Source organism: Chrysemys picta, chromosome 2 (assembly GCF_011386835.1).
Source record: "Chrysemys picta bellii isolate R12L10 chromosome 2, ASM1138683v2, whole genome shotgun sequence".
In the NCBI taxonomy this organism is placed as follows: domain Eukaryota; kingdom Metazoa; phylum Chordata; order Testudines; family Emydidae; genus Chrysemys; species Chrysemys picta.
This window is the reverse complement of record NC_088792.1, coordinates 270,937,510-271,054,124: the sequence shown is the minus strand read 5'-3', so window position 1 is coordinate 271,054,124 and position 116,615 is coordinate 270,937,510. Positions and strand designations below refer to the sequence as shown.

The 116,615-nt window shown below is 44.9% G+C and overlaps 2 protein-coding genes and 2 long non-coding RNA genes across 12 annotated transcripts; 3 read left to right on the top strand and 1 right to left on the bottom strand.

Annotated features, from left to right (window-relative positions):
- The first annotated feature begins 8,885 nt into the window (after positions 1-8,885).
- LOC135981820 (uncharacterized) lies at positions 8,886-11,489 on the top strand. The gene is made up of 2 exons (XM_065586127.1): positions 8,886-9,886; positions 10,881-11,489. Exons 1-2 carry the CDS (start codon positions 9,310-9,312, stop codon positions 11,354-11,356), a joined length of 1,053 nt encoding a protein of 350 aa, XP_065442199.1. The 5' UTR covers positions 8,886-9,309; the 3' UTR covers positions 11,357-11,489.
- A 13,150-nt stretch (positions 11,490-24,639) lies between these two features.
- Positions 24,640-55,440, bottom strand: LOC122174753 (uncharacterized). 2 transcript variants are annotated; one of them, XR_010599006.1, is made up of 3 exons: positions 53,974-55,440; positions 27,148-27,254; positions 24,640-24,835 (listed from the first exon to the last, which is right to left on the bottom strand). It is a non-coding gene; the product is annotated as an uncharacterized LOC122174753 (long non-coding RNA). The 2 variants fall into 2 exon arrangements; XR_006177016.2 differs by lacking the exon at positions 53,974-55,440 and having other exon boundaries at positions 27,148-29,557.
- LOC112059103 (uncharacterized) lies at positions 31,494-83,880 on the top strand. 5 transcript variants are annotated; one of them, XR_006177020.2, is made up of 4 exons: positions 31,494-31,674; positions 39,955-40,105; positions 76,698-76,747; positions 76,847-83,880. It is a non-coding gene; the product is annotated as an uncharacterized LOC112059103 (long non-coding RNA). The 5 variants fall into 5 exon arrangements; XR_006177019.2 differs by lacking the exons at positions 76,698-76,747; positions 76,847-83,880 and adding exons at positions 57,797-58,001; positions 64,339-73,076; XR_006177018.2 differs by having other exon boundaries at positions 76,698-83,880.
- Positions 83,881-84,550: 670 nt separating this feature from the next.
- Positions 84,551-92,954, top strand: LRATD2 (LRAT domain containing 2). Of its 4 annotated transcripts, none has more exons than XM_042860994.2 (2): positions 84,551-84,689; positions 86,299-92,954. In XM_042860994.2, exon 2 carries the CDS (start codon positions 86,304-86,306, stop codon positions 87,192-87,194), a length of 891 nt encoding a protein of 296 aa, XP_042716928.1. In that variant the 5' UTR covers positions 84,551-84,689; positions 86,299-86,303; the 3' UTR covers positions 87,195-92,954. The 4 variants fall into 4 exon arrangements, with proteins under 4 accessions (XP_042716928.1, XP_042716930.1, XP_005288865.1 ...); XM_042860996.2 differs by lacking the exon at positions 84,551-84,689 and adding an exon at positions 84,993-85,299; XM_005288808.5 differs by lacking the exon at positions 84,551-84,689 and adding an exon at positions 84,995-85,434.
- Positions 92,955-116,615: the final 23,661 nt, after the last annotated feature.

Here is a 116,615-nt window from a genome sequence, read left to right as displayed (position 1 = left end):
ATCCCCTGAGTCAGATATCTGCATAATAGGCTACCAAACAGTGGCATGTGAGGCCTCTGCCAAGAGCCAGTAGCCTACTGGTCATCATAATCATTGCAAAATGTATGTATGCCTAATATTTAAGAAGTGATGTACCTTTACTAAAAATTATGTTTTTAAGGTATTGGAGTTAAGGAAGATCAGCAGGAGGTGACATACCTCAGGGATGTTCCTTTCAGGCAGGAGTAGTTGACCCCTAGCTCCCTGTCTGGCCATGTGTGTATTGTATACCTGTAGGCCTATTGGTATACTAAGCCAGGGGCAAATTGAGAGACTGCGAAATCTACAGCAGCAGAAATCTATAGGAAGAAACAAACAGCAGGAGATGTCCCGTTTATGAATAAGAACAAAAGAGTTGTTCTAGTTTATCTTGGAGTGCAAAAAGGCACACTGAATTGGTCCCCTGCATGACTAACTGAAAGAAGGGTCACCACCAGTCTGGCTGTAAAGTGCTGTAGGGATTTGGGGTGAGAAACACTTTATTAGACATATGAGTATCTTGTTGATTAAGTCTAAGTTCTAGAATGTGTGTTACGACTTTATTTTATACGTAACCAGTTGTTTCCAGTACTTCTACTAGCTACTATTTGAATCTCTTTGTTAAATAAATGTATATGTGATTTCACTATAAACATATTGAAGTGCTGTGAGTTAAGTGGGAGTGCTTGTGTAACCCACACATCTCCTGGGTGTGGTGTGTTCTGTCAGAGAGAGAGCGAGAGAGAGAGAGATGGACGAGTCTGCTCTACAGCCTTAGCGGTAGAGGCTCATGCACTAAGCTCCCAAGGCCCAGGTTCAATCCTGCCCGGTGACTACTGGGGTCTGTTGGCATTACACTTGCGTTGCCTATCATCTCACTTAAACTTCATACAACCATCAGCTCTGTGAACATCATTAGTGCTTATGCATCAACACTCAAATCTCAACACTCAAAGCCCTGAGGAGAAGGATACATTTTATGACTCTTTGCATCAAGTTGTCAAAAGAATACCATCAACCGAGCAACTTTTCCTCCTTGGTGACTTTAATGCAAGAGTTGGTGCAGACAACAACTCATGGCCAGATTGCATAGGACATTTTGGCATTGGCAAAATGAATGAGAATGGCCAACAACTTCTTGAATTCTGTGCCCAAAACCAACTGTGCATTACCAATTCATATTTTACAGGAAAAGATCGACACAAAGTGTCGTAGTGACATCCACGATCAGGCCACTGGTACCATTAAATCTTGTTATCGTCAGGAGGAAAGACCAACCCTTAGTGCAGAATGCTCGCACGTTCCATAGGGCTAATTGTGACACTGACTGCTCCTTGATTATTAGCAAAGTGAAGATTACAGCCAAGAAACTATATAGAGCAAAACCTAGGAGCAAGCCCAAAATCAATGCTATTAACACCAGAAACCAAAGGAAATGGCAGGAGTTTGTGAAGGCTTTTGAACTTAGCATGCATGGGAAGCCATTACCAGAGAAGGGAGAGGAATTTTGGGAAGATTTAAGAAAAACAATCCATGAAACAGCTTTAGCTACATTTTGGGAAAGAGACCATCAAAAAAGGACTGGTTTGAAGAAAATGAAGCTGAACTATTAACACTGCCTATCTGGAACACAACAACAAGCCAACAGAGAGCAACAAAGTGAGACTTCGACATGCAAAAACTGAGGCACAGCAAGGAAGCAAGCACTGTGCAAATCATTACTGGATCAAGCTCTGTGAAGAGGTACAGATAGCATCAGATACAGAAGCTCAAGGTCCCACCGTCAACAAGGTTGCCCCTCTCAAATGGCACAGCGGTGAAATCATTACAGATAAAAGCAAGCAGTTGTTTCATTGGGTTGAACACTGTTTAGAGCTATACGCACAAGAAAGAAACATCACCAGTGAATCACTGGACCAAATACCAACTCTACGGGTCATGCCAGAACTAGATGTGAAGCCCACTGTTGAAGAACTAAGCAAGGCCATTGATTTTCTATCAAGTGGCAAGGCTTCTGGAAAAGACAGCATCCCAGAGGAAATCCTCAAGTGCAGGAAAGACAGCCTATTACCATATCTTCATCAGCTGCTACTTAAATGCTGGAAAGAGGGTAAGATACCACAAGAGATGCAAAAATCATAATTTTGTATAAAAATAAAGGCAAAAAGGGTAACTGCAACAACTACAGGGGTATCTCGCTTCTAAGTGTAGCAGGAAAAGCTTTCGCAAAAGTCATCTTAGTGCACCTACAACAGCTGGTGAATTGTGTTTACCCTGAATCACAGTGCGGATTCAGAGCTGGAAGATCAACTATAGACATGATATTTTCTCTGCGACAACGCCAAGAAAAGTGCAGAGAGCAAAACCGACCATTGTACATCGCCTTTGTGGACCTAACCAAAGCATTTGACACAGTCAACAGAGCAGGTCTATTTGCAGTATTAGAAAAAATAGAATGCCCACCAACCCTGTTAAGTCTTATACATTCATTCCACAACAACATGAGAAAATCTGTCCAGTTTGACGGGTCCACTTCGGACAGCTTTGAGATGAAAAGAGGAGTGAAGAACTCTTTGGAATCTTCTTCTCAGCACTCTTAAAATGTGCATTTAAGGACATGAAACATGGTGTGTATCTCCACACAAGATCAGATGGGAAACTCTTCAACCTGTCCCAACTTAAGTCAAAGACCAAAGTCAAAAAGGTGCTAATCAGGGAACTTCTGTTCACTGATGATGCTGCCCCTATAGTGCACAAAAAAAGATCTACTACAAGAACTCATGGACCACCTTTCAAGTGCCTGTCAGGCATTTGCTCTCACCATCAGCATCAAGAAAACAGTTGTATTAATACAAGAGGTTCCACAAGATCCTTCAATTACCTTCAATGCATACCAGCTAGAAATAGTCCAAAAGTTCAGCTAATTAGATTCTGAAGTGACCACCAACCTCTCTCTGGATGAAGAACTAAATGTTCACATTGGAAAGGCTGCCACCATCTTTAGCAGACTAACTAAAAGAGCATGGAACAACTCAAAGCTGACCATCAAGTCCAAAATGCTAGTGTACCAAGCTTGCATCCTCAGCACTCTCATGTATGGTGCGGAAACATGGACAACTTATGCTCATCAGGAGAAAAGGTTAAACAGTTTCCACCTACACTGTTTACTCCACATACTCAACACCAAATGGCAAGATAAAGTCACCAATGCAGAGGTTCTTAAAAGGGCAAATTTACCAAGTGTGATACCCCTGCTCAAGCAAAGACGACTGCGTTGATTGGGCCATCTGAGTTGGAAGATGGACGCATATCCAAGGACATGCTATACGGGGAGCTATCAGAGGGAACAAGAACAACAGGACGTTCCAAGCTTCGCTATGAAGACACATGCAAGCGAAATATGAAGGAATTTGGAATTGATCCTGACCAACGGGAAGTCTTGGCAAGTGATCGTAACAAGTGGCGCCATCATCTCCATCAGGGTATCAAAGTCCATGATAGAAGCTTGAAGAGAAAAGAGCCCATAGGAAGCAAGCAGCTCCCAAGCAAGATACATACATTTGCAATAACTGCCAAAGATCATGCAAATCTCGGATTGGCCTATTCGGTCACATGAGACATTGCAAACCATCTACATCATAGGCTGCAATTCCCACCATCTCTTGCAGATGAAAGGATGCCAACAATGGCTGGTGGAGTTGGGGAGCTGACCCATGGGAGGCACAGACAAGGCTCCTCACGCTAAGGGCAGATGGTAGCAAGGTGCCTCACAACCCTGGTACCCCCAGGAAGTGTCACAACAGGCAAATACAAAAGCTGTTCAAGGCATGAGTATGAATAGTCCACCCTGGTGCAGTTAGGGAATGCTTTCACAACCCACTGATACCTGGAATGTGGTATCCAAAACAAAGCTAAGGAAGGGACAGGATGATACAGAAAAAAAAGCTGATTGGTGAGTTGAATTTTGGATGAAGTAAAGAGTGGTCTCTAACTTGTAAACAGGTGTGCTATAAATATAGCTAGTCTTAGGTGCATATTTTCAAAGCAGACTTATTATCTAGGGTGAAATCTGAGAGACCGATCACTTCCCAAGAAGGGTGGTATGTATGACTCCGTATTGTACTGTTTCGTCTCTGACTAAGCTTAGGCTATCTGGTCTCCTGAATATTTTTAATATTGAACCTTGAGTATTGTGAAGCAATTGGCTATACGCTTAATCAAAAAAAAAAAATGGACTCTGGCCAACCAAGGATTCTGTAGGAATGTGCTGTAGTGTGCACTCTGCTGCTCCTTTCATGCCTCCTGGCTAGGGCTTCTGCTGCCTTTACCATCCATGCCACGCAATTTTGTGTGTATGTGTGCTTATGTTTATGTGTAGGGGCTGGGGCTAGGTGCACAGACCACCCCCTCAAAAGGATATGGGTCCTGATTCTGATCTCACCCTAGTTTTACTGATATCACGAACTCCACCATCATCAGTGGAGTCACTCCTAATTTACACTAGTGCAAGATAAAAATCAGGCCCTTGTTCTATGACCTGTTACATTAGCCGGTTCTTAGAACTATCCCAAGTACTATGGATAGATGGAATGTCCTAGAGGGCAGGCTTCTGGTCAAGATAATTAGGTGAGTAAATATTTCTAAAGGCATCAATCCGGAGAGAGGGAGCCAGGAGAGGAAAAATAAACTATAAAACTTTTAGCAATAGCTTTATACACAAGAACATTAGAATGGCCATACTGCATCAGACCAATGGTTCATCTAGCCCAGTATCCTGTCTTCTGACTGTGGCCACTGTGAGATTCTTCAGAGGGAATGAACAGAACAGGGCAATTATGAGTGATCCATCCCCTGTTGTCCAGTCCCAGCTTCTGGCCGTTGGATGTTTAGGGACACCCAGGTTGCAGCCCTGACCATATTGGCTAATAATTGTTAGATCCATTCTCCCTGAACTTATTTAATTACTTTTTGAACCCAGTTATACTTTAACCTTTGCAACATCCCCATGGCAATGAGTTCTACAGTTTGACTGCATTGTGTGAAGAAGTACTTCCTTTCATTTGTTTTAAACCTGCTGCCTATTAATTTCATCGGGTGACCCGTAGTTCTTGTGTTATGTGAAGAGGTAAATAACACTTCCTTATTCACTTTCTCCACACCAGTCATGATTGTATAGCCTTCTATCATATCCCCCCCTTAGTCATCTCGTTTCTGAGCAGAACAGTCTCAGTCTTATCTCTCCCTTTCTTAATGGTTCCTAACATTCTATTCACTTTTTTGCCTGCTGCTGCATACTGAGCAGATGTTTTCAGAGAAATAGCCACAATGACTCCAAGATCCCTTTCTTGACAGGTAACAGCTAATTTAGACCCCATCATTTTGTATGTATAGCTGGGATTATATTTTGCCATATGCATTACTTTGCACTTATCAACCTTGAATTTCGGCTGCCATGTTGTCACCCAGTTTTGTGAAATCCCTTTGCAAGCCTTTGCTGTTAGCTTTGGACTTAACTGTCTTGAGTAATTTTGTATCTTCTGCAAATTTTGCCTCTTCACTGTTCACCCCATTTTCCAGATCATTTATGAATATGTTGAACGGCTCTGGCCCCCAGTACAGACCCCTGGGGGGACCCCACCTTCCCATAAACAATGGCTCAGCATCACATCCTTGAAGATAGCATAAGTGAAGCACCATCCTGTAACATTTAACAAAAAAATTATATCCCTGCTATAGAATTGTGTGGGGTGACTCAAAAATCCTGTAAAAGGGATAACGTTCTCCATTTACTGCTGTAGGTTTTCTGAGTAATTTCAACAGAACTCTATTAAATTTCTATATCATTGCCAAGGTGCATTTCTTAGGAATTGAGGCATTTATTTTTAAACTGGTAGAAGTACAATCCTCCGTAGTATAAGTGGCATAAAGTACTGCAGAGGGCTGAAGAGAGAAATATTGCAGCTCTTTTTTGGTCTCTTGAAAGAAAAGTTTTCCCTGTCTGTAAGAATGATTTTATAGTTTTGCTGGTGTATAAATGTAAAACAAAGCAACAACGAAACCTTACCTTTGCCTAGAGATGCAGAGCCAAATTCTGCTTTACACAACTGGCATCCTTGCAACAAAATAAACAGCAGAGCTCCCCACAGCTATATAGCTGATGTCTTTTCCCAGAACATCCTTCTGTTTCTATTTCTTCTCCTTCCCTTCCTATAACATCTAAAGGATGGCTGTGCTCTCTGAACCCACTGAAAAGTGAGGAATGTTGCAAGGGTTCACTTTGCAGGCATCCCACTGTCATGAATATGGATTGCAAGGTAGCTCCAGCTGGTGCACAGACCTCCCCCCGGCAGCCCATGTGTATCCCTGTCGTGTTCACAGGCCTAGTGAGAAGAGGACCCTGGCGGGGTGCTTTGGATCTGTAAACAGACTGCGTCTTTAACCCCTTCTTGCAAAGAACATACTGAGGCTCCCTTGCCTTTTCCTCAAAAGTTAGACGCTTCCTAGTGTTTCCCTCAAGGACTTCTCTGTTCCCAACCCTAGTTCTCTCTCCCATAGACCCGCTCCCACTCCCTGGGGTGAAGTTAACACACTACAGGTCCACTGTGAGACAGCAGGACTAGGACAGCATTTCCAGGCAGGGCTCCAACATTTGAGTACAGGGTGGATTAAGAGACTAACTCAACACCTTGTTGCATGGCTCAAGAGGGCTTTACACTCATGAGGAACTGAACACCTTGTCACAAGCAGTATCAGGAATATGTTATGAAGCCAGCATAAAGGGACAGCTCCTGATAGGAACCATTGTCTATACATTGTCTATAAGCCAGAGGTTCTAAAATTGACGGGTGGGCCCCTCAGTGGGGGGCATGGAATTAATCGTGTGTGTGTGTGTGTGTGTGTGTATGTGTGCGTGTGGGTGGGTGTGAAAAGCTTTAGGGGGAAAAAAGCTTCCTGCACACGTTTTACCCACAGCAATGAGTAACTAGCAAAGCGGATTCCTCCCGACATATAAGGTCTTCAGATGGTGCTGTGCATATTGATGGATTTCTGTTAAGCTTGCATAGCCTTATACAAAGTCGTTGCCATCTGTACATTAATCCGTTTGCTATGACGCGGTGTGCACATTTAATTATAAGCATCGACCACAATCACAGTTTTGCTTTTGCTCTTAATACAATGGCTCGTTGGCTCATTCATGCAATTCGTGGAATTTCTCGGCTTCAAAAAAAAAATAAGAAGATGCGCCCCCATCGCACTAGTACCAACAGTGTGATGGCAGTAAGTAGTATCTCACTTAATATTAACATTACTGTACTTAAATGGCTCTGTTTGAATCAATGCCTTACTGTTCTGCATATTTAGTGAGAGTTGCATATTGATTTGTTTTTATCGGCGTATGTACTTATGTGGTGGGAGGGGGGCCTAAACTGCTACAGACACAAGGAAGAGGGGCGCAATCAAATAAGTGTGAGAACCACGGCTCCAAGCCGTAGTCATATTTGTTACAAAGAACGAGGAGCATCTTGAGAAGCTACATGGCAATAAAACACAAGGACCGGATCGTCTGTTCACCTGAGAGTTGTGAAAGAACTAAGGCTTGACTTATCTGAGCTTTCACACTCCATTAACAGCACCTGCTACATCTGAGGACTGGCGAGTGCTCAATGCCAGGCTGAACTCATCTTTTCAGTTGTTTCGGTACAAGCCACTAACACCTTTATAGGCAGAACCGGAAAGCGTGGAGATGAGTTTGATGGGATAGGGACAACGCAGCATAGCTTCGATAAGGTTGAATCAGGCTTCTCTCCTGTTAGAAGGTTTTGTAAGGGCTAACAAAAGAGTGGATAAAGGAGAAGGGATGGATATAATTTGTTGAGGGGCAGATTGCAACAGGCCCTTATGTGGGTACACCTGTGGGGAGAGGGCACAAGGAACTCATGAGGACAAAATGACTGCTCACTGCTAGCACTCCCTAAGCTATCTCCATGACAACTTCCCCTTGCCACTGACCCTGCAAAGGGCTCTGTGGACTGAAGGGTACTGGGCACGCTCAGGAGGAGTCACGGGTCATGGTCAGATGTACATTGGTGCCTTATCAGCCCAGTGGAGTTTACCAGGAAGAGATAACACAACCTGAGGCTGTATCATTTTTAACATGGAGCTCCCTTCATGACTGGGTTCCCCCTTCCAGAGGCACTGTGGCTAGAGGAATGTGCTGGCAGCATGTCTTCAACAAAACTGCCCTGCAAGGGACTGGGGCCAGAGCTGGTGGGGCCCAGAGTTACAGCAGAGGCACATGGACTTTGTACACATCATCCTGGCCTCCTACTATTCCCTCTGGGATCTGTGTAGCTCCTAAGAGATCCGTGGGGTTTGGTGGTGGGCCCAGTGGCTCACTGTGAGTTTTTCTGCAGAAGGATGATCCAGCCCGATTCATGTGGGATGGCTTTGCAGAGGCCTGATCGCAACAACAAAACTAACATACCTCACCCCACAGGTACAAGTCTTTATCTGCCCTTCCTAGTTGGAGCAGTGGCATCAGAATACCTTAGTTTAAACCAAAAATGTACAAACTCATTGCCAATGCTGATTTACCAACCTCTACTTTAGATACAGTCTTTACTTCGTAATAGCTAATCTCATTATTGCTCTTTCACTTCTGTGAGCAGAGTTGCACAGTTGACATATCACCAACCCCAGGCCAAAGCATAAGCTGTAGTAATGCTATTAGGCCAGCATGTCTTAGAGTTTTTCCTCACTAACTCATGCCTGACCTTTAACCGATGAACTGAGAAGTGGATCTGATTGTGGGACTGCAGAAAGGCCTTACGTCTCTCTACATCAATTGGTCACCCCTAAACTTGGGCTAATGTGATGTGAAGCTGCTGTATCTAAGGCCTGGTCTACACTAGGCGTTTATGTCGAAGTTAGCGCCGTTAAATCGAATTAACCCTGCACCCGTCCACACTGCGATGCTATTTAGTTCGACATAGAGGTCTCTTTAATTCGACTTCTGTACTCCTCCCCGACGAGGGGAGTAGCGCTAAATTCGACATGGCCATGTCGAATTAGGCTAGGTGTGGATGGAAATCGACGCTAATAGCTCCGGGAGCTATCCCACAGTGCACCACTCTGTTGACGCTCTGGACAGCAGTGCGAGCTCGGATGCTCTGACCAGCCACACAGGAAAAGCCCCGGGAAAATTTGAATTTGAATTCCTTTTCCTGTCTGGCCAGTTTGAATCTCATTTCCTGTCTGGACATCGTGGCGAGCACAGCAGCACTGGCAACGATGCAGAGCTCTCCAGCAGTGATGGCCATGCAGTCTGTGAATAGAAAGAGAGCCCCAGCATGGACTGATCGTGAAGTCTTGGATCTCATCGCTGTGTGGGGCGATGAGTCCGTGCTTTCCGAGCTGCGATCCAAAAGAAGGAATGCAAAGATCTACGAGAAGATCTCTAAAGACATGGCAGAGAGAGGATACAGCCGGGATGCAACGCAGTGCCGCGTGAAAATCAAGGAGCTGAGACAAGGCTACCAGAAGACCAAAGAGGCAAACGGACGCTCCGGATCCCATCCCCAGACATCCCGTTTCTACGAGGCACTGCATTCCATCCTCGGTGCTGCCGCCACCACTACCCCACCAGTGACCGTGGACTCTGAGGATGGGATACTGTCCACGGCCGGTTCCTCAGACATGTTAGGGGACGGGGAAGATGAGGAAGGAGATGAGGAGGGCGAGGCAGTTGGCAGCTCTCACAACGCTGATTTCCCCGACAGCCAGGATCTCTTCATCACCCTTACAGAGATCCCCTACGAAGCGTCCCCAGCCATTACCCCGGACACAGAATCTGGTGAAGGATCAGCCAGTAAGTGTTGTAAACATCTAAACATTTATTTTTAACAAAACAGGAATATTAACAATTAAAAGAATGGGTTGTTCATGATTAGTGTGCCCTAGGCGCTTAACGGTTTAGTAAGGGGCAGTGGAAGTTTTGAAAAGAAATCTAGCAATGTCCGGTTTTCAGTGATTGTCCTGCACAAGCCGCTCTACTGTGTATTCCCTGCTACTGCAGCTACAGTAAAATGCGGTCTATATGTGCGGGGATAGAGCAGTAATCCTCCTGGGACATCTCGATGAAGCTCTCCTGGAGGTAACTTGAAAGCCGTTGCATGAGGTTCTTGGGGAGAGCGGCCTTATTGGGTCCTCCGAAGTACGACACGTTGCCGCGCCACGAGATTATCAGGTACTCGGGGATCATTGCTCTGCACAGCAGGGCGGCATACGGCCCTGGTCTTTGGAGGCTTTCCCGGAGCATTCTCTCTTTGTCGCTCTCGGAGATCCTCATCAGGGTGATGTCGGCCATGGTGACCTGCTTTTAATTAGGTAGGGGAATGTTAGTGTTGGGACTGCTTTCCCGTTCCTTTACAGAACTGTCACCGCTGGTTTGCAGCCACGCGGTGGAGGCGGGAGAGGGGCAGCCGAAAGGGATCATTCCCGGGGACAGCCGCGAGGGGGTGGGACAGGGGCAGAGTTCCCGCTTGCCGGATTGCTGGCAGCAGGGACTGACATTGATTTAAATGTGAAATGAGGCCAGTGGTAATATAAAAGTTTTAAACTGCCACAAGTGTACGGCTTACCATGTCTGCCTGCAACAGAAATTCCGTTGTGCTGCCTCGCTTCTCAAATGTGCTGTTCAAGACCCCAGGCACAGAATGCGAAGGCCGAGAATTCGACCTTGTGCTGAGTGCGCATGTGAAAGGTGCTGTGCATGGTCTTGTTCACAGAGAAAGACTATGTTCTTTGTTCACAACTACATTTATCTTTCAGAGGAATTCACTCCCTTTTTCCCATTTCCATAGCCCCGTCTGCGACTGTCTCACAACCTAGCCTGGAATCACACTCCCAGAGGCTAGCGCGGATTAGGCGTAGGAAGAAGAGGACACGGGAGGACATGTTCTCTGAGCTTATGGCCTCTTCCCAAGCCCAGGCAGCACAGCAGACCCAGTGGCGGGAGAACTTGACCCGAATGCACCAAGCCAACATGGATCGGGAGGAGAGGTGGCGGCAGGAAGACCAGCAGGCGACTCTAACGCTGCTTGGACTACTGAGGGAGCAAACGGACACGCTCCGGCGCCTTGTGGATGTTCTGCAGGAACGGAGGCAGGAGGACAGAGCCCCGCTGCAGTCCATCTCTAACCGCCCTCCCCCGCCACCAAGTCCCATACCCACCTCACCCAAAGTGCAAAGAAGGAGAGGCGGCAGAGTCCCTGCTAACTCTCACTCCACCCCTGCAGAGAGCTCTAGTAGCAGAAGGCTCTCATTTCCCAAAATTTGAAAAGTTCTTTCCTTCCCGCCTGACACAAGCCCACGTCCAAGTTTCACCTCCCAATGCCATGTGTAGTTGATAATAAAAAATTCGTTTCTGTTAACTACTGTTTCAATCATGTTCTTTTGGAGGAGGAGGGGAAAGGGGGTTGGAAATTGGACAGGACAGTCTCCTTTGGCAGGGTACATAGTCGGGGGCAGGCACAGCAGCAGGGCACATACACAGTGCAGTGATGCAGTGACTAGTTGCCCCGGTTAGTCTGGGAGGTTGTTTTGATGTAATGTTGGGGGGGGTGGGTTGCTCTGTGACTTTGTGGCGGGGGAGGGCAGTTACAGATCTTAAGCGCCGGTCCTTAGACAGGATCACAGAGCCACACAGCATGGGATCTGTAACCGTCCTCCCCCTGCCACAAAGTCAAATAGACCTCCCATACACACAGTCCCGATCAGGAGGGGTGACAGGCTCCGTTGAAACAAGCATCCCACCGCAGCGGAGCCTGTCAATCCTTGAGTTTAGAAGCTGCATTCGCATCACAACACTAGACCCGCCCCGCACCACAGTCTGCGTCCCAGTTTTAAAAAATTCCCGCTAAAACAGTATTAAAGAAAACGGTGTGCTTTAACAAAGTAGAACTATTTTTATTTCGACACGTGTGTTGGAGGGGGGGTGAAGGGGGTATGTAACTGGATAGGATAGTCAACATTACCTGGGTAAAGAAACGGGGGCAGGTTTAGCTTCTCAGTACACAAACTATAAAATCACAGGTTACCCTGCTCACTCAGGAACTTTGCTTTCAAAGCCTCCCGGATGCACAGCGCTTCCCGCTGGTCTCTTCTAATCGCCCGGCTGTCTGGCTGTGAGTAATCACCAGCCAGGCTATTTTCCTCAACCTCCCACCCCGCCATAAAGGTCTCCCCCTTGCTCTCACAGAGATTGTGGAGCACACAGCAAGCTGCTATAACAATGGGGATATTGGTTTCGCTGAGATCACAGCGAGTCAGTAAGCTTCTCCATCTCCCCTTGAGACGGCCAAAAGCACACTCCACCACCATTCTGCACTTGCTCAGCCGGTAGTTGAAGAGTTCTTTTTCAGTGTCCAGGGCGCCAGTATAGGGCTTCATGAGCCAGGGCATTAGCGGGTAGGCTGGGTCCCCGAGGATGACTATAGGCATCTCCACATCCCCAACAGTTATTTTGTGGTCCGGGAAGTAAATACCTTGTTGCAGCCGTCTAAACAGACCAGAGTTCCTGAAAACACGAGCGTCATGAACCTTGCCCGGCCATCCCACGTAGATGTTGGTAAAACGTCCCCTGTGATCCACCAGTGCTTGCAGCACCATGGAAAAGTATCCCTTTCGGTTAATGTACTGGGTGGCCTGGTGGTCCGGTGCCAGGATAGGGATGTGAGTTCCATCTATGGCCCCACCGCAGTTTGGGAATCCCATCGCTGCGAAGCCATCTATGATCGCCTCCACGTTTCCCAGGGTCACTACCTTTGGCAGCAGTACATCAACGATTGCCTTCGCTACTTGCATCACAACAACCCCCACGGTAGATTTGCCCACCCCAAACTGGTTCGCGACTGACCGGTAGCTGTCTGGCGTTGCAAGCTTCCACAGGGCTATGGCCACTCGCTTCTGTACACTCAGTGCAGCTCGCAACCGGGTGTCACTGCGCTTCAGGGCAGGGGACAGCAACTCACAAAGTTCCAGGAAAGTTCCCTTCCGCATGCGAAAGTTTCGCAGCCACTGGGATTCATCCCAGACCTGCAGCACTATGCGGTCCCACCACTCAGTGCTTGTTTCCCGTGCCCAGAATCGCCGTTCCACGGCATCAACATGACCCATTGCCACTGTGATGTCCTCGGCGCTGGGTCGCCTGCTTTCTGACAGGTCTGTGCTACTCTCAGACTTCAGGACATCACCGCGGTGCCGTAGCCTCCTTGCCTGACTTTTCTGCATCTGCCTCAGGGAAACCTTTATGATAAGCTGCGAGACGTTGAGAGCGGCCACAACTGCAGCGATGGTCGCAGCGGGCTCCATGCTCGGAGTACAGTGGCGTCCGCGCTGTCAATGACTGGAAAAGCGCGCGAACTGTTTTCCCGCCGGCGCTTTCAGGGAGGGAGGGCGGGAGTGATGGACGGATGACGACAGTTTCCCAAAAGCACCCTCGACTCATTTTGTTACCCAGAAGGCATTGCCGGCTACACCCAGAATTCCAATGGGCAGAGGGGACTGCGGGAACTGTGGGATAGCTGACCACAGTGCACCGCTTCGAATGTCGACGCTATCACCGTTAGTGTGGACGCACAAAGTCGAATTACTGTCCTTAGTGTGGACACACACGTTCGACTTTGCAATATCGATTACAAAAATTCGATGCAAGTAAAATCGAACTACTCTCGTAGTGTAGACAAGGCCTAAGAAAACGCATCACTTGGCACATCAAGGGAATGCCAAGAGGGACCACGAAGGGGGAGAAACAGAAGAGAACGTCGAATGAAAATTCCCTGGATAAGACTCTCAGCAGGGCTATCGGAAATATTCATGCAATTTTATAGAGATTAAAAACAGTTAGGGTGATTATTTTAAAAGCGGACGAGGGGATTTAGACACACAGTTCTGATTCATTTCAAAGGGAGTTATTAGTGACTAAATCCCCTTGTTGACTTTGAAAGTCTCCAATTTTTGAATTTATTTTTCCTTTATATGGACTTTCTATTGAATAAGAACAAAAAAACATGGTGCTACAGAGACACAGATATAGACTATGTCAGGGACTGGATTGTGATAAGGCTTTTCTATCTCCACTTGGTTGATTAGTAAGAAAACTGTTTCAGGGATATTTTTATAAATAAAGGGCCACATTCAAGTTCACTGGGGTTTGTGAGTATTATTATTCACAAGTAGTCTCAGGGCCACACAGGTATTTGTGAAAATGTTCACAAATGCGCACATTTTCATTAATTTTAACATTAATGGTTGTTTTATACTGACAGTTCTGTTGTTTTGTTTTTCTCCTGCTTACAAAATTTGTCATCCAATTAGGGAGGAGAAGCAATATTACATGACTTAGGTGATCAGTCTCATAACACAACTAGTGAACAATGAACAGTGTATGCAAAACAGCTGACAAATCCCCAAATGCTAAGAATTCTTCATGTCAACTATTTGGCCGGCACTTGGGAATCACAAATCGTTTCCCAGAAATCACAATCAGTTTGTGATCTGCTTGCTAACCAGAAAAGAGCCACATTTGTAACAAATGTTATTTGAAATAAGTAGCTCAATTAGCTCTACAGATTACCGGGATCTAAGGCCTGGTCCACACTAACTCCCCACTTCGGACTAAGGTACGCAAATTCAGCTACGTTAATAACGTAGCTGAATTCGAAGTACCTTAGTCCGAACTTACCGCGGGTCCAGATGCGGCAGGCAGGCTCCCCCGTCGATGCTGCGTACTCCTCTCGCCGAGCCAGAGTACCGGCGTCGACGGCGAGCACTTCCGGGATTGATCCGGGATCCATTTATCGCGTCTAGACAAGACGCGATAAATCGATCCCAGAACATCGATCGCTTACATCCGGACCAGGAAGTAAGTATAGACGTACCCTAAGAGTGGTGGTGGTTTGTTCATGTGGCCATGTTGCTTGTTTGTTTTCATTTGAAGACAGAGCAGAACAGAGCACCAAAAAATAAGTAAGGACTAGACAGTGACTTAAGGAGCAACCTTGAGGAAAGGGTGGTGAGTAAATTGCACTAACACAGGAAGCACTGTGCCTCAGAACCACATCTCTGCATCACCATGCCTCTTCTGCTTCCTCGTTGCTTCTGGGATGGGTGGTTGGTAACTTGCTGCTGGCCTATACCATTAGCAAGTTACCACATCCTGTGTGCCAGAGCAAGGATAGGGGGAGGTGAGTCAGAACGCCACCCATTTTCCTGCCTACTCGCCCAGGAAGGAAAGTCAGCAATCTCACACTATGGGCATACTCCTCCCTGCTTAGTCCCAGGCTCCAAGTACTTCATGCAGGGATGTAAGGGGAATTTTCAATCCCTTGAGCAGTTGTATGGGCCAACTCGCAATCTAGCCAGACATAAAATGCTCAGTAGGATCCTCTTGCAAAGGCTTCTCACCTGTGTCTCATTGTTCCCTAAGACAATTAATATCTGAGACATAGGATTAGATTTTCATTGGTAAATGTTCGTCAACGTCAATTGCACCGTTCACATACAAACCAATGAAAAAAATGTCCATTGATAATAATAGAAATTTACAGCTAGGTAAAATAAGAAAAATGCTGCTTGAGAGCTTATGAGAATTTGAGTTAAGGATATTTACTTTGCATGTTTTGACATATGATGTTGATGATTTGTGTTTTAACTGTTATAAAATGTTCACTTTTTTGGTCTATTAAATAATTACTGTATCACTCCCCCATAATTTCCAGCAACTGTGAACATTTAAATAGATAAACATTTTAAAAATGCTTAAAAATAAACGTATTTTCCATCAAAATTATAAAACAATAAAAATCAAATTCTGCTAAGCCTACTGATATAGTTTAATGCATTAATCTGGACTCTGACATCACCTCCTCCCAGTCCAAAATTCGCCCCCCACTGGATACAATATATCACCATCTCAACTCCACTCCGTTCATTATCTTCCACAGGCACAATCCACCTCTGTCTTGCTTGTTATCTCCTTTTATACAGTCCCTCAGCTAGGTAAAAGCCAGGGTACATACCCAGCTGTACAATCTAGCTGGGCTTCATCTCAGATGTACGGCTATTACTAAAATAGTAATAAAGTGGTAAAAATCCAAAGTGTGTGAAAGCACAGTGAAGTTGTATTACTTGACATTAATTCTCGCTCCACTCTCATATAAAGTTGCCCAGGGCTGCAATATACAATTAAAAGTAAAGGTATTAACAGAATGAATTTGGAACTGAAGTTTCCTCTAAGATCATTCATCAGCTTGGTAATGGAAATGCAATACTCTAAAAGGTTCGGAAGGTTGGGTTTAATAAGATAACTTGTAACAGCCTTGTCTGGATTCTTTTTTTATTCAGTATAATCCACTTTGCAACACACAGTGACACCTAAGGCTTGCTCTCTTTGTTGCTCAGCTGACCAATTAATTGGAGGTTATATATTTGGAGGTTATATATTTATTAATTGGAGGTTACTTGGCCAATTTGTCCCCTCCTACAGGAAATGATAGAGAGGACTTTGAAGAGGAAATAGAAGTTGGATTTTCCTGAAGCATACTGCTGTGGAGTTGCTTCAATGGGATAAATGACATGGGCCCAACCCCAAGCTTGGTGGTTCCCAAGGAGATCTGTGGGAGGCTATGACCATCCATGCTAAGACCATGTAGCTTACAGAAGCTCCAGTGGTCCTCTTGTTCCATGATGCCAGAGACCCTCCCTTACTGCAGCTGTCCCCTGTAGGGATGGAATTTCCACCCTGGAGTTTTGTTAACATCTCCATGTAAGTTCTCTGGGGCTTCAGGTGGAGGAAAGATGTGTAACTCACACACCTTTGACCTGCACCCTCCTTCCCCAGCTCCATTTCTTTGATCTTGTAGACCCCAGACCATGCAAAGAGAACTCAGCCGGGTTCTGGGACAGGCCCACAGAGGCATCAGAACCCTCCTTCCATACAGAGGAGGGGAGCTCTGTGCATGGAGTACCCCTCACTGAATAGATCTCTGGAAATACAATCTGGCCCTATCATAAGGACTAGGGTTAATAATGATCAACCATCATTAAGATTGTTGCCTGACTTCACACACTACTTACTTCATGCCTAGAACCAAAACATTGAATCACAGAATCATAGAATATTAGGGTTGGAAGAGACCTCAGGAGGTCATCTAGTCCAACCCCCTGCTCAAAGCAGGACCAACATCAACTAAATCATCCCAGCCAAGGCTTTGTCAAGCCGGACCTTAAAAACCTCTAAAGATGGAGATTCCACCACCTCCCTAGGTAACCCATTCCAGTGCTTCACCACCCTCCTAGTGAAATAGTGTTTCCTAATATCCAACTTAGACCTCCCCCAGTGCAACTTGAGTCCATTGCTTCTTGTTCTGTCATTTGCCACCATTGAGAACAGCCTAGATCCATCCTCTCTGGAACCTCCATTTGAAGGCTGCTATCAAATCCCCCCTCACGCTTCTCTTCTGCACACTAAATAACCCCAGTTCCCTCAGCCTATCCTCGTAAGTCATGTGCCGCAGCCCCCTAATCATTTTCGTTGCCCTCTGCTGGACTCTCTCCAATTTGTCCACATCCCTTCTGTAGTGGGGGGACCAAAACTGGACGCAATACTCCAGGTGTGGCCTCACCAGTGTCTAATAGAGGGAAATAATCACTTCCCTCGATCTGCTGGCAATGCTCCTACTAATACAGCCCATTATGCCATTGGCCTTCTTGGCAATGAGGACACTCTGCTGACTCATATTCAGCTTCTCATCCATTGTAATCCCCGGGTCCTTTTCTGCAGAACTGCTGCTTAGCCAGTCGGTCTCCAGCCTGTAGCGGTGCATGGGATTCTTTCTTCCTAAGTGCAGGACTCTGAACTTGTCCTTGTTGAACCTCATCAGATTTCTTTTGGCCCAATCCTCCAATTTGTCTAGGTCACTCTGGACCCTATCCCTACCCTCCAGCGTATCTACCTCTCCCCCCCAGCTTAGTGTCATCTGCGAACTTGCTGAGGGTGCAATTAAACCCATCATCCAGATCATTAATAAAGATGTTGAACAAAACCGGCCCCAGGACCGACCCCTGGGGCACTTCGTTTGATACCGGCTGCCAACTAGACATCGAGCCGTTGATCATTACCTGTTGAGCCCGACATGATGGAGACATGAAGATAAATGTTATGGTTTTGGAGCCAGCAGAGAAAGAGATAGACAGACAGACACAAAGGGAGCTATTGGACACACTGCTGTTTTCTGTGCTTGCTTTATTGTTCTAGCTGCAAAACTGAAACTAACATGAAAGGAAGGCTTTGCACTGGGAAAGGTGTTGTGCTCAAACCCTTAAAGGGACAGGACATCACATTCCTCCACCCTACTATAAAAAATCTTTTCAAACATATAAACGTTATTGTTTACAATAAACATATAACCTAACTAAGCGCTGTGGGTGGACAAGCGATTATTCTTCCCTGGAATAGCAACTCACTAACTAAACAATTTATAAATTCAGGCACACAACTGGTTTTCACACTCTCTTGGGAAAACATGGTGATGGTGGTGCAGCACTGTCCTGAACAACAGGAATAGTCAGTGGTAAGGAATCAACTGGATCTTATACCAAAGTTTCTTCCACCAGGTTGTTAAAAATTAGGAGTTTTAATTAAAGAAGATTTGATTGGAGGACCAGAAAGACCTACTGGAACATCGCTGCACTCCAATACTAGTCAAGGCTGCAACTGGTCCATATGTTGTTTACATAAAATACTGTTGGATAGTTTTACTACAAACTAAACGGGTCTCATGCATTTTACAAGTTCTCTAGGTACCCATTTCATTCCATAACCATAGTTGTGAATCCCCAATAAGTCTCTGACTTGATAAGAATTATTACGAGTCTCATGTCGTCGATCAATTTGCATAGCCTGGGATTTAGCTACATGTGAGGCAACATCAGGATGTAGCAGGTCCCAACAAGTACACAAAGATCACTTCAAAAAAAGAGTTCAAAGATCCAAGGTAGTAGCACGTGGCGTGTTCCTGTAAACAAGCAAGAAATTACCCAACTACTGCTAATTTAGAATAGACTTGTTAGCTTTTAAGGCATGCGTAAGTGCTTGTACAAAGAATTCTGCTCATCCATTTGTAGCAAGATGGTAAGGAGCTGAATCTCTGTGCTGCATTCCATTTGAAGCTAGGAACCTCTGAAATTCTTCAGAACAGAATTGAGGTCCATTGTCACTCTACCATTGTAATGGTAAACCAAACTGGCTAACTTTTCTCCGGTATAAGTCTTCAAAACCATGGAGGTTTTTTCAAGGGGAACTTGTGACAAAGTCTGGTAATAGGTAGATGAAGAAATTTGTGAAACAGCAGCTTCGGTATCAAGCTCCATTCTTGTATGAACTCCTTGGATCAAGGGTATAACCCAGATGCCATCTCTGACTCCAGCTTCTGATAACACATGTAATGCTAAGTCGTGGTCAGTGTCACTAGAGATCTTGTCTTCTTCCACATTATGAATTCCCAACATCGATCCTTTCTCAGGTTCAGTCATCATAGGTGTCTTCTTGGATGTATGGTTATTCTATTTTGCTGATTTTAAACTGTGCGACAGGTCACAGCAATGTGTCCTTCTGTAGTGGGGCGGTTACCCCGCTCCGGCCCTGAAGGGGTTAAAACAGCCCTGGGAAAGGGCTGCTCCGGGGAGCCAATAGGGTAGGCTAATTGGGGAAGCAGCCACATCTGGGGCTATGCCCCAATCAGGCCACAGCTGGCCCTATAAAAGGCTGTGAGCCAGAGGCTGAGTCAGAGTCTCTCTCTCGCTGGAGAGAGAAGGACTGAGCTGCCTGGGAGCTGAGGAGGGTACCTGGAGTGGAGCAGGGCTGGGGGAAGGCCAGAGGAGCTGGGGAGCTCCAGCCTGGGAAACAGGTACTGCCCAGGGTTAGGAAAGATGGCAAGTCCAAACCCTCCTTGCCAGTGATGAGTGGATTGGACTGCAGTCTGCCCCAGTGAGCGGGGGCTAGATGATGGCTGGCAGTAGCCACTGAGGCAAGGTGGGATAGAGGGTTGGGGGTTCCCCTGGGTGGGGAGACCCAGAGAGTGGGGGTACTGCCAGGGGGCAGCACCCAAGGTAAAGGGGCACCGGGGTCTGGGAGAGACATGGGAGGCCAGCGGCAAGCAGGACATTGGCCAGCAGAGGGCGCTCCGGAGCTGGAGAGCTAATTTCCAGGGTGACCAGCAGGAGGCACCGTGGCGGTGAGTCCTCGCATTGCTACACCTTCCTTCTGGCACTTTCTGCAAATAACTTGAGGTACCCAGTAATTCTTCTCAGCATGTGTAGTTTGCGCATAATGGCCACAGAGGCATTCTTTAAATTCCCATGGTCGTCTGTCTTTCCAATGCATGAGGTGAAGTTCTCGGTTCACACTAAATTCCAGAGAATCTTTCTTTGCCATCTCTATTGCACCTGCTACTTCAACAGCTTTCTTGAATGTAAGCACTGGATTGTCAATAACTTCTTCTGGACCTGGTCATTACGTAATCCAGAGACAAACTGGCTATGCAGGACATCATTTAATGTTTGTCCAAACTGGCAATGCTCTCCCAATTTCTTTAAAGCAGCAACAAACTGTGCTACTGACTTTCCACTTCCCTGATGTCACTGATGAAACCGATATCAATCTGCTATCATCAATGGGGTAGGAAAAAATGTTCCCACATTGCTGCAGTAATTGTGGCCTACGTTGCAATTGCAGGCAGGAGGCAATAGATCACACAGAAGTCCATATTCCTTCGTACCTATCCCTGTCAGCAAGGTTGATACTTGTCCATCTGGAAAAGTGTTGCAGGTTACAAATTGCTCAAAACGTTCAAGGTGCACCACCAGTGATTCAAGGTTTTTGTCACACTCACTACCATTGCCCACAAAAGGTGCCATTTTTCTATTCTCCTTTTAGACTGCAAACATACTGGACACCTTTTCCACGGGGAATTTTTTTTCTGCTGTGCATTATCTGTGGTCCATTGCTCTCCGCTGGCTGTATATTTACACACTTCTTTGGCTGTACTTGGGCTCCCTCTGCTAGCAATAGATCCCTAACTGCAGACTAAGGGCATGTCTGCACTACAAAATTAGGTCAAATTTATTTAAGTCGACATGGCAGAGCGCTGGGTAGCAGATTTCGGTTTGCAGGCAGGCATGGTAAGTACACAAGAAAGGGTAGGCGGTGTGAGGGCACACCCGGGGACATTTTTTAGTGGAGAAACTCTTGGCACATTAACAGGCTTTTCCGGGGAGTACCCTTTGCGTGGCTGCACTGGCCACCACTGTATCCCAATTGTTTACCTCAAATTAAACATTAACCACAATTGCATTTAACCCCTGTAGTGTGATTACAAGTGTGCACTCACTAGAGGTGCCTTCCCCGCCATCACAGTCCTGCAGCAATAGGTTCTGGGAGGGGATTGGTTCCAGAGTTAGAAAAGGTCCTGGCTGTCGGGGAGAATGGATTCTCCGCTTGTCTGCTGCTCATTCTCCTCCTCTTCCTCATCAATAATGTCCTCCTTGTTGTTGCCCATGGCCACCTGGGGCCCCTGGGAGGTATCCACGGAGAGTGTTGGGGTACTGGTGGGGTCCCCACCTAGAATCGCATGCAGCTGTTCATAGAAGCAGCATGTCTGTGGCTCAGAACCAGAGCAACTATTCACCTCCCTTGTCTTCTGGTAGGCTTGCCTGAGCGCCTTTATTTTCACACAGCCTTTGTCCCCCATGCCCTGTGCGATTTTGGCATAGATGTCAGCATTTTTTCTGCTGGTTCGGAGCTCTGCTTGCACAGACTCTTCTCCCCACACAGAAATCAGACCCAGTGTCTCCTGTATGCTCCACGCTGGAGCGTGTTTGCGGCCCTGGGCAGGCATGGTCAGCTGCGGTGGTGAGCTCTCCACCCTGATCGAACAGGAAATGAAATTCAAAAGTTCCCGGGGCTTTTCCTGTGTACCTGGCTGAAGTGCCGTGGAGTTGAAAGTGCTGTCCAGAGCGATCACATTGGAGCACTGTGGGACACCTCCCGAAGGCCAAACCCATCGAATTACACAGCGTTGTGTCTACACTACCCCTAATTCGACCTGGGAAAGTCGACTCTAATGCTAATCCTCTTGCCAAGGTGGCATACAGGCATCAATTTGACAAGCCCGTTAGGTCGGCGGAAAGGGCTTGGTAGTGTAACACGGCAAATATCGATCTAACGCCGTTGTGTAGACCAGGCCTAAGGCTGTTTCTCTGCCTGCCTTGCTTGCATGAGGTTAGTCAAGATGGCTGCTTGCTTCCACTTCATTCCTTCTTGGTTTGCACACGCTCCAGGCAGCAGCCTATTCCTTTGTGCTATTTTTATTCGCCTACTTATTCCCTCTCTAGCTGGCTGGTTTCACACTATCTCAGGAGCCAAAACAGCAGTCTGTCACCCTGTGCCTCCAGATGAGCTTCTGTCCCCTTTTTTATGGTATTATTTGCTTACTTTTTCTTCTTCTTGTTCAGGCAGTGTGAGCACTGGACACTCGTTGGATATAAATTCCTTTTCATCAAATGTTATATTTCTGGAGCCAGCTGTGAAGGAGATAGACAGACACAGAGGGAGCTGATAGACACACAGCTGTTTGCTGTGCTTACTTCATTGTTCTGGCTGCAACAAAAGTGAGGCTTTGCACCAGGAAGGAGTTTCCACTCAAACATTTAAAGGGACAGGACATCACAGTAAATATGATGAAATGTCTTTGTTCAGGTGTTTGAATCTGGTTCGCCTATGGCTGCTAGGGTTGCCAACTTTCTAATTACACAAAACCAAACACCCCTGCCCCACCCCCTGCCCTGCCCCTTCAACAAGGCCCTGCTCCTGCCCTGCCCCTTCTCGCTCCATCCCCCCTCCCTCTGTCTCTCGCTCTCCTCCACCCTCACTCACTTTCACCAGGCTGGAGCAGGGAGTTGGTATGCGGGGGGAGCAGGGGGTGAGGGCTCCGGCTGGGAGTATGGGCTCTGGGGTGGGGTCAGGGATGAAGGTTTTGGGTGCAGGAGGGGGCTCAGGGCTAGGGCAGCGGGTTGGGGTTGGGGTGTGGGAGGGGGATGAGAGCTCCGGCTGGGAGTGTGGGCTCTGGGATGGGGCTGGGGATGAGGGGTTAGGGTGCAGGACAGGGCTCCAGGCTTGGGAAGTGGGGTTGGGTGCAGGGGGTTGAGGGGTCTGGCTAGGGGTGCAGGCTCCGGGGTGGGGCCAAGGATGAGGGGTTTGGGGTACAGGAGCGGGCTCAGGGCTGAGGCAGGGTGTTGGGGTGCGAGAGCGGGTGAGGGGTCTGGCTGGGGTTGCAGGCTCTGGGGTGGGGCCGGGGATGAGGGGTTTGGGGTGAGGGAGGTGACACCGAGCTGGGGCAGGGTGTTGGGGTGTTGGAGGGGTGTGGGGCCCCAGCAGTGCTTACCACATCTCCCAGGAAGAGGCCGTCAGCTCCCTGTGGCCCTTCAGGGCATGGGCAGCCAGTGATGCTCAGCACGCTGCCCTCGCACCTGCAGGCGCCGCCCCCGCAGCTCCCATGGGTTGCGGTTCCCAGCCAATCGGAGCTGCAGAGCTGGCACTCAGGCGGGGGCAGCGCGCGGAGCCTCCTTGGTTGCCCACGCGCCTAGGGTGGCCGCTTCTAGGAACCAGGTGGAACCAAGGCAGGCAGGGAGCTTGCCTTAGTGCTGGGCCCCTGCTACGCCGCTGACCTGACTTTTAATGGCTCGGTCGGCAGTGCCAACCGGAACCACCAGGTTCCCTTTTCGACCGGGCATTCTGGTCGAAAACCAGATGCCTGGCAACCCTAATGGCTGCTTATGTGACTATGGTTGATAAGGGTATCTTCCCTCAACCTGTCATCCATGTCCAGATTGGGCTTGATTCTGAGCTCTTCTACTTCACTGGTTTACACCAGTGTGAGATCAAACCACAGTAGGAGTGCGGGCAATCCTGCTTCTGCCCCTGATAAATACTGTACAATGAGTCGTGAGCTCCAGAGATATTAGCAAGGTCTCTACAAAGAGTCATTGTTCTTTAGCCAGCACAGAGATGCAGCACTTCTCTCTTTATAGGGCGAGGTAATGAGGAAGCAAACATTTTCTGTTTAAAACACCCGTCAGGCGCATGCCAGCATGTGGTGTGTAATAGTCCAGTGTTTATATAAACCTCAGGTGCAGAAATATCAGTAGGACCATCTGACCCTTTAGTGCTGTTGTACATTTTCCTCTCGTGTCTCTGTGCACAAGCTCTGGAATCTGTGTCATCACAGAGAGAATCTGTTTATCTTGGCGAGACTGTTGCCAAAAAGGTCAAGTGCTAAGGAGCACTGTTAAAAAAGTTACACACGGGCCTGTGTGCCGCTTTGTGTCTCTTCATTTGAGCAAAACAGCCAACCTGGCAACTGTAATTCATTCCTCTGCCTCTTTGAAATTTACAAAATTGTGCAGTGTGGCCACACAGGGCTAAATTCTGCTCTCAGGAACACTGGTGAAAACCTGCAATATCTCCATTAAAGTCAATAGTTACTCTGGATTTGACCCACAGTGATTTTGTAATGTGGAAGGATTTTTTTTTTTTTTTTAATTCGAGGCATTTTGAATCTTCCCCTCCGCTTTCATCAGAACAATTTAGGCAATCCAAATCAATCTGCAAATTGCTACAGGTTGTTGCTTATGAATTATCCCAAAGCCTTTGTGCCAGCATATTGATTGCTCTATAGTCAAGAGAAAATAGATGCAGAGCCTAGAAGAACCATAAAAAAAAAAAGAAAAGAAAACCCTTCAGTATAGCATAGAGGTTATTTATCCACACAGTTTAAATATCTACCTTATAGGTACATGGCTGTGATTAGTGAGTAAAAACAGATGCATCATCTACCATTACAAAACTATGTCACATGCAAGAAAACCAAACCCCTCAGATAAACTGATTGTTAAAAACAGAAGCATTTTGGAGACTTAATGAAAGCACATTCAGGGAAGGAAATGTATTTTCGGGGAATGTATAGGGAGTTGAGTTGTACTGACACCTTACAACACAAATATAATCAAGGCATTGTTTCAGATATTTTTTAGAATTGTTACTGCGCCTGTATCCACATTCTCCAGTGAGCTGTTTTATCATTCATTATAATTGCATATAGTCTCAATGTGCTGTAACTAGACTTTGTTCCTTTCCCTTCCAGTCGACTCAGTTGGTTGTTGTCTCTGCTATGCTAGATTAATGTTTATTAGTTCTGATAGATGTTACCCTATCAAGTTATTGCTAGTTTGATGCTGGATTTGAGATAGACCAAAAAATGTCTATTTATACTAGAGCTGCAAGAAAGCGTTTCACTGGAGATTTTTTACTGCTGGTGCCCAGGCAACTGGTAGCAAGCCAGCATGGAAAATGTGGTTTTTTGCTTTGCTCCTTTTTGACGAGATTATCTGAGTGTTCCAGCTGTGATACTGCTGACACCATCACTGAGCAAAACCGAGTTTGGTTTCGCTCTGAAGCTGTCATTTCAAATTGGCCCCTGCAATCCCACCCAGGATGGTAGTGGACTAAATATGGTTAACATCTGACAGCTGTTCAGTGGCCCTTATGAAATAAGGCCAGTTCCTAGTAAGCAAGGCCACAGTTTTGTGCACACGGCGCAAAAACTATCATCTCAGTTCACATTGGCTAAGCGATTCAGAAAGAGATCCAGGACTGAATGCAGAAGGAGACTACCCTCTCATTACTGAAAATGCTCACACCAGATCAGGGTTATGGAATAGTGGTGGGGAAAGCTGATACATAGGAACTGACATACTGGATCAGACTACGGGTCCAGCTTGTCCAGTATCTTATCACTGACTGGCCAGTTTCAGAGGAAGTTGCAAGAACCCTTGTGATAGGCAGTTATGGGCTAACATGCCCTCACAGAAAATGTCCTCCTAACCGCCATTAGTTAGAAGCTGACAAACCCTCAACCAGGGGCATTTATAGCCATTCCAGAACTCTTTAAAAGTATTTACTAATATAACTGAATAGTCTTGTCATCCATATACATGTCAAATCCCTTTTTGAATCCTGCTGTGCTCTAGAACTCAGGGATATCTTGTGGCCAGGAGTCCCCTCTGGCTAACTGTGCATTGTGGGGAAAAATATTTTCTTGTATCACGGTCATCACTCCCTGTGCTGTATATATTCCGTGGGTAAATACAGGACGTCACGCTCCACGGCTGTCAATATGAGAGGAAGGGCACTATGCTTGGGGATGCAATGGAGGAGACTGAATTTTGTAGAGAGGGTTATGGTCTGAGGACAGGACTGAGAATCAGAAATTTCTGAGTCCATAAGAACCCCTCCAATGCATGCTCCCCATGAGACCTTCTTTATTAGCATCTCTTCTGGCTGCCTTGTCTAGTTCACTCTCTGGGAAGACCCTTCCCATTTTTGTGTCTGTGCTAGCCAGCTCCAGGCCCACTGATGAAATGGCAGAAGCAGGCAATTTATGCCAATGTGTCCCCACAGTCCACTGCTGGGTGCCTACAACCTAGGATGAGAATCGAGCCCATCAGTACTTACCTATCCCACTGGGTTATCGTAAGGTCTAATCAGCTAACATCTCTAAAGTGCTTTGAGAATCTCAGAGGAAAGGCCCTGCATGAGTACCAGAGATTGTTATTAGAACCAGTTTAGTTGGCAGCTACGATGGATTAAACAAAGAGAGACTGGAGTTTTTTCCCCCCCCTTCACATGAATATGCTTATTGGGGCTCAAAATGGGAGTCAGGAAAGAGGTGCTCGGAGCTCAACAATAGAGATTTTTGCACGCTGTATGCTATTTTTAAAAAACTCTTCGTGTTTTGAAACATGGTTGCTTCTGCTCCATAGCTGCCCGTGAGCAGGAATCTGTCAGAACAACACAGAAGTTGGGCTGGGAATATTTTTTAAAGTAAAAGACAGTAAGTAATGAGACTCCAGCCAGTAGGAGCAGATGCAGCCAAAGCATGTTGACACTCAGTGAACTTTTTACAATTTTGGCTGGACAGTCTCTGCCCTGTGCTGATTAGCTCCAACCCTCACCTTCCTTCACAGTCTCTTCACATCAGCTTCTTTCCACACCTGTCCCTCTTTCCCTCGTCTCCCCAGCCCTGTCCTCTTCATCCCCCTTTCCCTCCAGAAAATAGGATCTGGAAAGGAAGGGATTCTGGTTAGCTAATAATTAATAAACATTGATAAACAAACCAACCTCCCACTTCTTAACCCTCACAATGCCTCCAAAGCCCAGCTCTCCCGCTGACACATTCCTACGGCACGTCCCTAGGCGGATGGTACCCTGAGGTTTCATGTCCTGAGATGAACTGCTGCAGTGCTGTGGCATTGTTCGGTTTGAACAAAAGGTCTTCGCCCCTGGGTGGGGCAGGGTCCTCTCTGAACTCCTCCTGGATTGACAGGTCTGAAAGTCTGTGCAGGTCTGAGCTGTCGCTCAGTAGCTGGTGCTGGGTTGGCGCTCACTCTCTCCTTGGATGCTGGTCATGGCAGTGCTGAACGGCCTGGTCCATGCAGCTTGGTCTCACAGCAGTGCAAGAATTCCCCTTGGGGGAAGTGAGAGTTTAGCCGGCACTCTCTCAGCTGAGCTGTTTCTCTCCCAGCTTCCAAACAGAAACTAACCCTGTCTGAGCAGCTCTGGATTGTCACCGGTCCAATGGCCAGCTTGTGCAGATCTCCTCATGCAGAAGCCTCCCTACTGGCCCAAACAGAGGTTTCTAGTTCTTTCTGCCTCCCACCCTGGCTCCAGGCATGCTGGGAATGAAGTCAGAGGGCTCAGGTAGTCATCTTAGTTGCAGTCCTTTGGATAGGGCCCACCAGAGTCTCACTGCTCCAAGAGTCAGGGTTATTCTCCTAACTAACCCTCCCTTGCTCCAAGAGTTGGGGTTATTCTCCTAACTAACCCCCCCTGCAAAAACGTGGCACTAAAGTTATGTTTCCTGCCATCACATTGTTCACCCTGCTTGTGTGTGATACCCCTTCCCTCCCCCTATGTCAGTCTCATCTATTTAGGTTGTAAGCTCACTAGGCAGGGACTGTTCTGCGTTTGTACAGCGCCTAGCATAATGGGGCCCTGCTCTTGTTTGGCCCTTAGGCACTGCTGTAATAAACATGACTAGATAATACTAATGAAGCCTATTAAGGTTGCAAGTTAAGAAACTGTGACACAGATACCTTTCCTAAGAAGAGTTTACTGGGGAGGTTTTCCAGCTCTCTCAGCTCCAGTTTATGCTTCTCAGGACAATTACATGCCCATGGCTGGATGACCTTTCTGTGCAGAACCACTTCTTCACAGATACAGCGACTCTTTGATAGATTATTGTAAATCTAGAAAGGGCCTGTTGTTAACCAAATGATACAGCATTGTGTGCTCGCTTCAGTTTCTTCTGGCACCTGCTGATAATGGGCTGTAATTAATGTTCTCTGAGTCTCCGATGTCTTTTGCAATATTTAACATTTGGATAGATGATAGCTGGGACATAGCTCTGTGCCTGGATTTGTCAGAGGCATTTCTCCCAAGCCAGGCCAGGGTAGAAGTTTGTCCAGTGGAACAAAAGAGTGACAGAGGAACATCAAAAACTCACAATCAACATTTGAGTTAGAGAAGCACCTCAAAGTCTCAGGGTATGTCAACACTACAAACCTAAATCAACCTATATTAGGTCAACTTACAGCCACGGCAGCAGTTACTGTGTTGGTGCATGTCTACACTACCCTTCTGGGGTCGGTGGGGCACGTCCTCACCAGGAGAACTTCCACAACGTAAGAGGAGGCAGAGGAGAGCCCGATCTCAGCTCTGCTGGCAGCTCCCTGTCAGTACCCTGGCTGCCCCACAGGCTCCCGGGGTCCCAGTGGGCTGCCCCCCCTTGCCTCCCTGTTCCCTGCCGAGAGTCAGGGGAAGCCACCTGGGGCTTCTTGCCCCTCTGCTCCCCAAGGGGTGTGGGAAGGTAGCTGCCAGGAGCTTCTTGGCCCCCCTGCCCACTCCCCACAGGGAGCCGGGCAGCCTTGTCAATTTCACTGCTTCCCAGCTGGGATCAGGGTAGAAGCCACTCTGGCTTCTTTCCCCAGCTCCCAGCTGGGATCAGGGTCCAGCTGTCCAGCTCTCCAGGGAAGTGGGGGCTTTCTTGTCAATTTCCTGGCTCCTGCTGTGAAATTGACAAGACAGCCGATTTAGGGGATGCAGTATCTACACAGACACTGCGTCGCCCTAACTACACCAACATAAGCCTTACGCCTCCGGCGAGGTGGAGTTATTAGGTTGGTGTAGCAGGGCCCTTACATCCATGGGAGGAAGGCTGTAGTGTGTACACTGACATAATTAGGTTGACATAAGCTGTTTTACGTAGCCCTAACTATGTAGTGTAGACAGCCCTAAGAGTGAGGTTGTATGCGGTGCCCCCAGGAGATGTGACACACACAGGTTCAGTCCATTAGATGGTTTTAAATTTCCTTGTGCCCTTAGAAATCTGTGCCAGTTGAGGGTCGAAATGCCCCCCCCCCCACGTCCCCACCCCGCCGTGTCTTAAGCAGCCCAGGAATTGGCTCTAAGTCACAGCAGCCCTATTTGGACTGACTGTGGGGCAGCTGCACAATCTGGATCTGCACAGAGAGGCTGTAGTGGCATGTGCTGCAGCCTGCTACAGTCATGCCTTTGACATGTCACCTACTCTTGTCCTAGCCCCCATGGATCCCTGCACTGGCACTTGCGAGGACACCAGTGGCTGTGCTACACCGTGCCTGCGCCAGGGGAATTATCCCTCAGCTGGCTGGGGAAACATAGCAGATGTCCAGAATCCTGCTCCAGCAGAGGCTGCTCAAGACAATCTGCCACCTAAAACTTCAGTGTGGTCCTCAACAGAGGTCCTCAACCAGGGTGCGCACTGGACTTTCTGGGGAGGCTCAGCGAGCCTTCTGATGGTTCAGTTGTTACGGCAGAAGTGTGTGTGTAGGGGGGGAGAGGGCTAAGTGCCAGGTGACAGCACCACTCCCTCAGGTTTGACCTGGCCACCCTTCTGTCATGACCTAGGGAGGGGGTATGGGGGGTGGCCACCCACATCCAAGTAAATGGCATTGCATCCTGGTGCATGGGGTCCGAGCGCCACTCAGGTTTGGCCGGGCTGGCGCTGTCAACCTAGGCAGAATCTACCACTCTAGGCAGCTGCTTAGTACCCGCTCTCTGGATCTGAAGATTATCATGACAGCTACCCAGTCTGTTAAAGAAGGTTCTCTCACTTCCATACTTCCTTGTTCTGGTTAGGCCATAAATCCCAAAACAGCCTTTCTTGTGGTGTTCTGGGCAGCCATTCCAGTTCTGGTCCTTGCTGAATCCTGGCAATGCACAATAATATTAATTATATGTCACACTTATATATACCACTTCCCATTTGAGGATCTCAAAGCACTTTCATAATCTTAATTAATTAAGCTGTGCAACTCTCCTGTGAGGTGGGGACATATTTCCCCATGATACAGATATGGAAACTGAGGAACAGAGATCAAAGGATTTCCCCAACGTCACACAAGAAACTTATGGCAGAGATGCGTCCTGTTCCAGGACCCCAGTCCCACTCCTGTGTCTTAACCACAAGACTAGAGTTGGGCCAAAGGTTCAGCCGTTTACAGATGAAATCAAGGGATGAGTTTCTAATCTGGATGTGGATCCAAACTTCCCCCAAAGTTCAGGGCTGCTTGGATCAAGAAGTGTAGATTCAGATCCAGCTCTCCACAAAGCCATCCTTCCTACCACCTGAAAAATATTGAGCAGAAAGGAGTTAGATGAGCATTTCAGAACCTCCAAGTGAGTTTAGCTCACACTTGATTCCAAAAAGGAGCAAAGGATAGAATGAGGAGTTCTTATTGTTTAACAAGCGGTTTTTCTCATCACTAGTAGTGAATCCAGGGTCTAGGAAGCTGTATTTCCACAGGTGGAAGAAAGAGAGAGAGAGAGGATGAGCTGCATTTTGTCTTCCTTATTGATCCCTTGTTACAGAAATTCAGTATGCTACCAATGGAGACACAAGAGTTGTCAGCACTGCATCAGGCAATCCCACAACCAAAAATTATGCAAAACAGCTTTACAAATCCGATTGTTCACACAGCACGCAAGGTCCAGCTGTACCTGTCCAGTGTACAGGGAGATGTCAGCAAACCAGTAAAGTGCCTGAACCCACCTTTGCTTATTGCTAAAAGCAGCCAAGTCAGCAGGCTTAGCTTAACCAAGGAAGGAGGGGGTTTTGGGTGCCACAGAAAGGGCAGCTTGACCCCGTATCCTTCCTGATAAGAATTGTGTTGAAGTTGCTGATACATGCATCTTAGAAGAGCAGGATGTGCCTTCAGGAATGTGTCTAACAGGGTCTCAAGGCTGCAATCTCTGGGAAAAACCCACACCAGGTTAATCAATAATCAGAAGAAAACCTCTTGCTTGACTAATGTATAAAATAAAGGGGAAAAGTTTGAGGTAGTGGGACTCTTCAGGACTGGACTCTCCCTCTGGATGCATCTTGTGTTCACCATCGGCAGATGGACTGCTGCTGTGCCACTCGAGAGCCATACTCAGCTTCGGTAATTATCGAGGGTTGGGGGTGTTTTACTAACCTGTTGCGGACGTGCGTAAGTGCTTGAGACTAAGTAAAGTTTAGCTTTAAGCGAAAGCACTCTTGTGTTGTCCTGTTTGTGCCAGCCATCTATTGGTTGGACGGACGTGATTTATTTCCTGACACCACCTCGCACAGAATAAAAGTTACCAAGTGCTTTGGGTTGAAAGAACCCCGGGTAACACCAGGAGATCCTACTGGAGTATTCGGACCAGCTTTCCTATGAAATCACTGGGCTCTGCTAGAAACCTTGATGTGGGAATGATCTCAGTACAAGTTCTGGACTCAGTTATACATGTGCAACCTCATTAAAATGACATGAATATAAATGAAAGCACAGGTTGGACAGTACTGCAATCTGGATGACAAAACACCACTAACCTCATTGGCACCATCCTTGTATCTTGTACAAATCTTTCTGTAGTGCTATTGCAGTACCACCCTTTGTATATTGTCTGAACCTTGAAGCAATTTGTGATAGGCAAATTTCATAAGCCTTCAGAAGTTTGGACACTGTGCTTTTAAGGGTTTACAAATTGTTAGAAATCTCATGAGAAGACCTCCCATATTTCTTGATTTCATCTATCAGGAGAATAGCTTCAGGTATCAAACACAAACAAGCTTTTTAATCCCAGTTGCTGAATACTGTGCAGAGATCCTAATGGAGGAAGTATAGAGACATCAGAGCAGGTTCAGACCCCAGTTGCACCAGGAGAAATCCAGAGTAACTCATCTGAAGCCCATAGAGTGAATGGGATCACAATCTGGCCTACTGTCTGGATGTATTGTTCATTCAGAAATGTACATGAAGATAGATATGGATTGCAGACAATATACATAACGTTTGCCTTTAAAACAAAATCCCCTTAACACATGAACAGAGTTTTTGGACAATTTGATCTGGAATGTTTGGAATCCCTTTAAATAAACATCTAACTTATAATGAGTTTATCTGTTAAAAGAACACATGTGGACATTAGGACTTGAGTTATTTGCAGCGTTTCCAGGTGATAACTGTGGATGATAATCCAGTTGCAGAATAGTTTCTATTGTTTCCAGTGAAACTGTTTTCATAAAATAGCATGAATTTGCATTAGCATTGCCTACAATGATATATGGTGAAACCATTAAACAAATAAATCAACAAAACCTAGACAAACTGTGAAGGATTAAACCTAATCCACATTAAATCTGTATGTTAAAAGGTCTTTGCAGTGTACACCATTTGAGTCAGCGTTGAATATGTGCAAATATATGCAGTTGAAACACACTGGATTTTCATTTCAGAACAGCTACTTTTTACACACACACACACATATAAATTAATTAATGCCCTTGTGGTGCAATAGCCAGGAACTCTATTAGCGAGCATGAATATGAATCATTCAGTTTTACTTTAACAGGGTTGGCTTTCAGTGCACAGTATCTGTATTATTAGTGACTCTCTGTGGAATTCATCCTTACCCTGGCTCAGCTACGTATCATTGAGATTGTTTGGGGGTTTTAGAACAATAATGAATGCCACATAAGGGGGGAAAAAAGCAATAATAGAAAACTGGCAAATGCCATTGACTGTTTTAGGGGATAAAGAGCTTGCCAAATTTGCATCGCTTGTGAGTCTAACTTCCTGATCGTCAGAAAAGATCCTTTTCAGTTGGAATGTCCTTTGGGACATATTAAGAAAGGAGATTTTGTAAACCAAAATCAGTAGTTTGGTAAAATTGTGACTTATTTTTTAGAACATCACTTATCCATTACTGGTTAAATGGAACAAACTATCTGAGACACATGGATTAGGGATCAGAGATGGAAATCTAGAGGCCAGATCTCAATTACGCCAGCATACATCCATTGGAGTTACTCAGCTTTACCAATGAATCAATGTACCTGGAGACTGAGATTGAGATTTTTAAGGTGGTCTAGGGGATTAGATACTCTGTGCCCACTGACTGTCAATGGAAACTGGATGCCTTAAAATCGTCCAATGCATTGTGATTACATCTGGGCAGACATTTTTTGGTGAAAACTGTACCTTTGGTGATACTGAAACGTTTTGTGAATTTGGCTTGGTTTTACCAAATTGCTTTTCTGAAAATAAATAACTAAATAAAGAAGTCCAAAAAAGTCTAAATATTTCATGTCGGCATTTTTAAATGAAATGTTTCAATTTTTCAAGTTGAAATTACGTTTTGTTTTGAAATTCCTTCAATTTAATTTTTAAAAAATGCTAAATCTTTTTTTTAAATCAACAGTCAATGTCAAAATGAAACATTTCGTTTGACCCCAAATTAAATATTTTTCAACTTTTCAATTTGCCAGAAGTTCTGAAGAATTTTGTTTTCAGATCAACCACATACAATTTTCCCCCCAGTTTTTCAGAACTGCCAGAGAACAACATTTTCCATTATTCCCCCATCTCTAGCCATGATGGCAAATGCTGAGGGACCATACATTCCATTCTAAAGGTTACTTATTCAGCCACACGGGGGGTATGTCTACACTACGGGATTAATCCGAATTTACAGAATTCGATTTTTGGCAACCGATTGTATAAAGTCGAGTGTATGCGGCCACACTAAGCACATTAATTCGGCGGTGCTAAATTCGCTGCTAAATTTGAATTATACTCATAGTGTAGACTAAGCCTGGGTCAAATCCTGAGTTCTTAATCTAGTACAACTCTTAGTGAAGTCAACAGGACTTCTGACTGAGTGACAAGTGAGTAAGGAATTCAGGATTTGCCTCACTGCTCAAAGAGTTTGTCCTACATTTCGGTCAGAAGTTTGGAACAAAGTTGGTGCAAATTGGTGTAGCTCCATGGAAGTGAATGGGGCTGTACCAGTTTACACCAGCAAAGAATTTAACCCCAAATCATCAAGCTTAGATATAAAAGCAAACCCCTGAATAAAGAATATTTCCTGAACATGATACATTCCACCTCTATTTCAATAGCATTTCTGGATCTCGAGTATTTTGAAGGCTATAAAAATTGTGTTGCTATAAAGAAGGAAGAAATATGAGATTTAACACAATAGGGCTTAATATCCCTAAAGCCCAGATATAGTAACCTCACATCCAAAAGAACTGTACAAAACAATTCTGCATTATATTAGCTACTGTTCCATCCAGAATGATGATTATGTTGCTACTGGGAAATCTTTTCATTTGGATTTCTGTGACAGGTTGCTTGCTAACCTCTAGTAGTTAGAATTGTGAGTAGGTGGAAGCCAATTTGACTTGGCTGAGTGGGAAAACTTTTCCTGTTTGTGTGTGTGTGTGTGTGTGTGTTTTGCCTATTGGCTAAAAAACCTTCTCTGATTTTCTTTTGGGCTGCTTTTATGTCTCTTCCACCCTTTAAGATCACTTTTCCAAAAGAATAGGTGCTCAATTTTGGAGCTAATTAGTGTGGTGGAGTAGAGTAATTACAGTAGAGAGAGAAAGCTTGTGCTCAGATACTGAGGTGATGAGGCCATATAGGCAGGCAGAATATTTTCGACCGGTAAAATTGCGGTTTGTTACATCAGCTTCAGGACACACTGCTTCCTAAGTGATCTATCTATGGCACTTATATGGCCCTCATCATCACAGTCTCTGAACACCTCAGAATCTTTAATGTATTGAGTCTCACAATACCCTTGTGAGGAAAAGAAGTACCGGCATCCCCATTTTACAGAGCAGGCAAAGAGACAGAGAGAGACAAGGTGATGCCCAAGGTCACAGAGAACATATCTACACAGTAAGCAGCAGCCCACAGCAGAAATCTCAGGGCCCGGGTCGACAGACTCAGGCTTTCAGAGCTCATGCTACAGCGCTAAAAATTGCTGAGTAGATTCAGGCTCTGAAGCCTCTGGACGGGGTGGGCTTCAAAGTCCAAGCCGAAAAGCTATTTTTAGCACTTTAGTGCGAGCCCCACGAGCCCAAGTCTGTTGACCTGGGCTCTGAGCCATGTTGCTGTGGGCTGCCACTGGCTGTGTAGATGTACCCACAGGAAGTCTATGGCAGGGCAGAGAATTGAAGGCAGGTTTCCTGAGTCATAGATGAATGGTCAAACAACTAGACCATCCTTCTTGTCCCCTAGTGCTTGACCTCCCCTGAGTCTAGACTTCAAATGCTAACTATAGCAGTTTAATAACTCATATAATCAGGTAGGGCCAAATTGTGCCTGGCTCTGACATGGATACACAATGTGTGAGGGAGCAAGGGAGTGCTAGGCACCTTCTTTTCCGTTAGGGACAGGTAGCAGGGCAGTCCCTGTGCTACAAAGAGAGTCAAAAAGGACAAAAGAGGCAGGGCATAGCGTAGTCTTTTCATTCCCTACAACAGCTTGCAGAGCACGAGTGGAGAATGCTGCCCAGAGTGGGATGTCGCGGCAAGGCTGCAATCCTGATGGGATAGTACAACGGAGCTGCAGTGTGGGACAGAATTTTCCCCAAATGTACAGATCATTCACTACTTTCCTTTCAAATGAATGAATCTAAACATCTACCAGGTCTGAAGCCTGGTCCAATTGAAGATCTACCATTTTATTTTGCTGGCACGTTTCTTTGGATGCTAAATGCTGGCTCATCGCTACTTCAAGCAGAAAGATCACAGGTGACATTTCAAAGACAAGGTAACTGGGAAAACCTGGCTTATATCACAAAAAGCATCTCATATCAGGCTTGACCCTACACAGTGCAGGGAAGGAGTATTGCGCATAGCAGGGTAAGATAAAACGTCTCTATCACCCCCCGCTTCGCCATAGGGCACAAGAGCATCACCTTCATTAAACCTGGGTGCCACCACCCCCATGTTACTCCAGGTAGTGGGTTGCTTCTCTGCTGCCTTTTGCAATAACATCGAAAGCACGGCTTCTTTTTCAGTTCTAAAAATCCTCTTCGGTAACTTTCTGATACTGATATAAAATGCTTCGTGCACACATGCATTTGGCAGGTATTTATTCTCCTATCAGTTACTGAAGATGGATGGAGAAGCAAAAGCAAAACAATCACAGTTGATGGTGATAATGATGATATGGTGGAAATAATGAACCAGGTGGGTAACACACACTACATTCATAAGGAATCCAAGCTGCTTCTCACTAAGACATATACAGGTGTGTAGCCATGACATCTCATACAGAGCCTGACATCCTCTTGTGGCATAACTAAACCAGTGACCTGTGCAACCCCTTCCAATTACTGCTAGAAGGCACTGTTGATAAAGAAAATGGACTAGAAGTGCATCGTAAATTATTGATATCACTTATTGTATGTGAACTTTTGACATGACTATTTCCCTGCAGTCATTAACCACATGCCACATTCCTTCCTTTTCCATCCAGATTTCAATCAATCTGTTCCACACAACCTGACTGTTATCCTAGCAACAAGTGAATTCAATAGCACAGTAGATTTTGAGCAACAATTGCATGTTAGATATCACTTCCACATTTAGCCTTCTGGGCGAGCATTCATTGACCACATTTCTGCCATTCGCGTTTCCGTTCTGATGTGTTTGGAGGTTTGATCTTTAAAATGACATGATCCTGACTTTTCACAAAGAATATCTGGTGGGTTAAAGAGGTGGGAGCCAGATTTTCAAGCACCCTTAGTACGTGACAGATCCTTAAAAGAGTGAAGCTCTTGTTTAGGCACCTAAATAGGGCCTAGATTTTCAAACATGCTCAACATCCAACAGCTCCCACGGTGATACTTATAGCTAGATTTTCCATTCAGCGCCCTTGTGAACATCTGGCCCCAGTGGTGGGAACTGAGTCCTTCTGAAAATTCCAGCTGTATAACATCACTGAAGAGGACTCAAGAGGAAATCCTGAAGCCTGAAAATGAAATTTAGAAAATAGGGGCACAGGGCTGCAACCTCCACTCATGAGTCATCCTTCTTTATGCCACTAGTGTCACTGAAGTCAAAGACTAGTAATTACATGGACCGAGAACTTTCTGTCAATGTTTTTTGGAAACATGCAGTTTCCATAAAATCAAAATTTTCTGTTTTTTTTTCCCTCCAAAATGTCTTCCGTTTTCCGTGGGGGAAATTGAAACAAAATCCTTTGTTCCATGTTGGCTCAACCTGAATCAGAACATTTTGGTTTGTCAAACTGAATCAAAACATTTGGTTTTAGGTCCAGTCATCTTTAATCTGTGTCTGCCTGAGTTACCCTGGTGCCTCATGGGAGTTATAGTTTTGGTGCTTCAAGCCCCCCTCCTCCTCATGAACTGGGCTCCCTAATTGGACTACATCTCTCATGGTGGAACTCTGTCTCCCCTTTGGGTGCACTAACATGGTGCATCATGGGGGTTGTGTGACCAATGTGCATTATGGGAGATCTAGTCCAGCTAGGGACCCAGCCCGTAGCAGACAATGAGGGCATGAGGCACTCCAGTTACAACAGTTCAGGGGAACACAGATTAATGTTGAATCAAGCAGAAATGAAATGTTTCAATTCAGTTCAGCAAACTGAAAAGAGACAGTTTGATTTGGGAATGTTGAAATGTTTAATTTTGATCGGAAATATTGAAGCAAAATATTTGGAATCAAAATATTTTGGACTATTCTGCTCATTTTACAAAACAAATTCAATATTTCAACTTTTCATCCTGAATAAATTTCAGAATATTAAAATTTTCTGCTGGACAGAATTTTGACTAGCTGTGCTAGTATTGGTTATTGGACAGGGTGTCTATGCTTTGAAGATTTAAGCATGCACACGTGCTACGTTAATTACTTTTGGAGCTCAATTTATGTGCCCGTTTACAGTACTTTGATTTTATAGCACTATATACAGGGCCCTACCAAATTCACAGTCCCTTTTGGTCAATTTCACTGTCATAGGATTTAAAAAATTATAAATTTCATGATTTCAGCTATTTAAATCTGAAATTTCATGGTGGTGTAATTGTTGGGGTCCTGACCCCAAAAGGAGTCATGGAGGGGTCGCAAGGTTATTGTGGGGGGGTTGCGGTATTGCTACCATTACTTCTTCAATGCTGCTGATGGCAGCATTGCCTTCCGAGCCGGGGAGCTGGAGAGTGGCGGCTGCTGGCCAGGAGCCCAGCTCTGAAGGCAGAATTGCCACCAGCAGCAGCGCAGAAGGAAGGATGGAATGGGATGGTATTGCCCCCCTTACTTCTGCACTGCTGCTGGCGGGGCGCTGCCTTCAGAGCTGGGCACCTGGCCAATAGCCACTGCTCTCCAGCCATCCAACTCTGAAGGTAGTGCAGAAGTAAGGGTGGCAATACCATGACCCCCCCTAAAATAATCTTGTGATCCCCCTGCAACTCCCTTTTGGGTCAGGACCCCTAATTTGAGAAACACTGGTCTCCCGGTGAAATCTGTATAGTGTAGGGTAAAAGCACACAAGAGACCAGATTTCACGATTCATGACATGTTTTTCATGGCTGTGAATTTGGTAGGGCTCTAATGATCTTACTTTGAAAGGTATTGTGATGCACTCTGGGATGAAACATGGCAATGGCTTACCAGGGCACACCACCATCACTTAAAGGTTTAGGAAAGGAAATGGAAAATACTGTATGTAATTGAAACTTCTGGGGGGATTTAAATAGGCAAGATGTTGGGGCATCTTGTGGCGCTTACAAGTATTGATTAGAAGTAGGCTAGAAAGAGCGAAGGAGATAGAGTTTTGGGGTGCTCTGAGACATACTCTGAATCTGGTTTAATCCTTTATGTTCCTGATGTAACTGCATTTCACTGACATCTGAGACTCCCTGCTTCCTTGAGAGAACTCCAGTGAGAATCCAAGTTAGAATGTAGTCAGGCCACCAGGACTAACACCTCTACTCTTAGAAAAACTGCCATGGAATGTCTAATGAGCATGAGCGGGGAGGACTTTGATTTGACTTCCTATTATTATAGGGGGTCAGCTCCTTGTGGCAGGGATTGTCTTTATTTTTGTGCATTATAGAGCAGCAAGCAAATAATAAATATTACTCATTATTATGTTCTAAAAGAAGGCATCTCCAGAAGCAAAATGTCCTCTAAAACCAGGCTGGAGCACTAATTCTGTGTTGACTCAAAGTCAAGCAGAACTCTTGCTGAATCACAAACAGCACTTCCTGTATCCCCTGGATTTCCCAGTAGGACTTTCTGTTCAGCTACTGCTCCAGACTTGCCCCTGCTTTGCTTTATGAGAAGTGATCACAGCCCAAAGTGTATGAATGTCCCTTTTTTAAAATCAGCTGATAAACGGTCGAGTACTAATTCTTGTATTGTTCTTTATTCTCTATAGGTGTAAACTTCAGGTGTGAAGAACCCAAGACTGGAGACACAGGTCCAAAGAATCAGATGGGAAAGTTTACTGCCGCAAGGGCTGTTATGCCCAGATGGTCATTAATCCCATGTGGCAAGGTCATTCTTACTACACTTTAGGTGCGGAAAAGGTAATGTTCATAGTTGTGATGAACTTATTTAGGTGTGATGGAGTTTCATTTGGTATTGAATATTACTCAGTCAGATTGCATGAACAACTACTCAGCATTAATCTGTCTTAAAATCAGAGGCCGCACTTCAGCCCTGGTATCGGGTAGGGCAGCTCTCAAGTCAAAGGAGTTGTACCTGCTCATATCCAGGGATGAATTTGATCCATTGTGGCTAGTGCCCCCCTAAACAAGGAAATGTTCCAGATAAAGCAATGGGAACCAACTGCTGTGCAATACTGAGGTCCTGGTGGAGATGCCTCTGAAATAAACCTGTCATGAAGACTGAGAGGCCAAGCTCCATCAGGGGACTGAAGGGAAAGAATTCTCTAGCAATAGCCAGTCAGAGTGAAAATGTTTGGGGGAGAAAAATCAGTTGCTGTAAATAGTGAAAGCGTATAGAACCCAGATTAAATGTGCTTTTGTGCCTAATGCATCAGAGAAATTACTCAAAAAGAACTCAGCTGTGAAAATATGGCCCTTGCATTCCTGCCAAACTGAGTGAGTCCTATTATGATCTGCTGGGTAAATGCTAGCTGTACAACCTAAACCTGCTTGGGTGAATCTTTAATGCACATACATTTCCCCACCGCCCCTCAAGATTTAAATAAGGGGAAAGAATTCAGGATATGAACAGGAATTTGCTTTATGGATTATCCAATTCTTTTTATTCCTTTCTTTGTAATAGCTGAGAGGCAGGACAAGCACTCAATCCCTCTTCCCCCTCCCAATCCGAACTGTTCTCCCAAGATGTGCAGCAGATAATAGGAAGCAGAATGCATATTTTTGTGCACGGTCACTTTTTCATTCAAACTACCTTTAAACTCACCAAGATTCACGGTGTAAACGGAGGCAGGATACAGCCTGAAGAGTTGTAATAAAAAATACCTAATGGGCTTCTGTGGTATGTGAATTAATCTGTTTCATGAGAGGAAAGATGTTGGATAACTCAGTGAATATTCTAGCAGGGATTCATTTCCCACCTACAGGAATTTACTATTCTGCATACTGCATTCGGTAGAAATACTCCATTGGATTTTACCCTCTAATGTCTATATAATAAAGGTAATATATATTCTTAGCACATAAGCAATAAATAGGAAACATTCAAAAAGACTATCTTCCGGAGGAAATTCTTGATCTTATGGGATACACATTAGTTCCTACAATAAAAGAACACAAATCAAAACCAGCCACTCAACAGTGGATGAGTGAATGATTATCCTGGGCTTCTAATGAAACCATACTATGAAAGGCATTAGAAAGATTGATTAGAGTTTAGTTAGCTGACACCACTGCCCGCTGTGTCCATTGTTGTAATGAATCTACCCAGAAATATATCTTTGAGCGTGTGTGTGGGTTTTGCTGTAAGTTATGCATTGCAGGCTCTCTTATAGTAAACAAACCCGATTTGTAGCTCTTCACACTTTCCATGCCACTGTGAACAGACTTCCAAAGTGTGGCTCCCAAAATGACTCATTTTCCGAAAGTCTGACAGTCATTTCAATTAACACATTTACCAAAGTATTTACAACAGGCACGCCTGTTTAGAAGAAAGCAAGATGAATCAAGCCTATCACCTAGGTTTTTTTAAAAAGCAATGCTAAATTAAATAATTGTCACAAGTTACCATTGAGGCTAAGAGCACAATAGGATTAAAAATAAGGACTGGCTGATTGCATGGATAATGAGAGCACTCAGAGTTACAGTAGCAAGGATTTGAAAATAAAACCAAGGGCCAGATCCTCAGATGGTGCAAATCAGGCTAGTTCCATTGACTTTGGTAGAGCCAGGCTGATTTATACCAGCTGAGGACCTGGCCCCAAGAGTTTTGGAAGGAACATAAACCCTCATGCTTCAAGGCATAAGACCATCTCTAATTATTGGGGGCTAGGAGGGGGAGGTTATCGTATAACTGCCCACTGCAAGGGTTCTTGCACCTTCTCTTGTATACTGGCCACTGTCAGAGACAGGACATTGGGTTGACTGGATCCCTTGTCCAATCCAGTTTGGCAATTCCTATGTCCCTTATCTCACAGTGTGCATATCTGTAATAAAGCTGGTGATATTACACACATCATTATGAGTGCCGTTAAAGGACACTATTATCTGAAGCATTTTTAGATGGTGTTAAATGTTATGTATTTTCTAGCTTTGCGAATACATCTCACAATAAACCCATCCTAGGATCTGCTTCTGATCCCATTGCAGTCAATGGCAAAACTCTTATTGACTTCCATTCATGCCGGTTCCAGCTGGTTGAGGCAAAACATGTGTCTTGAAATAAACAATACAGTACAGTGTAAATGAAGATGAAGGTCATTGTTGTTTGTCTCTGTTTCTTGTGTGTTACAAGCAGCCCAATGCTCCCTGAACTATTTACTCAGATGATGTTGAGCTGTGTTGTAACTGAAGGGCAGGTTCTATGGGCTTGGCTAGGTCTCTGTCTTAATTTCCCCTTATATAGAAATGGGGATAATACTTGCCTACCTCATGCCCTTGTGCAAATCAGTTAGTTAATGTATGTTGGAGCACTTCAGCAACAGAAGTGCTACCAGTATTATTAGCTCTACGGGTGTGCTTATGCCATGAGCGAGAGGAAGAATGGCTTTGTTGAACGATGCAGGAGGATAAATTAGCTGTTTAGCGCCGCTGGTTCTTCAAACCCTGGCCTTTTGAGCAAAGACACTTCGGTTCTGAGGTCATTAGGGGCCTATGAGTACCCAGATAGAGGGATAGAAAGTACTTCAGGGAGCTTTGGTGAGACAGGCTTTTCAATCTATTTTTCACAGGACTTGCGGGATGCCATCTCGAGATATGCAAAGTGATGATAAATATCATGCAAAGGAAGCTAATCTGAACTGAGAAGGCTTGACTGGATAAAAGTATGCACAAAATCCTAGTGCAGTGCCGGCCAGTATACGTTCGTTTGAGCCGTGGCGCTGCCTCCCTTTTCGCTCATGGAGAAGCATTTCTGTTTAAATAGGAAACAAAGTGACTAGGTGCCCCAGTTCTTCTACCGCACCTGGAATCCCAGAACTCTGATTCTCCTTTTACTTACACCACATTCACACAGATGACACTCCACTTTCTTCAGTAGAGCTACTCCTGATTTACACCAGTGTGAGTGAGAGGAGAATTAGACCCAGAGCTTACCACAGGCTGAAGAAAGAAATGGCTGTGAGAGCTTGTTCAAATTCTGCCAGGATATCAGGGATTCAGGGATTCTTTCCAGCTCTTATTTCCTCCCTGGGTGAGAGCGCTGCGTGTGGGTCTCACCTGCCCCATCCTCTCAGCAGCTCCAAAGAACAGTTCCAGCTCTCACGGACTCACTTTTTGGGCTGCTTTTCCTCGTCAGGGGAGCAGCTGCCTGAGGGGAACTATCACCCAGCTGTGTGCAGCAGCACAGCTGCAGCGAGCGAACAGGCGGGAACCTCTCTTGGACTGTCAAAGCGACAACGACAGGAGTACGTTTAACACAGATAGACTTCTCCTGTGTGCTGCCAGGCAAGATGTCCCTGGCATGTTGCCTTGAGTAGTCCCTGTATTTGAAATTCATGCTCAGGCAAGTGTTCAGCCAAATCCTCTCTGAGGGTCTGGATTCCTTGTTTAATTATGAAATTTCTCAATGGCAAATCAAGCCACTCTTCTGGACCCAGAGGCTTAAAAATAAAGTTATGCCAGCAGAAGGAACATCCTGAGGGAAAGGGGCCTATACTCTTCTTGTTACTGGAGATTTCTGTATTCCACATTGCCATCAAAATGCAGGCTTACCTTTCCAACCAGCCCGTAGAAATGTGTCGACACTGCTGGCATATCCTTCTGCACCGCTAGATGCTGAGAGCTGTGCACACAAATACGTTCTGTTCTGTTCTTATACCATGTATCTGAGCACCTACGTCTACCTGATCTGTATCGGACAGTTACCAGCTTTCACGGCACATGAAAATATACCAGTTTTTTTCATAAATTCATAGATTTCAAGGCCAGAAGGAACCATTATGATCACCTAGTCTGGCCTCCTGTACAACAAAGGCCGGAGAACTTCCCCAAAATAATTCCTAGAGCAGATCTTTTAGAAAAACATCCAATCTTGATTTAAAAATTGTCAGTGATGGCAAATCCCCACAACCCTTGGTAAATTGTTCCAATGATTAATTACTCTCCCCGTTAAAAATGTATGCCTTATTTTCAGTCTGAATTTGTCTAGCTTCAGATTCCAACTTTTGAGCATACAACCCAATGGGCACATAGTTTTAGCTAAATTATGTCTTCCCCACAAGCCCCGTGTAAGAGGCAGCATTAAGGGGAGCCACTCTTAGGAGCAGCACAGGGGAGAGGAAGTATGGGTCAGTGGTTAGAGATTAGCCTAGGACTTAGACGACCCCGTTTCAACACCTTGCTCCATCACAGATTTCCTTTATGACCTTGGGCAAATCTTAGCTTCTCTGTGCCTTGGTTCCCCATATGTAGACTGGGGATAACAGTATGCCCCACCTCACAGTGGTGTTGTGAGGATAAATCCATTAAAGATACTATGGTGGCAGGGATAAGTATCTTAGACAGAGGCACAGTTCCCTCTTTGCTCTGGGGTGCCATAAGTAATTTTCAGGAGGTTTATACCTGTTTCCTGGTGTGGGGGAAGCAGAGTCAAGGCTCCCACTATTCTTAGTGGTTGTCATCTTCGCCCAACAGAGGAGTCAATGCAGCTGTGCCCAGAACTAGAGGTACCTAATGATTCAGCAGGAAAGGTTAAACACCTGTGTAGCGGGGTGGACACCCGCTCCTGCCCTAAGGGGTTGGAAAAGCCCTGTAGAGAGCTTGGGCTGGGCAAGGTAAAACCCTGGCTGATTGGGGGAAGTGGCTGCAGCTGGGCCACACCCTAATCAGGCTTCAGCTGGCCTATATAAGAGGCTGGGAGCCAGGAGCTCAGTAGAGTCTCCCTCTGCCTTCAGAGAGAGAAGGGCCTGGCTGCAGGGGGCTAGACACAGGGTACCTGTAGTGGAGCAGGGCTGGGGAGCCCCAGGCTGCAGCCTAGGAGAAGGCTAAAGGGTACTGGGGGTTGCAGAGGGCAGCCCAGGACTAGGCCAAGGCAGCAGGTCCAAACCCAACCTTGCCGATGATGAGTGGCCTATACTGCAGTCTGCCCCAGAAAGTGGGGGCTAGTTGGTGACTGGCAGTGGCCTTATCCTGAGGTGGGGTGGGGGTTCCCCAGGAGGAGAGACCCAGTGTGTGTGGGTATTTCCAGGGGGCAGCACCCAGGGCAAGGGGCACTGGGGTCTTGGGAGGGACACGGGGGCCAGTGCAGAGGACAAGGTGGATCACCAGCCTGCAGAGGGTGCTCCAGAGGCTGGTGAGCTAATTCCCTGGATGACTAGCCGGGGGCGCCGCAGGGGTGAGTCCGGACCCTCTACAGCCTGTTTCTCTGCTTAAAGTTAATTGAGGGCTGGAGAAAATCAGAAACAAACTATTTTGAATATGATATTTTTTCCCCTGTGGCTTTACTCCCTCTCTCAGTGGCCGTACGTGGAGAGCTATACAGAGTCTGCAGGCCAGAAGGATGAACCCATGGTTAAACCCCGTATTCAATTCCTGGTTCTGCCACAGGCATCCTTAGATAAAGCATTTAATCTCTCTGTGCCTGAGTTCCTCATCTGTAAATTGGGCATAATAATAATATTTTACAGTGCCTACCAGAATGGGGCCCCAATTCTACCTGGCTATAAATAAATAATAGAGAGATTGTCAGGAGAGCTGTCAGTCATAAGACTGACTGCCCTTTCTACCACCCAGACTGGTGGACATTTTTTTTTTGAAAGAAATTATGTATTTCAACATTTATTTAAAAAAATACAACAGAAATTTAGCCCTTCTTCTTTCCAGAGTACGAGGGGTACACTGGCTAATGGGGAAAAATCTCTGACTGCTAGCAAGAAGAATTATATTTCACGGTTGTGACACCTTCTGTGATCTTTGTCATCAAATAATGTTAATCCAGCAGGACTGCAGCATGCAAATGAACTCAAGTTAAATATGGGGTCCTACAGCGCAAACATCCTCTTCCCAGCAGGCACTGATTGGGACTCTCAGCACGGAGGCCAAGGAGTGCATGGGCCATGGAGATTGAACACCTCTCTGCCCATTAGAGCTGGTCCCTCTAGCACAGGGTTAAGGCACTTAGTGGGAAAATGGGGACACTTGTGATGCTTCTTCCGTTGCTATACCAGTTTGGAGAGGATTTCATCCCGAGGCCTGTCAAGCCAATACTTCCCACCAGCACTAGAATTCCTTCTAGCAGAGTTTTAAATCACTAAAGGCACAGAGAAATTGTGTGCTGATATGTCACCCTACTGCCAGCCAACAGTTCCAGTAGATGACAGGAGCATGTATATGGTGCACAGTGAAACGGGAAGGCGGAAAGCACCCACCGGCAAAAACAAAAATCAGAGCCTGTGGTCCAGGACTGCCTTGCAGTCAAAGCATAAGCCAGACCTTTGATTCTGTTAGGGCACCTTTATGTTGCCACACTGACATGAGCTGCCTGCATAGCTGCTTCAGCCCCTCCTTGTAGCTGGTGTGGAAGCATAGCCAGGAAAAAGGGGGAAGTGTGGGTGTGGTGTCCCTGTGCTCTGGTAGGTACTGGGATAGGCCATTGGCTATTTGTGTAAATTAGCATCAGTGGACTGAACCAGAAAAGAGAAAAACGCAGCATTGATAGGGAGGATGCAAAGATGCTTCAATGCCTCCTTGCCCCTCTTTTCAGATGCACTAGGCACCCTCCACAACTGAGGATTATGGGGTCCTTCTGGTGTAAACAAAATTTGAATCCATTATTGTTTTTATTATTTACTTCTGTCTGTCAAAGTTACTTATATGGTCCCCATCAATACAGTATCTGAACACATGCTTTAATGTAAGTATCCTCACAACACCCCTCATGAGGTAGATTAAGTGCAATTATCCCCATTGTACAGATGGGCAACTGAGGCACAGAAAGGCTAAGTGACTTGCTCAAGGTCACACAGGACGTCTGTGGCAGAGCAGGAAATTTGCCCTTCATCTCCCAAGACTCAGGCTAGCACTCTAACCACTGAACATACTTCCTTTCTTATCCTTCCCTTAATATTTGTATTGTGGTGGTATCCCAAAGACCCAATCAGGATCTGTATCACATTCTTCTAGGAGTCATATAAACACAGTCCCTGCTCCAAAGAGCTTACAGTCACATGCTCCAATCTTGCAAAGACTTACAGATGTGCTCAGCTTTATGGGAAAATTCCATTTGCTTCATGCTTCCCTTATAGTGCAGGGGGACATGAAATAAATATTCCCCCAGTCCCCTCCTGATTCCTTTTAACCCTTGAGGATTTGATGCTTCCAAAAAGTCTGAAACCTGTTGTCTTATTGTTTATTGTTTCCTTATTGCTTTCAGGGTTGGGAACATAAGGCCCAATACACCTCAGCTCTGCACCTTGGGGAGTTTTTCAGCCCAGTGCAAAGGAAATGCAAAAAGATACCACTTCTTGACCCTTTTGCATGGGTGTCACTTATGACAAGATGGTGAATCTCGTCTCAAATGCTCAACTATTTTTAACCAAATTTAAAATTGCAGCTACCGACAAATGGATTTTCTCCAGTTTAGATAAACAAAAAATTATGTGATAAAATTGTAGTAAAATAACCCCAACCCTGAGTCTCTGATTCAGATTATGAATAGACTAAATAAAAATAATTTTGCTAACAAGTGATTATGCAATATTAAAACACCATTATCACATTTATATGTTTACCAGCTGGAGTTCTAATTGAAATTTGTTCAGAACTCATAATAGCATTAGGTCATGTTATGCTTACAGCATTAAGCAACAATTACATCTGTGGCTTTTGTTTTTAATTAGCTTTTTTCAGTTATCTGGAAGAGATAGACCTTACAAGATCATAATTCACTTTTGTTTACAATGGAAAGAGAACAACCAAAGCATTGCTCAGAAAGTGTGCGTGCATATCATTTACACAACTGACTCTGGGGTTATTAGATCTGACTGTATTTTGATTCTTGTGACTTATCAGTTATGTTAATTGCTTTTTGATGGAAATGAGGTGTTGGCATTTGTACATTCAGGGATCTAAAATCTTTTTTTAAAAATAAAGAGACATGCCTGTATTATGTCTGTCTTTTCCTTTGGCAAGATAGGAGCATTGGCTTCAGGTTATTCAGCACTATGAATTCCAAAACAGGCAGCTTCAGATCAGCCTCCGGGAAGAGTTTAGCCAAAGATGAATTTGAATGAGGATTTGCACTATGAGGTTAGGGATTTCAAAGCCAGGGCCCTGATTCTGCAAGGTACTTAAGCATGTGCCTAACTTTGAACACATGAATTGCCCCACGGGGCTTCTCACCTGCTTCAAGGTAGGTATCTTGCTGAATCTAGGTCTATATAGGGGAACAGTACAAGTCTTAACAAGCAATGTGCAGTTAACATAGGATTCTGTTATAGACCCCTCCCACCTCAGTGAGTGCTTGTGGGTAGTCAAATGGCTGCAGGATAATTTATACATGCTGCTGCTCCTGGTGCTGTGATTCACAAGGCTAGTAAAACAGCCCCTGCTGTTCACTCTGCACCCTGTCTTGGACTCTGTTGTTAATTCCCATACTTGAGAAAATGGACAGAGACAAACCGTGGATCTCCACCTGCCAAGATGGGGGATAATTGTCTTTAATCCTCCAAAATAGATCTACCATTAGGAAAGAACAATCAGCCCAGCTAGTTGTTTTGTGGCACTGGACTCCTGAAGGAGACTCCTCTGAACAAAGCGCACACACAGGAGTGTGGATCGTGATCCTGCACGGCATCGCTGCTCTGAAACGATGAGAATGGGAGGAAGAAGAATTTGCACATGACCAGCCAGGGGAGAGTCCTGGCATCATCCACCATCAAAAGGTGCATGAAGATAAATTGGATGGATTCAGGAGATTTACATACCTGCAGATAGGAATAAATGACCTTGTTCTTTCCCTCTAACACTCCAATAAAAGTGTGACATACGGTGGTGCTAGGGGAGGTATGTCTATGTAAGCAGGCTCTGAATGAGCTCTCCCCTGACAGCTAGTTGGGGAAGGGAAAGGCTTCAGGACCAGACTGTATTTACATGAACACACCCACTCTGCCTAGGTATCCAGCAGACAGAGCTGTGTTTCCACAGTGAACATCTTTGGCTGGTGTTGGGTTACAAATCACTCCACCATCCCTGGAACCGACAACCAACTGAGACCGGACATCATCATCACCAACAAGGACCGGAAGAAGATCATCATGGTGGATGACAGTGTCCTTCGAGAACAGGACCTCTGGCCAGCACTTTGAGAGCTAGGGGTTACCAGGTTCAGACTCAAGCGCTGATCGTCGGAGCCCTGGGTGCAGTAACGAGTGAGTGTTGAGAGAATACAGAATCGGTCAATGCTATGCTTGACTGATGTGGCAACTCATGGTGTCGGACGCCATCAGGTGGTCAAGGGACATCTGGATAGAACACATCCCCGGACATCGACAATACCAGGAGGGATGAGCTGGAGTGCCGATGAGAAGTGCAGTAAGGAAAGTAACTGAAATACTTCCCTGATAGATTTATTTTCTAAATGGACAAGCTACCCTAATTCTCAATTACTGAGGGACAATCTCCACTCATTGATATATTTTGCTTTCCACAACCAACTCCCTGTACTGCTCTTCATGAGTGATGTACCCGAGTATTCGGATTCTAATATCTAAACTGTATTGTTAAATCTATTCACCTAAATTTGGGTTATTGCTGCTTATATACTCTATGTATCATATGACTTTTAAAAACAAACTCTATATTTGTGGATAATCTAAGTACTGTACCCAGATGTACAAACATTCTTTTCTCAACCTATGTATTACATAATTTTTTTAACATTAGCTTTAATAAAAATTTTTAAATAAATCCTTATTGTATGAGTAAAGGACAGCGGAACTGTGCTTAGCCTGTCCTGACTGACGGGGTCACCCTCAACTGGATTGAACTCGCTAAGCAGGGGGCTCGGATGCCAGACCCCTATGAAAGAGAGGGGGTGGGGGCAGGTGTTCTTGCCAGCTGTGTGCTCTGCCCAAGAGTCCTAGGCATAGTTTAGCCTGCCCCTCCCCACTGTTCAAGGATAGAGCTAATTAAGGCTCCATTCACAGCCTTTTGTTTTGTTAAGTGATCACTAGAGCTGAATTCACCTGTTGGGGGACAGTGTTTCTGCCCAGCCTGTTTCAGCACTGAAGTTTCCCCACTAAGAACTGAATCAGCGAGAACTGACAATCACTAAGAGCAGGGTGGACCCTCAGGAGACCAACCTGCAGAGGCCACACTAGAGAAGCAGGTGGCCAGTGGAGCGGTGATGCCCAGAGCAAGTGCTCAGATGGTGGAGTGAGCAAGATGCCTTTGTTCTCTCCCCTCCCAGGGGTGGGAGGTGAACTCATACAGATGCACCTCTGAACTCCAGGTCTTCACTGACCAAGGACAACCACTTTGAGTGAGGTGTGGTGAGGGAGCAGAGAGGGGCATGTTAAAGGAAATTTTGATTGTTGAGCTCAAGAACCTGAGCCAAAAGATGCTGTCCAACATACTCTGGTGTAGGTGTTTTGCTCACGGTTGAATCCTGCTGGTGGTGTTTTCCCAAATTAATACCGGGTGACTTCCCTCCTTTCATTAAAAGTTTCTTTTCTACACTAAGACTCTGTGCTTGTGAGAGGGGAAGTATTGCCTCTTAGAGTCACCCAGGAGTGGTGTCTCCACCCAGTAACCTGGGAAAAATATACTCAAGCCGGTTCAGTGTTGTATTGTTGAAAAGGAACCCTAGATATTGAACCCGGCCCTGGTCTTTGCTGACTCCACCTGGAAGAAGGGTTACATCTACACTGCAAAATAACTGTGCTGTTAACTTGAGTTAGCTAACCTGCAGTAAGCTAACTTGGGTCAAAATAACAGTGAAGACAGCAACTCGGCTTTTAACTCGGGTTAGCAGCTGTTTTTGTATTTACAGTGCAAGTCTCTTCTCCAAGCTGTAGCTGCACACTCTGTAACTCTCCCAACCTCCTCAACTCCTCCCCACTGCTTCCTGTTTCCTGTCCTTTCAGACTCCCAACAGCCAGTGCTGTCAGTTCTAATAATTACAAGCAGCATCTGAACACCACCTTCCCTCCTCTCTTAAACTTTCCAACTTAAAATAAACATTGTTGTTCTAACCCCAGGAACAAATATGAAACAAGACCCTATACTGTTGGCAGGAATATTACACTGAAAACACTGTAGATACTACATAACCTAGTCTTTAGTCCAGGCAGGTGTTTGTCTGAGTCTGACAGGCCGTCTCTCAAGCCCTGGTTCCACTGCAATGTCTTGTTGTGTTGGTTCTACAGTGAAGTCATCCAATGCAGACTGGGTATTGGCATAATCTCCTCTTGGTGCATAGGCAGGTGCAAGATAAGAAGCATTCCATACCCGCCCATCAGAAAGTCGATAGGTGTAAGGTCCCTTCTTCTCTATGATTTTAAGAGGAGCTGTGAATTTATGGTCCCCTTTGCGTAAGATTCCAGGTTTTCATATTTTAACAAAGCAACCACACTCCAACTTTGGTTCCTTAGCACCCCGCCGTTTGTCTGTGAAAGCCTTAGACTTTGCTTGGTTCTGTTCAACTGTCTTTCTCACATCATCCTTGTTTGGGGCATCAAGTCGTGCCTTTAACAATCCAGCAATGTTCAGTTTAGTATTCATCTGTTTCCCATGAAGTAACTCTGCGCGTGATCTTTGCGTTGTGGCATGTCGTGTAGCCCGGTATGCTTGCAAGAAATCAGTAGTGAAGGGTATCCACAATCGCCCTTCCAGTTTAGCTGTTTGCAAACTCTCTTTCAAACTTCTGTTAAACCGTTTGATTTCTCCACTGGCTTGAGGGTAATATAGGAATGACCTCCTGTGTAAAATGTTCCTCTCTGCTAGAAAAGTTTCAAACTCCAGAGAAGTAAATTGACTACCATTATCTGAAACCAGTTCTTTGGGGTTACCTTCCCAGCTAAAAACTGAAGAGAGAAACTTAATTACTGTAGCAAAAGAAATTTACGATGTAAATGCTACCTCAGGCCATTTGCTGAAATAGTCTATTAAAGTGATGACGTAACGACAGTCAATTGGAGCAGTATCAAAGGGTCCTACAATGTCAATCGCCACTTTTTCCCCATGCAGATTCAGGAAGAGGAACAGGCTGTAATGGAGGGATACATGTCACTCCTGTTTTATCATGCATTTGGCAAGTGACACAGGATTTTATGAGTGCTTCAGTTTGAGAGTCCATCCCTGGCCACCAATACAGATCCCGTAGTCGTTGTTTGCTTCTGACAATTCCTTGATGAGTATTGTGTGCCAGGTGTATGAGTTTTGACTGTAATTCGTCTGGCACAAGTAGCCGGTGTGTACCTCCGTAGCACACAGCCATCGAGCAAAGAAAGTTCATCCCGAACTCTAAAATAAGGCAGCAAAACTGGGTCAAGGTTTTTAGGGTTACTGGGCCATCTCTTTGTCAGAAATTCCCGTAGTTTTTGCTGAATTGGACACGCTGAACAAGCAGATTGAAATTGTTCTCTTGTAACTGCAGTAAGAGTGCTTGTAATAAGCGCAACTACTACATCCTCATCCTCTGGTGGACCATCTGCTGAAGGCAAAGGCAGGTGAGAAAGGCAATCAGCTACCACATTTTCATTTCCAGGCTTATATTCCAGTTCATAATTGAAAGAGAGTAGTCTTGCAGACCATCTAGCAATACGATATCCTGCTCTGAAATATGGTTTTTCAAATAGCATACCAAGTGAAGTTTGGGTTCAGTACGAGGCACATCTTTAAAGTAATGCAAATAGATGGAATCCAGTAGTATAGATACTGCTGAGCCAGTGTCCAACATTAGCTGAATAGAGTGTGATTTGCCTGAGGGTATGGCAGAAAGATTTACAGTGCACTTTATCTGTTCTGGAATATGTGCAGTAGTGATTTTGTCTACACTCAGCACGGTAACATCTGGTATTGTAACTGCATGCACCTGTTGATTGAACTGGCTACTGCGACATACTTTAGAAAAATGCCCAATCTTTTTGCAACGATTGCACTGAGTTACTTTTGCTGGACATCCTGTGTAGCTTGCAAGATGTTGTGGGGATCCACAGCGAAAGCATGCTTTTACTATATTTTGCATTTGCTGATTCAGTGGCTTTTCGTTAGTTTTCCTTTTGCAATTGTTTGTCTGCAGTGATAGTGAACTTTTCTGCAAAGGAGTCACACCCTGGACTGGGCCTCCTGTACCCTGGCTCATTATTTTGGCTTCAGCTGTAGCTGACTCAATCTGAGTAGCAATGGTTATTGCTTTTTCTAGTGTAAGTTGTGGCTCTAGAAGTAAGCGTTCTCTTACATGAAGCATTGTTGTTTTCTCAATGAGCTGGTCTCTAATCATCTCATCTGCCATATTCCCAAAGTCACAAGTTACAATCAGGTTCCTCAGGGAAGCAATATACTGCATTATAGTCTTTCCTCATGCTGGCGAAATCTGTAGCGATTAGCTACTACATTCACTTTTGGCACAAAAAAGTTCTTTAATGCAGTGAGTGCAGTCTCATATTTATCATCTGCAAGGGGAAAAGTGTAAAATATACACTGCCCTTCTGCTCCAAGGCAGTGGATTAGCAGAGCACGCTTTCTTACGTCAGAAATCTCTGTAGCACTGATTGCAAGCAGATTAGTCTCAAACATACGGATCCAGGCAGTAAAAGCAATTGGAGGCTCACCTGGGCTTTGCAGAAAGGGTGCAGGTGGGTTCAGAGGCAGAAGATCCATCCTCGTCGCCAAAATGTTGTATCCACCAGGCAAAGTATTAACAACTTCAACAGAACTTTATTTACAGTGCAAGTCTCTTCTCCAAGCTGTAGCTGCACACTCTGTAACTCTCCCAGCCTCCTCAACTCCTCCTCCTTCCTTCCTGTTTCCTGTCCTTTCAGACTCCCAACAGCCAGTGCTCCCAGTTCTAATAATTACAAGCAGCATCACACCACAACAATTCAAGATCAACCCCAGATTTTCCCGATAGGCTGTAATTCGAGCTGCTCACCAGAGTGAAAAGTCGAGTTGCAGTGTCTTCACTGCTATTTTAACCTGATTTAGCGTAACATGAGTTAGCTAAGAACAGAGGTAAGAACACACCTTTTTTCCCCCCCCGCAGCGTAGACATACTTTGAGCCCAAGACAGCCACACGATCTGAATCCACTTTCCTAAAAGTCATATTTGTATCACAGACAGGGGTCAGTATTCTCACTGTCTCCACAGGCTATTGTTTTACCTCCTGCCTCCTCTGTTTCTTTAAATCAAATGCACATAAAACTTAATATCAACCCGACCCAATGACAAATTGACACAGCCAATTAATAACCTCTACAAACGGACATCTAGGTGGAGGTCAAAACGCATGGCCTAAGCCCTGGACATATGAGAAAATTACCCTGCCTCTGATTGACATACATCATTAACTACTACTCCCGAATCTCAAGGGCTTTCCGATCATATGCCCACCTCTTGTTCTTAAAACAGGTCCTTCTGCAACGGCCTGTTCAGCTGCTATAATGGCTCTGCCCCCTAGGCCTATGTTTGCTGCTCCAGGTGTTTTTTGTCTGTGAGCAGGGGGGTATGTGCTACTCCTATCAGAGCATGAATGCTGGCATTGACATTCCGAATGTCCTCAAAAACCAGAACCAGTGTTTCGCCTTAGTTTTGTCTAAATGTCTTCTGTTCCTCCTGTAGGTCTGGCCCTCCAGGGGGGATTATAATGTATGACGTTCAGACAGATGTTCCAGCAGTTTCCTCAGCAGGTTGCCAGTTTGGGACCTAACACTCTCTCCCAACTGCAGTGGGCATAGCTTTCTTGGAGTATTTCTTTTGTTCTAACTTCCTGCCGCATAGATCTTCTGTAACCCTTTTCAGGTTAATGGTCTTCCATTGACATTGGCACCTGGCTTGTCACCTTTGTGCCCACGAGTCTCTGAACTGGTGACTCTAGTAGAGCAATGTGAGGTGCATTCCAGCAATACTCAATGCGGATCTCTTGAATCTGCTAGCCCCTTTTTTAAAAAAAAGTTCTTTATGGACTTTTTTGCAGCATCTTTAGTAAAATAACAGTTCTTATATCAGAGCTGAACAGATGTTTTCATTGATGCATCAAGCAGAATGGAATCCAGCACGTTTGTGTTAGGAAAGCCAGCTTGGACTGACTGAAGCCATGCAAGGGAGTAAACACATGGTAAGACTAGACACTTAAAGCCTGCATTGAGGCTCACTGAGGGCGCTGGGAAGAATCTTGTTGAGTTCATTGGATTTTGGATCAGGCCTGTTGTTACACTGGTGAAATCTAGGGTAACTAGAGAGCAGAAAGGTTAAGATTTCTCCTTTGCGTAGTTCCACTGAGGACAGTAGAGCTACCTCAAGGATAAAGGTGGCTGGGAGGAGGTGCAGTTCCTGTCCTCATTCGCATCTGTGAAAGTTTCACTGAAGCCGACGGTGTACGTGTATTGGAGGGCCTCTGAGCCCTCTCAGAGACATCAGAGCAGTGGGAGTGCAGTGGTGTCACTAAAAGAAGAATCTGGCCCAAAGAATCGGAGACACAAGGGCTTTAATTATTTCCATTTTTACCCCTCAGCAGCCTCATTAGGACTAAAATAATTGCATCCCTTCCCTTTTTACTCTGCCATTGGAGCAGAAAACGACATGCACGACGAGGATTTGGGGGCTCTCTCGCTGTTGTTCCTTCGTAGGTACAACAACTACATTCAGTGGCTTTCTTTCCCACACGCAGCAGGCACTGGATATGCCTCATTCATATGAATGCCGAAACCAGAAGCACATGGGTGGGTTCCTTTTTTGTCTCAGCTCTGTCCTTAAAAAAAAAAAAATCAGCTAAATTGCAGATGGCACAGTGGCTGCCTTTCTGTGTATGTGTGTCTAGACAGAAAAATTCCCCACAGCTTGTGCAATTTTCTTAGCTGCCTATAGCTCACCTCCACCTCCTCATTTTCCTCTCTATATGATTCTGTATTCTCCATGCTGCTACCGGTCCTGTGGAAATGAACACATCAAAGCCATAAGTATTCATTCTTTCACTGCTCCTATGTCCTCTCCCCCCTCCCTTTCTGCCTATAACATTAATATTAATAGCTCCTGTACCTTTCTTAGCAGTTGCTTTATTCTTGATCCTCAAGGGAGTAAAGTCTTTTCTTGGACTTTCTGATAGAATGAATACTTGTTTGAAGGAATGCCAGGGCATGCTGGGAAACACAACAGAGGGTGATATAATGTTGGGCCAAATAGCAGAGGCATTAAATGTTATTGTACTGACAGAACAGTCAAATGCTGTTTTTCCCCCTGTGTAGTTTTCTCTAGCAGGGACAGATATATAAGCAAGCTAATGATGCCAAGCAGAGGATTTTTAATCATTTTGAAATCCCCAAGGAAGGGAAATAAAATAAAAGGTTTTGCATTCCCTCTGCTGTTCCCACACAGGGCTGCTAACTGGTGAGCAAAAGAGCAAGTGTATAAGTAACATGCTCTTTGTGCTTCTGTTGTACAGACAAACACACATCCACATTCTAGTGGGCCATACCAGCAGCAGCAGCAACTGTTGTGTATCGAATGATATTAATTAGCTCTCCAGACCTTCAAAGGTTGGTCAGTCTGTTGCTGTTCTCGGGCATGTATTTTGAACTCCAGTAGTTTGCTTTGGCCATGATTTCACATTGTATTCTGGGAGGCGGTTGTGTGTCTGGAACACCCCGGAGAAATCCTCCAGGTTTGAGCCCGCTCGGTGCTTGTCGCTGAGGCAGCAGTACTGTGGCACTTCTGCTCCAGGAGGACTGGCCAGGCTGTGACCAAGCTGGGGTCCGAAGCAAAAACAGTTAATTTACCGCTGCTGTTGTCTTAAGGAGCACGCACCGTTGCAGGTATGGAATTCACTGTAACACCAGGATCGGGGCTTTGAATGAGCCAGTCCAAGCGTGAGCTCTCATTGGGCAGACACACAGAGCATTGTTTGTCTCTCACTTATGAACTGCTCCGGATCCTTTTGAATTCAACAGCAATCTTTCATTGAGTTCAGTGGTGCAGGCTCAGGCCCTAATGGGTGCAGAAAAGGGCTTTCAGCCCCTTGCGTAGCCCGATCTGGTCGTCAGCAGATGGGATTGAACCTGGGACCACTGGAACTTAGTGCATGAGCCTCTACAGCATGAGCTAAAAGCCAACTGGCTGTTAGCTACAGCTGCAGACTCATTTTATCTCTCTCTCTAAGTGGTCTGGGTGCCACTAGATGGGACAGAGCACCACACCCAGAAGGTGTATGGGTTACACAAGAACCAGGCACAGGTACCGGGAACGCTCCCCCTGCACAATCCCCTTATGCCTCACAGCGCAATCAGGCCCTGACCCAAAGCCCATTGAAGTTAATGGAAAGACTCCCATTGGCTTTAACAGGCTTTGGATCAGGCTTTAAATGGGGGTTAGGAGGAGATGGAGCTATACCCATGCCCCTCAAGCACTGATCCCATCCTCTCTTCTTTCCCTGCCTAGAGCAGGCCTGCCATTAAGTTGCACCCATAGAGGGCTGTAGCAGAAGGTTTAATGCCCCTCAGCACCAAGGAGCTCTGCGAAGAATGGCACTGCCCCCAACACAGGCACAACCAAGCCCTCAGTCTGGAATAACACCATGGAAGACAATTGGAGTCACATGGGCATACAACTGCTGCAAACAAGAGAAGAATCCGCCCCCAAATTACCCAGGTATAAGCCCTCTGGCCTGAAGCCTGACAGAGAAGGGAGATCATCGTTGTCACTCTGCTAGAATCCTTGAACTCCTCCAACCCAGGAAAACGTATCGTGAGTGAGAAGCTAGGGAGTAGCGAAGCGGCTAGATCGCTCATAAGGATGTGGAAAAATTGGAAAGTGTCCAGCGGAGGACAACAAAAATGATTAGGGGGCTGGAGCACATGACTTATGAGGAGAGGCTGAGGGAACTGGGATTGTTTAGTCTGCAGAAGAGAAGAGTGAGGGGGGATTTGATAGCTGCTTTCAACTACCTGAAGGGGGGTTCCAAAGAGGATGAAGCTAGGCTGTTCTCAGTGGTGGCAGATGACAGAACAAGAAGCAGTGGGGGAGGTCTAGGTTGGATATTAGGAAACACTATTTCACTAGGAGAGTGGTGAAGCACTGGAATGGGTTACCTAGGGAGGTGGTGGAATCTCCTTCCTTAGAGGTTTTTAAGGTCAGGCTTGACAAAGCCCTGGCTGGGATGATTTAGTTGGGGATTGGTCCTGCTTTGAGCAGGGGGTTGGACTAGATGACCTCCTGAGGTCCCTTCCAACCCTGATATTCTGTAATTCTATGAACTCCCAAAGAGGACTGAGGTTGGGGCTACTTTTAGGCACCCTGAGGGAGCTGGGAGTCTTATTTCGTAGAACGTGTTAGTTTGTTGCCAGTTTTCCCAAATAATTTCTGTTGCTCCTTCTCTTCCCCCTCCCCTGATAAAGTTCTTTTTTTAACCTTTGATTTCAGTGCTTGCACGTGGGGAAATATTGCCCATCAAGAGCTCCCAGGGTTGTGTATGTAGTTTCGCAAGTTTCTGGGTTGGGGCTTCAGGTGGTGGCAATTAGTCACAAGAAAGAATCCCTAGAAAATTGGACCCAGCCCTTTTTGCTGCCAATACCACCTGGCAAAGGTGCTGAGTATATCAAGGGCCTGATCTAAAGCTCAGTAGGAGTCTTTCCATAGACTTCAGTGGGCTTTGGAACCAGAGGAGGATTATGGTTTTGTGGGGCCCTGGGCCAGAGCAAGTGGGGGCCCCTTCTGCCTGCAATCCCTCCCATGCCCTCACCTGCTCTCCTGCCTGGGAAATGGGGTCAGGGCATAGGGGAGCCCATTTTTCTGGGGCTCCCCAATTGGCCAGGGCCCCGGGCATGGGCCCCATTGGCCCAGTGGCTAATCCGCCACTGTTTGGAGCAGGCCCCCATTAGAGCCTTTGGGAGGAGAGTGGAATCTTTTATCAAATAGAAGTGCACTCTCCTCCAGTGACAATCCCAAAGACCACAGCTAAAACCAGTACTGCAGTGCTCTGAAGAACAGGAGCGTGTTCCCTATAAAAGCCAGGAGGCAGAAGCATCGGCATTCCTTATCATTAGCACCAACAAGCAAAAGAAAAAAGAAAAAACACCCTTTTATTTGCTTGTCTGCTGCAAATAATTACCAGCTGGATATTTAAAGGCATATGCAGCAACAGCAGCATATAATTCTGATGTAAAAAAGCTGCCTTGAGTTTGCAAATACAAAACCAAAACAAAATTCCAGGTAGTGACTGATGCTAAGATGTTTGAGAGCTCTGCAGGAAACCAAATAGGAAAACTGAAATGAGGACACGTGCTTTGCTGCATGTCTACAGGATTTCCCCAAAGGTCTCTCTGCTCTTCAAGCTTATGCGCTTACTTAATCCTGCCTACCTTGTTATGTGACTTGGCTTCCTTACTAGCATATCAGACCCTTTGCTTCAGACTGTCCGCGCTTAGATTTTTCATGTATTTCTTCATTCAGTGCGACATTACAAGGAGAAAGCCAGCTGCACAGAGGCCCGGATCCTCAATTGGGATAAATCAATGCAGTGTAAATCATTGCACCTAAATGCTCCAGCAAAGACCTTGGCTTCTGCAGCACTCTGGAACAGCAGGCTTCCCAGTCAGTGCTGAGCTTTTCAGTGCCCCTTTCTGTTACTGTGGCCCCTTCCACTTGTTTAGGTCATTTTTGTTATTTTTCTGGGTGGAGCCCCCTTAGGGGACTCTACCCATTTCACAGGCATCAAACAGGCTGGAGCAACAGTCCAGAGAGACAGGATGGTTCAATGATTAGGACACTAGCCTTGGAGTCAGGAGACTTGGGTTGATTTTTTTCCTCTGCCACAGACTCCCTGTATGACCTTGGGCAAGTCACTTAGGCCCAGATACTCAAAGCTATATAGGCACCTTACTTTCCATTGAATCAATCAGGATCTGGGCCTAAATTCCCATCTGTGAAAGAGAGGCAATAGCATGTCCCTATCTCATTGATACTATGGTAACAGGGGCCATATAAATATCTTAAAGAGAGAGGTTTTTGTGCCTGTTTCATTTAAATATCAAAAATGAAGCTTTTAAATGAATTAAATATGGCACTGCATAATGCAATCAGAGCAGTCGCCACTATGTCATTTATTTTGATAGTAAATTCTCGCTATGTTACAGCGTTACCACATTTTCATTATGCAGCAGGTTTTTGTATTGTCGATAATGGACAGCTAAGAGGAAGGCTAACAAGTGCACAAGCGCTTTCTGGAAAATGAGTATAATCTGATACAAAAGGGCTTCTTGAAATGAGAAACCTTTATACACAGGAAAATGTACATGGTTTTAACTTAAAGGTCACTGTATGCGTTTGGGCGTGGTACACAAAATATATATTCTCTCAAAGGCAAACTGTTCAGCAATTCATCAGTCACACTTTACACTAAGGTTCCATTTTTCAAGGGTTAGTATTATGGGGTGTTATAAGCCAATTACAGACATGAGCGGCATGTGTCATAGATAGTGACAAGTGCTTAAGTAGAAGAAACAACCTATTGACCTGTTGAACTCTCACATGCTATAGTGATTGATTAATCATTAATGAAACAATTTATTAACCTTTTAGTAACTTTGCAAATTATTTATGAATACAACCTTAATTAACCATTTATTAAAACATCTGTTAACCATTTATTCACCCCCTATAACCTATTTATAAATGGAATCTTAACATAACGTGTGACTAACACATTTAATTCCACAGAAGACTGGGTCTGAGGCCCCAATAGTTCCCCTCCAGCATAAAATCATGGATAAGGGACCAAACTAATGCAAACATTCAGCAGTTCTTCATTTCCACATCTCACTCAGCTTTTCCATGCATTCAGATCACAGCTCCAATCCCTGTGCTCTGCTCTAGATCAAACACACTGGTCCTGCTGGGGGAAGTATTATTCTAGCCTGTATCCTGCAATCTCATCCCCTAGGCACATCAACATCAATGGCACACTGTGTGGCCACTGCGGAAATGTGCTGAAGTCACTGGGGCCCAAAAAAATCACAAGTTTGCAGATACATCTACCATGAATTTGCTGAAAGTATTTCTACAAATGGTGTAGAAAATTCATTATACAATATATTCCTTGGGCCTGACCCTACCAATACTTATACACTGAGTAACTTTACTCATGTGAAAAGTCCCACAGCACTATTCATGTGCAAGTTTGCAGGGCCAGCGCCAGATTGTGAACCCTTTACTCACACTGGCAAGCAGCTACATGCATGAGTAGATCTGTTGACTGCAGTATGACTCCCAGCAGAATGCTATCCAGATGCGCCTGATTCACCATTGCCTTGCACCTTGTGCTGTCATTTACAGCAGTGCAACAAGAGTGCAGAACGCTAGTGAACCTGAATGTACTGTAGTGTTACATGCACTTTGCATTAGTGTAAATGGCTGTGCAAGGTGAAGGACAATAGAGAACCAGACCTATGTCAATGTATGTAAGCGTGGCATAATTTGGTTTCAAATTTTGATCAATCTTAGGTACTTATATGGCCCTTATCACCATAGCATGTGAACACTTCACAATCTTTATTATATTTATCCTCTGAGAGGTAGGGCAGTGCTCATATCCCCTTTTTTTTTTCAGATTGGGGATCTGAGGAACAGAGAGACTAAGGCCCTGATCCTTAAAGGCATGTAGGCATTTGTGAAAAATGTCAGGTCTTAGTTTTGTCCTGATGTGGAACAGAAACACTTTTGAAATTGTGAAAATTCTTGTGGGATGGGAAAACTTCTTTCCTGCCCCACCCTAGTCACTTGGAGTAGATTGTGGAGAGCTTCGTAATATGATACTTCCTCTCCATTCTTCCATGCTTGGCTGAGCAATGAAATAGTTAACATTTGATGTTGACGTTTGAAGTAGCATCATGGGTATCTGCATTAGTACCCATTGAAATGAATGGGGCAATTCACATATCAGAGCTATTGTTTCAAGCTCTCTGCAAATTCAGACAGACATCACTGCATCGGTTTTCCTCAGGGGGGATCATATTTTCAAGACTCTCTTGCTATCATAACAAGAAAAGATTTCCTTTTTTGAAAAATTGAAAGCTAAGATCTGGAGAACAATTGAGAGATCTGTCTTCTACTTGCAACTCAGTTAGTTCTTCATATCTCCTGAAGAGGACCACAGTCCATATTTTATCAAAGGGATAATAACTAACTAATATTTTCCCACTAAATACAATACAGGACATAACATTGAAATGCAGTCAGTTACATTCTAAGTTCCTTTTCACTGTGCTATATTCATATTCCTGAATATTAGCCTGTGCTAGTACTTACCTTTCAATCGGGAATTATGTGCAAAACTTCTTCTCTTCTTGCAGCTTATTCATACCCTCTGTGGACATTCTGAAGTGTTACTAATGTATTTTTCTTCCATTTCCCTTTTACCTGTCTCCTCTCTCAACAGTCTCTTTTAGTCCCACATTCCCATTTAAAGCTCTTTAGAGCACTTGGCTTTCCCAACTGCAAAATTTGCTTGGACTGCAAATGTTGAGATTTAACTGAGAGCTGAATGTGCATCTTTGGCTCCTAAACCCCTCCCAGATGAAAGTTTGAGATTCTGTATTTGCTCCTAGCACTAGTAATACCTGACAGGAAATTCCAATGCAACTGCAGTTCATGAAAAGTTTGAAGCAAAGTTTTATTTTATATTCCAACTTTTTCCTACTGCCCATGATAAGAAACATCAAAGGCAGAGGGACCACAGTCTAGTGACTGGAATAGGAGATTTATGGATTTTCATTCCCAGCTGTGCTGCTAATTTTATTATTAATAATTATTACTATTACGGCAGCCCCATTGTGTTAGGCATTATGCACACGTAAAAAAAGATAGTCCTTGTCTCAAAGATCTTACGATCTTTGCATGTGACAAGAGACAACTCACGGATGCAGCAGATTATAAAGGGTAGGTGAGAGGACAAGGTCCAAGGAAGCAATCATGTTTGGTATATTTAATAGCAGTGCCAGCATGCCAACAGCCTATCATAACTTGCTGTGTGATCTTGGGCAAGTCATTTAGACCCTGATCCTGCAAACCTATAGGAACATGCTTACCTTTATTAAATAGCAGTAAGTAGGATTCAAAATAGTAAAGGTAAGCAGGCTCCTTACCTGTGATTCTGCAAGCAAGCATGTTTGCGGGATCACAGCTTTAACTTTGTGCCTCAGTTTACCTATCTGTAATATAGGTGTAATAACGCTTACCTTCCTTGCAGGGGTGTGGTCAGGTTTAACTAATGTTTGTAAAGTTATTTGGGATCCTCAGCTGAAAGTTGCTCCCTATAAATGAATTGTTAAGACATATAAGAAGTGTATAACTTGAATTGTGCAAGTACTATATGACATTTGACTTCTCATGTGCCACACAATTCCAGATGCTTTTCTTTTTGTATATGAACTCCCAAAGCTCCTTATGACTCCTTCAAAACAACCTGAAAAGGCAAGAAAGAAGCAGCAGAGCATAATTTTCATTTCTGCCATTGCACTGTTTAGAAATAAAGGGCTGGAGGGGAAATCATCAGGGATACACAGGTGCAAAAATCAGTTACCACTCTTAGCCTTCGGTGACGCTGGAGTTCCAACAAGATCCGCTTGTCGGCATATGTGTTGCCAGTGCCACTAGTGGTTTAGCCACTTTCCATGTGAAAAAGACTTCATGGAGCGGATGTGACCACACTGGCAATGGGAGAACCTGGAGGTCAACCAGGTCCCTTCCCAATTGAGTCACTTGCTGAGTCACATTCTGCCTTTGGATGCCCATGTGACACTCCTATTGATATTACTGAGAGTCCATCATGCATATCTATGAGCAGTATATGACTCTGAGAAGGTCACTTCCTTCCATCTACATCAAGTAGTCTATAAGCTGGATAGAAGCAGAGCCTTGCTGAGAAACACCCTCCTAGCTGAAGTGAGTTGTCCTATGTACATATATTTATATTCAAATCATATCTCCCCAGGTTGCTGAAGAATGGAAAAGGTCTTCACTTAGACACGAATGAATTGCTAGTCTGGCTTGAGAACTTCCACTGGCAATCATTCTAAAGCCTATTCATTGGACACATCTCTGTTAAGACTTCTGGCTCCAAGTCTGCAGTCCAACTCCTCATTCCTGGAAATCAGAGCAGGGGGATCCCCCTTGCGTACTATTATTATCTGTATTAAGTAGCACCTGATCAAGATTGGCACCTTGCTGTTCTCAGCACTGTACAAACAAATGAGAAAAAAAAAAGTGTCTGACACAAATAGCTCACAGTCTGTATGCAGTCATTTAAGCAGGAATGTCCCAAACATTGCCTCTATCCCACACCTTCCTTTAGCAGTCAGCAGTCACATCTCAAAACTATTGCATTTAAATGTCACAGTGCAAAATCCATACCATTGATTTGCAAGAACAATGGTGTTCCAATGCGGAGAAACTCATTTTTTTCCAGATAGTGCTTCATTTCAAAGTTCATATGAATTGATATGAAATCAACACTGGACTTTGCTATAGAACAACTGCTTTTAAAAGGGCAATGGTACAAGAAGGTGTATTGCAGAGATGGGTTTGGCTCTTCATAGAATGTGTAAGTGCTTTGCTTTGTTCATAGCCATGAAGACTGTTATTCATAGAATCCCACTTTGAAGAAAAGGTGCTTGGCTAGCATGTTCCCAGATTGTTTTTACAGCCTAGTGTTGTGTACCTGTTTCCCAGTCAAGGAAAGAAAGGGCGTGACTCTCCTCTCGCTTACACCAGTATAGATCAGGAGTAACTTCACTGCAGTTAATGGAATAAAATCATTGTTAGGTGAGAGAAGGATCTAACCCAGGGAGACAGAATTTGTCATCTTGAAATTCTGCTCTGCTGGTGCTGCTGCTGCTACAGGTCTCTTGTAGAAACCTCTCAGCAGCATGTAATTTAAATCCAATTGGACTTAAGTATGGACTAATAAAAAATTCTCTACTTCCTTACCTATCGTGGCATAAGCCCAAGCTGCATTCGGTCATGGGTCCCTACAGCATTTACAGTAAATGGATGGGCAAAAACTCCCCACACAAACTTGCAAGACATTATATTAAAAAGGGAAAGGAAAATCCAAACAGCTCAGCAGGGACTAAGAATGTATAACTTCTATTGTCTCACCCATGCTGTTGGTGATTTGACTGCTGGAGATATTAAGAGCTTGATTCCGCAAGTCTTTTGCATGCAGAAATCCTATTGAAGTTGAGTGTTGTGACTGCTGTTCATCACATAGGTCACAATCAAACATATATTACCTTGTAAGTCCCACCGCCATCTGTCTGTTGTACCCACCTGTTGTCTCAGAGAGTGTAAGCGCTTCAGGGCGGGGACCACTTTAGTTCTCTATTTGCACAGAGGAGTTGGGATCTCTAAGCACTATTGCAATACCAGTAATTCATAATAATGAACTCCCAGCAAGGTCCTCTGCAGGACAACAGAAGAATTGCAAAAAGAACAGGAGTACTTGTGGCACCTTAGAGGTGCCACAAGTACTCCTGTTCTTTTTGCGGATACAGACTAACACGGCTGCTACTCTGAAAGAAGAATTGCAATACCAGCTGACACCACTTTTCCATCAAGAGCTGTATGTTCTCTCCACCAGTAGCCAGTACCAAATGGTTCAGAGGAAGATGTGAAACTGCTGCAGTGGACAGTTATGCAGTAACATGATTCACTGGCCTGAAGACAAAGGGTCCTACAATTGCATGGTATTTATTTGAGGAGGGAGGGATAGCTCAGTGGTTTAGCATTAGCCTACTAAACCCAGAGTTATGAGCTCAATCCTTGAGGGGGCCACTTAGGGATCTAGGGCAAAATCAGTATTTGGTCCTACTAGTGAAGGCAGGGGGCTGGACTTGATGACCTTTCAAGGTCCCTTCCAGTTCTATGAGATAGGCATATCTCCATATATTTATTTGTTGCCCCAGTGGGGGCACTGTGTATCCAGGAGGTACAGTTTCCCATGCAAGAAGGGGGGGAGGGACATGCATTTTGCTTTCTATCCACCTTACAGTCCATTCATCCAGCCCATACTGCTTTAACTTGGCGGCAAGAATACTGTGGGAGACCGTATCAAAAGCTTTGCTAAAGTCAAGGAATAACACATCCACTGCTTTCCCCTCATCCACAGAGCCAGTTATCTCATCATAGAAGGCAATTAGGTTAGTCAGGCACGACTTCCCCTTGGTGAATCCATGCTGACTGTTCCTGATCACTTTCCTCTCCCCTAAGGGTTTCATAATTGATTCCTTGAGGACCTGCTCCATGATTTTTCCAGGGACTGAGGTGAGGCTGACTGGCCTGTAGTTCCCCGGATCCTCCTTCTTCCCTTTTTTAAAGATGGGCACTACATTAGCCTTTTTCCAGTCATCTGGGACCTCCCCCGACCGCCATGAGTTTTCAAAAATAATGGCCAATGGCTCTGCAATCTCATCCGCCAACTCCTTTAGCACCCTCGGATGCAGCGCATCCGGCCCCATGGACTTGTGCATGTCCAGTTTTTCTAAATAGTCCCGAACCACTTCTTTCTCCACAGAGGGCAGGTCACCTTCTCCCCATATTGTGCTGCTCAATGCAGCAGTCTGGGAGCTGACCTTGTTTGTGAAGACAGGCAAAAAAAGCATTGAGTACATTAGCTTTTTCCACATCCTCAGTCACTAGGTTGCCTCCCTCATCAGTAAGGGGCCCACACTTTCCTTGACTTTCTTCTTGTTGCTAAAACAACAAGGAGTCTGGTGGCACCTTAAAGACTAACAGATTTATTTGGGCATAAGCTTTCGTGAGTTAAAACCTCACTTCTTCGGATGCATCATACCTTGTTGCTAACATACCTGAAGAAACCCTTTTTGTTACTCTTAACATCTCTTGCTAGCTGCAATTCCAAGTGTGATTTGGCCTTCCTGATTTCACTCCTGCATGCCTGAGCAATATTTTTATACTCCTCCCTGGTCATTTGTCCAATCTTCCACTTCTTGTAAGCTTCTTTTTTGCATTTAAGATCAGCAAGGATTTCACTGTTTAGCCAAGCTGGTCACCTGCCATATTTACTATTCTTTCTACACATCGGGATGGTTTGTTCCTGCAACCGCAATAAGGATTCTTTAAAATACAGCCAGCTCTCCTGGACCCCTTTGCCCTTCATGTTATTCTCCCAGGGGATCCTGCCCATCTGTTCCCTGAGGGAGTCAAAGTCTGCTTTTTTGAAGTCCAGGGTCCGTATTCTGCTGCTCTCCTTTCTTCCTTGTGTCAGGATCCTGAACTCAACCATCTCATGGTCACTGCCTCCCAGGTTCCCATCCACTTTTGCTTCCCCTACTAGTTCTTCCCTGTTTGTGAGCAGCAGGTCAAGAAAAGCTCTGCCCCTAGTTGGTTCTTCCAGCACTTGCACCAGGAAATTGTCCCCTACACTTTCCAAAAACTTCCTGGATTGTCTGTGCACCACTGTATTGCTCTCCCAGCAGATATCAGGGTGATTAAAGTCTCCCATGAGAACCAGGGCCTGCGATCTAGCAACTTCTGCTAGTTGCCAGAAGAAAGCCTCGTCCACCTCATCCCCCTGGTCTGGTGGTCTATAGTAGACTCCAACCACGACATCACCCTTGTTGCTCACACTTCTCAACTTTATCCAGAGACTCTCAGGTTTTTCTGCAGTTTCATACCGGAGCTCTGAGCAGTCATACTCCTCTCTTACATACAACGCAACTCCCCCACCTTTTCTGCCCTGCCTGTCCTTCCTGAACAGTTTATATCCATCCATGATAGTACTCCCCTTTTGGTGATCAGCGTCAGCTAACAGACCTCAAGGACATAATTTTCAATATATATATTACTCCCAGACATACCTTTCACGATGACTAGGATGACTGGTGTGACACAGGCTTTCAGTGGAGAACTTTCCTGCCACCCTTTATGACCTATTGTATAATATCAGACCCAGGAGATCCCTGTAGTCCTTATCACTCCCTCCCTCCCACATGCCCTCTCAGTTAGTATCAAGAGGTCCCTGGGTCACAGTGTTCCCGCAGTCCGGCCTTAGGCAATTACATTTTTCACACACGTGTATCATTTTATTAGGGGCCAGATTCTGACACCCTTACTCATGCTGAATAATGCCTCCCTCCTACCGTGGCGCCACTCATTTCACCAGGACTCCTTGTGGAGTAAGGAATTATGCAACCTGAATGAACGTACCAGAATCTGGTCCTTGGTGTTTAGCCTCCTAATTAGCTGCAGCAGCATCTCTGGAAGGAATTGCCCCTCCCTTCTCCTCCCATGATCCTTCTGTCTCCGAAGGAGGGAAGCTGGCCTCTTCCCATCAGACACTGCTGCACCCCACCCATCAAGAACACTGCTGCAGCTGAGCCCATTTGACCAAGTCATGCATCCTGTGTTGTACCTTGTCCATCGTCACTTGATGCTGCATCTCAGAAGATTCGGTCTCTGTTGTCTGCAATCCACAGTCCTACTGATAGGTTTAAGGCAGGAGTTCTCAAACTGGGGGTTGAGACCCCTCAGGGGGTCACGAGGTTATTCCAGGGTGGGTCGTGAGCTGTCAGCCTCCACCCAAAACCCCGCTTTGCCTCCAGCATTTATAATGGTGTTAAATATATAAAAAGTGTTTTTAATGTACAAGGAGGGGGTCGCACTCAGGGGCTTGCTATGTAAAAGGGGTCAGCAGTACAAAAGTTTGAGAACCACTGGTTTAAGGTAAAGCCAGCTATGATGAGATGTCGATGATTAAGCTGGTGAATATTCATTCATCAGAAAGTGAAATGATGTTAATATAAAATGAGCACAGGATCTACTCTGTTTTTCATTCAATTAACAGCACAATCATGACTAACTGCCCTGTGGTGATGTAGATTTAGTCAAGTCATTAAGATTTCAGATTACATGTGGTGCTAACTCCCCTTTCTCTGCCCCCAGCCTGTTTTTCAGCCTATCACAATCCAAACCGAAACAAAATCACCAGGGGTTAAAAAAGCTAAATTGGATTACAGTCACACTCTTCAGAAAATAGAGTATTCCTAGTAATTGCATTCCATTGAATAAATATCCCTACATTAGTTTACATCACATTAGTATTCTGACAATGATTATTTTCATTGTAATTTGCTTGTCCGGGAATAAGTGCAACACAGTGCATGGTGCACAAACAATTGCTGCATTCAGAGCTTTCATGTTTTAAAGATGAAACCGGGTCCTGAGTGCAGCATTAATACAACCTTAGATTTTAAAAAGCCCTGTCTCTAATGCTGGAGACTTAAGAGCCAGATAACTGAGAGTCTGATCCTGCTCCCTGAAGTCACTGTGAATTCTGCCATTTACTTCAGCAGATGCGGGGCCCTTGAAAGTTATTTTTCTTTATATTGCAGTACTCTCCAACAATGGGTTAGTCGCTTTGCAAACATATAGGACCAAATTGCTATACCTGCGCTCATGTTGGATAGCATTTATTACAATGGGACTTCTTATGGTCAGGTCCTCTCAGAGGTCCAGAGAGGCCTGGGCCACTTCCAGCTTTTGAGGCCCCTAGCCATAATAAAAATTTAAAATGACGACACATGAAAACAAAATAAGGCACCCAAAAAAGAGTGAGACATAATTTTAATTTTTTTTAATTTAGCAAATGCTTTTATAGCCTTTTTCTGTGCAATACACTAATTATTGAGGAAAAAAATCTAGCTGTTGTGCAATGTCACCGTTGATATTAAGCATGGTGAGCCCATTCAAACGCTGTTGTCCCATTGTTGAACGGTGATAGTTCTTTACCTGCTTCAACACATTGAAGGTGCGTTCACCTGAAGCCACTGATGCAGGCAAACTGACAAAAATCTGCAGTGCAATTGTGATATTAGGAAACACCCCAGAGAGTCCAAGTTTGAGTATTTCTTGAAGCAATTCCTTTGGCTTGCAATCCAATTTAAAGTTCGTCAAATATATTCGTTAGAGGAAGATGACCTCGTCACTGAGATCTTTTGAGATTTCTTTGTTGTACTGTTGCTGAAATTGTTCAGCTGCAGAAAGTAGATCTTCAATTCTCAGTCTGTTGAACTGCCAAAGACACCCCAAAAGGGTACAAATTAGTCTCAGTGACTCAAATCGACATGTAAGACCTGATTGAATAGAGTCAATGACAACAAGGAAGACACTGACCCTATAATGCTGGTTGGCATCGGATTCAGTAGATAAGTTGCAATTGGTGGAGAACTCAGAAGAAATGCCAATATTCTGTGCTACTAATTTGGACTCAGTCAGGATCGCATCCCATTGTTCACGAATCTGCTGAATGTCATTGATAAGACTTTCAATGTTATCCCTCTCAACATCAAGTGTAGCATTGTGTGCTTCAATTACCAGATTAGTTTGGTGGATCATTGTAAGTAGCTTCATCCACAAAGATGACATCAGAATTCATTCAAATGTGGACATGTGCTTCTGAATAGACTGAAGTTCAGTTCGAGCCTGTGCAGTGAGATTGAGAGATTCAAGCTCATTTAAAGCCTTTCTCACTGAATTCAAATGCTGCGCAACTGGTTGAACACCATCAATCCATGCAGACCATCTAGTTTTGGACATCCCATGCAGTGAAACAGGAAGATATTGCTTCAGAATTCCCCACCTTTGGGGACTGCTACTGAAGAGACTGTGCATTTGTTGAACAGTTCCAAAGTAAGTAATTGCCTCCTCGCATGATTCAGCACAGTCAACACCTACAAGGTTTAGTGTGTGGTTTCCACAGCTGGAGAAAATACAGTTTGAATTATGCTCAAGCAGAACTGCTTGTATACCTTTGTACTTCCCAGCCATATTGGATCCATTGTCATAGGCTTGACCAATGCAGACTTGAAAATCTAACTTAAAACCTTCTAGAATTGCTAGTACTCAAGCAGCAATTTCTTTTCCAGTTTTTCTCATGAAATTATCAAAGAAAATAAACCTTTCCTCAATTGAAAATATTGAGCTGTCTACAATCTTAACATATTGAATAACCATAGCAGTCTGTTCCTTGTGAGAACAATCTGGAGTGGCATCAACAATGATTGAAAAATACTTGGCATTTCGAATCTCATCAAGAATTGTTGTTTGTATGAATGACCCACGTAGCTCAATAAACTCGTTTTGTATGCGTGTAGAGAGATAATGGACTTGCATGCATTTTTGACTCTCTTGCAATTCTCAAACACGTTTAACATGCTCTGATAAACATGGGTCATATTTGCTGAGGAGCTCAACTATGCCTAGAAAGTTTCCATTTGCACAATCACCAATATGTTGACTGGAACCAAAGAAAACCAATCCCTACTCAGAAAGAAAAAGGATGACGTTCAGGATGCGCTCAAGAAGTTTTTTCCAGTTATTAGTTTCTGAAGAGAGTTCAGTCAAGAGTAAATTCTCAACTGAACTTTCAGCTAATGCTGCCCTACTGGCTGATTTCTATGCAACATAGTTTTCTTTGTGTGACGTTGAACTCTCATGTGAAGGTATTTGGTCTTTCAACTTCCTCCAACCTGCGTTGATGCTCCATCCTGATTGATCAGAGAGAACTGATGCATTTGCAGCACTCTTGTTCAAAATGAAGCAGGGTGCACAGTACAGAGATTGTTGTTCTGTACTCCAGCATAACCAGTCTCTTGTGCAGGTCTCACCATTTGGAAGAGTTTCTGTCAGCAGACGAGTAGGGAAAGCATGATTATCAGCATCTTGTGGAATGTTACTTGGAATTTCAAAACAACTAATTTGAAGAAAAGATTGCATTTGGGCAGCATTGCTCTTGTCAATAATTCCAATGTCAGTCACAGTCACACCTGTAGTACTCATGAATTGTTCTTGCTGCGTAAGATCTACATCTTCCTGTTGCTGTTGAGTTTCTTGATCATACTCTGGATCTTCTGTTGCATCTGTTACTGTTGGCACATCTTCTTGACTACTGTCCTCATGTTCAGGTATTGGCATTGAAAAATCACCTGTTGCAGTTGCGGCGTTTTCATTATCTGTAGCATTGTTTGTTGGGGAAGGTATGTTTTCTAGTGGTTTGAGAAATGAAGTTATTGGCCTTGAGCTCTTAGCTGCTGCTTCACTCAGTTGTTTTCGCCATCTCTTGCTTGCACCACTTTCAAATCTCCTCTTCATAGTGATCTAGCTGGTCAGTATGTAGCCTATCCACACTTGAAATATTTTGCTGTAAATAAGTAGCTTATCTATACTTGAAATCTTTTACTGTAAACATGTACACAAATGCTGAATGGTACACAAATGCTCAAAAGACTTAAAATGAAGGAATACTAATTAAGAACACAAAATGAAACAGTCAGACAGGATATTATCCTTAACACTGAATCAAAACTCAAGCATGCAAGGTATAATATAACAGGCTGAGCTGAAGACAAAGGGATGACATATATATAGTAAACACAGACACGGATACAGATAGAGGGATAACATCCAAAAATTTCAAACATGTGTCCTCATGAAATTCACTGTACAAGATTGTCCTCACAAATGTTCACCGACGAGGGGTGCAAAAGGAGCAGATGCCCCAGGGCTGGAGATTTAAAAGGGCCTGGGGCTCCGGCTGCTGCCGTCGCTACCGTGGCAATGGCCAGAGCCCCGGGCCCTTTAAATCGCTGCTGGAGCCCCGGGTGACGCGGGACAGGCAGCGCAGATGGGCTGGCCCCCAACCCCGCCCCTTCCTCCCAAGGCCCCGCCCCTTCCAGGGGGGCCTGAGCCGGCCCCGTACCAGTAAGAGTTCAATTTTACTTTCACCCCTGGCTAGGAGTTGGGTGCCAAATTCACTTGGGCTCTTTACTGATAAGTTATTTTCATACCTAGTGCAACACACTAAGTAGCAAGTACCAAGGGACATGTACGCACGTCACCAAGATGGGAGGGGAGCAAAATGGGGTGGAGAAACCATTATACATGTAGACATGAAAAGCCAGGGGTTGGATTGGACCAGTCTGCAGCAGCTCAGGGAGCCATCATTACAGCATTGAAGGCTGCCATCATGTACTCCAGAACCTATGTTTTAATTTAAAAATTAAAAGCCTCTTCTGATCCTTGTGGTTGCAAAGAAAACCTTCCAAACTTGAACTGCAGCAATGATGTTTGCCTGAGAAATGAGCATCTGATGAAGATCTGCACAACCTGCTGTGAGCAACATCTCTTGTTGGTGGCACAAATGAGCAGAGCTTGGGAAAATACTGCATTTATTTGTTTCCAGTCTGACCCCTTGGGGGAGCAGTACCACCACAAGATGCTCCACCCAGCCCGTAGGACCACCGGAACCCCTCTAGATTCCAGTATAAAAACCTAGTGGTTGGAGCTCTGCAGATCCAGAGAGGTTCCAGAATCAAGAAAGGACAATATCCTGATGGGTATGCCTGCTTCCGGTGACATCATTTCCTTACCTCCAACCCTTTCAGGGATTATCAAGGTGTATTGCCCCTTCTGATGCAAGAACCCCATGAGGATGATCCAGGACCAGACACAAGTGGCCAGGCCACGGAACCATGCCTGAGGCTGGAACGAACAAGAAAACACAGGTTTGTCACATGCATGGCTCTAATCTCTGGCAGGTCTCTGAAGATCCAAGCCACTCCTAAAATCTCTGTGTGTTCAGGCAGAAGAACGCTCTTCCCATTTCACTGAAGGCCAGGACCACCCCACGGACAGAACAATACAAAGGAAACTGCTCCTGATCTCACTCCCACTGGAGTCAATAGGAATATTCCTATTGCGTTCAATGGGATCAGTTTTTCTACGAGCAGGGACAATATGGTGCTAATATGTCATGCACACTAACGGTGAGGTTTAATAGTGTTGGGCGGCAGTTAACTGAAATGCACTTTAGGTAATGATCCAAGACGTAACAATTTGGAGGTGGGAGAGGAGAAGAAGGAAACAGAGCATACAGTACAGGAAAGGGGTTTAGCAATAGCTGATATACTCATATGTGACATCAATATCTTGGCTCAGTAGCCATGGATATCATAAAACCACCATGTACAATTAGACACAATCTGTGATCTGTATTTCATTATACGTCCAGAACGAACACAGCATGGTTATGAAATTCATTCTCCTGCCTTAGAGACTGCATGGCCTTTCCAGGGTAAGGCTGAGGTCGCTGTCTTGTGACAGCAAAAATCTTCTGTTTTCTGCCTGGTTTTTATAATCTTGCCAGCATTGAGTTAATTAGTTTGATTTTGTTTTTGTATATGGCATTAGCCTTGTGGGGGAAAATAAAACCAAACAAGAAATGAAACAGTTTAGTACATGCATAAAAACACGTAAAATGGGATGTAAACCCATAAATCTGTTCAGTGTGCATATCTGGATATTTTATTAATTAAAAGATAAATGAAATAAACCACATTTTAAATTGATCTCCACATTGTAGCTGTTTTGACCATGTGTGTTTAGAACAGGTTGCAGAGGGTCTTCAGTTAATTTTTAGTTTTCACTTTAGTTACAAATTTAAAAGTTTGCATGGGGGGGAAGGGTGGAGGGTTGGGCCATGGGCAGTAAAAAAAAAAAAAAAAACCCAAATCACCACGTTGTTAAAAATCACATGCAATTTCTGATCCCACTTTAAGCACAATGTTCTAAAAGCACCTTTGTTCCATTTGGCAAAAGAAAGCAATAATCCAGACGCTGGTCTTTGCTAGTAAACCAAATCCAAGGAGCAAAAAAACCTTAATCTTAGCAACAACAGGATTTGGCATTTTAGACCAGGAGCTTTGAGCAAAAAAATAAAACAAAAAACAAAAACCCACCACATTTTGGAAAAGTTAAAACCGAAGCAATACATTTTTTCAAAGCGTCTTTTGGGAAAAGAATGAGGGCTTTGCTCCAGCACAGGTGGATGAGCCCAGACATGTCCTGCACAATGCGGCTTCATTCAAATAGAAAATATGTCATCACCTAGTAAAGACTCTCTTTTTGCCCCTCCTGCTAGTACCAACTGCAATGGCTTACGAAAAGGACTTTATTTACTAAAGGCCAGGTTCTATGAGCTGAAACTTACACTGACACACACCTTACTCTGGGAGTAGTCATAATAAGATCAACAAGAAAGGGATGGAGAATTTGGTCCTTAAGGTATGTATTTATATTGGATTTATAATACACACCTGTTGTGTGTATAGACTTATCATACACACCTATTACCAGGACGTGTATACATAGTTATTAAACAATACACAAAGGACGACATTAATTCATGTGCAGTGCACATGCAAGGTCCTATATGCCAGTTATGTTCTGGAATCTGCATTCCACCAGGGGATGAGAGCAGAGTGTCTTCGCATTGCGATTTGATGTCCATTCAGATAACCCCTCCCTCTACAGGTCCTTTCCCCATGCATCCACAGGGTTGAGCGGCTTCCCTGCCAGACAACCAGTTTACTCTTGAAGGCCTGGTGAGTAAGAAATGATGCAACTATGTTCTTACCTCTCCTGCAGGTTTTAATGTGAAAAAGGCCTTAGATTTTACTCAGCTCTTATTGACTCAGACTCAGGATGAAGTAAAAGCCTCAGGGTCTGTTAAGCATTATTAATAGGCAGATCCAGTATGCCTATTAGGCATAAAACTATTTTCCTGGCTTTGCTAAATCTATTAGTAACCCTAAAAAAGATAAGATTTCTCTACCATGTTAAAAGCAAAAGCGAAACTGACTCTAAACAGGCCATGAACCTATCCAGTGACCCTGGGCAAGCTAACAATGAAGTGCAAAAAAGTACACACCAACCTGCATTCCATTAAAGTAGATTAGTTGCATTAATAATCCAAAGTGTTATCCATGACACGTGGATGGACAGATTTACTTTGAATGCATGAGGTTGACTTCTCATCTCATTTACACGGTTGCAACCAGATTATAGTCCATGACATTTTTTTCTTGACAGCTAGTTTCTCTTGGATTTTATTGTTAAACCTTCATACTGACAGTCAGTCAGTAAATAATTACCTGCACCCCTAGCAAAATAATATTTGGCCTAACCTTGATCAGATTCTTGCAGGATCAGGAGATCATAGGTGTTAGAAAGGGAGGATACCTATTAGAGTTAGATCATTGAATTAATGCATCCTTCCAAGTGCAAGATATAGAACTTGATCTTTCATTAAAGTCAACGGGAGACTTTCCATTGCCTGTGAAAGGAGTTGGATTGGGTTCATAACCCTCGCCTGGAGGACATATGCTGATGAAATGATATTCTACTTCCTGCTTTGATGGGTTTCTTCTTACTGTCCCTTTTAAAATAAAAAAAAAAAGCACTGTAACCTAGCTTTCCATTGGAATTGTTTTGCAGGAATTCGATGCAGGCGAGATAAGAGCTGATTGTTACAAGGACTTACTGTGGTAAGCACTTTGTGTTCCCTTTGCGATGTGGGCTTGCCGCCTTCCAAAAATAAAGAGTGCTCCATTTTTCCCATAAAGAATATTTATCTTCACCCACAGCCTTGCACATTCTCTTATCTCCCCCATGTGGAACCTCAGCACAGCACTTGAATCATGGTGAAATAACAGCACACTGCAAAGAAACAGGATCTGGTGGGGAGACAGCAACTTGCCTGTGTACGAGAACTGTTTGAAATTAAACACTGCCTGCAAGTATGAACATCAAGCCCAGTCTGCAGGGCGGGGCAGCCCTTTCCCTTCCACTGTACTGTAAACTGGGGGGAAGATGCATTAGAATTCTTTCAGCTGAGAGGAGTGCCACGCACTGCCCTGCATCTCTACGCGGTGACAGCCTGTGGAGAAGGATGAACTGCAATGGCTAGAGGGCTTCCCTGCAGCTGCTGATGCGCTAGTGTCAGACTCCTGTCTGGCAGACAGTGCTCAAAAGTAAAAGAAAAAAAAGAGAGAGAGAGAAATGAATGATAGCGTCTCCCTCACTCTCCTGCCCCCTTCCTCCACTTGGAATCAATTCACATCACCAGGCAAAAGAACATCTGTCTTCGGGAAGGAGAACGTGTACAGTTGTCAGTTCTAACAGGTATTAAAATCATTATTATGAGCACACACATCATTATCCGCAGAGTACTTTGTAAATCCAATCCTGCAGAGCCATCAGGCAGGCCAGCAGTTTCCTCTACAGTAGAGTCTACCAGGGATATGATTTTCATCTAACAAGTTCCCAGGGCTGGAGGAATATCCATCTGCACCCGCCACTGCTCCCTGAAGTGCGTGCTGCAAGAGTTTACCGTGAGAAATGGATAATACAGTTGCTCGCTTGAGTCTCGTGCTGTTTCCCCATCACGTGCCCTCTTGAAAGGGATAGTAATTGTTTAACACAGCAGCCATAGCGCACGGCGCCTTGTATCAGAAAGCGAGCTGATTGTCTCCAGACTCGAGCTTAACTGAGGTAGAAAATTGTCATTAGGTAGTTGCAGTGATGAGTGAATCCTCCCAAGCGACATGGGGTGGCTTGTCCTAGTTAGTCACCTGCGGTGTCGGAGCGTACGGCATCACTGCTAGCGAGCTGCAGACTCAGTGATGGTTCCAGCCCCACAGGAGTATGCATGAATGGGTTGCATTTGTCCTATATGTTGGCACTGGTGGCCAGGACCACATACTACTGGAGATGGGCCTGAATAAAGATTCAAAGACCTCCCTGAATACAGTGGAAGCTAGTGGGCTGATCCAAATTCTGAGGCTCCCATCTCTGGAACAGGCTGCACCTAGGAGTTCTTCTACCTATCTATGGAACATTTATGGGCCCCATTACCATGATATCTGAGCACATCGCCATCTTAAATGTGTTTATTTTTCCTCACACACCCCTCTGAAGTAAGGGAAGTGCTCTTCTTCTCATCTGACAGATGGGAATCTGGGACACGGAGGGCTAGATCCTCAAAGGGACTTAGGCTCTGCATTGCACCACCTAACCACAAGGCCCACTGTTGCCTAGTGGAATCTTCAGCCCTGAGTTAGATGCTCTGGCTCCCTATGCAATGCATGGGCTGAGATAAGCACCTAAGAAAGGGATCCTCAGAAGCCAAGCAGAGTGGGTAGCTGCCTAACCTAGACAGGGGGGAAATGCAGAGGAAAGGGATGAGGTTTAGGGCCCAGCTCTCTTTCTCATTGATCTGAGCCTTCGGCACCGGACTGGAGTTGGGCACCTAAGCCAGTTGGCCCTGGAGAAGAAGAGACAACCTCCCCCCCATCCCATTCAATTCCATTATAGCCAGTAGTTCTGGGACAGGGACTTGAACACAGATCTCCCACCTCCCAGGACAGTGCCCTAACTACCTGGCTACAGCTGTCTCAGTTATTCCTGTTTAAACTGTTCCACTTTGTATTAAATAATTAAACAGTCATTGGGCCTGAGAGCGAAAGTGAGAGATTTCATGCTATAGCCCTCGGCATTTGAGAGACACAGGCTCAAGTCCCTGCTCCACTATGTATTTAGTTATTGGTACAAACTGGAACAGCTTCAACAGGAAGGACTAATCAGAGCCCACCAATAGCCTAGTAGTTGGGGCTGGGAGGTGACAGCAGGCTCTGAAGCAGGGTCTCCTAGATGAGTGTCCCAACCACTGGCCTATTCTGGGGACACACACACCTCAGCCTGAAAAACAAATTCCCAACCTGCTTGTCCCAGCTGCCTTTTGTGCAAGGTCTGATCCAGTGTGTGTATTGGGTCTGGCCCTGCTGAGGAGATAGGCGGGGAACGCTTCATTTGATAATTCTGCTGCAGCATGAGTGGGGGCTCCACACAGCTCATCACCTGTGGGGTGGCATGAGGGCTGAGGCAGCTTTGTGCATGACCACCGGCAGAAAGTCAGGTGCCTTGGGGACTAAGCGCCTACAGGGCTGGGAAGTGCTTTTGAGCATGTCAGAGGTGCCTAAATATTGGACTTAGGCACCTAAATAGGCAGTAAGGCACCTAGGTACCTTTGTGGATCTAGAGTCTCTGAGAGACTAAGGCCCTTGAGAGTTAGGTGCCTATATACCTTTCAGGATCTGGGCCTAAGTGACTTGCCCAGGAAGTCTGTGACAGAGAAAGGAAATGAACTCAAGCCCCCAGCTTGAAAAGCACTTTAAGATCCTAGTCTGAAAATGGAGAAGTATTTTCCAGAGCTAAGAGTACAAGATGAGTACAGGAACTATGTTCTATTCCTGTCTCTGCCACTGAAACCCTTTCGATCGCCGGGCAAGTCACTTCACCACTGTGTACCTTAGTTTCCCCATATGTAAAATAAGGATAATGACACTGGCTGATTTACCTCCCAGGCACGTTGTAAGGATTCATTAATAAGCTAAAGTTTGGTTAATATTTAATTGCTTTAATATTTCATGTTTAATTAGCAAGAAGGAAATGAGAGACAAGACGGCTCATTTCCTTTGCTGAATATTTTCTCTTTGGCCCCAGTCTGGGTGCAGCGGTGCTTTGATTGCTGGGTCTGTATTGAATCCCCTGCAGCTGCTAGAGAGCACAGCTATCTCACCTTGACTACACAATGAGGTGATTCAGGTGGGATTATACACTATGGAGGGAGCCCACATTCCTAAGTGCCCAGACCTCTGCTACACCCTGTATTTGAATTGCTTCATTTTCATTTGTGGCAATGCTCCAGTTAAAATATATATCTATATATATCGATATATATAGATATATAGATATCTCCAGTGAAGCAGCTGAGATACAACTTGGATGCTTCAGTCAAAAACGTTGTGGCTTCGGCAATCTCAGCAATTTATTTTGCCCACCCAGATCCCATATAGTCACAAATTATAATGTCAAAAGTAGTTAGCAGAGTCTTACGCTTCCAGCAGGACTTTCAGAAAAATTGATGTTCGCTGATGTGATAGACATGGCAATTAGAGGCTCCATTTGGACTGTTTTTGACTTCTATGATCTGTAATGCCTTTCCCTTTCAGATCGTCCCTGCAACAGCATGGTGGCTTATGCTGTGCTGGGTGAAGCACAAGGGGCCAGATTTTTAAAGGTATTTAGGCACCAAAATACTCAGATAAGTGCCTATGGCTAGACCAACAAAGGGATTTAGGCATCTAACTGCCACACTAGTCACCTAGGTCCGAAATGTAGCTCCTCAAAACCCTAGTCAGCTGCTACCTATCCCTAAAAGCCTGTTAAATTTCCACCAATTAAGTCCCCTAGGCACCTAAAATTCTGCCAGTGGTCATGCATAATGCTGCCTAAGCCCTGACACTGCTGAGCTGGTTGGTGCCTAACTCATGGCGGGCAGCTCAAACCAGGTGTTCCCTCACCTATCTCGCCTGTGGGGCCTGAGCCAGTAGGCATTTCCAGAGGCTGCCTACCCAATCAGATCCTGGTGGTGCCCCCCACTGCTCTCACACCCTATAGCCTACTGGTTTCCACATTCACCATGGATTGTCAGCACCTTGGGTCAGGAGCAATGGAAGCTTTCTGAAAGGGGGGAGAGGGAGCCATGGGCACCTGAACCATGCCTCCCCCCCGCACTGTCCCTTTTCCCCACGCCCTTGCACCACCCCTTCCCCCAAGGCCTCACCCCCACACTGCTTCTTCCCCCAAAGCCCTAGTCCCATGCTGTGCCATTGGCGAGAACTGGGCCAGATCCTCAAAAGTATATAACACGCCTAACATCCAATGGAAGTTCAGAGCCTAAATACCTTTGAGGATCTGGCCTTACTCTTTGGAATCATGGAAGAACAATGCAGCACCATCTCTCTCTGCTCACGTGTCGACCACTTTAAGAGCCCAATCTAACTCCCACTGAAGTTAAAGGAAGGGCTCCCATTGACTTCAGCAGGCATTGGATTGGGCTCTTACGTCAAAAAGCCTGCTGCCTCTAATTCTGTGATGGTGGTGGTTTGGAAGCATGCCTGATGAATGGAGGAGGTACAGTCAGGATGTTCATGTGCCCACTGGAGCATAATTAATGTCAGTCCTCAAAGAGCGCTACTGGAAAAGAGAAATAAAACCTGCTAAATAACTTCATGCAGTGATAGCCATTGGCCAGAGGGACACCTGCAAAAACCAACAGATTTATGGACCCTCTTGCTGCTCTGGGGCCATGTCTACACGAGGAGCATTTTGCTGGTCTGGATATACCAGTATACTATACCAGCAAAGTGCTCCTAGTGTGGACACAGATTATATCAGCAAAACTGCACTTTTGCTGGTAAAATTGTTTGCACCCGGGCTTTTGGTAGCAAAGCTATGTCAGTCACATGTCAGACTTCTTCACACCCAATTCACACAGCTATGATGGCCAATGTCTAGTCATGGCCTGATATTCTGCCTTCAAGAAAAGAACTGAAGTGATATGAATGGAAGTGATATCTCGCCTTAAAATGCATCTCCTTAAAATAATCATAATTAATAAATATTAATGTGAGACCAGATCCCCAAATCCAAATAGACCTGAACTTTGGGAGGAACTTTAAATCTGGATCCAAACCAAGATCTACATTTTTAATCTCTAGTTTCAAAGAAATGCAGGAAATGTGTGTGTAAGGTTGGAGATAGCAAACTGTTTATGCTCACCAGCAAAGCAGTGGACAAAGCACAGGGCTGGTAGGCAGAAAAACTAGGTTTTGTTTCCAGTTATGGCCCAGATTTGGTGTGTGACCTTGGGCAAGTCAATTAACCTCTTTGGGCCTCAGGATCTCAACCTATAAAATGGAGATAGGGAAACTTACTCTTCTTTGTAAAGTGCTTTGAGATCTATGACAAAGTCCTAATTATTTGTAATAATTAGGGATTCTGGTTTTCAGTTTCTGCTGGGTTTCTTTAAAACAGATTTTCAGTGTTTATTTCTGGCTACATTCATGTCTTGTAAATCCATAGATAAATTATTTTTGCCAGAATTGTGTCCTGCAGCCATTCAAAGAGAAATCAATTATTTCATTAGGAATGAAATAAGGTAAAAAAAACTGTAAAATGGAAATACATAAAGGGATGAATATACTATTAAAATGTACAGACAGGGATACGTTGTAATAAAGGAGAAAATAGGAGTTAGTACATATAAACCTCAGACTTGTTTTTATGAGAATGTGTATTTAATAGACTCCAGATGTTCAGAAAAGAATATCTTGTTATGTTCGAAGGTGTAAAGCCTCTCATATGTGTACATCACCGCAAGGAAATTTATCCAGTGACTGACATGTGTCTAAGCAGTCTTTCCAGTTCCTTTTGTAGTTTGGATCTTCTTGTCACCCTAACTCAATAACCCATAACTTTATTCCAAACATGTTCTGAACCCCCTTTCCTTTCCACCCAACTTACCGACTCTTCTTGAGGCCTTCCGTCCTCTAATGAGATGTCAGAAATTTACTGCAGCCAAGTGTACTCACACTCACACCAATTATCTCCCCCGTGCAACACTCTCAGCTTCCTTCGTGGTCTGATGTCTTCACTAGCTAGGTTAGCTCTCTGAATCAGATTGTAAGTTTCTTGAGGGAGAGAGCACCTTGGCTCAGATCCTCAAAGGTTTTTAGGAGCCTAACTATCATTGAAATCAATGAGAGTTAGGCACCTAAATGTCTTTGAGGATCTGGCCCTTATCTTCTATGTTTCTGAAGCACCATGCACACCTGGTGTCAATAACACTAATCATGCTCCACTATCAATCCACTTTTTTCCTGTCACCTGAATCTGTAACCCACAGGGGATGCCTTTACTACAATAACGATGCTCCCATATTAATATTTTTTTACAATCCATCTAGGATTCTCTGCCCTTCTTCTATAAAATATCAGATACAGCAAGACTATGGATTCTGGGTGCATGCTCAGAAAGGAAACAACCTTGCAGCAAAGGGATCAAAGGGAAGAAAAAAAAAACAGCTGACAAGGTGCTGAAGGCTGAAGAAAACTAACAAGTGTTGGTGTGAGTTGCTGAGCCAGGTAGGAGGAGATGAGCGCAGAGCTGGATAAAGGTACGAGGTGAACAGCAATGAGTTTTGTACATCTGCACAAGTACAACCACACATGAACTGAAGCTGATTCAGATGATAAATCCTGATCCAGGTGGACATATGGCCCTTAAAATGGTACTGCCAATCCCTCAGGACCAAAAATGAATTTCTACCTAAGTACTAGTTAAGCAAGTTACAACTGGCTGGATGGCGGCTAATAGTTTCATGATCAGAATGGAAGAAAGTGTTTTATCTCTTTGGGTCACAGCCCTTTTACTAGGATCCTGCTTTTTCATTGTAGTATTTGTATTACCATAGTGCCTAGAGGCCTCACTCATAGACCTGGGAACATTGTGCTAGGGGTTGTACAAACAGAACATACCCCTGGTCCCTGATCCAGAGAGCTTATCCATGGTCATCTCCCTCCTTCCTGGATTTAGCATGTTTCCCCAACACAGATACACACGACTCCAGAAGGTTCTATGAAGAACGCAATTCTCATCTCACGTGCAAGCTGCCCTGGAGAAGCAGCTAATCTTACCCAACATCAGTGGTGTATTTGAAATCAGAGATGTAGGCCATTTGAAGGAAACTATTCTATTCAGAAAAACAACAAGGAGTCCGGTGGCACCTTAAAGACTAACAGATTTATTTGGGCATAAGCTTTTGTGGGTAAAAAACCTCATTTCTTCAGATGCATCTAAAGAAGTGGGTTTTTGTATCCACAAAAGCTTATGCCCGAATAAATCTGTTAGTCTTTAAGGTGCCACCGGACTCCTTGTTGTTTTTGTGGATACAGACTAACACGGCTACCCCCTGATACTATTCTATTCAGGTTCTTATACAGTGCCCATCACTGTAGTAATGCAGGGCCATTTTGGTTCAGCTTAGGCTCAAAACCTGAACTGAATATCTGGGTTTGAAAATGACAAGACAATAAAGCTCTATTCTCAGTTCCCAAATATTTCCTCTAAAAGTTCTGTATTAGATTTACCAGCATGTCTTAAAAATAACCCCCCCACCTAATAAGAAAGCAGAATCTTGTATTACTTCCTTCAACAAGGAACTAAAAGGAATATTCCCACCAGCACTGATCATTTCTGTCTAGAAGGAAAGACCAATAATCCCCTGCACTGAAATAGACAAAGGAGTCCTGTCTTTTGAAAGTAAATATAAAAATAAGAAATATGCACGGTTAGCGGTGGGCTCTAACAAATCAGGCCAGCCCAGGAGAGCAGAGGTTTTCTATTTTGTTTCTTTCACAACTGTTGTTATTATTTTGGGCTGTGTCAAAACAGAAGCAGTGCATGTGTGGTCTGACACCGAAGCATCTCACACTCCGTAGAGACATTCCTGAGAATACATACAGGAGCCACGAAACAGGCAGGGCTCCCTTCCAAACAGCAATCTATAGCCCATTGCAACCAGAGGTATTTATCACCATTACAGCTAAGCCCACTGGTAAAAGGGTGATCAATATTAATCTGAAGAGTAACAGATCAGCTAGAGGGGCTGGAGGGCAGGAGCTTTTTCTTATTAAGGTGCCAGGGATCCTGCCAGCCGCACTGGGATTTCCTGTGAACCAGGAGGATAGGGAAGGACGGTAAATCAATGTCCGGCTGCTGCGAGTTTGGTCGTCCCAGGCAAACTCCAGATCCCAGTGAGTTTCCCCCACGCGGGCAGGTTGTTCGGTGGCGCCTCGCCCTTAAAGACACAGCTTGTTCCAAACCCCACCAGCAGCCCCAGCGAGTCCCAGCCACCCGATCCAGCCCCTGCATGGCGGCCAGCCGGCTGCCGGTCACGAGTCGGCGGCCGGGGGAGCCCAGATCCCAGGGCCCGGGCACAGCGGGGTGTGCACGGGAGCGGGAGGGCAAAGGGAAAAGGCGAGCGGTCTCTTTAAATGCTGGGGGCTGAGCTCTCGCCGGGGAGTCCACAGCCGGATCTAGAATTCCTCCCCCCATCGCTCCGGCGCTTGTTGCTCAGCCCGGCTGGAGGGACGCGCAGCCTGCGGCTGGCCTGGGCGCTGGGGGCGGCGGCCAGGTGAGAGTGGGAAGGGGGGGAAGGAGACATGAGCGGGCGCCACGCCTTGCCCAGCGCTAGGAGCGAGGCGGCTGCCGTCCCAGCCAGCTGGCCCTAGCCCCGCGCCCGGGGAGCAGCCGAGCCCTTCTCCGCACGGTAAGTTTCCGGGCGCCCAGGTGGAAGAGGAGGAGGAGCCGGCGGGAGGGGGGATCAGGTGCGGGCAGGCGCACCTGGCCGGGCTGCGGCTGGCGGAGGAGGGTGAATGGTGGCCGCCCCTCCCGCAACGCGGGGTCTGAGCCGGGTTGGGGCTGCAAAGCCAAACATTGCCCCCGCTTCCCCCCCGGGTCCTGGCGGAGCAGCTCCCGGCAGCCTCCAACAGGTGGGATTGCACCTCCCCGGCCTGGCCCCCTCCCGCCCGGCCAACAGGTGGAAATGCGAGTCGCACCCTCCCTTGCTCGTGCCGCTCCCGCTAACAGGTGGCCCTGCTCCCCCTCCCGTGCGTGCCCCTGCTAGCCCCGCTCCCTGCCGCAGCAGCCTGGAGCTGCCCGCAAAGTCCGGCTCGCGCCTCCTTTGCCACTAACCCGGCCCCGGGGGGTGCCGCCGCGCTGTCCCCTGCCTTTGTCTCTGCCGAGGGACCGCACGAATCCGATCGGCCGGTGGCCCTGATCCCCTTCGCCTCGTGCCCCCTCTACGCTTAGCAAACGGAACTGCAGCGAGTTCCCGGGGGCCGCCGGGCTCTGCCGCCTTTGCAACCCGCCCCCCAGTGCACGAAGCACAGGGATCTGCGCTCCCGAGGGAGCAGCGTGTGTGTCCCCCTTTTGCTCTCAGAGCGATGGCCGGGGAGACACAGGCGTCACCAAAGCGGGGGAAAGACCTTACCAGTTCTGCCACTGCACTGAGAAGATCCCTGCCAGGGCAGTAAAGTTTGGGGGAGGTGGTACAGCCCTGTCTCCTTCATCCTTGCCCGCTCGCCTACTGCTGTGCCTGTTGCTGATGGCTGCATGTTGCTTATGGTTGCAGTGGGCATGGGGAACCAGGTGGAGAAACTGACCCACTTAAACTACAAGGAAGTTCCCACGGCCGACCCGACAGGCATGGACAGAGACGAGGGTCCCAGGATCGGGGTGTCCTACATCTTTTCCAATGACGACGACGAGCTGGAGCAGCAGCAGCAGGACTCAGTGGCTCAGGATATGGGAGGCGAGCACCCCGCACCGCAGCCCTATGACCCTCGGTTGCAGGAGGTGGAGTGTTCGGTTTATTATCGGGATGAGTGTATCTACCAGAAGACCTTCGCTGGGGATGATACCGCACCAGATGAGAGGGATGGAGGAGGTGGGGGGCAGCTGAGCACTTACACCCCAGAGAACCTGCTGAATAGATGTAAACCAGGCGACTTGGTGGAGTTTGTGTGCCAGGCCCAGTACCCACACTGGGCAGTGTATGTTGGGGATTTTCAGGTAGTGCACCTGCATCGGCTGGAGGTGGTGAACAGCTTCCTAACCGATGCCAGCCAGGGCAGGAGAGGTCGCATTGCCAACTATTTGTACCGTTACAAGCCCCTGAGCCCGGCCACTGTGGTGCGGAATGCCCTGGAGCAGGTGGGCTGTAAGGATCGGGAGTTGAGCTGGAGGAACTCTGAGTGCTTTGCTGCCTGGTGCCGCTATGGCAAACGGGAGTTTAAAATTGGCGGGGAGCTCCGCATAGGCAAGCAGCCCTACCGATTGCAGATCCGGCTGGGGGACAAACGCAGCCACACACTGGAATTCCAGAGCCTGGAGGATCTGATCATGGAGAAGAGGAGGAATGACCAGATCGGTAGGGCTGCTGTGATCCAGGAGCTCTCCAGCCATCTGCAAGCTGCAGAGGAGGAAGAGGAGGAGGAAGATCCAGGTGCCCAGACTGCTGCTGAGTAGCAGCATCAGCACCATCATGTTGCTTAGGCTGGGTGATGGGGATTAAAACTGAAGGCTGCGAAATTGAGCTGTTATAAGCCCTTTGGGCTGCTTCAGTGCAGCTTCATTCCAATCACATGTGAAAGGAAGGGGGAAAGCTGATTAAGTGTCTGCGCTTTAGTACTTAACTCCTTCAGTGCTTGGTAAATCTCTGACTTATTTGTAGAGGATAAAACTCGGGGAGATTCCACCACCCCCGTGTATTCCCTTCATCCCCAAACCATCAGTCCCTTGGCTGCCGGCAGGTATGGATCTTACATGGTGCTGAGTGCTTTCAGTTTCTATTAAGTTCAGTGGGAGATGAGGGCATTCAGCACCATTAAGAAGGAGCCAGCACCTTGTAGGATAGGGCCCTGTAGCTCTCAAGTGCATGACTGACCGGCCTAGCTGGGAAATTCATTTTCCCCCACCCCCTTCCCTTGTCTCCTCTCCATGTAGTTATCTTGTGGTTCCTGTTAGTAGTATTACAGCAAGCTATTTACCTTAGTCTGCTGGTGCCAGACCTTTGTGGCTTCACACCCAACCCCCAGTCCTCAAAGGATTTAACAGATAAATCACGGGTAACTTTGTGAAATAGGGTTTGACATGCACGGTGTCCTCCTAATTAAAGTAACTTGCAGACTGGCTGGGGGAATCCCTGCCTGCCTGTTTGTGTGTGGCTTCCTTTTATGTACAGTGGGCTAAGTTGTCCTGATGGGGGTGGGAAATGACCCGAAGTGGAGGTTTGCTGTGATCAGGATTGCTGTCTATGCATTGTAATGCACTGAAACCTTTTGGGGGCTCTCTCTCTCACCGGCTTAACTGCATCAGCATTCGTTAGGGGGCTTGATCCTCCTCCCACTGAAGTCAATTGCAAAGTCCCCATTGACTTCTGTGGTGCAGGATTGGGCCCTATAAGCAGCTTTTTCATGTGTTTTTAGTGTGTTTGGGTGAGCTAGGGATAAATTAACCCTGGCAGGGGTGGTCTAGCATTTTGGCCAAGCCCCACCAGAGGTGGGAGCCTTTAGCCAGTATCAGCACTGCGTCAGTCTTGTTTTAAGGCTATAGTACAAATAGCACTTTGATTTGGTTGCTTAAACACTTAATCACAGGGAATAAAGCATGTCTTGAATCCTACTGCTTGGAATATGTGGGCTAGTGATTAACTGGTAAAATTCCTAGTGGTAGGGGTCAGGAGAAGTTGTACAATGTCTTTGCACCATGGTAAACAGTGCTGTAACAGGAAGTGATTGTGTGTGGGGGGGCAGGGGGAGAGAAGACCAGTATAGAGGGGAAGGAAATACATTCCCTGACTGGGAAGTTATTGAAAATTCAAAGCTGGGGAAATTCTCGGTGTTCTCCCACTACAAATAATTCCTTAGTGAAGAGTAACTTCAAGGTTGTGCTTTGTTTTTGTTGTGTTTTCCTGGTACATTGCTGAGCAATGTCACTAGAGAAGGAAAGAGGGAGCAGTCATTCTCCTTGTGTGATCCATCTCATGAAGGTTACACAAGTACTGTACTCCCATCGATGAATGCATTTGCAGGAGGGCAAGGTGCTACATGTATCTAATATTACCTACCAAAGTAGCAACTCTTTTTGAACGGATCACTTTTTCCCCTAGTCTCCAATGCCAGGTAATACCAGATCATCATGGATTCTTAATCTGTTCAGTGTATATTTTCCTCTGGACTGTTAATATAAACTTCCCTGCCCTTTTAAACACATAGCTACGAAGCTAACTTGAGGATGAGCGAGAGTTCATTTAAATAGTGGAAATCAATATTGCAGTGTAATTAAGCAGTGTATTAAAATGACTCTGTTTTCCCTGCAGTTGTTTACTTCACTGCTTGCAGCATAATTCTACTTTACAATCTGTTTTTTAAGATTAGGGCAAGAAGCCAGTCAATCATAAATAAGCAGATACCTAACTTTGGAGTAATTAAGACTATATGAAGCAGCTTTCATGTGTATGAAAGGAACTTAGTCTCCAAATAGACTTCCATTGTTGTGACTCTTAAGTGGACAATGCAGAGAAGGGTTTCTTTTGTTTTTGCCCCCTCCACCCCCTTAGAAACATTCTGTTCGTTATTGGGGGGAGGATCAACTTATGGGGTTACACACTTAAAATGCATTGTACCTTTTCCCTTAATACTTTCTATGCTTGAATTTTAGGATGTGGAATTCTTGGCTCCTACGGAGAATTTGTTAAAACATAAAGCTCCTTTAGAATGTTGTAGCTCAGGCTTTTGTACTGATGAAATCTTTCCTCAATATGCAGTTGGGTCATACTCCAGTTACTGTGATCGTTAAACAAACACACAATGTTGCTCAAGAAGCATGAGAACTATCCATAGCTGAACTGTGATAAGGTTAACATGTGGCTATTTCTCTGTTCAGCCACCATTAACTGTTTAAGATTGTAACTGATGTATTCCTAAACAGAATGAAGGAGAGCTTCTCTGTATATCGGCTATTCTGAATAGGATAAGACAGACTTAAGATCACCTAGACCATGAATAAATGTTTAGCTATTGTTCCTAGTCCTGAAATTTTGTACAGAACAAAGTTTATTCGCTATGTAATATATGTATGTAAAATAATATTTTCTTACAAATATTTTTGAAAGTTAAAATAATTCCATCATGAGACTCTTACATTTTGAAAGTAAGTTGTTATGCACATTATTCTGATGTCCTCTGAATGGATTTATTTTGGTCATTAGTGATCTAAAGAAGTTTCTAGGTCCTACGGGATGGAAAGTGCTGTAGATGTCAAACATTTTGTATCGAAAAGGTACTAAACTGTGTGTTTGTTTGTGAAAATGTTTTCCCCTTATGTTTGACACATCAGAACGAATGCTCAAACCTCTCTTCCTTCTTCTCAGACATTTAGTCTGTTTTATTTATTAAAAACAAGACAAAAGCTGAGAACTGAGAGCAAAGCCTGTTAAGATTTACCTGAAACTATTTTGTCGTCTCATGTAGTTATTAATGCACACCTCTACCTAGCACACAGTTTGGTACAAATCCACACACAGGCAGAGATATTGTGACTCAAGCTTGAGATGTAGTGGTAGAGCTGAGTGGGGAAGCTTACCTAATAGTCAAATATACTAGAGTATTCCTTAACTGTAACGTCTCACCTTCTTTCTTGAGTTCAGTGATGCTTATGCTGTGAAATATAGAACATCCCATGTATTCTCTTTGCACCTAGAATAAATATTTGCTTGGCATTAAAACATGCAGCTAGAGAATGGGTGTAACTGGAATACATAAATGTGACCTGCAAAGGATTTTTAAGAGGGGATTTATACTCTCTCTCCTGCTGCTTCATAATATGTGAAGAACGACTGAAAGTTTTGTGTTAAAGCTTTTGCTGCTTCTGCTTTCCCTTACTAAGATTAGCAAGGTCAAGTCTGCTTTTCCTGGGTAGTATTAGAGGATTGCTTTGGAAAGGGCTGGGTCACATGTGTTTTAAGATCAGTCACACCTTTGAAGGCATGTCTGTTGAATCTTAACTTAGATATCTTTTCTCCCAACGGTTGAATAGGCAATGTTATTAAATAGATGCTAACTAGCGCAAGCAAACCAGGTTTAAGCAGGCCAGGAGTTCACAGCAGGTGAAGTAATGTAGTTACTCAGCTTTCAGTCTCCTGTGACTTTTTTGTTTCCATTTGCCACAGAGTCTTCCAGGGTAAACTAGACGGGACTTTCTAGTGTTTATATTTAAAACCAAAAACAGGAAAACACTTTTGTTCAAGCCTTTGTTATACAGCAAAGAGAAGGGAACAAAGTGAATCCCACTTCTATTTTTCTTTTGCAGGTTACATTTAAAATATAGAAAATGCAGGCCCGATCCTTCTACTAAGCTGCATTAAGGTCCTGATTTAGCAAGGGCCTTAAGCATGTACCTAACGCTGAGCTCATGAGTAGGCTCCCTTGAAATCAATCAATGCTTAAATTCCTTGCTGAATCTCAGGGCCTGCTGTCTACACTTTGACCCACAGTGGGAGGGGAGACCTGAGGCTAATGATCTGTTTAGGGATGGGAGGGGGAAGCAAGGGGGAAAAGTCCTATTGAGGGGCGTTTTAAAAGGGGAATTTTGCCCAAATAAGGTGCTGGGGAATCAGGATCATACTGCACAGAATGGACAATTCTGCCCTCAGTTGCACCCTGAAATCAGTGGATGGCACAGATTCAGCAGAGGGCAGCAGCCTGCCCAGCAACGTACAGTTGTAAATTAGAACGTTAATATTGCAGAATATCTTCCAAACTCTTCCGTCTGGTCATGTTAGAACCTTCTCTTTGCATTTTGAATACTGAAGTTAACAGACTTTTTTTTTTTTTTTTTTAAAGCCTTTTGATCCTACAAACACTTAATCATGTATGTGAATTTACTCACATGAGTAGTCCCATTGCCACTAAGGGAACTACTCTTGAGAGGATCATTATGCGTATACTTAGTCTGCTCTAAGTCTTGGCCGGACTAGGCCCCACGAATGTAAATGCGACTCCAGTTAGGAAATGCAGATGAGCTGTCTATATTTCTCCAGGCTGTCAGTGTTTTTTATGCAAATAACTTTTTTTTTTTTCCTTGGAAAAGGCTTAATAAAACCTCCAACTATTGCTTGATTACGTTGTTCTAAAAACATGATTTAAATAGTTACCTTCCATTAGGGAGGGAAATAAACACACTTAGAACTATTTCAGGTTACCCATTCCTGATTCTTTTTGAGGGAAAAGTATTGATTACAGCAACTCTTCAGAAGTTCAGTCAGGCAGAGTGATGGTCTGCTTGGTTTAAAAATATATATATATATTAGCAATTTCAGAAACTATATTTTCTTACCTGAAAAAAATATTTTCTTCAGAGTGAAAGAATCCAGACAGCGGATCTGAACTCCTAGCTATACACAACAGTTTTGTATAAATGAAACATGTCTTTTCTTTTGTTATAGTATTCAGATTTAATTTCAATGTTTTGTTTCAGTACTAAAATAGGTAACAGATTGGAATAAATTTCTCCCAGTAAGATGAAACTTTAAATGTGGAAGTTTTTTAGTCTTTACGGAAAAACTTGTCCCTGGTGCATGTGAGCTTTGTTTGTCAGGTGCTTTGCCACCTGTGGTTTTTGACAATTAGCTGCACCAACCATAATTATTACAGCCATGTGGGAACAAATATTTTTTGAAAGCAGAATTTTAATTTTATATGAAAGATCAGCTATGAAAAATTAATTGTAGGGAATTGCATAATTTCTAAATGCAGTTTCTTATTCTTAAAGGAATCTACCGCATCACTTACATACAACCAGTCTTATGAACTGAAGTGCAGTGAAAAATCTGAGGTCACATCACTGCTGAATAGTTTTATGCTATTAAAACCACAGACTTACTTGTAAATTAAAAAAAAAAAAAAATCAGGGTAACTTCAAACATCAGTGGTCCAGACAATTCTTTTCCATTAATGTTGAATTAGAAGTTCTCTCTACACATACCTGAAGTTTTTATTTAACATTGCAACATTCCATGAAATCATTACAATAACAAGTGTAATCGCAAAGTGATTTTTCCCCCCCTCCATGAGCAGTCTCTTGTCAGTAAATGTTGAATTGTTAGTGCTAATATCACTTCTTTTCCTGAGAAAGAAGTACAGACTCCTGATTGTACCATTTCCTTCAAAATGAAGGGCATTGCATAGTAACTGAAATGAAATAAAAAATTTATAATATCTTTCAAAATCTCTTCCTTATTTGAACTATATTTGTTTCCTCTTGCTTGTTTGGGAAATTGTTGTGATCTCTCTCAAAGTGGATGTAGCTGGTACAAAACTTGACAATCCAGATGCCTTTAGATTTCAGATAGAAATCAAGCCACCCTTGGTCACACTCTAGGTCTGAGGGAGAGAAGAGCATTCTCTACATAGGGCCGAATCCCTCAGTTGGTCTAATTGCCTGTGACTCCATTGAATCTGAGGATCTGGCCCATAATTTAATTCTAAAGGTGGCAACGACATCAGCAGAAGATCAGATATTATTTCTTGACACCCATGCGTGTCCTGGCTGCCAATAGCTGTGAGAAATGGGAGCATATGGGCACTTCCTGAGAGTTTACATGAAATCTTCACAATTGTCACACTAATTGAACATATCATGTTATGGATTTTGAAACTTTGGAGATCTTATGGGATCTGTATTCTTCCCTCCGGTAAGAGTTCAGATCAGGAACAAAAAGTTTAATAGTGAAGGTTATGAGAACTATGCATAATAATAAGCCTTGATATCCCTAGGGTGAATGTTCTTATTACAATTTGTCATGTCCTCCACTGCACACACTACTAAAAAATTATTCAAGTAGTCAAATGTACTTGTTCCTGGTGTCCAGTGCCTGGCTTGAAAGAGTTCTTTCTGTCTCGCACAAATGGACTGAGTCTGGTTATATGAGAATGTTTTGTTGAATAAAAGACCATCCAGAGTAAGTTTATATGCAACAAGTGTTTTCTGTAGCAAAATGTATTCGTGTGGTTATCAAACAGAAACCTAGTCACAGGGTCTCAATTTCCCGTGGCAGTCTATATAAAGAATCACAAATACAGTTAAAAAAAAAAAAAATGGGATTGCAACAATTTAAGGAAGGATGGCGCTGGACTAGACCTCAGGAGGCCTGGATTCAATTCATAGCTCTCCTACAGCTTGTTCATGTGCCTGTGAGCAAGTCTCAGGCCCAGATCCTCAAAGGTATTCCAGTACCTAACTCCCACTGAAATCAGTTGAGCACCTAAATATCTCTGAGGATCTGGGCCTTAGATAGGGTTGCCAATTTGCATTGGATATATTCCTGGAGGTTTTCTCACATGCCAAACTTTAATGAAAGACTCGTGTTTAATTCCTGGAGACTCCAGGACACTCCTGGAGGGTTGGCAACCCTAGCCTTAAGTTCCTTTGAAAATTGTACTCTAAGTCCCATTTTCAAGAGTGACTTAAGCAGTAAGGAACCTGCATCTCCTTGAAAGTCTGAGAGCCCTAAAATGGGGATGGTACTTCCTTTCTCCCATACTTTGCTTTTGTCTCTTTTGACTGGAAGCAGTTTTGGATCAGAGACTGCTTTTTACTCTGTACAGTGGTTGGTATGAGGAGGCCCTGAGGTACTACCATAATTAAAAATCAGAATTGCCAGAGGAAAGAACTGTAATGAGTAGGGCCCTACCAAATGTGTGGCCATGAAAAACGCATCACAGACTGTGAAATCTGGTTTCCCATCATGAGATCTGGTCTTTTGTGTGCTTTTACCCTGTGCTATAGAGATTTCACGGGAGAGACCAGAGTTTCTCAAATTGGGGGTCCTGACCCAAAAGGGAATTGCAGGGGGTTATTTTACAAGGTTGTTTTAGGGGGGGGTTGCAGTTTTGCTGCCCTTACTTCGGTGCTGCTGTCTTTAGAACTGGGAAGCCAGAGAGTGGCAGCTGTTGGACTGTCTCTACGCAAAAGAATAAATGGACATAAATCAGACATCAAGAATTACAACCTTCAAAAACAAGTTGGAAAACACTTCAACCTCCCTGGTCACTCAATTACAGATCTAAAAGTCGCAATTCTCCAACAAAAATCTTCAAAAACAGATTCCAACAAGAAACTGCAGAACTAGAATTAATTTGTAAACTGGACACCATTAAATTAGGCTTGAATAAAGACTGGGAGTGGATGAGTCATTACACAAACTAAAAACTATTTCCCCATGTTAATTTTCCTCCTACTGTTACTCACACCTCCTTGTCAACTGTTTGAAATGGGCCATCCTGACTATCACTATAAAAGTTTTTTTTTCTCCTGCTGATAATATCCTACCTTAATCAATTAGTCTTATTAGAGTTGGCATGGCAACACCTATTTTTTCATGTTACTTACACACACACACACACACACTAATATATATATATACACACAAACACACACACACACAGATCTTCCTACTGTATTTTCCACTGCATGCATCCGAAGAAGTGGGCTTTAGCTCATGAAAGCTTATGTTCAAATAAATTTGTTAGTCTCTAAGGTGCCACAAGTACTCCTCATTCTTTTTGTTGATACAGACAAACACGGCTACCACTCTGAAAGGCTGCTGGCCAGGCTCACAGCTCTGAAGGCAGCACGCTGCCAGCAGCAGTGCAAAAGTAAGGGTAGCAGTACCACAATTCCCCCTATAATAACCTTGTGACGCCGTCCCACCCCAGCTTATTTTAGGTCAGAATCTCTACAATTACCACACTGTGAAATTTCAGATTTAAAGAGCTGAAGTCATGAAATTAATGATTTTTAAAATCCTATGATGGTGAAATTGACCAAAACAGACCATGAATTTGGTAGGCCCCTAGTAATGAGGATGTTCTGGACCATGGAACAGGCAACCCAAGTCACAGGATGTGGATTAGGGTTACCATACGTCCGGATTTTCCCGGACATGTCCGGCTTTTGGGGGCTCAAATCCCCGTCCGGGGGGAAATCCCCAAAAGCCGGGCATGTCCGGGAAAATCGGGAGGGCTCGGCCGGGGCCTCTTTGGCCGGGGCCGGTGCGGGGTCGCGGGGCCGGGAGCCAGGGGGTCCGCGGGGCCGAGAGCCGGTCCGGGCCCGCGGGGCCGGGAGGTCCGCTGGGCCGGGGGGTCCGCTGGGCCGCAGGGCCGGGAGCCGGTCCGGGTCCGCGGGGCCGGGGGCCGGGAGGTGCGCCGGGCCGCCGGGGGCCGGCGGTGCTGGGCGGACCGGGGGTGGTCGGCCGGGGCCGGCACCCCAGGGCCCGAGCCGACCCAGGCTGGAGCCGCCGGGGGGCCAGCCTGGGCCGCGCCTCCTCCCCCCACACTCCCCCTTACCTGCTACAGGCTTCCCGCGAATTAAATATTCGCGGGAAGCAGGGGAGGGGGCGGAGACTTTGGGGAAGGGGCGGAGTTGGGGCATGGGCGGGGCTGGGGGCGGGGCCGGGGCCCGTGGAGTGTCCTCCATTTGGAGGCACAAAATATGGTAACCCTAATGTGGATTAACTGAGGAATACAGTTTAGCATGCTTGTTACCTGCTTAACCATAGACATTAGATGCTAGAAGTCACGCATAAGGTGCGTGGAGAGCACCTATGTGGACGCTTGCATGGTGCTAATATGCACTGGGGCAAAATGGGCCTTCATACACATCCATGCACCTCCCATTGAAATCAATAGGCAATATTCTTTTCTCTTACCGTAGGACCTTATTGGTTTCAAGGGAGCTGGTAGGAAAAATGTGGCCTAGTCGGAGCTATGCATGTTTTGTCTGGGGGCAGAGTTGCTCAGAGTTGTCACTGAGGGTAGAATCTGGCCCACAACACTGCACAGATGGAGGACACTAACAATATAAATGTTCCCCCCCGCCCCCCAAACTGCAGGTCAGATTAGAGGATATGCCCACCAACCGGAGAGTGAGTCAGGGGTGATAATCCCTGTTAGAAGCTGAGCTAAAGGCAGCCACAACCCTGTTCTCTAATGTGGGTGTCTAAAAGTGAGAGTGCCCAATTCTACTTTTGTGCCTTCATATGAACACTTAACCAGGTTTAGGTGTTCGCTGGATTTGGGTGCCCAAGTCTGAAAAGTCGGCTCATATCATGTGAATTAATTATAACACAAAATACAAGAAAAAAGCAGCATAAAATAATTAAATTTAAATATTAACTTAAATTCATCAGCAGTTAGACTTGGAAATGACTCTGCAGGGGGAAATACTTAACAGCAGATGAAGGCTGGGTAACCCTACAAATGTGCCTTATTGTATATATTGCCATGGTCCTGCTCCCTGGACACTAGACATGATTATTTTTATTCTGTATGAAAGGAAGACCAGTTGTCTCATATTTGTAATTGAATCAGTTGCACTGTGTGAGACTCCAGTGCCAGAAGAAAGCTGGCATGTGGTCACCTCTTGGAAACATGCCACCAGAGCAAGATAATGGTGACAGGGCAATCTTATCTTACTCTGTGCAATTCCCATGAGCCTCCAGGGGGAGACACTGCCACTTGGTGAACTGATTCATTTACTTGCAGTCAGCAACGGAACTAAGGAGCCCATTTGATTATTTAAAACCAGAACAAGAGGCATTGACTTAGTGCAAATTCCTTACCTTGGATATGAGGCTAGCTATCAACTAGGTATTTCTAAAGTATGGTTCTGCAAAGGATCCATATCTAGATCCAGATGAGACCCACATCTGAGGGATGAAAAAATGCGGGCGGATATTTGGGCCCTGAGTCAACAAAACCTTTAAACATATGCTTAGCATAATTTGGTCCTTTGATATGGTTCCTTGTTACTGTGCAGGCCCCCCCCCCCACCTCGTTACTTATTAAACATTTATATATAGTACAATAGGTGAGCACAATGCAGCAGAGAGTAAATAAAAATGTAAGGGTCCCCAAGTCCCATTGAAAGGCATTGGGGCTTGTGCTCCTAACTAACTCAGACGCTTTTGAAAATCCCATTGATAGGCCCTGAGCCAAAGAGCTTACAGCAACAGTAGGGAAAGAATTCTTTATCTTAAAATGAAGCCTTCTATTTTACAGCCCATGACATATAGCTTTTGTAAGAGGTTTGCTTCAAACATCTTTGCCTGAGATATGACAAATTTTCTTTGAAATTTCCCTAGTGGAATTTCTCTTTCTGTGAATAAATAAGTCCTGTTTTGCAGACAGTCTCACAGAGGGTTGGAGCACTGCACTGCTTCTGTTAAAGGAACAGGGGAGGAAGTATAGTATAAATATATTTCACTGCCTAGTGCAGTGAAACCCCCCACCTCAATAATAAATGATATAAGAATGGCCAGATTAGACCAGTGGTCTATCTACCCCAGTATCCTGTCTTCTGACAATGGCCAGTGACAAATGCTTCAAAGAGAATAAACAGAACAGGGCAATTTTGAGTGATCTTATTGTCCAGTCCCAACATCTGGCAGTTGGTGGTTTAGGGACACCAAGAGCATAAGGTTGTGTCCCTGACCATCTTGGCTCATAACTGTTATGGACCTGTCCTCCATTAACTTATTTAATTATTTTTTGAACCCAGTTATGCTTTTGGCCTTCCCAACATCCTATGGCAACGAGTTCCACAGGTTGACTGTGTGTTGTACGAAGAAATACTTCCTTTTGTTTGCGTTAAACCTGCTGCCTATTCATTTAATTGGTGACCACTAGTTCTTGTGTTATGTGAAGGGGTAAATAATACTTCCTTATTCACTTTCACCATACCACTCATGATTGTATGGAGGTCTATCATAACTCTCCCTCCCCCCTGTCTCTTTTCTCAGCTGACCAGTCCGAGTCTTTTTAATCTCTCCTCATATGGAAGCTGTGCCATACCCATAATAATTTTTGTCACCCTTCACTGTACCTTTTCCAATTCTAATATATCTTGTTTGAGATGGGGCGACCAGAACTGCATGCAATATTCAAGGTGGGGCTGTACCATGGATTTACATAGTGGCATTATGGTATTTTCTTTTTATTATCTATACCTTTCCTAATGGTTCCTAACATTCTGCTGAACATTGAGGGCATGTTTTCAGAGAACTATCCATAATTACCCCAAAATCCCTTTCTTGAGTGCTAACAGCTAATTTAGACCCCATCATTTTGTATGTATAGTTGGGATTATGTTTTCCAATGTGCATTAATTTGTACTTATCAAAATTGAATTTCATCTGCTATTTTGCTGTCCAGTCACCCAATTTAGTGAGATCCCTTTGTAAAACTCTTCACAGTCAGCTTTGGACTTAACTACCTTGAGTAATTTTGTATCATCTGCAGATTTGCCACCTCACTGTTCATCCCCTTTTCCAGATCATTTATGATAATAATAATAATCATGTTTCATCTTTATAGCACATTATAGTATTACTGGGCTTTTACAGAGCCTCGTCCAAAGCCCAGTGAAGTCAATGGGCTTTGAATGAGGCTCATATAGTGCTTTTCATCTATTAATATTGTTAGTTAAGTATTATCCTCATTTTCCAGGTAGGGAAACCGAGGCACAGAATAAAGTGACTTGTCCAAAGTCACACAGCAGGTCAGCCCTCACAGTTGCCCCAATAAGTGGTGGAATCCCCATTTAACAGATGAGGAATCTGACATCGAATGGTTATCTCAATAACGTTAAAGAGTTGAGGTCACTCAGGACCATTCAGGAGGTGGTCAGCTCTTCCTTGACCAAAACAAGAGAGGGAATCTATTTCAGGACAGGAATTACAACTCAGGGGGGTCCTGACATCTCAGCCTTTATTCAGACTGCTAGACCATGCATCTCTCCAGTTAATGTATCAAAACATGTTTAGAGTTAAGAGTTATCACAGTCACCTTAACTCTGTGCTGGTTGTGAATTAGAAAAGGATTTTTTGTTACATGCCTGTAGCACCATTTACAATGCCTATAAAAACATTTAAAAAGTCACTTCACATAACAGGGAATGAAGTGCTTGGTCTGTTCAGCAGCCCTGGATATTTCAGCTGTTTGTCTAATACTCAGTGGTCATCCTCCTGAAATGTCAGTGGATATTATTTTAAAATTTCACTGCACTTCTACGCATCACTGCACATTTTTAAGCCCTTTGGGCAACATGACATATATCTGTCAAATGTTTATTTCGCCACGTTGGGTTAATACATGGAGCTACAGAGACAGTGACATAAGGTGACCGATGCTGGAGGGTTAGCAGGTTTGTGATAACATGCTGCTGAGTAATGTTCATGCTACTGTAACCCTGCTGCCAGATGCCAATGGCAGCAGTAAGGGCTGGTTCGATCTGTTTAGGGGTCCTCTTATAAAATACATAAAGCTATGCGTCGAGTCCCCACCCAGTCCCAGTCTCCACTTCTGGCTCTGAGAGATTAAAATAAAACCTCCATGCTCATCTTTGCAGCTAACTTTTCCTCCCTCACTAGCTCTTGAGAGGCCTTTGAGACCCAGAGCTGATTGACAATCAAGGTTTGCACAACCCAGGGGGAGAATAGGGGTCTAAACCCCAAAGAATAAACCATTGAATCAACTGATTATGTACAATATTATTTTACTATAAAAGTGCATCAAGTAAAGTATCCTAAAAACTGGTGACCCTCTGGTCATGAATGGTGATGTATGTACAGCTGGTGTGTAAAGAGTTATGTATGTTGCTGGAAATACATTCTTAAACTGTGTTTGGGGGGCAGATTTGGTAAACAAGTTTGGTTTAGACAAAGGAATGTGGATTCACTTGTCTGGGTCAAGTTTTGTGTGCCAGCGAACAAAGAAAGTACATTTACATGTAAGGTAAATAAAAAGCTATCACATGACAGCTTGGTAAGCACACCGGGGGACAAAGTCCACACCCCCAGACAGTCTTCCTGGCTCTTTAGGCAGAGACAATGGACGTTGGGTACTCTAGGGGGAGCAAAAAGACATTTTAGTTATTCAGCACATAGGGGATATAGGGAACAGCACTCTGTGAGGCTTTCAAAATTGGATCCTCTTGGCCTGAAGGGCAGGAGCTGCCGATAGCTTGCTGTAAGTAAGACACTTTTTTAGACAAAGATTGTAACTTGCAAGAATTAAGTTGTAGTCACTAAGAAGAGTGTTTTGCTTGTAACCAGACTAAGGTGACCAGATGTCCCGATTTTATAGGGACAGTCCCATTTTGGGGGGCTTTTTCTTATATAGGCACCTATTACCCCCCACCCCCATCACGATTTTTTACACTTGCTATCTGGTCATCCTAAATAGACCTGTCTCTTTTTCGCTTGCTTAGTATCACTTAAATTTCTGTTCTTTATTAATAAACTTATTCTTATTTTATTATAAAACCATCTCAGTGCTGTGTATTAAAGTGAAGTGAGGGTCTCTTCAGCTAACCGAACAGACTGGTGTGTGCACTGTCTCTTTGGAGGCAGCAAACCTAATAATTTCTGACAGCGTCACAGTCCAAAGGACTGGATGCTACACAGCGCTGTCTCTGGGGCTCACTGATTGTTACCTGCAAGGCACGGTTTAAACTGGCTGAGTATCAAAGAGTTTGCGGGCAAGTCAGATGGTCTGGGGCAGGGTTCGGCAACCTTTCAGAAGTGCTGTGCCGAGTTTTCATTTATTCACTCTAATTTAAGGTTTCGCGTGCCAGTAATACATTTTAACATTTTTAGAAGATCTATTTCTATAAGTCTATAATATATAACTAAACTATTGTTGTATGTAAAGTAAATAAGGATTTTAAAATGTTTAAGAAGCTTCATTTAAAATTAAATTAAAATGCAGAGCCCCCCAGACCAGTGGCCAGGACCCGGGCAGTGTGAGTGCCACTGAAAATCAGCTCACGTGCCGCCTTCGGCATCTGTACCATAGGTTGCCTATCCCAGCCGCTGGGGTATCAGGGAGCTGAAACACAACATAGCAGCAGCAAAGCCCTCACTTGCTGAGGCAGAGGAGTGTTCTTACAGTTCTGGGTGTCCTGACCAGACCCTCACAAGAGCACAAGTATCTTTTTATGAAAATGCAGAGAATATATTAATTTATGTATAAGAAACAGAGCAACCCAAATCAATATCTCAGGGGTTTGGTCAACCCCCAGTCCTTAATAAGTGTCCATCCTATAGAGAGGGAGGCCCAAACTCTGCCTCCCCACAAATGCCACCCATTCAGAGGTTGAGTTAGTCTCAGTGGTAGCCCAGGGGTGTCTAATGGTGGTTCTCCTCTGCTGGCCTGCTCCAGTCCTGAGAGAATTGCTCCACCAGGTTCCACTCTGCAGAGAAGTTACCAGGCCCAGCTCTGGGATTTCAGCTCTGCTTCCAACAGGCATGTGGACTGGGGCATTTTGAAATCAGTTCAGATTGCCACCACCACTGGTCCACTCAGGTCTCACTGCAGAGTTAGACTCTGCTCCACTACCTCCACTGGTTCAATTAGACCTTGCTGTGCAGTCAAACTCTCTCTCTACAGGTCCACACCTACAAATTCCTTCACACAGCATGCCAAACCTCCAGCTAGGGAGGGAACTCAGAACAGGATTGCTGGGCAGAGGCCCTGCTCCCTACACTGGAGCGCCTCTGTCAAGGCTGCTTCCCCACTCTGAACTTTAGGGTACAAATGTGGGGGCCTGCATGAAAACTTCTAAGCTTAACTACCAGCTTAGATCTGGTCCGCTGCCACCATTCCCAAGTGGATTCCCTTCCCTGGGAAGCCTTGAGAAACTCTTCACCAATTCCCTGGTGAATACAGATCCAAACCCCTTGAATCTTAAAACAAGGAGAAATTAACCATCCCCCCTCCTTCCTTCCACCAACTCCTGGTGGATCAAGATCCAAACCCCTTGGATCTTAAAACAAGGAGAAATCAATCAGGTTCTTAAAAAGAAGGCTTTTAATTAAAGAAAAAAGGTAAAAATCATCTCTGTAAAATCAGTATGGAAAATAACTTTACAGGGTAATCAAACGTAAAGAGCTCAGAGGAGCTCTAGCCCTCTAGCCTCAGGTTCAAAGTACAGCAAACAGAGATAAACACTCTAGTAAAAGGTACATTTACAAGTTGAGAAAACAAAGTAAAAACTAACACGTCTTGCCTGGCTGTTTACTTACAAGTTTGAAATATGAGAGACTTGTTTAGAAAGATGTGGAGAACCTGGATTGATGTCTGGTCCCTCTCAGTCCCAAGAGCGAATGACTTCCCAAACAAAAGCCTTCCCCCCCGCCGCAAGATTTGAAAGTATCTTGTCCCCTTATTGGTCCTTTGGGTCAGGTGTCAGCCAGGTTACCTGAGCTTCTTAACCCTTTACAGGTAAAAGGATTTTGGAGTCTCTGGCCAGGAGGGATTTTATAATACTGTACACAGGAGAGCTGTTACCCTTCTCTTTATAGTTATGACATGCCCCCCAAATCACAGATAGTGTTGGACAGCCGGTTCCACACTGGCTGTGATTTCTTCCTGGAGCTCTAGGAGAAAACAGAGTTAATAAGACACATGCACCTTTAGACATACTACTGATTATATAAAAATTAACAATATGTTCCACATTCCAAGAACAATTTTTAACCAGTTGATTCTGGGAAACTTTTCCGGGAGAGTGCATCAGTCACTTTGTTAGAAGCTCCTGAAATGTGTTGTATTTCAAAATCAAAATCTTGGAGAGCTAAACTCCACCGAAGAAGTTTTTTGTTATTTCCCTTGGTGGTATGAAGCCACTGTAGCGCAGCATGGTCTGTTTGTAGTTGGAAACGCCGTCCCCAAACATATGGGAGTAGCTTTTCCAGCACGTACACAATGACGTAGCATTCCTTTTCGCTGATTGACCAGTGGCTTTCCCTCTCAGACAGTTTCTTGCTGAGAAACACGACAGGATGGAATTTTTGATCCGGTCCTTCCTGCATTAAAACTGCTCCCACGCCCCGCTTGGACACATCTGTGGTTACTAGGAACGGTTTGTCAAAGTCTGGGGCCCTTAGCACAGGGTCAGACATGAGTGTCACCTTAAGCTGGTTAAAGGCCTTTTGACACTCATCAGTCCACTGAACTGCATTTGGCTGTTTCTTTCTGGTTAGGTCTGTCAGCGGGGCGGCGATTTGGCTGTAGTGTGGTACAAATCGCCTATAATATCCGGCCAAGCCTAAGAAGGATTGGACCTGTTTTTTTTACTTTGGAACCGGCCACTTTTGGATAGTATCCACTTTGGCCTGTAGGGGATTTATAGTTCCTTGACCCACCTGGTGCCCCAGGTACGTCACTCTGTTTTGGCCTATTTGACACTTTTTAGCCTTAACAGTTAGTTCTGCCTGCCGGATGCGCTCAAAGACTTTTTCCAGGTGCTCCAGGTGTTCTGTCCATGAATCAGAAAAAATGGCCACATTATCGAGGTAGGCAACTGCAGATTCTCCCAATCCCGCTAGGAGACCATCTACAAGTCTTTGGAAGGTGGCGGGTGCATTTCGCAACCCGAAAGGGAGTACATTGAATTCATACACCCCTGCCTGGGTGACGAAGGCTGACCTTTCCTTAGCGGGTTCATCTAGTGGTACTTGCCAGTACCCTTTTGTTAAGTCTAAAGTAGAGATGAATTGGGCATGTCCCAATTTTTCCAATAGCTCATCTGTGCGTGGCATTGGATAGTTGTCAGGACGAGTTACAGCATTTAGCTTATGGTAGTTCACGCAAAAGCGTATTTCCCCATCTGGTTTGGGAACTAGAACCACTGGAGATGTCCATGCACTGTTAGAGGGGCGGATTATACCCATCTGTAGCATGTCCTGGATCTCCCTTTGTATAGCAGTTTGGGCATGAGGTGACTCCCGGTAGGGTGGGGTTCTAATTGGGTGAGCATTACCTGTGTCAATGGAGTGGTATGCCTGTTCGGTCCGTCCTGGAGTGGCTGAGAAAATTGGTGCAAAGCTTGTGCACAGCTCCTTGATCTGCTGTCGCTGCAGACGTCCAAGGGTCGTGGAGAGGTTCACCTCTTCCACGCCACCATCCTTTTTCCCTTCATAGTAGACACCTTCAGGCCACTCCACGTCATTTGTTTTCTGGGCTGTAAACTGGCAAACGTTTAATTCTCTGGAATAAAAGGGCTTAAGAGAATTAACATGGTATACCTTAGGCTTTATGTTGGAGGTGGGGGAGGCTATGAGATAGTTAACAGCTCCTAGGCGCTCCTGGACCGTGAATGGTCCTTCCCACGACACTTTCATTTTATGGGCCTGGAGCGCCTTTAAGACCATGACTTGGTCTTCTACTTTGAAGGACCGTTCTCTGGAATGTTTATCATACCAGGCCTTTTGCTTTTCCTGAGCATCCTTTAGGTTTTCTTTAGCAAGGGCTAAAGAGTGTCAGAGGGTGTTTTGTAGGTTGCTTACAAAGTCTAGAATGTTAGTTCCTGGAGAAGGGAGAAGGCGTAAACCCCTCCCATTGCTGCTTCACCAACTGTAATGGCCCCTTAACCTCGCAGCCATACACAAGTTCAAATGGTGTAAACCCTAAACTGGGAGGTGGTACAGCCCTGTAGGCAAAAAGCAACTGCTGCAACACTAGGTCTCAATCATTGTTCATTTACGAATTTATGTATCATGGCCCCCAAAGTTCCATTAAACCTCTCCACCAGACCACTGGTTTGATGGTGATAAGGGGAGGCAACCAAGTGATTCACCCCATGAGCTTCCCACAGGTTTTTCATGGTCCCTGCCAGGAAATTAGTTCCCGAATCTGTAAGGATGTCGGAGAGCCACCCTACCCTGGTAAAAATGTCTGCTAATGCCTGGCACACACTTTTAGCCCTGGTGTTGCTTAAGGGTACTGCTTCCGGCCATTGGGTAGCAAAATCCATGCAAGTCAGTATGTACTGCTTTCCTCTGGGTGTCTTCTTTGGGTAAGGACCCAGAATATCCAAAGCTACTCGCTGAAATGGGACCTCAATTATGGGTAGTGGCTGGAGAGGGGCTTTAACCTGGTCTTGGGGCTTTCCCATTCGTTAGCAAACCTCACAAGACCGGACAAAATTAGCAATGTCCTTGCCCATTCCCTCCCAGTGGAAGGACTTCCCCAACCGGTCTTTGGTTCTGTTCACCCCAGAATGGCCACTGGGATGATCATGGGCTAAGCTCAAGAGCTTTACCCGATACTTAGTGGGAACTACCAACTGTCTCTGAGGATGCCAGTCTTCCTGGTGCCCACCAGAAAGAGTCTCCTTGTATAAAAGTCCTTGTTCTACAACAAACCGGGATCGGCGGTGGAGGCGGTGGAGTACTCCGTGCCGCTGCCGAAGCTTTCTGAAGGCTGTCATCTGCTTCCTGCTCGGCCTGGAACTGTTCCCTTGATGCTGGGGACATCAGTTCCTCCTTGGACTGTGGACTGGGGCTTGGTCCCTCTGGAAGCGATGCAGGTGCTGGGGCTGTTTCCACTGACTGTGAACTGCTGTCCGCTGATGCACTATGTGGTATTTCAGGCTCTGGCTGAGCCTCTTGGGTAGGGTTATCTGCTGCTTCCGCCAGGTCAGGCTCGCTGGTGCCCTCTGGCATTGGAGTTGTAGACGGGTTTGCAAGCGCTGGACTCAGTGCTGGCAATGGTTCTGTTGCTGGTCGCGTTGCCAGTTCCGGTTCTGGGACTGGCTTTGGCTGGGTTTCTGCGACTGGATCCACTACGGCTGTTGCAGTCATTGGCAGGGGATCCGGTTCCACCACCTTTGTTTGGGTCTCTGGTAACACAGACGGGGCCCTGGTGGATGGCTCAGGAACAGGGATGGGGGTGAAAGCTTGCTTAGTCTGGCTGCGGGTGACTATTCCCACCCTCTTGGCTAGCTTCACATGGTTGGCCAAGTCTTCCCCCAGCAGCATGGGGATGGGATAATTGTCATAGACTGCAAAAGTCCACATTCCTGACCAGCCCTTGTACTGGACATGCAACTTGGCTGTAGGCAAGGTTACAGACTGTGACACAAAGTGTTGAATTGTCACTGGAGCCTCCGGATTGATGAGTTTGGGGTCCACTAGGGATTGGTGGATAGTTGACACTTGTGCTCCAGTGTCCCTCCAAGCGATAACCTTCTTTCCGCCCACTCTCAAGGTTTCCCTTTGCTCCGAGGGTATGAGAGAGGCATCTGGGTCTGGGGATCTTTGGTGTGATTGTGGTGTAATGAACTGTAATCGGTTGGGGTTCTTGGGGCAGTGAGCCTTTATATGTCCCAGTTCATTACATTTAAAACATCGCCCTGCTAAGGTATCACCGGGGCGATGTTGGTTGGTGGAGACTGGTGTGGTGGGGTGAGAAGGAGTCTGGGGTTTCCCTTGGGATATGGGTGGGGCCTTGGGTTGTTCCCGGTGGTAAGGTTTGGTTTCGGGTTGCCCCTTCTGATATTCGCTCCAACTTCTACTAGTTTTTTTCTTTTCTGCCACCTCCACCCATTTGGCTCCAATCTCCCCCGCCTCGGTTACAGTTTTGGGCTTTCCATCTAGGATGTACCTTTCTATTTCCTCAGGAACACCCTCTAAAAACTGCTCCATTTGCATTAGGAAGGGCAACTCTTCCGTAGATTTAACATTTGCTCCTGATACCCAGGCATCCCAATTTTTCCCAATGTGGTAGGCATGTCGGGTAAATGACACATCGGGTTTCCACCTTAGGGCTCTGAACTGCCGACGGGCATGCTCAGGTGTTAGCCCCATTCTGATTCTGGCCTTGTTTTTAAAAAGTTCATAACTGTTTATGTGTTCCTTAGGCATTTCAGCCGCCACCTCTGCTAAGGGTCCACTGAGCTGCGGCCTCAGCTCTACCATGTAGTGGTCTGCAGTGAGGCTGTATCCAAGGCAGGCCCTTTCAAAATTTTTTAAGAAGGCCTCAGTATCATCGCCTGCCTTGTAGGTGGGGAATTTTCTGGGATGGGAAGTGGTACCTGGAGAGGGGTTGTTAGGATTGGCTGTTGTATCCGGCCTAGCCCTTGCTACTTCCAGTTCATGCTTCCTTTCTTTCTTTCTCTCCTCCATCTCTTTTTCTTTCAGCTCCATAGCTTTTTTGTGGGCCTCCTCTTTGGCTTTCTCCAGCTCCATAGCTCTCTTGTGGGCCTCCTCTTTGGCTTTCTCTTCTCTTTCTCTCAGTTCCATCTCTCTTTTGTGGGCCTCCTCTTTGGCTTTCTCTTCTCTTTCTCTCAGTTCCATCTCTCTTTTGTGGGCCTCCTCTTTGGCTTTCTCTTCTCTTTCTCTCAGCGCCATCTCTTTTTTGTGGGCCTCCTCTTTGGCTTTTTCTCCTTTTGTAGTCATTTTCCTGTTTTTTTGTGCTGGGTCACACCCCTCTGCAGTTGACTGAAACTGGGATGCACTCAGCTCAGGCTGCTGCTGAGTTAACAGAGACTTTCTAACTAGCTACTCCTGAGGATGTAAAAAGAAAAAAAAAACAATTCAGCTTGTAAATTCCTTTTACCAGTTGTTTGCTCATTAATTGAACCCTTCTCTTAACAAAGGCCCTTGTTAAAAAAACTTAACACCTCTGCCTTCAGGCAAGGAGAGATAAGATATGCATCTACCTTCAGCTCTGCTTTCCAAGCAGCTAGAAGGAAAAAAAAATCTTACTGGCTTTTGGGTTTAAAACTCCGCTCTGCCACCATGTCAAGGCTGCTTCCCCACTCTGAACTTTAGGGTACAAATGTGGGGGCCTGCATGAAAACTTCTAAGCTTAACTACCAGCTTAGATCTGGTCCGCTGCCACCATTCCCAAGTGGATTCCCTTCCCTGGGAAGCCTTGAGAAACCTTTCACCAATTCCCTGGTGAATACAGATCCAAACCCCTTGGATCTTAAAACAAGGAGAAATTAACCATTCCCCTCCTTCCTCCCACTAACTCCTGGTGGATCAAGATCCAAACCCCTTGGATCTTAAAACAAGGAGAAATCAATCAGGTTCTTAAAAAGAAGGCTTTTAATTAAAGAAAAAAGGTAAAAATCATCTCTGTAAAATCAGTATGGAAAATAACTTTACAGGGTAATCAAACTTAAAGAGCTCAGAGGAGCTCTAGTCCTCTAGCCTCAGGTTCAAAGTACAGCAAACAGAGATAAACACTCTAGTAAAAGGTACATTTACAAGTTGAGAAAACAAAGTAAAAACTAACACGCCTTGCCTGGCTGTTTACTTACAAGTTTGAAATAGGAGAGACTTGTTTAGAAAGATGTGGAGAACCTGGATTGATGTCTGGTCCCTCTCAGTCCCAAGAGCGAACGACTTCCCAAACAAAAGCCTTCCCCCCCCCCCCCCAGATTTGAAAGTATCTTGTCCCCTTATTGGTCCTTTGCGTCAGGTGTCAGCCAGGTTACCTGAGCTTCTTAACCCTTTACAGGTAAAAGGATTTTGGAGTCTCTGGCCAGGAGGGATTTTATAATACTGTACACAGGAGAGCTGTTACCCTTCCCTTTAGAGTTATGACAGCCTCTTTTCCGAAGAAAGAGAAGCCCCATCCTCATTTGTTGAGCCCCAAATTTACCACCCAACCAAAGTCCATTGCTCGTGTTGGCCACTTACCCAGGGCCAATCCTGCACAATTCCAGTGCCCTTTCACGAGGGCCATAATTATAAGCTGTTATCACCTTTACTTACCAAATCACAAATACATTTGAACAACCCCCCAAAAAAAACCCAATCAGTGGAATTATGGGTAAACAACATTATAATTCATTTAAATGAGGCTGGCCAGATCTACCTTTTCACCATCTCCCCACTAGAGAAAGAGAGAGAGCAGAGAGTTCCATCCAGCTCCACCTTCTAGTCCTGGGGCTCACACTACAATGGACTAAACACATCCTGGAGATCTCCGCTGTGTATTGTACCAATCTGATTTCCTGGAAAAAAAATATTGAACAACTGTACGTTGTATTTTGTGTCGTAATTTTTCTACTCAATACCCATTTTTGATGTGAATATACTATGTTTCTACCTAGATGAAGAAAGTCTAAATTTCAATAAAATTAATGATCTTCATTTTTCTTCATGACAAATCAAATGGAGATTTTATTAAGAATGCTATTTTCTTAAACACTGGTGATGTGCCCAGTGATGATGAAACTAGGCAGTCCCTGTTTAGAGGATCAAAGAGGCTCTGATCTGTAAGTGTGGTCCTGTCACTCACAAAGTCCTGTTGAAGATGATGGGACTCCATGAAGCAGCCATGATCTCTGCTTTACTGGTGCCTCTCTGCAGGCTCCAGGCTTAAGAGACCTTGGGTGAAATCCTGGCCCCACAGAAGTCAATGGCAGTTTTGCCACTGACTTCAATAGAGTCAGAGTTCCATTCTATAAATCACCTTTCATTCTGAAGGAGCGCAAGTGATTTCTAAATGTAGGCCTCAAACCTATGGGGTGCTTTGCACAGGCAGGCTCCTGAACCCCACAGAGGCTCATTGACTTCCACAGAGCTATGCACTGGCATCGGGATGAACCCACATGCAGCTCATGAAAGGATCAGGGCGTAATGCATCTGTTCGATCTTTTACTTTTTATTCAACATATATAATATGCAGGGCCGGCTCCAGGCACCAGCCCGGCAAGCAGGGGCTTGGGGCGGCCGCTCCGGAGAGGGGCGGCACGTCCAGGTATTTGACGGCAATTCGGCGGACAGTCCCTCACTCCCGCTGGGAGCAAAGGACTTCCCGCCGAATTGCCGCTGCAGATCGCGATCGCGGCTTTTTTTTTTTTTTTTTTTTTTATGGCTGCTTGGGGCGGCCAAAACCCTGGAGCCGGCCCTGATAATATGGAGGAGCCACCTGTGCACAGTGGAGACCAGATAACCATATTTACTAACTATATGCACCATGCAAAGCCTAGGCTACATATATATATGACTGCTCTGGTAGGGTTCTGATGGCTTCTGGACTACAGGAGACAATAAGGGCCATTAAAGAGCTCACAAACATTGCTCACACTACTCAGTTTCTACACACTACAGCACCAATCCTCCAAACACTGCAGCACATGCTTAACATTTGTTCATGTATAGCCCTACTGAAGTCATAGGGTTAGCACATGCCCAAGCCTTTGCAAGATCAGAGCCTTACCTATACACAAAGTGATCAGTTGGTTCATCAGTGAAACACATCTCCCCTCCTGCTGGCTTTGGCCAGTTTCCTAGCACACAATTTCAGCTGCAGTGATTGTTCCTCAACTCTATCCGTCTCTGGCCTGACATGGACAAAGCAGCTTCTGTAGGGGGGAATGATTCCAGTTTAGCTCTGTTCTGCGGCTTCTATGCTTATTGGGTAGATTTGCCTGGTAGTTGTAGTAGTGTCTGCTCTTCTGGACCATGTAGGAGAAAGGATGGCCCAGCCCATCAGTTATACATAATGTCAGTTTGTAAAGCACTTTGGGGATCCTTTGGGGTTAGTGAAGCTATAAAATTGTATCATAATCATTGCCTGCTGCATTATTGAAGAGCCGAGCAGGGCCTGCATGCATGTTTGTGCACTGACATTTTTAAAGCACGCTCCGACTCTTCAGCTTGCCGCACACTGAATACTAAACCAGCCCCTGAAATTTTCAAGCCCACTGCCCAGGACCAGCAATTCATTCTCCCCTCAGTATCAGGACTTTTTGGATCTTTTAGCCATCTCGTCCACATAGAATGCCCTCAGCTGCTGCAGAACCACTGAAACAACCCCTTTCAATTGGACATTTTGCAGCTTGACTAAGCAGTGGCCAAACTTTTCAAACTTGACTGCCAGTATAAGGAGGTCTGGACTTAAAGGTCTGAGCACCCACAGCTCCTATTGAGGTCATTCCGCTTCTCTCACAGGCACCAAATCTGACCCTGAAAACACTTAAGCACATGTATTAACTTTATGCACGTGAGCGTATGTGTTTGCAAGAGTAGAGCCTTATCTAAGTGTCTAAATAGGCCTGCAGGGGAGGGCTTGACAAAGGTAACTACGGGCCTAACTTCCATTGATTTTGATGGGAGTCAAATGCTTCAACACTTTTGTGAAACCCACCCTACATGCCTAATTTTAGGCACTCGAGTTGGCAAAAAATTGATCTCAGACACCAAAGCTAAATGAGCACATACAATATTGGAAATTTGCAAATAACTCTGAAAGTGAATTAGGTCGGCTGTACAGTTCAGTGGACTCCACTCAACTCCCAACCTCTCCAAAGTTACTTTTTTTTTTCCTTACCAAAAGTCTACAACTTAAAAAAGAATACCTCAAACATTAAAAAGTCTGGATATGAAGAGTTAAGGGATCCACCCTATTCTCTATTGCTATACGGTACTTCAATATCCCACTGGCTACACTGCCAGCCCACCCTACTTGAACTTTGCCCCCTTGCTTTGGTTCGTAATGGAAACATGTTTCCGGATGTATACCATTGATACTCTAGATTTATCCAGGGTTATACTGTGCCCTTAAGGACGGTCCTATGCAAGAAGCAGGGTCCAAACTGCACCACCTCACAAGACCAGAAGCAGCCCCGGTAAACACCGACACACAGAGACAATCACCTGCTATAGTTCTGCTATTTCATAAGAGGGAATATACTACATAATCCCTGCCCCAGGCATGCTGGGTGTGTGGAACAATTGCTTCACCTACTCCTTGCTCCCTCTCCACCTACTTGCTGACATACAAAGCAATGGCCATACAGGACCTGTACTGTGGACGCAGACACAAGATCTACGTAGCCCTACTGTGCCCGCAGAGGTGAGGAAGCCATGCAATTCTATGCAGCAGCATTAGGGCTAAAGTGATAAAGAATTCTAAGGAACTGTAGTTCCAGGGGACAGTCAGCTATGTCAAACATACACGTTTTCTCATAGTGCTGGTGTGTTGGTGGAATGGAAGGATATTTTTCTATTTAGAAATTGAATGGTTGATCTGATTGGATTATGAAATGTGAGGGCTGGAAGGTTTTGTGAGTGCCTGCAGATTTCGTAAGTTTGTATTTGTAACTATATTGATTACATCATCCCATAGCTATTAAAAATGTAAATGTTTTGTAGTGATGAGTAACATTGTATTCTGTTAGTACTATAGCATGTCAGAAATGGATATCTTGAACTGAAAAAAGAGTTCTGATAATTTCATAGTAATTTATTTTGGAATTGTAGATAGTTTTGCCAATTTTAAGTGGGGAAAGTGACAATAATGGTCCATAATTTGGACCATTACTACAGAATACCACTGGTTTTATTTGTTCTTGGTTTTTTTTTAAAGAAGGGGATCCTTATACATTTGGGAAGAATTATATACTGACAATTTTGGGGATTGGTATTTGCAAAAACATGTTTCAGCTTCATTGCAAAATTTTGGGAAAAGGCTGGAAAAACTGAACAGCAAGATCCAAGAGTATCTTTCACTGAGGTGGACTCTATTTTTACTGTAGACGCACAGCTAAAATGATGGTGCAGGAAGCAAGTTCATACAACTTCCTACATACAGGACACACTGCCATAATAGTGGGAGTGGGATAAAAATTCAACAAACAATGCGGGGGCGAGTAGGAGTGGGAATGGGTATTGCGGGGTGGGAGGAGAGTGGATGGGAATTGTGGGATGGGACAGGAGCGGGATTAAAAAAAATAGTCCCGCACAGGGATTTAGCCCAGATTCTCAAAGGATTTCAATGGGAGTTAGGTACCTAAATATCCTTGAGCATCTGGGCCTTAGTCCCAGTTGTTTATACAAGGAGCATTTGCAATATGGAAGTGGGGTGGGGCTAGGACACAGCACCTCACCCAGAAGTTAAGCTTCAGGCGGAGGACTGGCAGCACGTCCGGGTCTTCGCGGCAATTTGGCGGCGGGTCCCTCAGTCCCTCTCTGAGCAAACGACCCGCCGCCGAATTGCTGCCAAAGAATGAAGCGGCGCGGTAGAGCTGCCGCCGAAGTGCCGCCAATCGCGGCTTTATCTTTTTTTTTTTCCCCACTTCGCCGCTTGAGGTGGCAAAAAAGCTGGAGTCGGCCCTGTTCAGAGCAGTCCAGTGGTCACAGGGCTGCACTGCTTAGCATGATATTTTGTCATTATACATCCTTAACTATCAGTGACTTATTCAAATTAAGAGGCAATTACACCATATCTGAATAGGGTCTAGCTTGCATATAAACTGTTATAAAATTCACGCTCATTTATTTTGGTGAAACTTCATAAAGTTTAAACTTACAGTGATGAATTTTTAAAAATATTGTGGCCTTTGAATATGAAGCTGGGCCTAAGGCACTAATTTCAGCCTTGTAATCTGATCTCAGTTGTTTGTAGCTAACACTGAAGTACTTCGCTGTACTTCAGGTACCATCCAGAGGAAAAAATTTAGGCCAGGGAAGCAATTCCCTTATGTGTGTCAAGTACTCATCAAATGGGATGCCTTTACCCTTTTCTTTTGAGAGGATTTACTGCAGGAATAGTTTCAGCAACAGTTAGACATAGGTGCATGCTGCTAGCTTGGCCAAAGTTTTATCAAGAATTGATTTTTCAAAACTAAGAAGAGAGTTTGTTTTAAATAGAGGCGCTTTTTTAAAAGTTTGAAACCAGAATGTTCTCCCATGCCAAATAAAACTATCCTTGCATTCTTTAACAAGCATTTCTCGGCATATTTTAATTTAGGAGTAAATAAACGTTAACGGCTGGTGATAACAATGGTATGAGGAATGTGCCATGTGGAATTAAGTGTGCATGGTACTGCCTGCGTAGTTGGGGGCGGGGGGGGGGGGGGCGGGGGGGGGTGTCATTGTTACTGTTTGTAGCAGGTTAGCCAACTTCTTTCTAATTCGTGGCTAGCTAGCATGAGCCCAGCTGGCCTGTGCTGGTTAGAACTGACTGAGGATGGCTTGGAGAGTTTGATTTCATTCTTCAGTTTCCTGAGTTGTAGCAGAGAGCAAATCACAACTGTGTGAAATACTCTGGTAAATTAGGATATGATATCATGCGCAAATTAGAATCTTCCTTCAATTAAAATCCAGGGATACCTAAAACAAATATCTTTTATCAGTTTAAGGGAATACTGAGATAGACACAATACCAAATTTTAGATTCAGATAAACTTAGGTTTTTATAAAAGAAACCATTGCTTAATGGAACAACAAAGATCCCCTGATTTAGTTATTTTAAACTCCAACAAAAAAGCATCGTTGATTGGATTTACACATACCTTTTGCAAGCCAAACACTGTAGCAGCAGTTGGTGTGTCTGAGAACCTGAAAGTGAAACTGACTAGACACTGATTGGAAATAAAGGTGAAAGTACACCATTTGTTTCCATTGCCAACACTGATTTTTCCTTTCAGCCAAACAAACAATCAGCATTAGTGGCAAAATAAATTAGATTTAAAGTACCTTTTCAATGCAATAATCTACAAGGTTATGAACAGCACAGGGAAGGAAATACATTTCTGAAACTAGGATTTTTTACTTGACAACATCCCTGTAAATACATTTCTAAGTGAAAAGAAAGGAGCAGTCACAAATTAATGAGGCTAAAGGATCATCTAACCATGATATAGATTCTAGAAGCTTGATAATGCAGGGCCTAATTCCATCCCCACATTGTTTTTATACTTATAGTACTCAATGGAGTTGCTCCTGCCTTACCTTAGCGTAAATTATGGCAGAATCAGGCCCAAAGGTTTTAAAGATAAGCTGGAAGTTAAAGAATAAAAAAATCTGGTTGAGGTCTTAGCCTTCTAAGCACCTAGGGCCAGATCCTCAGCTAGTGTAAGTCAGATTTATACCAATTGATGATCTGACTCTGGAACTCCAGCCTAGTAAGGTAAATAATTTGAGTTGTAAATGAAACTGTGCTCTGGTCAGTAAAATTCACAGCCATATGTGACAAATGTACTCACTGCTCAGGCTAGGGGGGCTGGCTTTCAGCACATGAACAACTCAACATTGACCTTTTTGTGAAGTCACAGGACACTGATTCTCACTTCACTGTAATACCTCAACAATACCCCACTGAAGCTTGGAACCTTTCCAGAGGGAATCCCTTTTATGAAGTATATTGCATGGCTTTCCAAATGAGTGCGGTTTTCTGATTATGAGAAACAGACTGGTGGGCAGGCCCCTGGGTTCTATCCCTGGCTACGTCACTGACTTACTGTGTAACCTTGGGCAAATCATTGGGAGCCACATTTTCTGCAGTTCCTTTTAATTCTGCATGCCTAATTTTATACAATGAGGGCCTGATTTCTGAGTTGCTAAGCATCTACAGGGCCCATCTACTTCCACTAGAGCAGCGGGTGCTCGGCATCTCTAATGCTGAGTTCCCACACACAGAGGCACACAGAATTGGAGGCCACTGTTAAAAATTTGGACTTAACCTCCATGTATCTCCCTCCATCTGTAAAACAGGTACCATTTTACCTTGCAGTTATATTGTGACTAGTACATTGAACTCACATGGTTTCTTCAGTGCTTTCTTCTTTGAACACTTGCCAATTTTACCAGAGATAAGTAGGATACCTAAGTATTTGCAGTCTTTCCCCGCATAAGAAATACCTTTCACTAATGTTATCTAACCACAAATACTTATCTAGTTAGCTAATGCAATTGGCAAGTTTTAGGGATATCTGTGGTAGCCTTTGAGCTCCTTAGATAAAAAGACATGGTGGAAACACACAGTTTTATTTCAATAAGAATGAGAATGAATTTAATCTCAAGTTGGTAACCATTTTCCTGCCTTCCCCTTGGATTTATTAGTTCTTAGGTAGAATGGCTAGAAGAAGGCACCAACTTTTTTCAGTCTGTCTCCCTCTCTCTCTCCCATATACACACACACACACACATCTGAAATGCCAACTCCACGTACTGACATACTTGCTACGCTGTATTTTCTATGTAGCAGTTTGTGAATTTTGGAAAGGCCCTGCTTACATTTGCTGGCATTGGTCCAATGCCAGTGAAGGGATAGAATACAGGAAATGTGCAGCAGCACTGGACAG

What these genes read in the sequence shown, in the direction of transcription:
- LRATD2 (XM_042860994.2), top strand. Translation starts at nt 86,304, where the DNA reads ATGGGGAACCAGGTGGAGAAACTGACCCACTTAAACTACAAGGAAGTT.
- LOC135981820 (XM_065586127.1), top strand. Translation starts at nt 9,310, where the DNA reads ATGCAGAGCTCTCCAGCAGTGATGGCCATGCAGTCTGTGAATAGAAAG. An exon ending in ATCTGGTGAAGGATCAGCCA is followed by an intron (nt 9,887 to 10,880) that starts GTAAGTGTTGTA and finishes CCATTTCCATAG; the next exon opens with CCCCGTCTGCGACTGTCTCA.